The sequence below is a fragment of the Electrona antarctica genome (assembly GCF_951216825.1).
Source record: "Electrona antarctica genome assembly, chromosome: 16".
In the NCBI taxonomy this organism is placed as follows: Eukaryota; Metazoa; Chordata; class Actinopteri; order Myctophiformes; family Myctophidae; genus Electrona; species Electrona antarctica.
Window position 1 is genome coordinate 8,259,376 of NC_136797.1, and position 144,179 is coordinate 8,403,554.

Below are 144,179 nucleotides of genomic sequence, written 5' to 3' on the forward strand. Positions count from 1 at the left end.
TCCAGACCACGAATGTAGCGTTTACTACACAGTGAAAGAAATACAAATGCCACTCCTTTCCTTCCATGCCATACCGGAAGGCATCTGATCTACAAGCCAATTTCAAATATATATATGAAATTGGCAGCCGGCCCCCATCTGAATATATGTTGTTCCAGGGACCCCCCCACTCCCCCAGAAGCAAAGATTTGAGTTAAAAACATTCGCTCTGAAAGAATATATATTCAAAGATGTGCGCCACATGTTCATGATTTTTCAAAAAATATACAAGCTCGTAGCTCGTAGCGCGACACTCGGTGCCGCACTATGAGCTTGTAGATCTGCTATTTTTCAATAGCTAAAGTATAACATAATGCTTAAAACACCAAAAGGGGTTCCCGTCCAGAATGGGTTAATAATATATCTGAATGCAGTATGTCCACACTGCAGTGCCTTCTGTGAATCATGTTATATATTATTTAAATATAGATACTTTATGACATACAGTAATCTGCCCTTTAATTAACCTTTACACTTTTTAAAGCTGCAATCTGTAGGATTTTATGTCCGTCCTTCCTGGTATTTGATCCCATGCGAACAATATTTCTACTGTTGAACTAAAGATCAAAATGCCCCTTTAAATGCTCCATACAGTACGAGTACGAGTTTTGACAAGATTTTGGAAAGATTTTTAAAAAAAAGACTAAATTAGACTAGAATGTAGGCAAAACCATGTCAAAACAAATGGGAGGCTTTAGCGTTGGGGGTGGAAAGAGCATTTGGCCAGGGCAGGGGAGATATTATGGTTTTAGCTTCATGCAATACCTCTTGTCCACCAGTAGGTGTCCTGCCTGGACCACAGGATCAAAATGTCTCAATGGAAGAGCAGGGAGACCACAATAAAATAAAATAAAATAAATGCATATCATAATAATTGAAAAATGACTTTATACTAGCGACTGGAAGCATAAAGTATTTATGGCAATGTTTAGGTAATGAAATCGTGTTTAGGTATAATAAGTGTAAAGTCCAGTCATTGTTCAGTCATTTTAAAATAGGCTATATATGTATTTCAAAAGATTATAAATATATTTTTAAATAAAAACATTTTAAATAATTGTATAGCCTACAAATGTAAGACATTTCATAAATAAAAAAAGTATACAAATTAAGAAGTAGTGAAAATAGCCGATCTACAAGCTCACAACGTGGCGCGAAGCGACACGTTGTGCGCTTGTAGATCTGCTATTTTCACTAGTAGTTTGGGTCGGGGGCAAACGACTAATGTCTCTTTTGGGTCTCCAACCAGGAAGATTTATTGGGAACCCACTGATCTCGGCCATTCATGACAACTGCAAGGCTGAAAAGCAAGTCCTTATCGGCTTCCAATTCAGCAGAGCTTCCTTGCCGCCTGCCTGATATTAACATACATACTCTACCATACAGACTAGTTAAAATAACATTCTATTCACTAAAAAAACAAGTTTGAGATTGCAGCATTAATTGGGGTTTAAATTGTTGAGTAGAATCATTTTTAAATGATTGTCACCATTTTTATGCTGCTTTGTTTTGTTTTCTCATAAAATCAGTCATAAGTCATAATAGAAAATTATACTGTAAAGGGAGTTGGCTTGTTTTATAAATTAATTGTGGATTTTACTACTCAAACTTAGTGAAGGAACTCTGGACTGGCCTTTTTTATGAATGTGTTGTGTATGTTGAACTTATATTAGTGATACTATAATCATAAAGTCTATGATTTATATTATGTGAAGCCATACGAGTGTAACATATTGTATACAGTAGAACTATGAATGAGCTGTGATATGGAATAAACTTTTTTTTTTATTGTTTTTAGAACTGAATGCTTTCAATAACGCCTTCATCATTTGTATAGATGTCATGTTGTTATATCATGCAGAATATATACCATGTGTATTGTCAGTCGCACATTGAATAGGCCTAACGAAGCATTTGTTTTGCAAAGTAACCCTGCATCTGTTTGTTGGTGGCCATTGATTTTTGCTGTGCCTCACAAGCCTGATTTGAAGTGATTTTGGAGTGACAGCTGAATTGGGAATTTTGGATACTTTTTTCCCCCTTTTTTAATATATGTGATCGGTACACATTCTGTTTTGTACCTTTGATGACGTTCTGTATAGATTTTTATATACTCTGTATTTGTGATATGAAAGTGTATGGTATGCATATCTGTGTGTGTTTCTACTCTACTGTGTGTGTTTCAAAGGGACAATATGGGATCTTATTTTTATTTTTTTTGTGACCAACTTTTTATTTTGTTTTTTTAAAAGAACCCCGGGTTAGCACAGACATTACAGGAGAGGGAAACAACAATGATGCATACGTATAACATAATACATGTTTCTTTTTCTAACAAAACAAATAAAATGGAAACCAAAACAAAACGTGGCAATGATGTTGATGATTTATATACATAATCATTGTTTAATTCTTTATTTATGTTTACTGTAGGCCTACTGTTCCTGGTTATTGTTTTGAGCTGTCTGTCTGTCTGTCTGTCTGTCTGTGCAATAAAAATACAACCACCATTATACGTCTCTGTGTAATGTCATATCACCGAAATTATCTAACCACATTCACTCAACTACTACTCATGTTCAATGTTGAGGTAGGCTATACTTTCTCTGAGGTGCAGGATTTGTATTCCACTAGAATTATTTGACATTTAGATAGTTTGTCTTTATTATTTTTTCTTCCCCTGAGATATTCTGCATAAAGACTAGAGACTATAGAGAATATTTTACTTTTGTACTTAATACTTTTACTTACACTTACAGTGAGGTTTTAAATACAGGACTCTGGTAACAGTAGGCCTATTTGTGGTATTGCTGTGACATGGATTTCATTAGGCTATGTGGGTAATAGGGTAATAAGAAATATAGGCCTATATGATAGTATTTTTTGTTGCTATGTAGAGACAGTGATTGTTAAAGCGCAAATAATATGCATTTTAAAACGGCTTTTAATATTTAATATCATATTGTCTATGTCCCTCAAAGTTATTTCTAATGGTTTGAGCCTCAATCACCACTCTGATATAACCAGCCCTTGTTATTTCTTTCTGGACTTTGAAAGCAGTTTTGGCTGCAGTACCACAATGTCCTGAGGTGGTGGGGGTGCTGATATGCAGATTATTTAATATTTGAGTCATTATAATACTTTACTGATGCTAGATAAAACCAGGCTTGTTTCCATTCCATGCCAGCTTGGAAAATCAATAATGGTGGACATTGTAAACAAAGTGGAAATGCAAATTTGGAACTGAAGACTGAAGAAGAGGAGGAATTATACAAAGTAGGGTGACATTGATGACATCACGATGAGGCCAAAATCAGTTGAGCTTTTCCTGAGAGCAATTTACATTAAAGCACCCATATGATATGAAAGCCTGATTGTTCAAAATTGGTTATTTGTGGGGATAGAAAACACATATGGGAGCCCCAAAAACACAAAAGAAATTGAAAAAGTTGAATTTGATGTTATAGGTCCTTGAAGTAACAGGGTTTACAGGAGTCATGTGTGTAACTGTGTATAACAGTTAGAGAAAAAGATGATTATTATTTGATGGTATATATTTATTTTAGACCAGACAAAATCTATATCCTGCGTGTCATGCTTACTGCTGTTGTGTGCATATGAGTTGACACCTGCATTTCCCCATGGGGAAATGCAGCCCTATATTGATATAATAGGTCAGATTCAGAACAAAACAAACAGTATGTGTGTATTTTGTAGTGTGTATATATTGTGTGATATTAACTGAAGACATAATTGTCGCATCACGTGCGTTTATTTCCGCCATAGCTCCGTTTGGAACCTCTTGTACGCGTAGATATTGAGGTTCCAAACTGATCCTCTGTGTGCGCGCGAGTGTGTGTGTGTGTGTGTGTGTGTGTGTGTGTGTGTGTGTGTGTGTGTGTGTGTGTGTGTGTGTGTGTGTGTGTGTGTGTGTGTGTGTGTGTGTGTGTGTGTGTGTGCGTGCGTGCGTGCGTGTATGCTGAAATCGGCCAATCAGAGGCTACGTCGGCGAGAGAGTGAGTCACCGTCTCCACACCATAGCGCAAAACTTTCTTAAGCTGCGCACTTCTTAAGCTGCGCGCAGCTTAAAGCTTGAGTTTTTAGACAGCTGGTGGATGGAAAAGAAGCTCCACCTCCGCGGAAGACTTGAGCGGAGGAGAGCGTTTCCGGGAATCTGGCCGTCGCGCAAGTATTCGGCGGAGGTGGAGCTTAATTTCCATCCACCAGCTGTCTAAAAACTCAAGCTTTAAGCTACGCGCAGCCGAGAACGTGCGCAGCTCTTTTGACCGTCTGGCAGCACCTAAAGAGAAGTGGCGGTGGTGTGACCGTGACGTCAGACTCAGAATGTCAGTTGATGAGATATCATCATATCATTGATGTTTCCAACGGCTTTGTTGGAGCGCATGCATGCAGATCAGACTAGAGTTCACGAGCAACGTCTTCCAGAGAGAGATAACTTGAGAGTCGAGACACTAGAAACTCCCCGAGGAACAAATCAAACTGCTGGACACTGATCTACACACACTGCAGGTTAGTAAACAGAATAACAGATGATTTGTTGAATTGAACACGAGCTTAGCTAGGAGCTAGCTAGCCCTGGTCCAGTGCTTACAGCGAGTAGAGCGAACTCGCTATAAGCACTGGACCAGGGCTAGGAGCTAGCCAAGTGCAGCTGGTTCCATAACGTTTGAACTTGAATACTTTATTAACCGTTGGAATTCACACTGGCGCTGGCACTGGCCCAGCCAGTCAACTGAGATCTTGCCCAGTCTAGCTTCTGAAAAACGGGGGCGAATAAACAAGAACAAAAACAAAGACTTATCCTTTTATACTGTAGGGCTGTGTAGGCTACTTACCTGTTAAACTGTTAAAGAAAGAAAAAACATTTGTTTTCTAATTTATGGAATTTCTTTGATTTTAAATTGTATTTTTCAAAAAATAATAATTGAATTTGGGTTTAATTAATGGAAAATATAGTAATTGACAACTAAAAATAAAGGGATATTTGTGACTCATTTGTGACAAATTTGTCTGCAACTCAATGGTCACGTAGCTACCACAGGGGGCATCTCCATGAGGTGGACATTTTTTTGCCATGCATGAGAGCTAGTGGACAATAATATCACCAGAAACTCAAGCTAGCCCTTAATGACTATAACAGGGTTCAAGGTTGTACTTTATTGTTACGAATGTTACATCTTGTGTACAGGTACATAAGAGTAACACTTATTTTTGTTTTGGCTTCCTTGTGTAGCATTGCGCGGAAAGCGGGGATTGAACCCGGGCCTCCCACTCGCCAGACCAACGCGCGACCTGTCGTGCCAATAGGGCTGAGCCCGATTGGCAGGGCTGTTGCGGGCTGGGTCTTGGCTGGGGGCTACAATCACCCCCCCAGTCTTTGAAGCGCGTCCTCGCGCTTCTCACTTCACACCGCGGACCGCCGCACACGATGTTCCTCATGTCCCTCACGCAAGGATATCACGCTTCACGTCCTGCCGACTACGCCAGATTGCGCGGAAAGGGGGGATTGAACCCGGGCCTCCCACTCGCCAGACCAACGTGCAACCTGTCGTGCCAATAGGGCTGAGCCCGATTGGCAGGGCTGTTGCGGGCTGGGTCTTGGCTGGGGGCTACACTTACAGACAATGCAGCAGCATAGATAGCATAACATTCAAAACAACACAACCACAGCAAACAAGAATAAAGAGTGCAAGAAAGAGCAATCAAAGTGTAAAAATAATAGTAACATACAGTATGTACATGTGCATGTTTTCCCTGTGGTAGTTAGGTAAACTTTTTGTGAACAGCTTCACAGTAGGCTATGTTCCATATATACAACACAATTTAGTTTAAGAAGGTGCAATTGAGGCTATGTTCCATATATACAGCAAATTTAGTTTAGAGAGGTGCAAAAATGATCATGATAGTGCGAGAGGTGGGGGGCTAGCGTTTTCCTCTGCCCGGTTTCACTTTGGTTCTTATCAGTTCTTATCAGTGATTGTTTGGGGGAAGAAGTTTTTTTGCAGTCTGTTTCCAGTGGCTTTGAGACTGCAAAAACGTTTCCCATGTGGCAGCATCTCAAACAGCCTGCGGTTGGGATGGCTTGGGTCCTTCATAATGGAACTATGGTTGCTGTTTTGAAACATGCTGGGACTTTGCACTCCCGGAGTGATTGATTGAAGATGTCCTTGAAAACACCAGCTAGCTTTGAAGACTCGTCCTGGGATGCCGTCAGGGCCTGCAGCTTTGCGAGTGTTGCTGCGGGAGAAGGACGAGTGGATATCCGACTCTGTCACTGATGGAGGGACGTTCGTCTGTAGATCCTTACCATCACATTCCAGCACTGAGGTGTGAACTGCAGATCCATTGCTCGGGACCCCGGGAGCTTGCTGGGGGGGAGTGGAGGCTGTTGTTGCCAGGGGTTGTTGAGGTTTGATTGATTGTTTGATTGAAATATGTATTTACAGTTTGCAGAATTATAGTTCAGATTTCTTTTACGGGGGTCAGTTTCGAATTGCAGCCGTCCGTAGGTGCCCTTTGAGAGCGGTTTTGAAGGAGTCAAGGGATTTGCATGTCTTAATGACTGTTGGTAGGGCGTTCCACATTTTGGTGGCATAGGAGCGAAAATAATTTAGTCCCTTGTTTGTGCCGAATCTGGGTTGTAAATGGTTCGTTGCACTCCCTCTGGTGTTGTGGGTGTGGTAGTTTTAAGGGCCTTTGAGGTAGGGCTACACGATTTTGCCTAAAAAAAAAACCTCGATTTCGGTTTCGATTTTGATTTTTTTCAGTAAAATAAATCCATTGTCTCAATATGTTTTTATTTTTTTTAAATGCAAACAAATGTGAATTTTCCTATTGGAATAAAGTCCAAACCTTAAAATGATCCCTGGCTATAAGACAAATATGCCTTAAAACATTACACTTGCCCTCTATGAATAAAAATAAATAAAAACATCAATATTTTATTTCTTTCATAAATAGAGAATCTTTCAATCAATAGGGACTGCTCCTGTCGCAGGTTGATATATGTCCATGTGTGGTCCAGCACTATGGAATGCATATGCTAATAAAAACAACTTAATACTTCCTAAGAATAATATGAGCATCAAAGCAATATTTAAATACTTTTTATTAGCATGTGCATTCCATACATTCCCTGGGGCTGGACCACACATGGACTGGACATTCTGTCATATGACATCCTCAACTTGCGACAGGAGCAGTTCCTATTGAGTGAAAGATAAACAGTGTACACTACCAAACTTTATTTTATTAAAGAAATACAAATATTTAAGATGTTTTAGTTATAGAGGGCAAGTATAGTGTTTTAAGGCATATTTGTCTGGCCAGGGATCCTTTTAAACAAAGAAAGATAAATCCCCTTTAGGATTAAACAAGTGAAAACGTTTACAATATGTCCAAATTAATTCTTAAAAAATAGCCAATTTAATGTTTAGGTGCCCACTCTTCCTGCACCCTTTTGCAATGTGAAATGCCACTGAATCTGTACAGGCCTAATCCTTTTCCATTTTGATTCTGTCTCGTCATATGGGCCATGTGAAAAATAATGATGCCACATCTCTTTTCAACTTGTGACAGCTGATGCTTGTACTGTGAAGGCAAAAGTTTCTGAACGTCTCATCCTCCATTTTTACGCGTGCTGAAAATAGCCGATCTACTAGCTCACAGCGTGTTGCGGAGGCGACACATCGTGAGCTTGCAGATCAGCTATTTTTTTGCACGCTGATGCAACAGGTCGTACGGCGAAACATAAGACGGCTTCCCCTTTGTTTTTAGCCGAGGCGACGTACACAGTCAACACAGAGTCAGACACACATGGCTATTGGCTCCTCGATGCAAAATAAACAGTGTACACTACCCAACTTTACGATAATAAGGGAAGGGACAGTAGGTCGGGACACGGTATTGATATTAAAGCTTCATGTTCTGCAGCAGCACCCACTCGCCGCTTAGCTCTGGTCCATAGCCCTAATGCTAGGGTAGAATTAGCATTAGGGCTATGGATCAGAGCTACTCTCGCCGCTATGCCTGTCCATTCTCCAGGCACTGGAACAAGCCACTCGTGCTGCCGTCTCCCACAGGGACCGACCCTCCACTATGTCGGAACTAAAACCTGTCCCCGTAAAAAGTCTGTGCATGTGAGTGAGAGACTGCAACACGAGCGTCCCAACTCCCAAGTTCCCAATCTGCTCCAGCACCTGGAAAACAAACATGCACAGCGGCGTGTGCAAAGCGCGTGTGCATCCCCTTTTTACAACTTTTACAACGCTGAGTAGTTTACTCCACATCTGAAACGGAGAAGCCGAACCATTTCCAGACGACAGACATTGTCTTGCCTATTTTAGCAACTAAATCCTCGTTCCTAATCGCTCCCCGTGGCAGACATGCTAAGGCTGCTTTCAGGTTTTCTCTCTGCGTGGCAGTGGGAGGAGGAAGTAACTACAGTAGCCCGGCAGCCTGCAGGCGAGTGCAAGAGAGATTTACCGTAAATGCCCTAATTAACGGGAAAAACGATTTCCGATTTTCTTTTTTTGACATCGTCCAAATCCAAAAATCGCGATTTCGATTAAAATTCGATTAATCGTGCAGCCCTACTTTGAGGTGCTGTGGTACCAGGAGGTGCATGCATAGTCAAAGAAGCCTTGTACGAGGGCTCCTGTTAAGGTCTTCAAGGTGTTTTTGTTGACCAGTGAGGAGATCCTGTAAAGGAATCTTGTTCTTTGGTTGACTTTTTTGATTACCTTGGTGGCCATTTTATCACCGGAAAGATTAGCCTCCAGGATGGAACCTAGGTAGGTAATTTCATCTTTACGTGTGACAACATTGTCACCCACTCTAACCAAGAAGCCATTTGCCTTGCTGAGATTACTATTAGATCCAAAGAGAATGGATTCAGTTTTTCCCAGGTGTAAAGATAGTTTGTTATCAGCGAGCCAGGTGCAGATTCTACCGAGTTCAGAGCTGAGGGCATTTTCAACCTGCAGTTTGTTCCTGTCCGAGACCAGCAGTGCCGAGTCATCTGCGAACAGGAACAAGTTGCAGTCACAAGCTGAAGTCATGTCGTTTACATATATTAGGAACAGTAGAGCCCCTATGCTTCCTTGTGGAACGCCACAGCTCAGTGGAGGGGCTGATTTCCTCTGCTCCTCAAATCTGTAGTAAAAATGGTTTAACTTGTCTGGAAGTGATGGGATAAAGCATTGTCTTTTGTGGAGGGAGTGGGTTTAAAGTCAGTGAGGGTTCTCAAACCCTCCCATAGTTTTTGGCTGTTGGTGAAGAGATGGGCTTCAACACCTTTGGCATATTCCCCTTTTAGCTGTTTTCAAAGTTTTGCACAGAGCATACTGTGTTTTTTCATATCTGAAACCCATGTCTCTCTGTATTATGGCCTTGTGCACAGCTCTGTTTAACCATGGCTTATCATTTGGATATACTCTGATCGTCTTTGTAGGGATTACATCATCTTTGCATTTCTTAATCACAGACAGTACGCTGTCTGCATATTAATCTATGTTTCCCTCTGCCGCCTCTCTAAACACTGGCCAGACCATTGACTCAAAACACTCTTGCAGCACAAAGTCACACTCCTCTGACCAGCGCTGGACTGTTTTATTCACTGGAGTTTAATCTTTTGTCTGTAGGCAGGCAGGAGAAACACAGATGAATGCTCAGATTTCCCAAAAGCTGGGCGTACTAGCGATAGGAAAAGTTACTGTAGGCTACATGTTGCAATGTTTGCGTCTGTCACTCCAGTCCGAACCCAGTTAAATATACAGTCACACCAAAATGCACACTGCTGTCTCGTGTCTCATCACAACCGACGTGCTTCAAGGGGGGGGGGGGGGGGATAAAAAAAGGAATGAACAAGCAGTGACAAAGCGTTAGCATTGCAACAAGCTAAGCTAACAACACCAGCCATGGTGGGTGATGTTAGCTTAAGTAAGAGAAATCTATGAAAATCTGGGAACTAAATCGTTACCAAGAAATTTCTTCACCAATGTGTTTCTAAAGGTGTCTAATAACATGTACTAAAAGTTTGAAATTCAACTCCCGTGGGAAAGTTGAGTTATTAGCATAATATGTGACCATACCCTTAACATCCTATATAAGGCAAAAAAGTCCAAATTTCATCATTCTTTAAGTAACATGTGACATATGAAACTAGGGTGTTTGCATGATTCTGAATTCATTCCAAGCATTAGTTTTGCACAAAAAACACTCCTTGGGAGGAAAACGGCCACACAAACGTGATGAGGTCAGCACATTTGGTCAAGTGGATATGGCCTAATTTAGCCCAAGGAGTGTTTTTTGTGCAAAACTAATGCTTGGAATGGATTCAGAATCATGAAATCACCCTAGTTGCATATGTCACATGCTACTTAAAGAATGATGAAATTTGGACTTTTTTGCCTTATATAGGATGTTAAGGGTATGGTCACATATTATGCTAATAACTCAACTTTCCCACAGGAGTTGAATTTCAAACTTTTAGTACATGTTATTAGACACCTTTAGAAACACATTGGTGAAGAAATTTCTTGGTAACGATTTAGTTCCCAAATTGGTCAAATACCTGATAAAATGCCCTTACTATTAGCTTGCTGCTTGTCTGATTCAACTTCACTTCATCTCCGCCTGTAATCTATCTTATTTTGTTACCGACACCTTGAGAGCTTGTAGATCTCCCTTTTTTTTCCACCCGCAGTGAGCTGTTTTTTATAACACGAATATATCAGCGATTTTGGGGCAGACGATGGGCGATAAGGAAACAATTGGCATATTGCCCAACCTTAATATGTACTGTGTATATGAGCTGTTGGAACTTGCAAATTGGGTGTCATGGATTGGAACATAATTTAGTTTTCAAATAAGGGCCAGATCTTGAACCGATCAACCAGGTATGTTCATACAAATACCTAGGAGTAGTAATAGACCATCTGTTGTCATGGGAAGATCAGATTGGATCAGTGTACTGTGTAAGAAAACAAAGCAAAGAATCTACTTTCTATGCCGTCTAAGATCTTTCGGTGCTAGTAGACAGATTATTTTTTTATTCTTCACTTCTGTTCAAGGTTCTTTATTATTTGTCTCCCGAGGAAGAAATTTGTCTTAGACAAATTGTTATTATGAGTGTTCTTCAGTACTGTAGTACCACCTGGTATGGATGTTTGTCTGCAGCCCTAAAGTCAGAACTGCTGCAACAACTGAACATTTGTTCAAAGATTGTTGGACAACCACTTCAGAAACTTTATGATAACAGCATCCTAAGGTTAGCAAGGAATATCACCTCAAACACTAGCCATGTGTTGTATGGAGAATATAGGTTGCTACCTTCAGGAAGGAGATATGGTGTCCCAGCATACAATAAGATCAGACTAAAGAGGTCCTTTGTCCACCAGTCGACTTTGAGGCTTAATCAGGAGTTGTACTAGTAGCCATGGGGTAATCTAAGTGGTGGACATTGCTCTTGTCTTCATGTCTTTATGTATGTAATATCGTTTTGTGTTTTGCATACATGGCTGCTGGGTCGCAAGACAAATTTCAGTGTGAACTGACAAAGTACTATCATATTATACAGGTGATTTCCACAGACCACCACAGGGAGAGAGGTCTACAGTATCAAGGGAGATGACCTCCAAAAGATATTCAACGTTGTCTAAGGAACAGCGAGAGATGGACGACGGATGTGGACAAGTTGATGCACGGATGCAACCTGTTGTAAAGTTGTACCGGCTAGGTATGTATGGTTTTATTTACAGTGGTGACAGTCTTGTCATACACACACACACACACACACACACACACACACACACACACACACACACACACACACACACACACACACACACACACACACACACACACACACACACACACACACACACGTAATGTCTCCCCCCCTCTCTTCTCAGACTTGCTGCACCTCCCTGTGTGTAAGGATGGTTTCACTGCACAACAAGCTGATGTTGAGGACTGTGGAACATCGCAGCTGAATTGTGATGACCAGCTCCTCTCTCCACCCCTCTCAGTGGACAGTGATGATTTGGAGGAGACCCAAGAAACTCACCCCACGAGGAGTCACACAGGAAAGAAAATCTTTACTTGTACAGAGTGTGGCAAAATGTTTAATCAAAATAATGAGTTGTCATGGCACACAATGATTCATACCGGGGAAAGACCCTTTACTTGTACAGTTTGTGGCAAAGGCTTTATTCGCAAGTTTGTGCTAAAACAACACATGATGACTCACTCCACGAGGAGTCACACAGGAAAGAAGAGGTTTACTTGTACAGAGTGTGGCAAAATGTTTCATGTAAAGAGACAGTTGACATTGCACACAATGATTCATACCGGGGAAAGACCCTTTACTTGTACAGTTTGTGGGATAGGCTGTCGTAGTAGTAGTCATCTTAAACGACACTTAATGACTCATACAGGGGAAAAGCCCTTTCCTTGTACAGTTTGTGGCAAATGCTTTAGTCTGAGGTCTGTGCTAAAACAACACATGATGAATCATACAGGGTACAAAGGCTTTAGTTGCACAGAGTGTGGGAAAATGTTTACTCGAAAGGAACACCTGAAGACGCACACAATGATTCATACAGGGGAAAAACCCTTTGGTTGTGCAGTTTGTGGTAAATGCTGGAGGCAAGAGGGTGATCTAAAAAAACACATAAGGACTCATACTGGGGAAAAGCCCTTTACGTGCAAAGTTTGTGGTAAAGGCTGTATTAATCGGTATCAACTACAAGTACACATGAGGATGCACACAGGGGAAAGGCCATATTCTTGTACAGAGTGTGGGTTAGGCTGTAGTAGTAGTAGTCAGCTTACCCAACACAAGAGGACTCATAGAGGGGAAAAACCCTATCCTTGTACAGTTTGTGGCAAAGGCTGTAGTCGATCGAGTGAGCTAAAACAACACATGAGGACTCATACAGGGGAAAAGCCTTTTTCTTGTACAGTTTGTGGCAATGGCTTTAATAGAGCAGATCATTTAAAACGTCACATGAGGACACATACAGGGGAAAAGCCCTTTACTTGTACGGTTTGTGGTAAAGAATGTTCTCATCTGAAATCACACATGAGGACCCATACAGGGGAAAAGCCCTTTATTTGTAAAGTTTGTGGTAAAGCCTGTGGTCACAGTAGTGAGCTGAAGACACACATGAGGACTCATACAGGGGAAAAGCCCTATATTTGTACAGTTTGTGGTAAAGGCTGTAGACAAATTGGTCATCTAAGAACTCACATGATGACTCATACAGGGGAAAAGCCCTTTACTTGTACAGTTTGTGGTAAAGGATGTGGTCAGAGTAGTGAGCTGACGACACACATGAGGACTCATACAGGGGAAAAGCCCTATATTTGTACAGTTTGTGGTAAAGGCTGTGTTAGTAGTAGTCATCTGACGGCACACATGATGACTCATACAGGGGGAAAGCCTTAAGCCTACTTAAAGGTGCACAATATAATCTGCGCCATTTTTTTTAATCGGTCGATATCGGCCTGTTTATGCCGTATCGATCCGATCTCAAAATGACTCTGATTATTTTCACCGATATTGTTCACGCAAAAATAACATCCATCCATCTTCAACCGATTATCCGTAGTCGGGTCGCGGGGGCAACAGCGGGGGCAACAGCTCCACCAGAGTGCTCCAGACTTCCCTCGCCGCAGCTGACTACACACATGAGGACTCGTACAGGGGAAAAGCCCTTTATTTGTAAAGTTTGTGGTAAAGGCTGTGTTGAAGGTAGTCAGCTGAAGATACACATGAGGACTCATACAGGGGAAAAACCCTATATTTGTAAAGTGTGTGGTAAAGGCTGTGTTAGTAGTAATCGGCTGACGGCACACATGAGGACTCATACAGGGGGAAAGTCTTAAGCCTTCTTTATCTGTACAGTATGTCGTATAGTCAAAGTAGTGACTCATGCAGGGGGGGAACAGATTTTAGGTGCATTTAGTGACCTTTTTGTAATTTTGGGTCTTTTTAATTTATCATTGTCAAGGTGCTTTTCTAATGTTGTTTTTATTCTAATTATGTTGAGTTTATTGATGATGTTTGAATTGAAAATGTATTTTATTGATAGATGTGATTGAGGACATTATTTCAATGTGATCACCACCAGGTGTACCCTATCCTTATGTGTGTGATTGGTCATTGTCGACCCCTCTGTATGTGTATGTGTAGGTGTGGTGTTTCCACTTGTCAGAAGATGCCTGAAAAAGGTATTTGGCCAAAATATTTTAACTTCTTTAATAAAAGTATTCCTTTATTGAGCAAGCAAATACAGTGTGCGGGTTTCATTCTCCTTACATGTGCAGTTAGTTTAATATACATGCTTTAGTCTGAACTAGGCATGTCCCGATACCGATACTTGTATCGGAATGCCCTCCGATATGCCCTTATTTGGTCATATCGGAATCGGCAAGTACGCCCCTCACCAATCCGATACCATATTTTATTTAATCACGTAATGCGCGCAGCACGGTGAGACGGGGCCGCCGGTATCTCCAGCCGTAGGTGTGAACGGCTTTGCCGACGTGCGAATGGGGGACAATTTAAAACAAAGGCGACTTGCTGTAGTTTGCGACTAACATAAATTTGCATGCTCAAGGGCTGCCAAGTAGACTATCTTTTGTTGTTTTTCTTTCTCCCCCTCTCTTCGAAGTTAGACTGGACAAATCTAAACTGACTGGGCCACGGTGGTCTGACGCTCATGGTAACTTGCGCCGTGGGTGGAACGGGTGGAAAAGTTTGGTTACATTTTAATGCATCTGTCAATAATGCATTGTATTAAACCCAAATGCGATACCTTTGCATCATGTCTGAGGTGGAACAACACGGGAGCCGTCAGCTGCTAGCCTGTATATCCTGCTAGCCTATATATTTGCGGGGAGGAAGCGTAGTTATAATATCTCCCGCAGATCGATTGAATAGTCTCACATAATACGTGACGTATTCCAATGTGCATCAGTGCATGCAACTTCTCAATCTATCGTTGCTGAAAAGGCAGAGCTACAAGCTCACAACGCAGTGCAACCAGACGCGGTGTGAGCTTGTAGACTGGCTATTTTTGGTGCGTGACACCAACGTACGATGATGTATACATTACGCATTTAAAGTGACGGTACACAATTAACAGTTCTCTCTGTCAAGGTACGTACTGTATAAGGCCCTAGTAAAATGTAGTGCAAAGGGATGCCTTGGTTGGTTAAAATAAAGAGAAGATTATTAAAATATAATAAGCATATATATAATTATGCTTATGTGTGTGTGTGTGTGTGTGTGTGTGCTTGCATGCAAAGTGGAACATCACCAGGGCTAAACTTCACGTTATTCTACGTGATAACGCAACCAACATGAGTACTTTACACTTTAAAAAAAAAAAAGCACTGGTATCGGTATCGGTATCGGTATCGGCTAACACATAAATTGTTGGATCGGAATCGGATCGGAAACGAAAAAAGGGTATCGGGACATCCCTAGTCTGAACTAGCTTAGCTAAAAATATATATTTGAATGAAAACTAATTAAAACGGCAAGCAAGAAAAAACATTTGCAAGCTATTTTTTTAAATTTAATTTAAACAGAGCAAAGAGACGCAAGACATGGCCAAAGCCTTTCTGGGGGTCGTAGATCCTCTGTTTTCAGTGTGTGACACACAATGGTGTGCCACAAACTATATATTAAATGTTAGAATCACTTGCTTTTTGAAAAGTCTCCTGATACATGAAAAGTAGCTGCATCGAAACTTTTTTACACATTGTCAAGGCTTGATGTTTTGGAGTGACAGCTGAATTGGGAATTTTGGATACTTTTTTCCCCCTTTTTTAATATCTGTGATCGGTACACATTCTGTTTTGATGACGTTCTGTATAGATTTTTATATACTCTGTATTTGTGATATGAAAGAGTAGTGTTTCTACTCTACTGTGTGTGTTTCAAAGGGACAATATGGGATCTTATTTATATACATAATCATTGTTTAATTCTTTATTTATGTTTACTGTAGGCCTACTGTTCCTGGTTATTGTTTTGAGCTCTCTGTCTGTCTGTCTGTCTGTCAGCAAAATACAACCACCATTATACGTCTCTGTGTATGTCTTATCACCGAAATTATCTAACCACATTCACTCAACTACTACTCATGTTCAATGTTGAGGTAGGCTACTTCTCTGAGCTGGTACAGGATTTTTATTCCACTAGAATTATTTGACATGTACATTTAGATAGTTTGTCTTTATAATTATTTCTTCCTCTGAGATATTCTGCATAAAGACTAGACTAGAGAATATTTTACTTTTGTACTTAATACTTTTACTTACACTTACAGTGAGGTTTTAAATACAGGACTCTGGTAACAGTAGGCCTATTTGTGGTATTGCTGTGACATGGCCTTCATTAGGCTATGTGGGTAATAGGTGAGACTCGGAGTAGAACCGCTGCTCCTTCGCCTGGAAAGGAGCCAGCTTAGGTGGTCCGGGCATCTGGTTAGGATGCCTCTCGGGCGTCTCCCTAGGGAGGTCCTCGACGCACGTCCCACTGGGAGGAGACCCCGGGGCAGACCAATATTGGCGCAGTTGGAGGAAACACATCGACTCACTGGCCTTGGAACGTCTCGGAATCCCCCAGGATGAAGTCACTAATGTTGCTCTGGAGAGGGAAGTCTGGAGCACTCTGGTGGAGCTGTTGCCCCCGCGACCCGACTACGGATAAGCGGTTGAAGATGGATGGATAGATGGGTAATAGGTGATGTTGTTGTAAAAGAAAAGAAAAAAAAAGCAATATATATATGATAGTAATGTTTTTGCTATGTAGAGACAGTGATTGTTAAGTAACAGGACTTACAGGAGTCATGCGTGTAACTGTGTTCTACTTGTGCTTTGACCAATTTCTGCCCAGGTATTGTGGTGAAACTACCTTAGACTGTTTGCAGCATTAGACACACACACACACACACACACACACACACACACACACACACACACACACACACACACACAAAGTGTATTTGTCATCAGTATGTATACTACTCTGCAAGTTTGTACATTTTGACAATGTAAAAAAAAAAAAAAAAAAAAGCACAAATACATTGTTTTCCTTTCACACTAGAAAGGTGCATTGATTGTACACCGAGTCGTTTTGGTACCCCAAGATTGTGTAGAATAGAAGTTCTGGGTTCCATTGATTATTGCTACTTTGATTTCTGTTGTGTTGCAGCTTGTTTATCCTTCGAATAAACGTTCTTGAATCATCAACATTGTCATTCATATGTAGCATACCACGGTCGTTATCTTAGGAAATGCCAAAAAATTACTTACTCCAGTTCTGAATGAATTCTTATTAATGATTAAAAATAACAAATGATGAATGAATGAGTCAGGTAGGCAGGCTGTTTGTAGCTGTTGAACAGCTATCAGAATGAGCTACAGTACATGTATCAAGGCTACATGCTGAATTACACTGGTGTACTAGCAAGATCAGACAAAAGTATTTATTGCACCACCGGGGCGGCGGTGGTTCAGGGGTAGAGTGCCTGGATGGTAACCGCAAGGTTGCCAGTTCAAACCCAGGCTCCCCCAGAGTTACTGTCGAAGTGTCCTTGAGCAAGACACTGAACCCCTAATTGCTCCCGATGTGCTAGTTGGTGCCTTGCATGGTTTCCGTTGCCATCGGTGTATGAATGTGTGAATGGGTGAATGTAATGCACAATCTCTGTAAAGCGCCTTGGATAAACCACCATAACCACTTGCATAAGCACAGCTATGTTATATTTGTGCATTCATAATGTCTAGATGTTACATCTCTTCTCTGGAAATAGCTGATCTACTGTATTTATTGTTAGATTTAGTGTGGAGATTTGGCAGAGATTAGCTGTGTGCATTTAGTCTGCATTACATTGTTACAATAAACATATCTCGTATCAGTATCATTGCTAAATAAAGATAACCTCTAGACAAAATCTATATCCTGCGTGTCATGCTTACTGCTGTTGCTGCATATGAGTTGACACCTGAATTTCCCCATGGGGAAATGCAGCCCTATATTGATATAATAGGTCAGAACAAAACAAACAGTAGGCCTATGTGTGTATTTTGTAGTATTGTGTGATATTAACTGAAGACATAATTGTCGCATCACGTGCGTTTATTTCCGCCACATAGCTCCGTTTGGAACCTCTACGCGTAGATATTGAGGTTCCAAACTGCAGCGGTGGCCGAACGGATTGCGGAGTGGTCTTGATACCGGAAGGTCGCCAGTTCGAATCAGCGGTCCGACACGTTAAAATTTACCACCACTGAAGTGCCCTTGAACAAGGCATTGAACCACTACGATGAAATGTTCTATGAGCAGGGCCTGGCTGGAAACAAGTTCTTGAGCTTAGCCCAGATACCCTGGGTAAATATAGTAATCATTTAATTTAATTTAATTTCATCGTGTGTGTGTGTGCGTGTGTGTGTGTGTGTGTGTGTGTGTGTGTGTGTGTGTGCGCGCGCGTGTGTGTGTGTGCGTGTGCGTGTGCGTGTGCGTGTGTGTGTGTGTGTGTGTGTGTGTGTGTGTGTGTGTGTGTATGTGTGTGTGCGCGCTTGCTGAAATCGGCCAATCAGAGGCTACGTGAACGACGGAGAGAGAGGAGGAGCTATTGTGCCTTGCCGTTTTGGTGAAAGAGAAGTGGCGGTGGTGTCAGACTGAGACTATCAGTTGATGATGTCATTGATGTTTCCAACGGCTTTGTTGGAGCGCATACATGCAGACAGAGTTCACGAGCAACGTCTTCCAGAGAGAGATAACTTGAGAGTCGAGACACTAGAAACTCCCCGAGGAACAAATCAAACTGCTGGACACTGATCTACACACACTGCAGGTTAGTAAACAGATGTTTGTTGAATTGAACACGAGCTTAGCTAAGAGCTAGCCAAGTGCAGCTGGTTATACTCTAAGGTTCCATGACGTTTTTAACGTTATTAACCGTTGGGATTCACACACTGGCGTAGGGTCCATTCTTGGGCCACTCGGGCACTGGCCCAGTCAACTGAAAAAACAAGAAAAATAACAAAGATAGCCTAACATTGGCAGCCCTTCACTCCCTGTGCATGCAGATGTCTGTTAGTAGCTAGCGAACCACAGCTAGCCACCTTTGTTTTTAAATGGTCCCCCATTAGCACGTTTGATTGATTGAAATGGGTACATTTCACATGAAAGAAAGACTGTTACTGTGGACGACACACATTGTTTACAACAGGGTCCACCATTTTCAATTCATCAGAACATTTAGCGACGTACAAATATACCCAATCGATCCCAATGGAAACAAGCCACATAGGCTTTCTTGGACTTCCTTCTTGTAGGGCTGTGTAGGCTTAGGCTACTTTCCCTTTACTTCCCGGTTAAAGAAAGAAACATTTGTTTTCTAAATTATGGATTTTTTTTAAATCATTGAAGTTGGGTTTAATTAATGGAAAATATAGTAATTGACAACTAAAAATAAAGGGATATTTGTGACTCATTTGTGACAAATTTGTCTGCAACTCACAAATGGGTCCCGGCCCTGCAGTCATTTTTGTCAAAATTCCATTTTTGCCATGCAGGAGCTAGTGGACAATTAGACCTAGAATGCCTGTGATCATTTAATTAACTTCGTAAATTTTCATGTATCATAGGCATAGATCGCTTGCTACTGTCCCTGGTTGAATTCAATTGTGTGCGGCCTGAATGTGATAAATGCTCCGTTTGTACTCACCCATTAAATAATTCCAAAGACGTGGAGTGAAATATGGTCCTCTAGTTTTATATCCATGTGAAAGTTCTGGTACAAAACGTGTATTTAGTCAATTATCTCCACTTTTTCAAGAGATGCACACAGACGTCTTTCTCTCCGGGCGAGGGGGGACCGGAATGATCGATGAACTGATTTTACGACGTCCTCACCAATTGACAAGGGAAACACAAAAGTTTGGGTCACACAATTGGCAGGTACCTTGCGATAGGTGCTGGGTAATTAATCACACCACCTGCCAATTGTGTGACCCAAACTTTTGTGTTTCCCTTGTCAATTGGTGATGACGTCGTAAAATCAGTTCATCGATCATTCCGGTCCCCCCTCGCCCGGAGAGAAAGACGTCCGTGTGCATCTCTTGAAAAAGTGGAGATAATTGACTAAATACACGTTTTGTACCAGAACTTTCACATGGATATAAAACTAGAGGACCATATTTCACTCCACGTTTTTGGAATTATTTAATGGGTGAGTACAAACGGAGAATTTATCACATTCAGGCCGCCAAGATTACGTCCAACATTAAAGTAACCGCGACCGTTCTATGGCTCTGTATGTGAAATACTGTATATACTGTATGTAACAACAGAGCCATTCTAGGGCTAGTGGACAATAAACTCAAGCTAGCCCTTAATGACCATAACAGGGTTCAAGGTTGTACTTTGTTACATCTTGTGTACAGGTATATAAGAGTAAAACTTATTTTTGTTTTGGCTTCCTTACAGACAATGCAGCAGCATTAGATGGCATAACATTCAAAACAACACAACCACAGCAAACAAGAATAAAGAGTGCAAGAAAGAGCTTTTTGTGAACAGCTTCACAGTAGGTTATGATCCCTATATACAGTACAACACAATTTAGTTTAAGAATGAGCAATTGAGGCTATGTTCCATACAGCAAATTTAGTTTAGAAAGGTGCAAAAATTAGCGTTTTCCTCTGCCCGGCTTCGCAATAGTTCTTATCAGTTCGTTCATGTATCTGATTGTTCGAGGGAATAAGCTTTTTTGCAGTCTGTTTCTAGTGGCTTTGAGACTGCGAAAACGTTTTCCATGTGGCAGCATCTCAAACAGCCTGCGGTTGGGATGGCTTGGGTGACTTGGGTCCTTCATAATGGAACTATGGTTGCTGTTTTGAAGCATGCTGGGACTTTGCACTCCCGGAGTGATTGATTGAAGATGTCCTTGAAAACACCAGCTAGCTTTGAAGACTCATCCTGGGAGGCCGTCAGGGCCTGCAGCTTTGCGGGTGTTGATGTGGGCGAAGGACGAGTGGACATCCGACTCTGTCACTGATAGAGGGACGTTCGTCTGTAGATCCTTACCATCACATTCCAGCACTGAGGTGTGAACTGCAAATCCATTGCTCGGGATCCCGGACTCCGGAGCTTGCTGGGGGAGGGGAGTGGAGGCTGTTGTTGCCTGGGGTTGCTGAGGTTGAGGGGCTGATTTCCTCTGCTCCTCAAATCTGTAGAAAAAATGGTTTAACTCGTCGGGAAGTGATGGGATAAAGCATTGTCTTTTGTGGAGGGAGTAGGTTTAAAGTCAGTGAGGGTTCTCAAACCCTCCCATAGTTGTTGGTGAAGAGATGGGCTTCAACACCTTTAGCATATTCCCTTTTTTCAAAGTTTTGCGCAGAGCATACTGTGGTTTTTCTCTTCCTCATCTCCATATCTGAAACCCATGTCTCTCTGTATTATGGCCTCACACACAGCTCTGTTTAACCATGACTTATCATTTGCATACTCTGATCGTCTTTGTAGGGACTACATCATCTATGCATTTCTTAATCACAGACTGTCTGCATATTCATCTATGTTTCCCTCTGCCGCCTCTCTAAACACTGGCCAGACCATTGACTCAACACTCTTGCAGCACAAAGTCACACTCCTCTGACCAGCGGTGGACTGTTTTATTCACTGATTCTGTCCGTTTAATCTTTTGTCTGTAGGCAGGCAGGAGAAACACAGATGACTGGTCAGATTTCCCAAAGTTGAGTTCTAGCAAAGTACCAGCAAAGGTCCCTCCCCATTTTAACTGCTTGCTCATGCTCTCTGTCTCAATCGGAAAGATCAGATTGAATCAGTGTGTAAGAAAACAAAGCAAAGAATCTACTTTCTACGACGTCTAAGATCTTTCGGTGCTAGTAGACCTTTTATTTTGTTCTTCACTTCTGTTATTATGAGTGTTCTTCAGTACTGTAGTACCACCTGGTATGGATGTTTGTCTGCAGCCCTAACGTCACAACTGCTGCAACAACTGAACATTTGTTCAAAGATTGTTGGACAACCACTTCAGAAACTTTATACATCCACGTATGATAACAGCATCCTAAGGTTAGCAAGGAATATCACCTCAAACACTAGCCATGTGTTGTATGGAGAATATAGGTTGCTACCTTCAGGAAGGAGATATGGTGTCCCAGCATACAATAAGGTCAGACTAAAGAGGTCCTTTGTCCACCAGTCGACTTTGAGGCTTAATCAGGCGTTGTACTAGTAGCCATGGGGTAATCTAAGTGGTGGACATTGCTCTCGTCTTCATGTCTTTATGTATGTAATATCATTTTGTGTTTGCATACATGGCTGCTGGGTCGCAAGACAAATTTCAGTGTGAACTGACAATAAAGTACTATATCATATATCTCATTCTACTGGTGATTTCCACAGACCAGCACAGGGTGAGAGGTCTACAGTATCAAGGGAGATGACCTCCAAAAGATATTCAACGTTGTCAGAGGAACAGCGAGAGATGGACGAGGCATGTGGACAGTTTGATGCACGAATGCAACCTGTTGTAAAGTTGTACCGGCTAGGTATGTATGGTTTTATTTACAGTGGTGACAGTCTAGTCCTATATATATATATATATATATATATATATATATATATATATATATATATATACACACACACACACACACAAACACACGTAAGTAATGCCCCCCCCCCCCCCCCTCTATCTTCTCAGACTTGCTGCACCTACCTGTGTGTAAGGATGTTTTCACTGCACAACAAGCTGATGTTGAGGCCTGTGGAACATCACAGCTGAATTGTGATGACCAGCTCCTCTCTCCTCCCCTCTCAGTGGACAGTGATGATTTGGAGGAGGCCAAAGAAACTCACCCCAGGAGGAGTCACACAAGAAAGAAGAGGTTTACTTGTACAGAGTGTGGCAAAATGTTTACTCGAAAGGAACACCTGAAGACGCACACAATGATTCATACCGGGGAAAGACCCTTTACTTGTACAGTTTGTGGTACAGGCTGTACGCAAATGACACATCTAAGAACTCACATGAGGACCCATACAGGGGAAAAGCCCTATATTTGTACAGTTTGTGGTAAAGGATGTGTTCGAAACAGTGACCTTAAAGTTCACATGAGGATGCACACAGGGGAAAGGCCATATTCTTGTACAGAGTGTGGGTTAGGCTGTAGTAGTAGTGGTCAGCTTAACCAACACAAGAGGACTCATACAGGGGAAAAGCCCTATCCTTGTACAGTTTGTGGCAAAGGCTTTAATAGAGCAGATGATTTAAAACGTCACATGAGGACACATACAGGGGAAAAGCCTTTTTCTTGTACGGTTTGTGGCAATGGCTTTAATAGAGCAGATTATTTAAAACGTCACATGAGGACACATACAGGGGAAAAGCCCTTTACTTGTACAGTTTGTGGTAAAGGCTGTACGCAAATGGTTAATCTAATAACTCACATGAGGACCCATACAGGGGAAAAGCCCTATATTTGTACAGTTTGTGGTAAAGGCTGTGTTCATGGTGGTCAGCTGACGGCACACATGAGGACTCATACAGGGGAAAAGCCCTATATTTGTACAGTTTGTGGTACAGGCTGTACGCAAATGACACATCTAAGAACTCACATGAGGATCCATACAGGGGAAAAGCCCTATATTTGTACAGTTTGTGGTAAAGGATGTGTTCAGAGTAGTGAGCTAAAGACACACATGAGGACTCATACAGGGGAAAAGCCCTATATTTGTACAGTTTGTGGTAAAGGATTTGTTCAGAGTAATGAGCTGAAGACACACATGAGGACTCATACAGGGGAAAAGCCCTATATTTGTACAGTTTGTGGTAAAGGCTGTGTTCATAGTGGTGAGCTGACGACACACATGAGGACTCATACAGGGGAAAAGCCCTATATTTGTACAGTTTGTGGTAAAGGATGTGGTCAGAGTAGTCAGCTGACGATACACATGAGGACTCATACAGGGGAAAAACCCTATATTTGTAAAGTGTGTGGTAAAGGCTGTGTTAGTAGTAATCGGCTGACGGCACACATGAGGACTCATACAGGAGAAAAGCCCTATATTTGTACAGTTTGTGGTGAAGGATGTGGTCAGAGTAGTCAGCTGACGATACACATGAGGACTCATACAGGGGAAAAACCCTATATTTGTAAAGTGTGTGGTAAAGGCTGTGTTAGTAGTAGTCAGCTGACGGCACACATGAGGACTCATACAGGGGGAAAGCCTTAAGCCTTCTTTATCAGTACAGTATGTCGTATAGTCAAAGTAGTGACTCATGCAGGAGGGGAACATATTTTAGGTGCAGTTGGTGACCTTTTGTAATCTTGGGTCTTTTTAATTCATCATTGTCGAGGTGCTTTTCTATTTTTTTTAGTTTTTATTCTAATTATGTTGAGTTGATTGATGATGTTTGAATTGAAAATGTATTTTATTGATAGATGTGATTGAGGACATTATTTCAATGTGATCACCACCAGGTGTACCCTATCCTTATGTGTGTGATTGGTCATTGTCGACCCCTCTGTATGTGTATGTGTAGGTGTGGTGTTTCCACTTGTCAGAAGATGCCTGAAGAAGGTCTTTGGCCAAAATATCTTAACTTCTTTAATAAAAGTATTCCTTTATTGAGCAAGCAAATACAGTGTGCGGGTTTCATTCTCCTTACATGTGCAGTTGAGGCCTGTGGAACATCACAGCTGAATTGTGATGACCAGCTCCTCTCTCCTCCCCTCTCAGTGGACAGTGATGATTTGGAGGAGGCCAAAGAAACTCACCCCAGGAGGAGTCACACAAGAAAGAAGAGGTTTACTTGTACAGAGTGTGGCAAAATGTTTACTCGAAAGGAACACCTGAAGACGCACACAATGATTCATACCGGGGAAAGACCCTTTACTTGTACAGTTTGTGGTACAGGCTGTACGCAAATGACACATCTAAGAACTCACATGAGGACCCATACAGGGGAAAAGCCCTATATATATATGTGTGCGGGTTTCATTCTCCTTACATGTGCAGTTAGTTTAATATACATGCTTTAGTCTGAACTAGCTTAGCTAAAAATATATATTTGAATGAAAACTAATTCAAACGGCAAGTATTCTGTCCTTATCACGTGCCCATTTATGTGACGTGACAGATAGTTAACAACAACAGCTCCAATAAAGACAGAGACGAGTTTCTTCATTGGTAGAATGTTTAGTTGTAAAACTGCAATCAAAAGAAAGAATTGTATTACAGTCATTGTACATAATCTTCTCACAATAACACAAACTCAACATCAAAGGCAGTCAAATTGGTTCCAATTGAGGTCAAACACCACTGCACTAATTAGTAGGATCCACAACAGGTGTATCTCCAACAGACAAAGTCTAATTAGGCACAAGCCAGCATGGCCAAACAATTGACATAAACTTAAATTGTACTTTCTTACAATTGGCAACAAACAGGCAAGTTACATTTAGTAAAGAATAAACAAACACAAATCACAGCGGTTTCACAAACCCTACTGTTACCCATGTTTTGATTGTAATCTGTAATGTCTTGAAACAAACTTATATGTCATACATTGCTTCTTGTCACATGTCATACATCTTGCTGCACAGGACAATCATTTTAAGAAACCTAAACAACAGAAACTTACAGATTCATGACTCTCAAGGTCCTGAGTGAGGAGAGAATAATTCTGCTGCTGCTAGCTCTGAAGCTCAAACCAGAATGACAAAACCAGGAAGTGTTACAAGTGAAGGCTCCTCCTAGAGGAACTAAGTGTCCATAAACCAGTATAAGGTTGCCCCCTAGTGGGCTAGGTGGCCATGGGGCAGAACACTCCCCGCCATGGTATGATGATCATTATGCCATTAATCCTTTCCTTTTGAGAAAGCAAACTACTTCTGAGATACGTCTCAGGCTCTTTAGGGTCTTCCATTTGACCTTGACCTTCCGTACTCTGTTGACTTTGCTTGGCATTGTCTCAGAAACCACGCCAAGTGGCCATACATTCCTCTCCGTTAGGGAGTCTTTGAGCAGGACTACATCTCTCACTCGAAGATTGGGTTCATGACAGGCATTTGTGAGACTTTGCATTTGCCTCCATTGTCTTGAGTAAAGGTCTGGGGTGCTGAAGTCTCCTGAAGGTGCAGGAACGTTTCCTGTCTTTTGATTCAGGATCATTGCAGGTGTCAGCACTGTTGGCACGTCTGGTTCTGTTGAGACAGGTACTAAGGGTCTGTGGTTAATTACAGACTTTACTTCCACCACTAAGGTGGCCAAGACTTTGTGAGTCGAACGGCCTCCAACTTTGAGCAAAGAGTCCTTTTGCTGTGCACACTTGAGGACAGTGCTTTGTGCTTGCATGGCAAGGTCAGTGTCATTTTTGTTTGCTTGTTGGATTTCTGAAGTTTGTTTGAACACCTCGAGGATGCTCATCTCATTGAATGCGTCAGAGGCATTGTAGTTCTCTTTTTTAAGAAGGTGTCTGGGACAAGGATCAAGATGAGTTGGATGGCCATTACTGTGGATGATCGTTTTGTGGGCATTGACGATAGTAGACCTGTGAGCTCCTTGTATACAGATTTCTCCCACAACAACCCAACCTAAGTCGAGACGTTGTGCGAATGGTAAGTTGCGAGGTCCATTGTACTGCTCTCTCGCCTTGTGGACTTCAAGGACATCTCTTCCGAGCAATAACAGGATGTTGGCGTCAGGATCAACAGGTGGAATCTGGTTTGCAAGATGGTTGAGGTAAGTATAGTGACTTGTGATTTCTGGGGACGGGATTTCTGACCTGTCATCAGGTATACTGTCGCATTCAATCAGGGTTGGCAGTTGAACGTGTGTATTGCCATCAAGTGATTCCACTATGTAATTTTGTGCCCTTCTACCTGTTGTTTCAATGATGCCTGAACAGGTCTTTAAGGTGTATGGAAGAGACTTGACTCCAATGTCGAAGATGTCGAAGAACTCCTTCCTTGCCAAAGATTTGTTACTTTGGTCATCCAGTACTATGTATACTTTGATGGCCTTTTCTCTGTACCCAGCCGGGTACACTTTTGCCAAACATATTTTGGAGCACGATCTTGCTGTAGCTCCTGCACCACACACCTCTGTACATTTAGATGTGACGGTTGACACTCCATCCTCTGTATTGTCACTTTGCTCCCCGCCTTGATCTTCCTGCAGGGCTATGTTTGTCACCTTTACTGGGGCCAGTCCAGGATGTAAAGCAGACTGGTGTCTCTCACTGTTGCATTCATGACAGTATATCGGCCAATCACAGTCCTTTGCGCGATGTTGTGTAGACGAACAACATCTGAAGCATATGTTTCTGTCTTTAAGAAACACTTTGCGTTCATCCAATGTTTTGTTTCTGAAGGTTCGACAATTTCTGAGAGGATGTGGCAGGTGATGAAGAGGGCACTCTTTTCCTGGATCGTCGGTTGCTTTCTTTGGTTGACTCTCTGACTCTGATTCCACATCTGTCTTTCGTACTGTTACGGCAGGTCTGTAACCTTGGTTCTCTGTTTTACAGCTACTGTCACTGCCTGATGCTAAAGTGGCAAAACTGGGGTCGTTTCGTATTCTTGCTTGCTCACACACAAATCTGACAAACTCTGAGAATGGTGGGTAGGTAACTAAGTAATCTCTCTTATACCTGGAGCCATGCATTATCCACCGTTCCTGCAAACTGTATGGTAGTTTTTCGGCTATCGGGCTGACTCCTCTTGCATTGTCTAGATAGGTGAGGCCTTGCAGGTAGCCACCATGCTTTGCTGCTTCAATTTCAAGAAGTATGTCTCCCAGTTCCCTTAATCTCTGATTTTCTCTGTTTGCAATTTTTGGAAAGCTTTCCAATTTCTTGATTAGTGCACTTTCTACGACCTCAGGTGCTCCATACGTTTCTTCAAGCCTCTGCCACAGAAGGAGGAGTCCAGTTTCCGCGTTCTGGACATGCAGTGACCTAATTCTTTTAGCATGCACTGATGATTGTGGCCCTAGCCACTTGGTCATTAGATCAAGCTGTTCTCTGGCTGTTAGGTTTAGGCCTTTGGTAGCACTTCTGTATGACTCCTTCCATGACCAGAAATTCTCTGGTTGATCGTCATAAAGCAGAAGTCCAGAGCTTACCATCTCACGGCGCAGCAAGTATTTTGCTAAGTCAGATGCTTCGGATTTAGTCGGTAGGTTATGATCTGGCGTACTGTAAGATTGTGGCTGCTGGGGCCTAGAGGAGTACCCCTGTTGAAGGTTATGACCTGCCGTGCTGTAAGACTGTGACTGTTGAGGCTCAAAGGAGTACCTTTGTTGGCTATATGCAACGTGTGCATCATGGTTTTCCCTGTGAAAGCTGACACTTCTCCTGTGTTCAGTTCTCAAGTCTGTATGAAAGGAGGGTTTCGCCTTTGTGACTGGATTAAATGAGGGCACACTGCGGGTTTGTTGTTGAAGAGGACTCGACTCCATCGATGTACTGCTAAAGGAATGATAACTCGGCTCATCGTCATCACAATTATCGTCCATGTTGTAATGTGTAGTGGAGTGTTGCATCTGAGTTGAGGTAGGTTCTATCTTCTTAAAGTTGGTGTGTGAAGGGTTAACTTCTAGTGACTGTTGCTGCATATGGACAGTGTGTGTAGGGTTACCTCCTAGTGATAGTTGCTGCACATATTCTTTGGTGCGTTCAACAGGGTCAATCGGTGGCGTTTTATTATTTAGTTCATGGAATGAACCTTCTCTTTCGTTCTCTACAGCTTCTTCCAAGAATTCAGCTTCTGCCAATGCTGCAGTAGCTTCCCTTTCAGCCTCAAGTACGTGCAAATCTGCCTGCAATCCAGCTTGTTGCTTGAGTAGGTCGGCTTCTCTTTTAGCAAAAGTAAGCTTGACCCGGGCAGCAAGAACTTTGGCGCGTGCCTTTGTAGCCGCTGCACTTACATTAGATGTGTTGGATCTACTAGAGTGTGTAGACACCTTTGATCTTGTCTCAAATGTCTCTTCTTCTGATGCATTTTCTTTTGAATCCATGATGTGCGGGTTACAGGAAGTTGTGTCTGTGTTGCAGTGTTGAACTTATCCTTCCTCTTGAAGCGACCACGTTGAAGTGAGTCTTTTTACTATTCTGTCCTTATCACGTGCCCATTTATGTGACGTGACAGATAGTTAACAACAACAGCTCCAATAAAGACAGAGACGAGTTTCTTCATTGGTAGAATGTTTAGTTGTAAAACTGCAATCAAAAGAAAGAATTGTATTACAGTCATTGTACATAATCTTCTCACAATAACACAAACTCAACATCAAAGGCAGTCAAATTGGTTCCAATTGAGGTCAAACACCACTGCACTAATTAGTAGGATCCACAACAGGTGTATCTCCAACAGACAAAGTCTAATTAGGCACAAGCCAGCATGGCCAAACAATTGACATAAACTTAAATTGTACTTTCTTACAATTGGCAACAAACAGGCAAGTTACATTTAGTAAAGAATAAACAAACACAAATCACAGCGGTTTCACAAACCCTACTGTTACCCATGTTTTGATTGTAATCTGTAATGTCTTGAAACAAACTTATATGTCATACATTGCTTCTTGTCACATGTCATACATCTTGCTGCACAGGACAATCATTTTAAGAAACCTAAACAACAGAAACTTACAGATTCATGACTCTCAAGGTCCTGAGTGAGGAGAGAATAATTCTGCTGCTGCTAGCTCTGAAGCTCAAACCAGAATGACAAAACCAGGAAGTGTTACAAGTGAAGGCTCCTCCTAGAGGAACTAAGTGTCCATAAACCAGTATAAGGTTGCCCCCTAGTGGGCTAGGTGGCCATGGGGCAGAACAGCAAGCAAGAAAAAACATTTGCAAGCAATTAAAAAAAATAATAATTAAACAGAGCAAAGAGACGCAAGACATGGCCAAAGGATTTCTGGGGGTCGTAGATCCTCTGTTTTTTTGTGTGTGTGACACACAATGGTGTGCCACAAACTATATATTAAATGTTAGAATCACTTGCTTTTTGAAAAGTCTACTCTGATACATGAAAAGTAGCTGCATCAAAACTTTTTTACACATTGACAGCTGAATTGGGAATTGGATACTTTTTTCCCCCCTGTTTGTTTTCCCCCTGTTTTGTACCTTTTGATGACCTTCTGTATAGATTTGTATATACTCTGTATTTGTGATATGAAAGAGTAGTGTTTCTACTCTACTGTGTGTGTTTCAAAGGGACAATATGGGATCTTATTTATATACATAATCATTGTTTAATTCTTTATTTATGTTTACTGTAGGCCTACTGTTCCTGGTTATTGTTTTGAGCTTTCTGTCTGTCTGTCTGTCTGTCTGTCTGTCTGTCTGTCTGTCTGTGCAATAAAAATACAACCACCATTATACGTCTCTGTGTAATGTCATATCACCGAAATTATCTAACCACATTCACTCAACTACTACTCATGTTCAATGTTGAGGTAGGCTACTTCTCTGAGCTGGTACAGGATTTTTTATTCCACTAGAATTATTTGACATGTACATTTAGATAGTTTGTCTTTATATTTTTTTCTTCCTCTGAGATATTCTGCATAAAGACTAGACTAGAGAATATTTTACTTTTGTACTTAATACTTTTACTTACACTTACAGTGAGGTTTTAAATACAAGACTCTGGTAACAGTAGGCCTATTTGTGGTATTGCTGTGACATGGCCTTCATTAGGCTATGTGGGTAATAGGTGAGACTCGGAGTAGAACCGCTGCTCCTTCGCCTGGAAAGGAGCCAGCTTAGGTGGTCCGGGCATCTGGTTAGGATGCCTCTCGGGCGTCTCCCTAGGGAGGTCCTCGACGCACGTCCCACTGGGAGGAGACCCCGGGGCAGACCAATATTGGCGCAGTTGGAGGAAACACATCGACTCACTGGCCTTGGAACTTCTCGGAATCCCCCAGGATGAAGTCACTAATGTTGCTCTGGAGAGGGAAGTCTGGAGCACTCTGGTGGAGCTGTTGCCCCCGCGACCCGACTACGGATAAGCGGTTGAAGATGGATGGATGGATGGGTAATAGGTGATGTTGTTGTTAAAGAAAAGAAAAGAAAAAAAAGCAATATATATATATGATAGTAATTTATTTGCTATGTAGAGACAGTGATTATTAAGTAACAGGACTTACAGGAGTCATGTGTGTAACTGTGTTCTACTTGTGCTTTGACCAATTTCTGCCCAGGTATTGTGTTGAAACTACCTTAGACTGTTTGCAGCATTAGACACACACACACACACACACACACACACACACACACACACACACACACACAAAGTGTATTTGTCATCAGTATGTATATTACTCTGCAAGTTTGTACATTTTGACAATGTAAAAAAAAAAAAAAAAAGCACAAATACATTGTTTTCCTGTCACACTAGAAAGGTGCATTGATTGTACACTGAGCCGTTTTGGTACCCCAAAAGTGTGTAGAATAGAAGTTCTGGGTTCCATTGATTATTGCTACTTTGATTTCTGTTGTGTTGCAGCTTGTTTATCCTTTGAATAAACGTTCTTGAATCATCAACATTGTCATTCATATGTAGCATACCACGGTCGTTATCTTAGGAAATGCCAAAAAATTACTTACTCCAGTTCTGAATCAATTCTTATTAATGATTAAAAATAACAAATGATGAATGAATGAGTCAGGTAGGCAGGCTGTTTGTAGCTGTTGAACAGCTATCAGAATGAGCTACAGTACATGTATCAAGGCTACATGCTGAATTACACTGGTGTACTAGCAAGATCAGACAAAAGTATTTATTGCACCATAACCAATTACATAAGCACAGCTATGTTTTATTTGTGCATTCATAATGTCTAGATGTTACATCTCTTCTCTGGAAATAGCTGATCTACTGTGCAGTGAGCTTGTAGATCAGCTATTTATTGTTAGATTTAGTGTGGAGATTTGGCAGAGATTAGCTGTGTGCATTTAGTCTGCATTACATATTGTTACAATAAAATAAATTATAAACGTATCTCGTATCAGTATCATTGCTAAATAAAGATAACCTCTAGACCAGACAAAATCTATATCCTGTGTGTCATGCTTACTGCTGTTGCTGCATATGAGTTGACACCTGAATTTCCCCATGGGGAAATGCAGCCCTATATTGATATAATAGGTCAGAACAAAACAGTATGTGTGTATTTTGTAGTGTGTATATATTGTGTGATATTAACTGAAGACATAATTGTCGCATCACGTGCGTTTATTTCCGCCATAGCTCAGTTTGGAACCTCTACGCGTAGATATTGAGGTTCCAAACTGATCCTGTGTGTGCGTGTGTGTGTGCGCGCGTGCGTGCGTGCGTGCGCTGATATCGGCCAATCAGAGGCTACGTGAACGACGGCGAGAGAGGAGGAGCTATTGTGCCTTGCCGTTTTGGTGAAAGAGAAGTGGCGGTGGTGTCAGACTGTCTATCAGTTGATGATGTCATTGATGTTTCTAACGGCTTTGTTGGAGCGCATACATGCAGACAGAGTTCACGAGCAACGTCTTCCAGAGAGAGATAACTTGAGAGTCGAGACACTAGAAACTCCCCGAGGAACAAATCAAACTGCTGGACACTGATCACACTGCAGGTTAGTAAACAGATGTTTGTTGAATTGAACACGAGCTTAGCTAAGAGCTAGCCAAGTGCAGCTGGTTATACTCTAAGGTTCCATAACGTTTTTAACGTTATTAACAGTTGGGATTCATTCACACACTGGCGTAGGGTCCATTCTTGGGCCACTCGGGCACTGGCCCAGTCAACTGAGATCTTGCCCAGTCTAGCTTCTGAAAAACGGGGGCGAAAAAACAAGGAAAATAACAAAGATAGCCTAACATTGGCAGCCCTTCACTCCCTGTGCATGCAGATGTCTGTTAGTAGCTAGCGAACCACAGCTAGCCGCCTTTGTTTTTAAATGGTCCCCCATTAGCACGTTTGATTGATTGAAGTGGGTACATTTCACATGAAAGAAAGACTGTTACTGTGGACGACACACATTGTTTACAACAGGGTCCACCATTTTCAATTCATCAGAACATTTAGAGACGTACAAATATACCCAATCGATCCCAATGGAAACAAGCCACATAGGCTTTCTTGGACTTCCTTCTTGTAGGGCTGTGTAGGCTTAGGCTACTTTCCCTTTTTTCCAACGGTTAAAGAAAGAAAAAACATTTGTTTTCTAAATTATGGATTTTTTTTCACAATTGAATTTGGGTTTAATTAATGGAAAATATAGTAATTAAAAACAAAAAATAAAGGGATATCTGTGACTCATTTGTGACAAATTTGTCTGCAACTCATGGGTCCCGGCCCAGTCATTTTTGTCAAAATTAAATTTTTGCCATGCAGGAGCATAGGAGCATAGTGCCCTTAATGACCATAACATGGTTCAAGGTTGTACTTTATTGTTACATCTTGTGTACAGGAGTAAAACGTATTTTTGTTTTGGCTTCCTTACAGACAATGCAGCAGCATAGATGGCATAACATTCAAAACAACAAAACCACAGCAAACAAGAATGAGCAATTGAGGCTATGTTCCATACAGCAAATTTAGTTTAGAAAAGTGCAAAAATGATCATGATAGTGCAAGAGGAGGGCGAGCGTTTTCCTCTGCCCGGTTTCGCTTTGGTTCTTATCAGTTCGTTCATGTATCTGATTGTTCGGGGGAAGAAGCTTTTTTGCAGTCTGTTTCCAGTGGCTTTGAGACTGCGAAAACGTTTCCCATGTGGCAGCATCTCAAACAGCCTGCGGTTGGGATGGCTTGGGTCCTTCATAATGGAACAAATGGTTGCTGTTTTGAAGCATGCTGGGACTTAGCCCCGCTTGGGACCCCCCGGTTTAGCTCTTGTCTTTCGCTACCCCGGTGTGTCCCGTCCCACCGGCTTCATGCTACATGCTAATTATAAAACGCATACAGATTTACCGTCGCATACCCCTTTGCTGCGCTGTGTGTGTTATAGTGACATGTTCCAAAAGAAGCATATAGGAGCTATAGGAGACAACAGAAACATCAATGTAACTTTCCTTTGGCGCAGAAGCCGTTAAGTATTTTTAATCTTTGTGTGACAATTTTGGCAGCTGTGAAATTCTCTCTTCCTTCCTTCCTTGACTTCCTAAACGAAGCAAAGAATGTAGACAGATTCTTCTTTTGTTCTTCGCTTCTGTTATTATGATTACTGTAGTACCACCTCGTATGGATGTTTGTCTGCAGCCCTAAAGTCACAACTGCTGCAACAACTGAACATTTGTTCAAAGATTGTTGGACAACCACTTCAGAAACTTTATACATCCACGTATGATAACAGCATCCTAAGGTTAGCAAGGAATATCACCTCAAACACTAGCCATGTGGAGAATATAGGTTGCTACCTTCAGGAAGGAGATATGGTGTCCCAGCATACAATAAGGTCAGACTAAAGAGGTCCTTTGTCCACCAGTCGACTTTGAGGCTTAATCAGGAGTTGTACTATTAGCCATGGGGTAATCTAAGTGGTGGACAGTGCTCTTGTCTTCATGTCTTTATGTATGTAATATCGTTTTGTGTTTTGCATATATGGCTGCTGGGTCGCAAGACAAATTTCAGTGTGAACTGACAAAGTACTATCATATTCTACAGGTGATTTCCACAGAGCACCACAGGGAGAGAGGTCTACAGTATCAAGGGAGATGACCTCCAAAAGATATTCAACGTTGTTGTCAGAGGAACAGCGAGAGATGGACGAGAGATGTGGACAGTTTGATGCACGGATGCAACCTGTTGTAAAGTTGTACCGGCTAGGTATGTATGGTTTTATTTACAGTGGTGACAGTCTAGTCATATATATATATATATATATATATATATATATATATATATATATATATATATATATATATATACATATACATACACCCCCCCCCCCCCCCCACACACACGTAAGTAATGCCCCCCCCCCCCCTCTCTCTCTTCTCAGACTTGCTGCACCTCCCTGTGACTTGCTGCACCTCCCTGTGTGTAAGGATGTTTTCACTGCACAACAAGCTGATGTTGAGGCCTGTGGAACATCACAGCTGAATTGTGATGACCAGCTCCTCTCTCCTCCCCTCTCAGTGGACAGTGATGATTTGGAGGAGGCCAAAGAAACTCACCCCAGGAGGAGTCTCACAGGAAAGAAAAGGTTTACTTGTACAGATTGTGGCAAAATGTTTAATCAAAATAATCAGTTGACATGCCACACAATGATTCATACCGGGGAAAGACCCTTTACTTGTACAGTTTGTGGCAAATGCTTCATTCGGAAGTTTGTGCTAAAACAACACATGATGACTCACTCCACGGGGAGTCAAACAAGAAAGAAGAGGTTTACTTGTACAGAGTGTGGCAAAATGTTTACTCGAAAGGACCACCTGAAGACGCACACAATGATCCATACAGGGGAAAAACCCTTTAGTTGTGCAGTTTGTGGTACAGGCTGTACGCAAATGACACATCTAAGAACTCACATGAGGATGCACACAGGGGAAAGGCCATATTCTTGTACAGAGTGTGGGTTAGGCTGTAGTAGTAGTAGTCAGCTTAACCAACACAAGAGGACTCATACAGGGGAAAAGCCCTATCCTTGTACAGTTTGTGGCAAAGGCTTTAGTCGATCGGATGAGCTAAAACTACACATGAGGACTCATACAGGGGGAAAGCCTTTTTCTTGTACAGTTTGTGGCAATGGCTTTAATAGAGCAGATTATTTAAAACGTCACATGAGGACACACACAGGGGAAAAGCCCTATATTTGTACAGTTTGTGGTAAAGGATGCGGTCAGAGTAGTCAGCTGACGATACACATGAGGACTCATACAGGGGAAAAACCCTACATTTGTACAGTTTGTGGTAAAGGCTTTGTTCATAGTGGTCAGCTGACGGCACACATGAGGACTCATACCGGGGAAAAGCCCTATATTTGTACAGTTTGTGGTACAGGCTGTACGCAAATGGTTCATCTAAGAACTCACATGAGGATCCATACAGGGGAAAAGCCCTATATTTGTACAGTTTGTGGTAAAGGATGTGTTCAGAGTAGTGACCTGAAGACACACATGAGGACTCATACAGGGGAAAAGCCCTATATTTGTACAGTTTGTGGTAAAGGCTGTGTTCATAGTGGTGAGCTGACGACACACATGAGGACTCATACAGGGGAAAAGCCCTATATTTGTACAGTTTGTGGTAAAGGATGTGTTCAGAGGAGTGGGCTGATGACACACATGAGGACTCATACAGGGGAAAAGCCCTATATTTGTACAGTTTGTGGTAAAGGATGTGGTCAGAGTAGTCAGCTGACGATACACATGAGGACTCATACAGGGGAAAAACCCTATGTTTGTAAAGTGTGTGGTAAAGGCTGTGTTAGTAGTAGTCATCTACATCACATGAGGACTCATACAGGGGGAAAGCCTTAAGCCTTAAGCCTTCTTTATCTGTACAGTATGTCGTATAGTCAAAGTAGTGACTCATGCAGGGGGGAACAGATTTTAGGTGCAGTTAGTGACCTTTTTGTAATTTTGGGTCTTTTTAATTTATCATTGTCAAGGTGCTTTTCTAATGCTGTTTTTATTCTAATTATGTTGAGTTGATTGATGATGTTTGAATTGAAAATGTATTGTATTGATAGATGTGATTGAGGACATTATTTCAATGTGATCACCACCAGGTGTACCCTATCCTTATGTGTGTGATTGGTCATTGTCGACCCCTCTGTATGTGTATGTGTAGGTGTGGTGTTTCCACTTGTCAGAAGATGCCTGAAGAAGGTCTTTGGCCAAAATATTTTAACTTCTTTAATAAAAGTATTCCTTTATTGAGCAAGCAAATACAGTGTGCGGGTTTCATTCTCCTTACATGTGCAGTTAGTTTAATATACATGCTTTAGTCTGAACTAGCTTAGCTAAAAATATATATTTGAATGAAAACTAATTAAAACGGCAAGCAAGAAAAAACATTTGCAAGCAATTTAAAAAAAAAATGTAAACGGAGAAAAGAGACGCAAGACATGGCCAAAGCATTTCTGGGGGTCGTAGATCCTCTGTTTTCAGTGTGTGACACACAATGGTGTGCCACAAACTATATATTAAATGTTAGAATCACTTGCTTTTTGAAAAGTCTACTCTAATACATGAAAAGTAGCTGCATCGAAACTTTTTTACACATTGTCAAGGCTTGATGTTTTGGAGTGACAGCTGAATTGGGAATTTTGGATACTTTTTTCCCCCTTTTTTAATATCTGTGATCGGTACACATTCTGTTTTGTACCTTTGATGACGTTCTGTATAGATTTTTATATACTCTGTATTTGTGATATGAAAGAGTAGTGTTTCTACTCTGCTGTGTGTGTTTCAAAGGGACAATATGGGATCTTATTTATATACATAATCATTGTTTAATTCTTTATTTATGTTTACTGTAGGCCTACTGTTCCTGGTTATTGTTTTGAGCTCTCTGTCTGTCTGTGCAATAAAAATACAACCACCATTATACGTCTCTGTGTAATGTCATATCACCGAAATTATCTAACCACATTCACTCAACTACTACTCATGTTCAATGTTGAGGTATAGGCTACTTTCTCTGAGCTGGTACAGGATTTTTATTCCACTAGAATTATTTGACATGTACATTTAGATAGTTTGTCTTTATTATTTTTTCATCCCCTGAGATATTCTGCATAAAGACTAGACTATAGAGAATATTTTACTTTTGTACTCAATACTTTTACTTACACTTACAGTGAGGTTTTAAATACAGGACTCTGGTAACAGTAGGCCTATTTGTGGTATTGCTGTGACATGGATTTCATTAGGCTATGTGGGTAATAGGTGATTTTGTTGTTAAAAAAAAGAAAATAAATAGGCTATAGGCCTATATGATATTATTTTTTGTTGCTATGTAGAGACAGTGATTGTTAAGTAACAGGGCTTACAGGAGTCATGTGTGTAACTGTGTAACAGGAAGAGAAAAAGATGATTATTATTTGATGGCTATATATTTATTTAGACCAGACAAAATCTATATCCTGCGTGTCATGCTTACTGCTGTTTTGTGCATATGAGTTGACACTTGAATTTCCCCATGGGGAAATGCAGCCCTATTGATATAATAGGTCAGATCAGAGGCGTATCTACAATAAGGCGAGGGCAGGCGTCCGCCTGTCCAAATCCATTTCTGCCCTGGCCAAAATCCATACAATGAGAAAAAAGAGGACAAAAACAAGACCTGAGAACTATTAAAATGGACAGCTGATTGGCCGTTGCGGTAGAGCGCGACCCTGTGTACGGGGAGACGTAAATTAACATATCTTGCCTGGCCAAAACGTAATTCCTGGATACGCCACTGGGTCAGATTCAGAACAAAACAAACAGTATGTGTGTATTTTGTAGTGTGTATATTGTGTGATATTAACTGAAGACATAATTGTCGCATCACGTGCGTTTATTTCCACCATAGCTCCGTTTGGAACCTCTACGCGTAGATATTGACGTTCCAAACTGATCCTCTGTGTGTGCGCGCGAGTGTGTGTGTGTGCGTGTGTGTGTGTGTGCGTGCGTGTGTGTGCGCGTGTGTGTGTGTGTGTGTAAGTGTGCGTGCGTGCGTGTATGCTGAAATCGGCCAATCAGAGGCTACGTCGGCGAGAGAGGAGGAGCTATTGTGCCGTGAAAGAGAAGTGGCGGTGGTGTGACGTCAGACTCAGACTGTCTGTTGATATGAGATATCGTTGATGTTTCCAACGGCTTTGTTGGAGCGCATGCATGCAGATCAGACTACAGTTCACGAGCAACGTCTTCCAGAGAGAGATAACTTGAGAGTCGAGACACTAGAAACTCCCCGAGGAACAAATCAACTGCTGGATACTGATCTACACACACTGCAGGTTAGTAAACAGATGAATTGAATTGAACACGAGCTTAGCTAGGAGCTAGCCAAGTGCAGGGCTCCGTTCTTTTGGCAAATCTAGAACTTCCTGTTTGAGAGCTAGCAAATTTAAGACATCCGGTTGCTTTCAGAATAAAAGCGTTTAATTAAATAATTATTACATTACATTATTAGTATTGTTATTACATTACAGTTATTGTGAAGACACACATTATGTTTCTGTGTAAAAATAAGTAATTAAATAACGTAAAAAAGTTATCTAAATGGATAAATGCCCAAGTCCATGCACTGGAGTGCCCAAGTCCATTCACTGGAGTGCATGGACTTAATAAAGTGGATGCTGGAAAAAATCCCTGCTATGTTTCGACTAGTGTGACATATGCACGCGTCCGGGGAGACCTCCTCTACAACACCACACTGTCCGCTAAGCAGCAGAGGTGTAAAACAAAAATTGGCACCAGGTCACAGGTAAAAAAACATAAAAAGACTTCCCATTTCCAGACTACAGTGGACGTAGAGGAGGTCTCCCCGGACGCGTGCGTATGTCACACTAGTCGAAACATAGCAGGGATTTTTGTCCAGTGTCCACTTTAGTCCACTGTAGTCTGGAAATGGGACGTTTTTTTAAGTTTTTTTTACATCTGACCTGGTGCCAATTTTTGTTTTACACCTCTGCTGCTTAGCGGACAGTGTGGTGTTGTAGAGGAGGTCTCCCCGGACGCGTGCATATGTCACACTAGTCGAAACATAGCAGGGATTTTTGTCCAGCGTCCACTTTAGTCCACTGTAGTCTGGAAATGGGACGTTTTTTTAAGTTTTTTTTACATCTGACCTGGTGCCAATTTTTGTTTTACACCTCTGCTGCTTAGCGGACAGTGTGGTGTTGTAGAGGAGGTCTCCCCTGACGCGTGCATATGTCACACTAGTCGAAACATAGCAGGGATTTTTGTCCAGTGTCCACTTTAGTCCACTGTAGTCTGGAAATGGGAAGTTTTTTAAAGTTTTTTTACATCTGACCTGGTGCCAATTTTTGTTTTACACCTCTGCTGCTTAGCGGACAGTGTGGTGTTGTAGAGGAGGTCTCCCCGGACGCGTGCGTATGTCACACTAGTCGAAACATAGCAGGGATTTTTGTCCAGCGTCCACTTTAGTCCACTGTAGTCTGGAAATGGGATTTTTTTTTTTACATTTTTGACCTGTGACCTGGTGCCAATTTTTGTTTTACACCTCTGCTGCTTAGCGGACAGTGTGGTGTTGTAGAGGAGGTCTCCCCGGACGCGTGCGTATGTCACACTAGTCGAAACATAGCAGGGATTTTTGTCCAGCGTCCACTTTATAAAGTCCATGCTCTCCAGTGAATAGCATTTATCCATTTAGATAACTTTTTAATTACTTATCTTTACACAGAAACATTACTTATTACTTATTTTTACACAGAAACATAATGTGTGTCCTATAGCATCGTTTAAATGCTTAATTTATAGTTTTAATGTGCAAATTAATCTTTTTTTCAATACTCTAGAGGGTACTCTTATTTTGAAGAGATCGTCCCCCGGAAGTCTTATATTTGCTAGCTTAGATTTGCCAGAAAAACAGTGCCAGAGTCGAGACACTAGAAACTCCCCGAGGAACAAATCAAACTGCTGGACACTGATCTACACACACTGCAGGTTAGTAAACAGATGTTTGTTGAATTGAACACGAGCTTAGCTAAGAGCTAGCCAAGTGCAGCTGGTTATACTCTAAGGTTCCATGACGTTTGTAACGTTATTAACCGTTGGGATTCACACACTGGCGTAGGGTCCATTCTTGGGCCACTCGGGCACTGGCCCAGTCAACTGAGATCTTGCCCAGTCTAGCTTCTGAAAAACGGGGGCGAAAAAACAAGAAAAATAACAAAGATAGCCTAACATTGGCAGCCCTTCACTCCCTGTGCATGCAGATGTATGTTAGTAGCTAGCGAACCACAGCTAGCCGCCTTTGTTTTAAATGGTCCCCCATTAGCACGTTTGATTGATTGAAGTGGGTACATTTCACATGAAAGAAAGACTGTTACTGTGGACGACACACATTGTTTACAACAGGGTCCACCATTTTCAATTCATCAGAACATTTAGAGACGTACAAATATAACCAATCGATCTCAATGGAAAATATAGCTGCAAGCAGCGATAAAGCGGGACCAAGATAGAAGAAGAACAATGCGCAATAAGAACAACATGCACAAATGAGACTGACGAGCTGAGTTGTCGGTACCGGGATTTGACCTCACAACCTTGTGGACCGAAGGCGGGAGCTCTACTGACTGACCTACACAGAGACAATCAATGACTATATTGTAAACAGTAAAACCATTCAGTTATTTGGTAACAAAAAGGTGTGTCCTCATTTTGGGCATGTCTTTATCCATTACTACAGTGTGTTTTCACGCACAGTTAAAGCGTGCGTGCGTGCGTGCGTGCGTGCGCGCGCGTACAAACTTCTCTTTGTGTGTGTGCGTGCGTGCGTGCGTGCCTGCCTGCCTGCCTGCCTGCCTGCCTGCCTGCCTGCCTGCCTGCGTGCGTGCGTGCGTGCGTGCGTGCGTTCGTGCGTGCGTGGCTGCGTGCGTGCGTGGCTGCATGCGTGTGTGTGTTAGGCAGACAATCGTTCATAACCATGGATTTGGATTGAAGATCATCTCTTTCGTTTTTGTGGTGTTTAACATAAGGTGGCTATTATCACACCAGTCTTTAAAGTTATTGATCTCACTGATATAGCCCACAGGGCCTTCAACAATATGTCAAATGTAATCTACTTCAATATTTCTATAGTTGAGTCATCACAAATCTTGCAGCACACAATGCATACACTGACTTGTCTTTACCCGGATTTGAACACACAACCTTGTGGTCCAACGGCGAGAGCTCTACCAACTGAGCTATGCAGACACAGTCAGTTGACTCATTCTAAACAGTAACATCATTCAGTATTCATATAGGTATTAGGTGCAGAAGAAGTTTCACAAAACAGCAATTTTCATTGGTTCATAAAAACCTCATTTTTTCACTTAGAAAAAATGTGCTACGATTATTTGTCCGTATAGGTCCAAAGTTCACGTGTAGAAGTTTTCGTGCATTTTGAGCAAAGATTCTGGGAGGAGTTACATTTGAACTGTTTTTCATATAATTCAAAATGGCGGGTGATCTAAAGGTCAGAGGTCAAAAGTCAGAACACGAAAGTTGTTCGGCATGAGGAGACACATATGTGTATCAAAGTGTCATTGCCAACGGTCAAACGGTTCATGAGATATGCACGTTCAAAGTTTGCAAGTTTGCAAGTTTTGCATCAATTGAGTGCTATAGCGCCACCATTTGGCCAATCGTGATGGGCTTTGCATAGTAAAGTGACATAAGCATATGTGTGTATTAGAGGCAGAAGAATAATTTTCACAAAACAGCAATTTTCATTGGCTCATAAAAACTTCATTTTTACACTTAACAAAAATGTGCTACGATTATTTGTCCGTATAGGTCCAAAGTTCACGTGTAGAAGTTTTCGTGCATTTTGAGCAAAGATTCTGGGAGGAGTTACATTTGAACTGTTTTTCATATAATTCAAAATGGCGGGTGATCTAAAGGTCAGAGGTCAAAAGTCAGTCAGAACACGGAAGTTGTTCGGCATGAGGAGACACATATGTGTATCAAAGTGTCATTGCCAACGGTCAAACGGTTCATGAGATATGCACGTTCAAAGTTTGCAAGTTTGCAAGTTTTGCATCAATTGAGTGCTATAGCGCCACCATTTGGCCAATCATGATGGGCTTCGCATAGTCACCGTTTGGCATGGTCCTCTATCATGTTGACAAGTTTTGCGAAAACCGACTGCACGGTCAGAACAGCTATTTTTGGCAGAAGGAGAATAAAATAAAGTACTGATCATATAATTCAAAATGGCGGGTGATCTAAAGGCCAGAGGTCAAAAGTCAGAACACGAAAGTTGTTCAACATGAGGAGACGCATATGGTTATCAAAGTGTCATTGCCAACGGTCAAACGGTTCATGAGCTATGCACGTTCAAAGTTAGCCTTTTCAATTGAGCGCTATAGCGCCACCATTTGGCCAATCGTCTTGGGCGTCGCATATTCACCGTTTGGCATGGCCCTCTACCAGATTACCGCGTTTCGCGAAAACCGACTGCACCATTCAGTCAGAACAGCTATTTTTGGCGGAAGAAGAAGGAGAAGAAGAAGAAGGAGAAGAAAAATAAACACAAAAACAATAAGTGACCAAAGTCACTGCGTGACTTCTTGGTCCCTAACAAGCCACATAGGCTTTCTTGGACTTCCTTCTTGTAGGGCTGTGTAGGCTACTTTCCCTTTTTTCCAACGGTTAAAGAAAGAAAACATTTTCTAAATTATGGAATTTTAACATTCAAAACAACACAACCACAGCAAACAAGAATAAAGAGTACAAGAAAGAGCTTTTTGTGAACAGCTTCACAGTAGGTTATGATCCCTATATACAGTACAACACAATTTAGTTTAAGAATGAGATATTGAGGCTATGTTCCATACAGCAAATTTTGTTTAGAAAGGTGCAAAAATGAGCGTTTTCCTCTGCCCGGTTTCGCAATAGTTCTTATCAGTTCGTTCATGTATCTGATTGTTCGGGGGAATAAGCTTTTTTGCAGTCTGTTTCCAGTGGCTTTGAGACTGCGAAAACGTTTTCCATGTGGCAGCATCTCAAACAGCCTGCGGTTGGGATAGCTTGGGTGACTTGGGTCCTTCATAATGGAACTATGGTTGCTGTTTTGAAGCATGCTGGGACTTTGCACTCCCGGAGTGATTGATTGAAGATGTCCTTGAAAACACCAGCTAGCTTTGAAGACTCATCCTGGGAGGCCGTCAGGGCCTGCAGCTTTGCGGGTGTTGATGCGGGCGAAGGACGAGTGGACATCCGACTCTGTCACTGATAGAGGGACGTTCGTCTGTAGATTCTTACCATCCTTACCAACTGCAAATCCATTGCTCGGGACTCCGGAGCTTGCTGGGGGAAGGGAGTGGAGGCTGTTGTTGCCAGGGGTTGTTGAGGTTGAGGGGCTGATTTCCTCTGCTCCTCAAATCTGTAGTAAAAATGGTTTAACTCATCGGGAAGTGATGGGACAAAGCATTGTCTTTTGTGGAGGGAGTAGGTTTAAAGTCAGTGAGGGTTCTCAAACCCTCCCATAGTTGTTGGTGAAGAGATGGGCTTCAACACCTTTAGCATATTCCCTTTTTTCAAAGTTTTGCGCAGAGCATACTGTGGTTTTTCTCTTCCTCGTCTCCATATCTGAAACCCATGTCTCTCTGTATTATGGCCTCCCACACAGCTCTATTTAACCTTGGCTTATCATTTGCATACTCTGATCGTCTTTGTAGGGACTACATCATCTATGCATTTCTTAATCACAGACTGTCTGCATATTCATCTATGTTTCCCTCTGCCGCCTCTCTAAACACTGGCCAGACCATTGACTCAACACTCTTGCAGAACAAAGTCACACTCCTCTGACCAGCGGTGGACTGTTTTATTCACTGATTCTGTCTTTTGTCTGTAGGCAGGCAGGACAAACACAGATGACTGGTCAGATTTCCCAAAAGCTGGGCGTACTAGCGATGTATATGCGTGTTGTTAGCTTGTATATCTGTTGAGTTCTAGCAAAGTACCAGAAAAGGTCCCTCCCCATTTTAACTGCTTGCTCATGCTCTCTGTCTCAATCGGAAAGATCAGATTGAATCAGTGTGTAAGAAAACAAAGCAAAGAATCTACTTTCTACGACGTCTAAGATCTTTCGGTGCTAGTAGACCTTTTATTTTGTTCTTCACTTCTGTTATTATGAGTGTTCTTCAGTACTGTAGTACCACCTAGTATGGATGTTTGTCTGCAGCCCTAACGTCACAACTGCTGCAACAACTGAACATTTGTTCAAAGATTGTTGGACAACCACTTCAGAAACTTTATACATCCATGTATGATAACAGCATCCTAAGGTTATCAAGGAATATCACCTCAAACACTAGCCATGTGTTGTATGGAGAATATAGGTCGCTACCTTCAGGAAGGAGATATGGTGTCCCAGCATACAATAAAGTCAGACTAAAGAGGTCCTTTGTCCACCAGTCGACTTTGAGGCTTAAGCAGGAGTTGTACTAGTAGCCATGGGGTAATCTAAGTGGTGGACATTGCTCTTGTCTTCATGTCTTTATGTATGTAATATCATTTTGTGTTTTGCATACATGGCTGCTGGGTCGCAAGACAAATTTCAGTGTGAACTGACAATAAAGTACTATATCATACAGTATATTATATTCTACTGGTGATTTCCACAGACCACCACAGGGAGAGAGGTCTACAGTATCAAGGGAGAAGGCCTCCAAAAGATATTCAACGTTGTCAGAGGAACAGCGAGAGATGGACGAGGCATGTGGACAGTTTGATGCACGAATGCAACCTGTTGTAAAGTTGTACCGGCTAAGTATGTATGGTTTTATTTACAGTGGTGACAGTCTTGTCGAGACACACACACACACACACACACACACACACACACACACACACACACACACACACACACACACACGCACACGTAAGTAAGTAAGTAATGACCCCCCCCCCTCTTCTCAGACTTGCTGCACCTCCCTGTGTGTAAGGATGGTTTCACTGCACAACAAGCTGATGTAGAGGACTGTGGAACATCACAGCTGAAGTGTGATGGCCAGCTCCTCTCTCCTCCCGTCTCAGTGGACAGTGATGATTTTGAGGAGACCCAAGAAACTCACCCCACGAGGAGTCACACAGGAAAGAAAATGTTTACTTGTACGGAGTGTGGGAAAACGTTTACTCGAAAGCAACACCTGAAACGGCATACAATGATTCATACAGGGGAAAAACCCTTTGGTTGTGCAGTTTGTGGTAAAAGCTGGAGGCAAGAGGGCGATCTAAAAAAACACATAAGGACTCATACTGGGGAAAGGCCCTTTACTTGCAAAGTTTGTGGTAAAGGATGTGTTCAGAGTAGTGGGCTGACGATACACATGAGGACTCATACAGGGGAAAAGCCCTATATTTGTACAGTTTGTGGTAAAGAATGTGGTCAGAGTAGTCAGCTGACGATACACATGAGGACTCATACTGGGGAAAGGCCCTTTACTTGCAAAGTTTGTGGTAAAGGATGTGTTCAGAGTAGTGGGCTGACGATACACATGAGGACTCATACAGGGGAAAAGCCATATATTTGTACAGTTTGTGGTAAAGGATGTGGTCAGTGTAGTCAGCTGACGGCACACATGAGGACTCATACAGGGGGAAAGCCTTAAGCCTTCTTTATCTGTACAGTATGTCGTATAGTCAAAGTAGTGACTCATGCAGGGGGGGAACAGATTTTAGGTGCAGTTAGTGACCTTTTTGTAATTTTGGGTCTTTTTAATTTATCATTGTCACGGTGCTTTTCTAATGCTGTTTTTATTCTAATTATGTTGAGTTGATTGATGATGTTTGAATTGAAAATGTATTGTATTGATAGATGTGATTGAGGACATTATTTCAATGTGATCACCACCAGGTGTACACTATCCTTATGTGTGTGATTGGTCGTTGTCGACCCCTCTGTATGTGTATGTGTAGGTGTGGTGTTTCCACTTGTCAGAAGATGCCTGAAAAAGGTCTTTGGCCAAAATATTTTAACTTCTTTAATAAAAGTATTCCTTTATTGAGCAAGCAAATACAGTGTGCAGGTTTAATTCTCCTTACATGTGCAGTTAGTTTAATATACATGCTTTAGTCTGAACTAGCTTAGCTAAAAATATATATTTGAATGAAAACTAATTAAAACGGCAAGCAAGAAAAAACATTTGCAAGCTATTTTTATTTATTTAATTTAAACAGAGCAAAGAGACATTTCTGGGGGTCGTAGATCCTCTGTTTTCAGTGTGTGACACACAATGGTGTGCCACAAACGATATATTAAATGTTAGAATCACTTGCTTTTTGAAAAGTCTACTCTGATACATGAAAAGTAGCTGCATTGAAACTTTTTTACACATTGTCAAGGCTTGATGTTTTGGAGTGACAGCTGAATTGGGATTTTTGGATACTTTTTTTCCCCCTTTTTTAATATCTGTGATCGGTACACATTCTGTTTTGTACCTTTGATGACGTTCTGTATAGATTTTTATATACTCTGTATTTGTGATATGAAAGAGTAGTGTTTCTACTCTACTGTGTGTGTTTCAAAGGGACAATATGGGATCTTATTTATATACATAATCATTGTTTAATTCTTTATTTATGTTTACTGTAGGCCTAATGTTCCTGGTTATTGTTTTGAGCTCTCTGTCTGTCTGTCTGTCTGTGCAATAAAAATACAACCACCATTATACGTCTCTGTGTATGTCATATCACCGAAATTATCGAACCACATTCACTCAACTACTACTCATGTTCAATGTTGAGGTAGGCTACTTCTCTGAGCTGGTACAGGATTTTTATTCCACTAGAATTATTTGACATGTACATTTAGATAGTTTGTCTTTATAATTTTTTCTTCCTCTGAGATATTCTGCATAAAGACTAGACTAGAGAATATTTTACTTTTGTACTTAATACTTTTACTTACACTAAAGGTGGCCTTACACTAGCCGATTTTTTTCAATCTGAAATCTGATAGCACCACACACTACAGGATAATCGGAGCGGGGCAGAGCAAATATCAAACATTCTTGTCGGGCACCCCCTGAGCATCTGGTTAGGAGGCCTCTCGGGCGTCTCCCTAGGGAGGTCCTCGACGCACGTCCCACTAGGAGGAGACCCCGGGGCAGACCAATATTGGCGCAGTTGGAGGAAACACATCGTCTCACTGGCCTTGGAACGTCTCGGAATCCCCCAGGATGAAGTCACTAATGTTGCTCTGGAGAGGGAAGTCTGGAGCACGCTGTTGCCCCCGCGACCCGACTACGGATAAGCGGTTGAAGATGGATGGATGGATGGGTAATAGGTGATGTAAAAAAAAGAAAAGGGAAAAAAAGCAATATGATAGTATGTAGCGACAGTGATTGTTAAGTAACAGGACTTACAGGAGTCATGTGTGTAACTGTGTTCTACAATTTCTGCCCAGGTATTGTGGTGAAACTACCTTAGACTGTTTGCAGCATTAGACACACACACACACACACACACACACACACACACAAACACACACACACAAAGTGTATTTGTCATCAGTATGTATACTACTCTGCAAGTTTGTACATTTTGACAATGTAAAAAAAAAAGAAGCACAAATACATTGTTTTCCTGGCACACTAGAAAGGTGCATTGTACACCGAGCCGTTTTTGGTACCCCAAAATTGTGTAGAATAGAAGTTCTGGGTTCCATTGATTATTACATTGATTTATGTGTTGTTGCAGCTTGTTTATCCGTCGAATAAACGTTCTTGAATCATCAACATTGTCATTCATATGTAGCATACCATGGTCGTTATCTTAGGAAATGCCAAAAAATTACTTACTCCAGTTCTGAAAATAACAAATGATGAATGAATGAGTCAGGTAGGCAGGCTGTTTGTAGCTGTTGAACAGCTATCAGAATGAGCTACAGTACATGTATCAAGGCTACATGCTGAATTACACTGGTGTACTAGCAAGATCAGACAAAAGTATTTATTGCACCATAACCAATTACATAAGCACAGCTATGTTTTATTTGTGCATTCATAATGTCTAGATGTTACATCTCTTCTCTGGAAATAGCTGCTCTACTGTGCAGTGAGCTTGTAGATCAGCTATTTATTGTTAGATTTAGTGTGGAGATTTGGCAGAGATTAGCTGTGTGCATTTAGTCTGCATTACATTGTTACAATAAAATAAATTATAAACATATCTCGTATCAGTATCATTACTAAATAAAGATAACCTCTAGACCATACAAAATCTATATCCTGCATGTCATGCTTACTGCTGTTGCTGCATATGAGTTGACACCTGCATTTCACCATGGGGAAATGCAGACCTATATTGATATAATAGGTCAGAACAAAACAAACAGTAGGCCTATGTGTGTATTTTGTAGTGTGTATATATTGTGTGATATTAACTGAAGACATAATTGTCGCGTCACGTGCGTTTATTTCCGCCACATAGCTCCGTTTGGACTTTGGAACCTCTACGCGTAGATATTGAGGTTCCAAACTGATCGTGTGTGTGTGTGTGTGTGTGTGTGTGTGTGTGTCTGCGTGCGTGCGTTTGCTGAAATCGGCCAATCAGAGGCTACGTGAACGACGGCGAGTGAGGAGGAGCTATTGTGCCTTGCAGTTTTGGTGAAAGAGAAGTGGCGGTGGTGTCAGACTATCAGGGCTCCGTTCTGTTGGCAAATCTAGAACTTCCTGTTTGAGAGCTAGCAAATTTAAGACATCCGGTTGCTTTCAGAATAAAAGCATTTAATTAAATAATTATTACATTACATTATTAGTATTGTTATTACATTACAGTTATTGTGAAGACACACATTATGTTTCTGTGTAAAAATAAGTAATTAAATAACGTAAAAAAGTTATCTAAATGGATAAATGCCCAAGTCCATGCACTGGAGTGCCCAAGTCCATTCACTGGAGTGCATGGACTTAATAAAGTGGATGCTGGACAAAATCCCTGCTATGTTTCGACTAGTGTGACATATGCACGCGTCCGGGGAGACCTCCTCTACAACACCACACTGTCCGCTAAGCAGCAGAGGTGTAAAACTAAAATTGGCACCAGGTCAGATGTAAAAAAACTTAAAAAAACTTCCCATTTCCAGACTACAGTGGACTAAAGTGGACACTGGACAAAAATCCCTGCTATGTTTCGACTAGTGTGACATATGCACGCGTCCGGGGAGACCTCCTCTACAACACCACACTGTCCGCTAAGCAGCAGAGGTGTAAAACAAAAATTGGCACCAGGTCACAGGTAAAAAAACATAAAAAGACTTCCCATTTCCAGACTACAGTGGACTAAAGTGGACGCTGGACAAAAATCCCTGCTATGTTTCGACTAGTGTGACATACGCACGCGTCCGGGGAGACCTCCTCTACAACACCACACTGTCCGCTAAGCAGCAGAGGTGTAAAACTAAAATTGGCACCAGGTCAGATGTAAAAAAACATTAAAAAACTTCCCATTTCCAGACTACAGTGGACTACAGTGGACTAAAGTGGACGCTGGACAAAAATCCCTGCTATGTTTCGACTAGTGTGACATACGCACGCGTCCGGGGAGACCTCCTCTACAACACCACACTGTCCGCTAAGCAGCAGAGGTGTAAAACAAAAATTGGCACCAGGTCACAGGTAAAAAAACATAAAAACGTCCCATTTCCAGACTACAGTGGACTAAAGTGGACGCTGGACAAAAATCCCTGCTATGTTTCGACTAGTGTGACATACGCACGCGTCCGGGGAGACCTCCTCTACAACACCACACTGTCCGCTAAGCAGCAGAGGTGTAAAACAAAAATTGGCACCAGGTCACAGGTCAAAAATGTAAAAAAGAATCCCATTTCCAGACTACAGTGGACTAAAGTGGACGCTGGACAAAAATCCCTGCTATGTTTCGACTAGTGTGACATATGCACGCGTCCGGGGAGACCTCCTCTACAACACCACACTGTCCGCTAAGCAGCAGAGGTGTAAAACAAAAATTGGCACCAGGTCAGATGTAAAAAAACTTAAAAAAATGTCCCATTTCCAGACTACAGTGGACTAAAGTGGACGCTGGACAAAAATCCCTGCTATGTTTCGACTAGTGTGACATACGCACGCGTCCGGGGAGACCTCCTCTACAACACCACACTGTCCGCTAAGCAGCAGAGGTGTAAAACAAAAATTGGCACCAGGTCAGATGTAAAAATCTTAAAAAAACTTCCCATTTCCAGACTACAGTGGACTAAAGTGGACGCTGGACAAAGATCCCTGCTATGTTTCGACTAGTGTGACATACGCACGCGTCCGGGGAGACCTCCTCTACAACACCACACTGTCCGCTAAGCAGCAGAGGTGTAAAACTAAAATTGGCACTAGGTCAGATGTAAAAAAACTTTAAAAAACTTCCCATTTCCAGACTACAGTGGACTAAAGTGGACGCTGGACAAAAATCCCTGCTATGTTTCGACTAGTGACATATGCACGCGTCCGGGGAGACCTCCTCTACATCTGACCTGGTGCCAATTTTTGTTTTACACCTCTGCCAATGGTGAAACATTATGACTGCAGACTGCAGTCTACAAGAATGTGTTCAGCAATGTGTTAATCATTCTTGGAGGAATTAATGCTATATCTAACTATAATTGCACCAAGTCTGTGTAGGCCTACGTCTGTAATCCACGTAACTCGACTAGAACAGTTAGCCCCACTGACTTCAAATTCGCCTGCCCAGGGTCCATATATGGAGCTGGCCTGTTCTGACCTCACAACACAACACTCCATATTTGGGCATGCCTGACACAGAACTCGATAAACTGGCCTAGTCTGACATCCAAACACTCCATATTTGGGCATGGCTGACACAACTCCATAGGAATAAAGGGACACAGAGAGACGCACTGGCCCATTTAATATTAGATTCATTGCAAACAAACCACTAGGGGGCACGCCCAACTCGTTTGCGATGGTTTTTGAAAACCTTATGCCCATACCTAACAACACCATGCCAAAAATCAAAAACGTGTCACCAAGTGCACGATTTTAACGAATTGGGACCCAGCTATAGATTGGAATGTATACTGGGTTGAATTAATTTTCAAAAAGGCTAAAAGGCTAAATCAGTATTAGTGGGCACCGTCTACAGACCGCCTGACCAACATGGGTTCTATGATATACTTGAGGGGTGCTTAGCTGAGGAGGAATGTGTAGAGAAAATCCTGATTGGCGACTACAATACAGACATGCAACGTAAGGAAGCACCTGTGTTTAAGTCATTCAGTAAGTTCTGTGATCTACATAGTGTCAGTCAGCTAATTACCCAACCCACTAGAGTGTGTGATTCTACTCAAACTGTCATTGATCTCATTCTGTCCTCGGACAAATCCAGAATCTCCAAGAAAGGGGTTATTGTATGTGGGCTTAGTGATCATTTTATGATATTCTGTACCCGCAAAATACAAAAACTTAAGACCGGCTGCCACAAAACAGTCATATCAAGGGACCTCAAAACCTACTCTAGTGAGGTCTTTAACCAAGTATTGGAGAGTCTGGATTGGTCCGATGAGCTTAAAAGCACACTTGTCGAAGAAGCTTGGCTTGGCTTCAAAACCAAATTTACATCAGTACTGAACAACATGGCTCCTTTGAGAACCACCAGGGGCAAAACCCGCTCGGAACCATGGATGAATTCGGACATACTGGCTGCAATGAAAGCCAGAGACAAAAAATGCTCTGAAGTTCTAAAATGCAAGTCAAAGCTAGCCAAGCGCTTCGACAGTGTTCGCCAAGCTCATTTGAACAACCTAAATACACAACGAATCAAACTACGAAACAGTGTAACTGCCATGACCAAATCAGCTAAAAGTAACTTCATTAATGATAAAGCTCAGGAAAACAAAAACAATCCTCATGAGCTCTGGAAGCTACTAAACAATCAACTAAGCTATGGTCAGAAACTAAAAACCAGATTTTCGAACATAAACATCAAATCTGACAACACTCTCATCACTGACAACCTTGATGTGGCCAACTACTTGAATATCTTCTTTACAAACATAGCAACAACTCTGGTTAACAAACTGCCCTCCCACTCTGGGCTCTTTGGTGTAGAGCACATTACAACCTTCTACAAAAACCTAGGTGTTTGTAAAGACGATTTTAAACTAGTTATGGTAACAACTGATGAGGTAATTAAGAAACTGAGTGCCCTCCAACCCCACAAGGCCACAGGCCATGACAACATTCCCTCCAAATTTCTCAGAGACTCAGCCATCTCTATAGCTCCAATCATCACCCACATAGTAAACCTCTCCATCAAACAGGGACAGGTCCCCCAAGATTTCAAACTGGCCAAAGTAACCCCCTTGCACAAGAAAGGGAGTAAATTAGACCCCGGCAACTACCGCCCTATTTCTATTCTTAGTTCCATCTCGAAAGTGATGGAAAAAATAGTCTATGAACAGGTTGAAAAGTATCTTGCCACTAATAAATTATTGTACGAGTTCCAATCTGGCTTCAGAACATCCCACTCCACTGACACATGCCTTCTCTATTTGAGCGACCACATCAAACAAGAGGTGGACGCTGGCAAATACTGCGGCATGGTCATGCTGGACCTCCAAAAGGCTTTTGACACCGTGAACCACTCCATACTGGTTAACAAGCTAAAAGCAATTGGTTTCGATAGCACATCAGTGAGCTGGATGCAATCCTACCTGGAGGGGAGAGAACAGATGGTGGAAGTGAACGGAACACTGTCCCCCCCCCTCCCAGTGAGCTGTGGCGTTCCACAAGGAAGCATACTAGGGCCTCTACTGTTCCTAATATATGTACATGACTTCAGCCTGTGACTGCAACTTGTTCCTGTTCGCAGATGACTCAGCACTGCTGGTCTCGGACAGGGACAAACTGCAGGTTGAAAATGCCCTCAGCTCTGAACTCGGTAGAATCTGCACCTGGCTCGCTGATAACAAACTATCTTTACACCTGGGAAAAACTGAATCCATTCTCTTTGGCTCTATTAGTAATCTCAGCAAGGCAAATGGCTTCTTGGTTAGAGTGGGTGACAATGTTATCACACGTAAAGATGAAATTACCTACCTAGGTTCCATCCTGGAGGCTAATCTTTCCGGTGATAAAATGGCCACCAACGTAATCAAAAAAGTCAACCATAGAACAAGATTCCTCTACAGGATCTCCTCACTGGTCAACAAAAACACCTTGAAGACCTTAACAGGAGCCCTTGTACAGGGTTTCTTTGACTATGCATGCACCTCCTGGTACCACAGCACCTCAAAGGCCCTTAAAACCAGGCTCCAGACTTCCCAAAACAAACTGGTCAGGCTCCTACTTGATCTAGCCCCCCGAACCCACCTCACCCCTGCCCACTTCGACAGGCTGGAATGGCTTAGGGTCGACGACAGAGTACAGCATCTTGCAATGGGTCTAGTCCACAAGATTCGATACACCACCAAGATACCCATGTACCTGTCTAGATACTTCCTTAATGTTAACGAAGTCCACACCCACAACACCAGAGGGAGTGCAACGAACCATGTACAACCCAGATTCGGCACAAACAAGGGACTAAATTCTTTTCGCTCCTATGCCACCAAAATGTGGAACGCCCTACCAACTGTCATTAAGACATGCGAATCCCTTGACTCCTTCAAAACCGCTCTCAAAGGGCACCTACGGATGGCTGCAATTCGAAACTGGCCCCCGTAAAATCTGAATCCCCCCCCCCCGCCCCCCCCTTTTTTCCCCTCACTGTATATATTTCTTTTCCTTTTTTACCTCCTTTTTGATGAATTCCTGTTCTGTCTATAGAAGTGTCTATTTGTACTTCTCTAAATGTTTTGATGATTTGAACATGGTGGACCCTATTGGAAACAAGTGTAATGCTTAATTGGGTCGTCCACTCACAGTTAACAGCCTTTGTATTGAGTTTGTGCTTGAAATGTACTGTAATTCTGCAAACTGTTAATAAATTCTTCAATCAATCAATCAAACATCCCTACAGGCTACAGCCCATGATCACTGTTGCTGCGTTATGGGAATTATGGGGGGCAGTCCCCAGAGTAATCTAGTAAGAGAGTGGCGACACTAGCGTTGACTCCCATTGTTACAAAGGAATGCGGAAGTGCTATCTCAATGGGACAGTTCCAGCCATAGGAGCAATGTTTGGAACTATAGCCCATAGGCACCCGCTTTGCGCGAGATCAAAGCGTGTCGCTACTCTTCTACTATACACTCTGGGTGGCCCGCGCGCGCATGCCGCAATCGGCCAATCAGAGGCGGCGTCGGCATCGGAGAAAGAGGAGGAGCTATTTGTGCCTTACTTCACTGCCTTGCCGAGTTGTTGGTTTGTTGCCGTTTTGGTGGTGAAAGTGTTGGTGAATGGTGATGTTTTCTTTGTTGCGCGAAGCTTTAATTCCAGCTTGTTGTTAGTTTGTGTTGGAGCGCATGCATGCAGAGTTCACGAGCAACTTCCAGAGAGAGATAACTTAAACTTAGTAACACTAGAAACTCCCCGAGAAACAAAACAAACTGCTGGACACTGATCCACACACACTGCAGGTTAGTAATCACAACAGAGATTTTTTGAGTTGAACGCGAGCTTAGCTAAGAGCTAGCCGTAGCTCATTGCTAGTATTATGAGAGTGACGACACTAGCGTTGACTCCCATTGTAAATGTAATAATGGAAGTGCTCGTTCTATCTCAATGGGATAGTTCCAATGTTTGGAAGCCCATAGGCCACCCGCTTTGCGGTGAGATCAAATTGTGTCGCCACTCGCTTGCTATTCCACTCGGCTTGCTGGTTCCAAAACGTTTTAACTTGAATATTTATTAACATTTGGGATTCAACTCGTGTACAGTTTAATACCAAGTCTGCGAAACCCAAGAAAGCATGTGGCTTGTTGGCCTTTTTTCCACGTCAAGACCCAAAAGAGAAATATCCCACCCCAGAACCCAAGCGAGTGAAAATATAGTAAAATACCTTTCCTTAATGTAGATGGGCTATTTTCACTATACTTCTTAAACTACAAGACCCCAATGAAGCCATAGACTTTCGTGGGTTTATCCTCTCAGAACTGTACTTGTGCTCTTTTTTTTGCAAACTGTTAAAGAAAAAACATTTTTTCCAATTAATGGAATTTCTTTGATTTAAAATGGTATTTATTCACGATTTTTTAAAATCATTGAATTTGGGTTTAATTCATGACAAAACCAAGACATGACTATGACAAACCAAAAATAAAGCGATATTTGTGACCCCTTGGCCTGGGGGCTGCAGGGCCCCTTGGCCTGGGGGCTTCATGGGCCCCTTGGCCTGGGGGCTGCAGGGCCCCTTGGCCTGGGGGCTTCATGGGCCCCTTGGCCTGGGGGCTGCAGGGCCCCTTGGCCTGGGGGCTTCATGGGCCCCTTGGCCTGGGGGCTGCAGGGCCCCTTGGCCTGGGGGCTGCAGGGCCCCTTGGCCTGGGGGCTGCATGGGCCCCTTGGCCTGGGGGCTGCAGGGCCCCTTGGCCTGGGGGCTGCAGGGCCCCTTGGCCTGGGGGCTGCAAGGCCCCTTGGCCTGGGGGCTTCATGGCCCCGGTGCATTGAACTGCTTGCACCGTCGATATCTTCACCAGTGCTACAAGCTAAGTATGCATCAAGCTGAAGTGTTACACACACACACACACACACACACACACACACACACACACACACACACAGTAAGGTGTGTGCGTGCGCAATTGGGAATTGGCACAATGACTAAATTGGGAGGAAAAAATGGAGGAAAACAAAAAACAATCTGCTATCAAGATATAATGTTTCCTGCCATCTGTGTTTTAAATGTTTTGTGTGTGTGTGTGTGTGTGTGTGTGTGCAGCAACATGGCCAGTTTGGCCACTGAGTTTTTCATGGAGTGTGAGGAAGAGGAGTTGGAGCCATGGCAGCATGTTGATCGGGATCGGGATGTGGTGGGTGAGGGTGACACTGGTGAGTATACGCTGACCATAGTTATGGATACGACTTGATTACCTGTTAATGGAGAGTACCTTCGCTTAAAAACGCTCCACAGTTGAGGTCTTCACAGGTCCAATTTAGCAGGCACCGAATGCTTTCTTTCTTGTTGTTGTCTCTGTCGCAGCAGCAGCAGAACATATTTATATTGCTTATTATTATTATTATAGTTGTTGTCTCTACTATGTAGTGTGCACACTAGTACTTCCTTCCTTACTAAAGTCACGTGACTCAAGGCTCGCCTCCCACTGGCCGGAGGAGAAAAACAGGGGGGGGGGGGGAATGTTAGCCCATAGCACTTGCCGTAGCACTTGCCCTAGCCTCGACGACCTTACAGGCGTATGTATGCATCTTGGCTCAATTCATGCAACATAAATAGCATTTTATGTAGACATAGCACTCTATAGTGTATACGCATAGTTTCATTATATAGATATTCCACTGTTAGATTCTTAGCTTATCTAAGATTCATGATGATTATTCTTTATGTATTTTATGTATTACCATGTTTTTTTGTTATTGCTTACTGTAAATCGCTCTGGATTAACCGTTAATGCATTGTGAAGGAGATTAATAGTGCTGTGTCAGAAAGTAACATGATGACACTTTGTGCTAAAGATTGACCCCTAGGAACTACTAAAATAGAGAGCAGCCTATCTACACAGAGAGTTTCCATTGGTAAACCCAATAGAATATGTTGTGGAAAAGGGCAAAAAAACCACTTGCATATTATGTTCCCAATGTGCTCCAGAAGTTGCTTAATAGAAGTGACGTGTTGGACAAAGCCATGTCAGAAAAAAGCCCAAGTGCAAGGGGAATACAGATCATATAAAGACTTTAAGGAATATTATTACAATGGATGAGTTCACAATTGCGCTGGGCCTTTACATTAGAGACATCAAAGCTGAAACATAAGATGTGTGCAGTATACTGGGGTCATTCTGAACATATCTGCAAAATATAGGTCAACCCTCAACTCAATCCAGCTTGCCCTACTGAGTAATACATCCACAGTGTGTGGTTATGATAAAGTTCTGCAACCTCTTATCTTTGATCAGATCTAAAGGTATTGGAGCAGGATGGTGTTTACCTGGAGAAACTAGGTGCAAGTGTGAAAGCCACAGTCTTATTTGTTGCCGCTGATAATCTTGGTGCCCACTCTCTTGCAGGATTCCTCGAGAGCTTCAGCGTTGAGAAGTCCTGCAGATTCTGTTTGGCAAGCAGTCGTGGCGCTCAACAACAAGAGGTATGTACCGTAATTTCCGGACTATAAGCCGCTACTTTTTACCCATGCTTTAAACCCTGCGGCCTATACAGCGGTGAGGCTAATCTATGGATTTTTACAGCTAACGGCCACTAGGGGACCTTCTAAATCTATCTCTATGGCCGGTCCACGTCCCCCACCTTTAAGCGGCGGGCTCCAGCAGGAAAGAGTGAGACAGGCAGTTTGCGCGAACAACGAAAGAAAAAGTGGAACCAAATGCAGTACGAGAGACAGAACGAGAGCAAGACAGACATTACGAGAGCGAGACAGTTTGCGCAAAGGAAGTTTTCATGCACAAACCCTCATTATGGAAAACAAACGAAGAAATGCATATGATGCAGCTTTTAAGTTAAAGGCACTCTATCTGGCTGTCAAAGAAGGAAATAGAGCTGCTGCATGTACCCTTGGCATCAATGAATCAATGGTGAGACGTTGGAGACGCCAGCGTGAAGAACTGGCTCAATGCAAAAAGGCAAAAAAAGCTTTCAGAGGTAATAAAAGCAGATGGCCCGAACTTGAAGACTTTCTTGAAGATTGGCTGAACACACAGAGAGCAGACGGCCGTGGTGTTTCCACCGTGCAGATCCGACTGAAAGCCAAAACAGTCGCCACCGAAATGAAGATTGAAGATTTTAGAGGTGGACCATCCTGGTGTCTCAGATTTATGAAACGAAAAGGACTGTCCATCAGGGCGAGGACGACTGTGTGTCAGCAACTCCCTCCCGACTACGAGGAAAAAATAACAAACTTCCGCGAATTCACACAAAGAAAGATAGACAAATATTCCATCGGACCGGACGAGATCATAAATATGGATGAAGTGCCTTTGACGTTTGACCTGCCTCTCACTAGGACTGTTAACAAGAAAGGTGAATCGACCATCACGTTGAGAACCACTGGCCATGAGTGAACAAATTTCACTTGTGTTCTGGGCTGCACAGCATCCGGATTAAAGCTTCCGCCAATGGTAATTTTTAGGCGGATGACTATGCGAAAAGAAAAGATCCCGAACGGCATCTCCGTTAAAGTCAACAGGAAAGGGTGGATGATGGAAAGCGTAATGAAGGAGTGGCTGAATGAGTGCTACGGGAAGCGACCCGGAGGATTCTTTCGCCAAAAAAAAGCATTGCTCGTTTTGGACAGCATGAGGGCCCATATAAAAGATTCTGTGAAAGCAGCCATCAAGGGCACAAACTCAATTCCAGCTGTGATACCTGGGGGCACAACGAAGCATCTGCAGCCACTCGACATCAGTGTGAACCGTGCGTTCAAAGTGGCACTACGTGTTCAGTGGGAGGCGTGGATGACTAGCGGCGAGAAATCATTCACCAAAACTGGTCGCATGCGAAAAGCAACTTTTGCGCAAGTCTGCCAGTGGATCCTGACAGCGTGGAGAAGTGTCAAAACTTCCACGATCTCCAACGGGTTTCGAAAGGCTGGACTGCTGCGTGATGAAGAGGAGGACGCCGCCACGGCTGACGAGGCCCTAAAGAGGATGTTCGATTCCGACACTGACGAAGAGGAGTTCTTTGGTTTTGAGAGCGACAACGAAGGAGAGACTGGGAGAGTGGCTGACGAAGCCACCCTGAGGCTGTTCGTTTCCGACACTGAAGAAGAGAACTTTGGTGGTTTTAGTACGCAGGAAGAAGACGAAGATGAGGATGAATGACTGACTTTTCTTGTTACAGCCGTGTTACTGCACCTTAGCCTAAAAGATGAAGACGAGGATTAATGACTTTTCTGGTAGGCTGGTTATATTTTAAGCAGCCGTGTTACTGCACCTTTAGGCCTGCTGCCGTGTTACAGGCACATTTAATTTAGCCATTGATATTGCCTCGTCAAGCGCTGTAAGCTTTGTTTTTTGTTATGGTACTAGGCTTACATTCTTACATTTGTTCAACATTTGAACTAGTCCAAAATTCGCTTAACCTCAGATCGAACGCCTGGATGCGCTACGTCGTACCCAATACCAAATCTGAGGCAGGGAGAAAAAGAACTTGCCTTTTTTGGGCCCTGGGCATGGAACGATCTACAGACCAGATTAAAATTGTCTTCTTTGATCCCCCTAGTGACTTTTAAGAGGATTGCCTTGGGCACACTCTCCAGCCATTGCGCCTGCTTTGACTTAAATGCTGTGATCTTAGTTTTATATTAGCTTAGTGGTTTCATGATGTATTGTTCTTATTAGTCTTTTTATTAGTCTGTATTTGGTTAGCTACTTAACTCTCTCTGAGCCTCCCTGGTAGTAGGTTTTTGGTATTACGGATGTCATATGTTTGTCTTTGTCATGTCCTGTATTTGTTGTTACTGGCAGAGCAGTGTAACATTTATTTGCCTCTTCTCTTGGCCAGTGCGCACTCGTAAAAGAGACTATGGTCTCAATGTGATTTTACTGGTTAAATAAAGGTTAAATAAATAAAGGCTATACTGTAGATCACTGCCGGGGAGCACACCGTTTAATATTTCTGCACAGTGTATGTACACGTTTCGAATGCTGTTAAACATGAAAGTTTGTGTGTCTTTAACGCTATGTGATACAGTACAGTTTACACAGCACAGTACATGTTCCGTACTATTGCACTAAATGGTAACACTTGAATAAGTTATGCAAATATGCAACTTGTTTGTTGAAATGTTAAAGGACCATAAAATTCAACTTTTTCAATTTCTTTTGTGTTTTTGGGGCTCCCATATGTGATTTCTATCCCCACAAATAACCTATTTTGAACAATCAGGCTTTCATGTCATATTGGTGCTTTAATGGAAATTGCTCTCAGGAACAGCTCAACTGATTTTGTCCTCATCGTGATGTCATCAATGTCACCCTACTTTGTATAATTCCTTCTCTTCTTCAGTCTTCAGTTCCAAATTTGCATTTCCACTTTGTTTACAATGTCCACCATTGTTGATTTTCCAAACTGGCATGGAATGGAAACAAGCCTGGTTTTATCTAGCATCAGTATTATAATGACTCAAATATTAAATAATCTGCACCCCCACCACCTCAGGACATTGTGGTACTGCAGCTAAAACTGCTTTCAAAGTCCAGAAAGAAATGCCATGGACTGGTTATATCAGAGTGGTGATTGAGGCTCAAACCATTAGAAATAACTTTGAGGGACATAGACAATATGATATTAAATATTAAAAGCAGTTTTAAAATGCATGTTATTTGCGCTAAAATGGAAGCTTCCCCAAACAGCCATCTCTTTCCCGATAATCCTCTGTACTGTGCACGAACCCTTACATATGGTAATTAAACATTAAAACACCTGCGGCTTATGGTCCAGTGCGGCTTGTATATGTACACATTTGTTTTTTTCCCCTAAATTTAGCTGGTGTGGCTTATATTCAGGTGCGCTTTATAGTCCGGAAATTACGCTAATGTGATGGATTCTTTCAACTCTGAGACGAAGAGTCCCATGATGGGCAGGAGGTGAGAGAGGATCCAGCATCGAAAGTGTGAATCGTTGATTGATTTTTGATTGAAATATTTAACAGTTTGCAGAATTACAGTACATTAACATTTCAAGCACAAACTCAATACAAAGACTTAACTGTGAGTGGATGACCCAATTAAGCATTACACTTGTTTACAAGAGGGTCCACCTTGTTCAATTCATCAACATTTAGACCCCATTTAGACTGAGACGTTTTAAAATATATCAAGGAGTCGGTGTCAAAAAGTTGACTGTATACACTTAATCGAATCAATTAATCTGTGTCTACACTAAAACAACCAAAACGGCAACCGGCCCTGAATGCGCCTGTAGTATATATGGCCAGTCTGTAGGTGGTGGTGTAGCACTAGCTGGCACAAAGCCTCAAAAAGAGAGAAGAAGACATGATGCCAGTGTTTGCATGTCTGTTTATTATAAGCGACTTTGGGCTTCTTTTTTGGCTTGTTAAGTGTATAGTTGATTATTTGGTCTTGTTTCCTATGATATGATTTTATTTTATTTTATTTGATTTAGCACATTATACAAACTAAATAATGAAACTATATATAACAAAAATACAGAAAAGGGAAAGTGCCTGGTTGAGGCAAGTAGCCCAATGGGCTACCTGTAGAGGCTACAAGATAGACTACAATAAAACATTTAGGTTTAGGACATGATTGTATAGATTTTCCTAAATACATGATTGGACTATATATTAAGTATTCTAATTAAAAAATACAACACTTAATCTACAGTAAGAAAAAACATATTTATTGTCATCTGGTCAATCAGAATGTTTGTTGTTCTGTTTAAAAAATATTCCACATGTTTCACTTTGTTTTCCATGATATATATTTTTAAATATCAGATCTACAAGCTCACAACGTGTCACATCACGACGCAAACTTGTAGATCTGCTATTCTCAAATAACCTGGTCGCTTTTGGGGTTGTTTTCATAGACCTGGTTGCTTATTTCTCTCACACAATCTGGCAACAGTGCAGACGCTCCGATGTAAACAAAAACAGACAGGAGAATGCTATTCTCCATGTCCACTTGTTGCCAACGGTGGTGGTGTGTAGGAGCAGTACATTAGCTGTAAAAGCCCTAACTATTAACTATTTTCTGCAGGACAAATGCAATGTATAACGCTGGGTGCTGCCATCTTTGTTTATTATTGTTCGGGGGTGGCGCATGCGTCTTAAAACACATGTGGGCTCTTGCGTCATCGGTCCAGGAAATATGCGGATTCGGACGTCCACACAGTGGCGCAAAAGTTGCGGTTTCATATTTATCCACTCTGGGACCCGGTTTAAAAAATGAACGGATTCATTGACCGTTTTGGTCGGCAGTGTGTAGATGAAAGGGCAAAACGATACAAAATGTATGCGGTTTGACTGCGGATCGTCTCAGTGTAAACACCCTCTTAGAGACGTACAAATAGACACTTCTATATAGTCAAAGAACGGAACAGGAATTCATCATAAAGGAGGTAAAAAGGGAAAAGAAACATACAGTGAGGGGTAAAAGGGGTGGGGGGGGATTCAGATTTTACGGGGGCCAGTTTCGAATTGCAGCCGTCCGTAGGTGCCCTTTGAGAGCAGTTTTGAAGGAGTCAAGGGATTCACATGTCTTAATGACTGTTGGTAGGGCGTTCCACATTTTGGTGGCATAGGAGTGAAAATAATTTAGTCCCTTGTTTGTGCCGAATCTGGGTTGTACATGGTTCGTTGAACTCCCTCTGGTGTTGTGGGTGTGGACTTCGTTAACATTAAGGAAGTATCTAGACAGGTACATGGGTATCTTGGTGGTGTATCGAATCGTTATGGTGTGAAAAGGGCATGTCCATTAACTGTGTGTGTGTGTGTGTCAGTGTGTGGAGACAGTTATTTAATGAAAATCTAGATTTAACCTGTCTCGCTATAGCACACGTAGGCTATACGCTATCACAAACATTTCGCCCTGTGTAGCCTGGCTATTCCTGTGTGTGGCGTGCACGTAGAGAAAGAGAGAGAGAGGAGTCCTGTGTCGGTCTCACGCTTGTATCACAGCATCCTGCACGTGCGTGAGATGTCAAAATGAATTGGAATAAAAACAAATAGCCTATAGGTATCAGGTCTGGATCGCATTTGAGTGAACTCTTGCAGTGTGTGATGCCTAGTCGGCTATCAATCGTTTGTTGTGAAAGCCACACAGATAATATATATGTATTAAAGACTCCTGTAGTGTGAAATACATAACGATCTGATGACTTGCTGACAACTTTAAAACTCCTACAGCCTGTAGGGGCCATAACACAGACATTATGTTTGTCTGCAAAATAAAATGACAGCATGGTTGTTAAAAGTGGCCAGGAGCCCAGACTACATATGGGTGTATGTACCTTTAATGCTTGGGACAGGTTACCATAGTTACAAGGAGTGACGTAGTCACGTTACGTGCCTGAGCCCGCGAGAGAGAAGGAATGTGCGCGACCCCTTTTGTTCCAAGTGAAGTTGTAAATTGAAACTATTTTGAGTATATTACCGCCGTTTGTATCATCTGAACTAAGCTCCAGTATATTTTTCACAGGCTTTGAGTCAATGACGAAAGTAAGTGAATGCATGAATGAATATGTTGATATTGTCAGGTTTTATGCCCTGTAATGAGTGATCCACGTTGTGTAAGAGATGCATGAAGATATACTAACGTCATGGTATAATGCTCACAATACGTGTCCGGACTCTGGAGAGGTCTCCACTCTCCACACCTAGCGCGGATTCGGATTTTTAAGTGGCGTTTCTCCATCGGTTTTCCGAAAAACGCGGCCGGTGTGCAACCACTGTGGTGGTTTGTTAATTACTTCTTTGAGTGAAGTATTTTGTATCGCCGTTTTTTGGCACCAGTAAAGTGACTAATTCATTCCAGGCAGTTGTTTTTACTGATCCAAATATGATTCTGTCCCCTTTATGTGGCCACCAGGAGTCATCCCTTCAATTATATCTGACAGTTCAGTTCCCTGCAAAGCAGATGATATCTTTGGAGGATGTTAATTATGCACTTGTGTTCAAAGTGAAAAATTGAACACTACCAATACAGTATATGGTGTGATTTATTACCATGATATAGTTTGCATAATCCTACTCATTGTGATGGAGTGGTATATGGAGTTTGTTACAGCTGCATATAAAGACTGTGGAATACTGGAAGTCAAGTCTCTGTCCATTATTGCATCCTGACTAGAGATGCACCGAAAGGGAAATTCTTGGCTGAAACCGAATATAGGAAACATTCGGCCGAAAACCGAATATCCGAATATGATTAATATTATATATTTTTTTCCTACCTTTGCTGTCATGGCCGTACCTTAAAGCTACCTGATTTATGGCAAAATAAATGGTTATGGCAAAACTTAACTTAAATAATAATCACTATTATGGGTCCATAAAACATTTATTCAGCTCTTTTGAATGCATTAATTGTATACACTATTCGGTGATATATTTTCTGCCTATTCGGGCCGAAACCGAATAGGCCGAAAATGCATTTTTAGCCATTTTCTGCCGAATATTTTCTGCGGCCGAATATTCGGTGAATCACTAATCCTGACAGATGCACCATCTTGGGTATTGCTGACAGACATATAAGAACCAGTACTCGGCCTCATACTAGTATTTGGTACTATATAGTATATGGTACTGTGAGCATTTAAGATCTTACCAACTCTAGTCTACAGTCCCTGTGTGGTGAGGATGTCAGAGTTGATTGATGTTTTCCCATTATCTGCATACATGGTGCAAGGACAACTCGTGGTAGCACTGAAACAATTTATTTGCTAAATCATCTTTTTTTGAGTGGTGCAACCACTCCATTAAATGGTAAATGGTGCATTTATATAGCGCCTTTATCCAAGGCGCTTTACATAGATTGTGCATTACATTCACCCATTCACACACACATTCATACACCGATTGCGGCGGAAGCCATGCAAGGTACCAACCAGCACATCGGGAGCAATTTGGGGTTCAGTGTCTTGCCCAAGGACACTTCGACATGTAGACAGGAGGAGCCGGGATTCGAACCGCCGACCCATGGATCATTGGACGACCTGCTCTACCTCTTGAGCCACAGTCGCCCCTAGCACTGAAACAATTTATTTGTTAAATCATCTTTTTTTGAGTGGTGCAACCACTCCATTACACAGCTATGTGTGTCCCTGGGTCGGTCTGTCTGTCCATGCACGAAAATAGCTTGTTTGGTTTTCACCATTACTCAACCATTTCGGACGCGGGGCGGCTTGCCATAAACGGCCCGGGCCCGGCCCCCTGGGCGCATTCCTGGGGGTCTGGATGTTCCGGGGACCCCCACACGGTAACTGTCATTTCTCGACGGTTTCGGACACAGGGTGGCTCGCCGGAACCGGGCTGGCACCCTGTGGGTCTGGAACCTCCGCGGGCTCCCCGGGGACCCCCACACGGAGTTGCACCACTCAATTCACATGGGTGTGATTTTTCATGTCAAGGATGTATCTGGCTGCGGGACCCCTACTCAAATATGTACTGTACACATTTATTTTGTAAATTATTGAAAATGTTACAAGCCAATCTATAAGCTCAGTGACACATTGTGAGCTGGCAGATCTGCTACTTTTAATATCCTAAATAGAAAATGGGGTTGAACTGAGTGTGCCGTTATGTTAAATAATGTTTTGTTGGACCCCCAGACCTCACTTTGAGAAACCCTGTGCTAAATTACTTATTTTTCCCCCCGCAGATGCCTGTACGAGACCCTGTTCCCCCACAGATGCCCGTACGAGACCCTGTTCCCCCACAGATGCCTGTACGAGACCCTGTTCCCCCGCAGATGCCCGTACGAGACCCTGTTCCCCCACAGATGCCTGTACGAGACCCTATTCCCCCGCAGATGCCCGTACGAGACCCTGTTCCCCCACAGATGCCTGTACGAGACCCTGTTCCCCCGCAGATGCCTGTACGAGACCCTGTTCCCCCACAGATGCCCGTACGAGACCCTGTTCCCCCGCAGATGCCCGTACGAGACCCATTTACCATGAGGATGTATCTCTCGGCAGGAGATATACGGAAGCTGACAATGACACCGGGACCCGACACAGTTGAAGATTTAATTGGCTGGCTCAAAGGCATTCTCCGATTGAACAACAACTTCTCCTTGCAATACGACGATCCCGGTTGGGGACTGTGCAACCTCGACGATCTCAAAGAGCTCCCAGGGAAGCCGACCATCCACGTCATCCCTATACTTGAGCTGGAAACGATACCAATGGCCAGTGCACAGCCTGTTTTTGATCATCCAACCACTGCACAGCCTGTTTTTGATCATCCAACCACTGCACAGCCTGTTTTTGATCATACAACCAGTGCACAGCCTGTTTTAAATCATCCAACCACTGCACAGCCTGTTTTTGATCATACAACCAGTGCACAGCCTGTTTTAAATCATCCAACCACTGCACAGCCTGTTTTTGATCATCCAACCAGTGCACAGCCTGTTTTTGATCATCCAACCACTGCACAGCCTGTTTTTAATCATACAACCAGTGCACAGCCTGTTTTAGATCATCCAACAACTGCACAGCCTGTTTTTGATCATCCAACCAGTGCACAACCTGTTTTAGATCATCCAACCACTGCACAGCCTGTTTTTGATCATCCAACCACTGCACAGCCTGTTTTTGATCATCCAACCACTGCACAGCCTGTTTTAGATCATCCAACCACTGCACTGCCTGTTTTAGATCATCCAACCACTGCACAGCCTGTTTTAGATCATCCAACCACTGCACAGCCTGTTTTAGATCATCCAACCACTGCACAACCTGTTTTAGATCATCCAAGTCCAACCGCTGCAGTGCCCGCTTTATATAATCCAATAGGTCAGAGACGAGTTTTTGTAATCGTCAACCCTAACCCCGCCCCCCCCACCAGAAACGCATTTGACTGCCTGAACTCCAGAAATTCTTCGCGGGGGCCCACGACCAGCACCCCCCACATGCGCGTCATCCCTATACTTCACCTGGAAAGAATACCAACCCTTCAGCTGGAAAGGATACCTACACTTCAGCTGGAAAGGATACCAACAACCAGCGCAGGCCCTGTTTTAAATAATCCAACCAGCGCAGACCCTGTTTTAAATAATCCAACCAGTGCAGGACCTGTTTTAAATAGTCCAACCAGCGCAGGCCCTGTTTTAAATAATCCAACCAGCGCAGGCCCTGTTTTCAATAATCCAAACAGTGCAGGCCCTGTTTTCAATACTCCAACCAGTGCAGGCCCTGTTTTCAATAATCCAACCAGTGCAGGCCCTGTTTTCAATAATCCAACCAGCGCAGACCCTGTTTTCAATAATCCAACCAGCGCAGACCCTGTTTTCAATAATCCAACCAGTGCAGGCCCTTTTTTCAATAATCCAACCAGTGCAGGCCCTGTTTTAAATAATCCAATCACTACAGGGCCTGTTTTAAATAATCCAACCAGTGCAGGCCCTGTTTTAAATATTTCAATCAATGCAGTACCTGTTTTAAATTATCCAACCAAGGAAGAACCTGCCTTCGATAATCCAATCACTGCAGAGGACGCGTACAGCCAGGCAGACGGAGATATCTGGTCCAACTCCCCTCTAGTTAGAAGCTCGGCGTGGCCAGAGGTATTTCAGATTCCCTATTTTGGTGTGGATGTTGAGTATAGACTCAGAGAAGGTAACCTGCAGTACATGGAGGATCAAACCTGCCTCAAAGTGCAGAAGGAGCTGAAACACAAAATCCTGCATAAACTGGCTCAGACCATGTATGCGTTTGATCCGTACCCCGGGCAAAAGGACCGCAAGGCGGTTGCAAAGGCCTTACTGGAAAGACACCCGTGTCTTGGAAAGTGTAGCTGGATGTCATGGAAGTTCAGTCTGGACTATAAAATGGGAAATTACAGATCAGACATGCGACGGATGGGTCGGCTTGATTGTACCGTCAATGGCGGTAAACGTGGGAGATACGGTGGAGAGGACCGTGAACCTCCCCACAAAGGCATCAAGAAGGCAAGGAAAGGGGAGCTAAATTTCCTGCCCCACTATGAAAAGAAGCACGACCCCAAAATGGAAGAAATTCGCCAGGCTCTGTTCGGTGAAATGATGACGCAAAACCCAAATGGGTACCTCGTTAAGAAACAGATGGACATCACATTCGCTTTCAGGAGAAAGGAAATCATCAAAGACAAGCCTGAAATCAGCCAGGTGTTACAGCGATGGCCAGCTCTCTTCACAGAAAGCCAGGTACGTTTTTTTGAATGTTTTTCAAGATTCCCTCTGCAGTTCTCTCCCGTGGGCCGGCACCGCTACAAGGACTTTGGTGTGCGTTAGTATCTTTGTACACAAGTTTTGAATGTTTACAAAATAAATAGACTGTTCAAAATGCATTTATGCATGGCACAAAATACATTTCGGTTAAAGGACCACTGCATCACTTTTCAACTTATCTTCATAATGTTGGTCGGATGTCACTGGTGGACAGGTTTCTGAACTGCCCACAGCCCTTCCATGAGGCACAGACTGAGTAGAAGAACATTGTGGCATTTTATCATGAACATTAGTGAGGACCAATTATATGAAGATAGGTTGAAAATTGGTGAAGTGGTCCCCTTTTAATTAAGTACTGGTTTTTGCTTTTGCCAATTTACTATCAGTTGTAAATCTAGTATCTGAGGGTTACAGATTTTTATCCATGGGCTCATACAGTATGTTTTATGTTTCAGATTTGGTGCGAGTTTTCCAGGCTGGTAGGGAGAAATCTTAAAGAAGACTTCTTTGGAGCACTGGACCAGCTGTCCTCGAGGCTGATCGACCTCTTCGGGACCAAGAAACGTCTGACTGAGCTTTTACTTCAGACCAAGGTGAGTTGTCTACACTAGTCTACTTCCTCTCTTCCCTCGATCTCTGTTCCTTTCCTTTTTCATTTGAAAACTTCAGACTTCTCATGTAAACTATTCTCATATCTCCTCTATCCATTTCCCCACCCCCATGAAAGCGTACATTTCCCGTCAGTCACTCAAACTCCCCATACATGGGAACGCCCCCAGATCCCTGATGTCATAGTAAATGCGACTTGCTGTCGCAATTAATCAACAATATATAGCAATATATATAACAATATATTAGCGCACCTCACTTCACACAGGTCACACAGGTGTGATTTTTTTTTTTAAATAAAACTTTTGGGTGAAATAATTAAGAAATATCAGTTTGTTTTGGATAAGTTTTCTCTGTTTTGTGAAAATCCTGTCTGTCTCCCTGACCACTGCCTGCCTGCTCTGCCTACTGCCTGCCCACCCTACCTACTGCCTGCCCTGCCATGTCCTGCCTACTGCCTGCCTACCCACCTGCCTTCCAGGCCACAGAGCCAACAGCTGTCAGGTCTCTTTGTCTTCGCGGACTGCCAGTCATCTTGGGGGACGATCCGACTGTCTTCTTCAAGTTTTGCTCCGTAAGTAAATTCATTTGTTGTAAATGCTGCAGGTGTTTTTAAGACGAAAAATAGCAGATGATTATCTTAGATACCAAGTTGTAGAACCATATTTCTCATTTCATGAAAAAGTACATTTATTATCGGTATTATCAAATCAAATCAAATCAAACTATTTATAAAGCACATTTAAAAACGACTGTCATCGACCAAAGTGCTGTACAAGTAAAAAACTAAAAAAACCCATATAGCAATACAATCAAATAAAATCAATACATCAATGTCAAGTTGGTACATATGAATATAATAGACACTACGGTAAGAGGTGCTCAAAATAAAAGGTTGAAAATTAAACTAGGTTTTGATTAAAAGCTAGGTCGAAAAAATGGGTTTTAAGCAGAGACTTAAAAGTCTCAATGGACTGGGCGGAACTGATGTGGAGAGGAAGGCTATTCCAGAGCCTAGGGGCAGCCACAGTAAAAGCACGGTCTCCCCTGGTTTTAAGTAGGGCTGTTTAGGGGGTCAATAGTGAGAGGTGCGCTGACGTCAGGGCTCTGACCGGCTTATGGTGTTGAAGTAGTTCTGCCAAGTAAGATGGGTCCAGTCCATTGAGGGATTTAAAAGCAATTATCAAAATGTTAAAAAAAATCAATCCTAAATTTGACAGGTAGCCAGTGGAGTGAGGCCAAGATAGGAGAGATATAGTCACGCTTTTTTGTGCCTGTGAGGAGGCGTGCGGCAGCATTTTGGACTAGCTGCAGTCGTCTGCCCAAGGACTGGTCGATGCCAGAGTATAAGGCATTACAGTAGTCTAATCTAGACGAAATAAAAGCGTGAATTAATGTTTCAAGTTGCTTGTTTCAAGTTATTATAGTCCTTTTAATAATTAATGTGCCGTTTATATTGTGCAATTCTTTAGATTATATATTTGCACAGCATTATCTAATGGTATGATTATGTCCCGTCCTTGTTTTTTTGTTTCCGTTAGGATGTAAGTGAATCTTCTGAATACAGTGAGACACCAGTGGGAATCCTCATCATCGATTCTAAAAGTCCCCAGCCCGGCCCATCCAAAGTGGGGATCATCTTGGAAGGGAGTGTGGTGATGGAGGTGGCCGACCTGCCTCAGGCCTTCTGTCTTCTTTTCGGTCTGATTTATGCCCTGCATCTGGACTACCCGATACGCATGAAAAATACATACCACTTCATACAACAGGTGATGCTCAACCTGGGTAGAAGTGCGCTGCCGCCCAAGGTTCATGCCTTGAAAGAGCAGCTGGAAGTAGAATACATTTTCTCTTCGACGTCGAAATCCTGACAGTTTTCTGAAATACCTCATGTTTCTGTATCGGTGGTGCTCAATATTTCATGTCAAGGACCCCACAAATGAGTAATTAATGTAATTGGCCACCGACCCCCATCTGAAAATATGTTATTCCAGTAACCCCTCGTAAGCAAAGATTTGAGTTAAAAAACGTTCGCTCTGAAAGAATATATATTCAAATATTTGCAACACATTTTCACGATTTTTCTAAAAATAGCAGATCTACAAGCTTGTAGATCTGCTATTTTTCAACAGCTAAAGTACAACATAATGCTTGAAACCCCAAAAGGGGTTCCCACCCAGAATAGGTTAAAGCAACATGAAGTTTTGCTGTAATTTTATTTTCATTTTTTACTTTTCTTCATTTGCCTCTTTTGGTGTTTTTTCTTCATTTGCATCTTTTGGTGTTTTTCCAATTGCCTTCAGAGTTTTACAAAGATCAACTGACAGCATAAAGTTGGTTCCAAACTTCCAATAGTTCATAGGCACCTTATCTTTAGCCTTAACTGTTATTCTCAGATCAGCTGACCGTGTAAAAGGGCTTCTAAATAGTTCTACACGAAGCACTTTATCTTTAGCAGTAGTTTACTGTTACTATGTTTATAATATTTGCTGTACTGTCTGTCAGTGTGCTTTATTTGATATACTTTTATATAAACACACTGTTTACACACTGTTCATACACCAAGTACACACAAAGTATATACTCATGCAGTACAGTCTGTTACATACGCATTGATGGGAGTACAATATGAAAAGACAAAATTCATCAAAGTACCCCAAACCAATTTGACATGGAATCCGGTCTGTATGTGTGCGCACTATTTATGCACGTCTTCACTTATTCCTGTAGGCTCTTACAGTAGGTGGAGCATAGGCTGCAGCATACTGTATGGGTATAAACATGTTTGTATTTGGTGCACCGTTTAAGTTTTTAAGCTTTGTTGCCTTTTAGGCACGTTCCATTTGAAGTCACTGTTCTGCTGAGCAGTCAGTCTGTGTATATGTGTGTAACGTATTGTTGCTGTCGGGCGGATTCCTTGTATCTTCATTTTCCAAACTTTTACATTTTAAGGCCATGTTTTCTTCATATGAAAGTGTCACGCAAAAGTAGTTAAAATAGCCGATGTACAAGCTCACAACTTGTCACATCCGCGCTGTGAGCTTGTAGATCAGCTATCTTCACTATTTTAAAATGCTTTTAAAATGCAGAACAGTTTTCTAATAAAAAGCAACCGTTTTGGATATATATGAAGCTTCCACCTGATAGCAACAATATCAAATAGTTTGATATTCTTCCATCCGATTAGCAACAATCATCTCGTCAAACCATGGAGTGTGTATGTGATTCATTGAAATATTGACCCTAATACGGGCTTTAGCTTAGAGTGACATACTATTGGTCCGACTGTCATTAGACCGACAACCTACCTCAAACCCTAACCGCACGCACGGGAGCAGCGCATGTTCGAACCACATGTCTGTTGTTTCCGCATGTCGGTCCGTTGGTGTGTCTAATCTGGGTGTGCATCCCCCCTAATACTGTTCATGTTCAATGCGTTTTGTTAAACGGAATGATGACGTACTTTGTCATGTTTATGTGAAAATGTAATGTCCCAGGACATTAGTAGACAAACAATGTGGTGCTTGTTCATTAATCATTATTTTCACAAATGTGATGTGAAAGGAAAAAATGTTCATGGGAAAAAAACACACATTCTGTATGTTGCTGAAAGGGGAGGGATTCTGGGAATTATGAAACCAAAGTTCATGGCTGAATAAAATTACAAAGAAAGTAATATGGTGTGTTTGCTTATTTTAAGTGGAATAATTATTTTAATAATTTATATCCTACATAATTTAAGTTAAATCAACCTTGCAACCTATGTGCAATGAACTTAACATTCTTAGTTATAGTACGTAGTATAGTAGTAGTAAGGTTTTTAAAGTATTTTAATTTAACTGAAATGCTTCAATTCATGCATTTGTATTTTTTAGTTCAGATCATTCAGGTTTTTTAATTATATAACTTAACAGGTTTTTTTTGTGCAACCGGTTGTGCAACCGGTTTCCACAAAAACAAAATGTTTATTGAACTCATCTGGGTTTACGTCACAGTATGTAGAATATACATTTCAAACGAAAGCACAAGTCAATACAAAAACGTACTTTGTGGACGAACCATATGATTAAGCATACTTTAATATTTTGTACTTCTCTAAATGTTCTCATGATGTGTGTGTATATATAGGCCTACACAAAAAAACAGGAAACCATCATATAAAGACAGTAAAAAAGTGAAAAAAAGAAGCTGGTCTGCAAGCATTTCATGCAAGGGCAGGAAGCCAAGAGTCCCATAGCCTTAAAGCTGCTACAAGCAATAATATGTCAACATTGTAATGATTTTTTTGCTTTTTTGAGGGGTATTCAGACAGACGGCAATAAGTAAAACGCTCCCAAAAACATGTGTGACACTGACACATCTAGGGGCCACAACTTATGTGACACATCTAGGGGCCACAATCTGCATTCAAAGATGTTCCTAGCTTTGTCAATGGTTAAAAAAAAAGACCCGGTCTTGCTTATAGCAGCGTTCCTGACAGCAGAGCGCATTCCTCCTAAAACTGCACTTAACGTGTGTGTGTGTGTGTGTGTGTGTGTGTGTGTGTGTGTGTGTGTGTGTGTGTGTGTGTGTGTGTGTGTGTGTGTGTGTGTGTGTGTGTGTGTGTGTGTGTGTGTGTGTGTGTGTGTGTGTGTGTGTGTGCGTGCGTGCGTGCGTGCGTGCGTGTGCGCGTGCGTGTGCGCGTGTGTGCGCGTGCACTCTGCAATCGGCCAATCAGAGGCGACGTCGGTGAGAGAGGAGGAGCTATTGTGCGTTGCCGTTTCGGTGAAAGTGGTGCCTATGGAGCTGTTTCATTTGTTGCGCGAAGCTAGCGAGCGCATGCATGCAGAGTTCACGAGCAACGTCTTCCAGAGAGAGATAACTTGAGACACTACTAGAAACTCTCCGAGGAACAAAACAAATTAACTGCTGGACACTGATATACCACCCACACACACTGCAGGTTAGTAGTAAACAGATGTTATCATGTTTGTTGAATTGAACACGCGATCTTAGCTAAGAGCTAGCCGTAGCTCCTTGTAAATAAGCCATAAATCCATGTGTAATCTACACATGTCCTAGCTCAGCTGTCTCTGGCCCATAGCTCTAATGCCGTTGCATTTAGAGCTATGTTACCGATGACTTCCCGGGGCTCGTATGAATGCAGACCTGCAGACCAGCCTCTCGTCTTTAGGGCCTTGCAAACGGGGAGCGATAAAACATGTCAATAAATAACGTTTTTGCTTCAATACAAAGGCGGGTTGTGTCATTAGAAAGCCTACTTTCCTTAGTGGAAGCACTCTGAGCCCCTAGCTCTGGTCCATAGCTCTAATGCGTTGCATTTAGAGGGCACTGTTTTTTGGCAAATCTAAGCTAGCAAATATAAGACTTCCAGTGGACGATCTCTTCAAAATACGAGTACCCTCTAGAGTATTGAAAAAAAGATTAATTTGCACCTTCAAACTATAAATTAAGCATTTAAACGATGCTATAAGACACACATTATGTAAAAATAAGTAATAAGTAATGTTTCTGTGTAAAGATAAGTAATTAAAAAGTTATCTAAATGGATAAATGCTATTCACTGGAGTGCATTGACAAAAATACCTGCTATGTATCGACTAGTGTGACATATGCACATGTCCGGGGAGACCTCCTCTACAACACTACACCGTCCGCTAAGCAGCAGAGGTGTAAAAATAAAATTGGCACACCATAAAGCGAGGTGAAAGGTAAAAAATATCCCATTTCCAGACTAAAGTGGACACTGGACAAAAATCCCTGCTATGTATCGACTAGTGTGACATTATGCACATGTCCGGGGAGACCAGTTTAGAGCTATGTTACTCTCGACTTCCGCCGCTCGCATGAATGCAGACCAGCCTCTCGTCTTTAGCGTAAATAAAAATAACGTTAACTAACCAAAACAAAGGCGGGTTGTGTCATTAGAAAGCCTACTTTCCTTAGTGGAAGCACTGAGACCCCCACCACACGTAATAACTACCTTTTGGCCAAAAGGGGATTATTTTTCCACCGAAACAAATACTTTTAGTTACGCCCTCTACCGAGATTGCCAAGAGAAACCCCTCATACAGAATATTTTTCCTCCTGTGAAAAAAATAATCCCTTTCTGGCCAAAAAGTACCGTTTATACGTGTGGTGGGGGGCTCAGAGTGCGTCCACTAAGGAAAGTAGGCTTTCTAATGACACAACCCGCCTTTGTATTGGTGAGAAGCAAACACGTTCTTTTTATTTACGCTAAAGACGAGAGGCTGGTCTGCATTTATGCGAGCCCCGGAAGTCATGGCCAACGGCATTAGAGCTATGGACCAGAGCTACACATGTCCATGTTCCAAAACGTTTTAATTTGAATATTTATTAACAGTTGGAATTCGAGTACAGTTTAATACCATCTGTTAAGAAGATTTCAACCCAAGAAAGCCTATGGCTTGTTTCCAGCACGTCGAGACCCAAAAGAGAAATGTCCCACCCCAGAACCCAAGCCAGTGAAAATATAGTAAAATACCCTTGTACAGGGCTGCCAAGTTTCAGGAAAAGGCAAGAGTGAGACTTTAGTGTCCTGATGCGTTCGGGCGGCGGTGATTTTTTTTTGGTGCCTTTTTTTTATGTCGATTTGGACTTTTTATCGATTTAGAGGAATACAGACATCCCACCATCCTAAAAAAAATCTAAAATATATGAAAATATATTTTATATGCCACATATGAATATATGTGCTATATATAATGAGTGACAAATATATTTCCTAAAACTCCACATATTGTTATATGGTATATGAACCTGAATATGGGCATGGCATCTATGCAGCATATATTCGGCATATGCTATATTTGCCATATATACCGGTAATATATTGGCATGTATGTTCATATATTTCCTATCTGTGTGGCGAAGACCAGTGGTTCTCAAACCTTTACCTGTCTATAATATTTTAAACTGCAAGAGAACATGTTGGCTAGTATGATGATGAATGATTTTGAATAATAGCATTTAACCAAATTAGTGGAAAAAGTTGCAATTAGTGCCTCTTGAGCAGATTATAAATTGTTCCTTAACATCCAGTCCATTTGTAATGTCAATACCAAGAAATGTGCAAATACAAATCCAGTAAAACAGTTGTGCTAGTTGAGTTTTTGAATGCTATGTTTTAACATTAAACATAAAATAGCAACTCTCTTGTATTTTTTTCCTATTTTGTCCTATTCCCGTCCAAAATTCCCAGGTAGGCATGCTTTGCCTAGGCAAAAATGGCACAGTCGCAGCTGCACAGATATTTTGGTCCATAGTGGAGGCAGATCGATTATTATTTTTGTATCATTCTGTGTGCACGCCTCCTACGTCTCACCAGGTCCACTCTTGCTCTCACTAGGTCCATCCAGAACCTGTGCGTTGCACCAGACACTTCATTCAGTAGTTGTGGATTATTGAGCCGCAATGGTTCTGCAGGCTCCACCTGGGCAACGGTGGTGCTACAGGCTCCGCTTGCGGCTCGAATGGCCCATGTATGTTGAATACTAGAATTTCGCCGCCCTTCGGGCGGCTCATCCTAGTTCCGTTGCAGCGCAATGGGAAGAAGGAAATTGCGAGATTTAACAGACTCCACTTCATGTTTCAGCTGTGTTTTTAAACCCAGTATTGTGCCCTTCACATGTATTAACGGATGGGTATTATTATTATTTGTTGTATTTTTTTTTCACATCAAGCAAATTAAATTAAATTAAAATAAGCACACATGAAACTGCTTTTTACTGTTTTTGTTTACTTACAATAAGTTACTGTTTTTGGAAACCAAAAGATGTTGAGAATGGAGCAGAACATACTGTAGTATATTTTTGTGGGGACCTTGACTGCATTATAGTAGGCCTACAATCTTTTGGATTGCAGTGACCCCACATTGTTTCTTCGGGAACAATATTTGTAGTTACAATGAGGGCTACATGAGCCGAAGGGAGAGAAACACGTCGCCTCTCTCCAGTCCGTGCGTATGCTGCTGCTGGTGGCTGAATAACAACGGATCGCATCGCTGACTGACATAAACGCACAGTTACAATTCAGAGGCACTTCAATAAGAAAACTCAACTAATAACGCTTGTGTGTGTTAATGTGCCCGATGCTGACGTTAGTATATAATGTTTAGATTGTTTTCCTCTTGTACATGCGTTTGTGGGCACAGTGGCAGGGGGTGAAAAGCCGATTTGTCCCATGGTGTGCACTGCGCAACTGTGCAGTGTAAAACATGCTGAAATCCAACCACACACACACACACACACACACACACACAGTCACTCAGTCACAAATCCTCCACAGTGTGATTACGTGTCTGCAGTGACACTGATGCGAGGTTACAATGAGTCCGTGGTGTGGTGAGACTGGGAAAGGAATAATGCGCGGAAGAGCTTGGCATCCGACTGCGCGCGTTGTGTCGATGAGATGGGCGCGTTGGGAAATACCGCACCGAAGCACACTCGCCTATTAGTTTGCATTGCATTTGCACAGTGCGCTCAGTGCGATATTTCCGAACGTGGCCGTTGTGTGTGTGTGGGTGTGTGTGGCTGGCTGGCCTGTGTTTTGCTGCGTGGGGATCGCCATGTGAGGGGGCTAGCCAATAAGGGCCCGGTGTTGCATGTGGAGAATTGTGTAGGTTAGTGTGTGTGGTGTAGCCGAACGGGGTGGTGAGAACATGAGGGGGATGTAGCACAGCAATCGGTGACCCCTACATTAAGCTGTGTTGCTCCCAGCATGCAGTGCAAATGCGTGTTGTAGCAACCGTAGCCAATGGGAAAACAGGATGCAGTGTTGCCAGGTCCGCGAATTGTAAGCGAGTTGTAAGTAGCGTGTTGAATGGCATTTTTTCTGGGCTTGTTTTCATAGACCTGGCAACAAATTAGGCGGGGGTGTCGGTGCTTGTGGCGTGTTTGTGTTTATTATTGATAGTGATATTGTTTGTGAGTCTGGACGGGAGGCGGCTTTAGTGGCAGTGCAATGACAATTTTTACGCGGGTGATGTTGAGTGTGGGCGTGCTGCGCGACATGAGGAGATAGCGGAGGGTCGACGCGGAGGGTAAGTCTGTGACGTGTTAGTGTGTTTAGTGGGTTGTTGCAGTGTGTGTTGCAGTGTGTCAGTGACGTAGTAGCTGGTGCCTTTTGTTCCTGGGTGCGAACAGCGTTTTGGGCACACCTTTTCAATTGTATAATAGATAGGACATGACGTATGTGTAGGTAGAAAAACAAATCTCACTGTACATGTACAGATTTTGTACATTATATTAACCACTTGAACCCCAGCATCCATACCGTGGGGGGGAACGTTAGCCAAAAATAGCAGATCCACAAGGTAAGCTTTTAGATCCGCTATTTTTGGCAAATGATTTTGGTGTATAGACGGAAAGAGAGCGGTCCAAATACAGAGACTAACTCTTTAAGTTAGTCGTTAAATCATCCCGGTCCTTCACATTTTCACTCGACCACTGACCAGGATGGTTTACCAGGCTATTTTTAAGTGGTTATTTAACAAACTGTATTCTAGTGTATGCACTTTGTATATGAGCTGTTGGAACTCGCAAGGTGTGTGTCATTGATTGGGACACATCTTTTAGTTTTCAAATAAGGGCCAGATCGCATTTGAGCACAAGTATGTTGCCTGTGATGTATGTGAAGATTGAGAACATGAAGGCAAGAGACAGGTGCTGAAGGTCTGAACCTGAAACTGAATGTAGAATTGATTACGGTAAACTGTTATTATTCAAATAAAAGTTACTTATTGAAATCAAGACTCGGTTGCCTAACAATTTATAATAATATAGTGATTAAATTGAATCGTGACCTTAAAATTGAGAATTGAATCGTGTATATGAGGCAAATCGAGACACCCCCACTGAATGAAAACTAAAAGTTGTTTCTACTGGTCATTTCCATAGACCACCAAAGGGAGAGGGGTCTACAGTATCAAGAGAGAAGGCCTCCGAAGGATAGAACAGTCAGAGATGGACGAGGGATCTGGACGGTTTGATGCGCGGATGCATCCTGTTGTAAAGTTGTACCAGCTAGGTATGTATGGTTTTATTTACAGTGGTGACAGTCTTGTCACAAACACACACACACACACACACACACACACACACACACACACACACACACACACACACACACACACACACACACAGGGCGGCTGTGGCTCAGGGGGTAGAGCAGGTCGTCCAATGATCCATGGGTCGGCGGTTCGAATCCCGGCTCCTCCTGTCTACATGTCGAAGTGTCCTTGAGCAAGACACTGAACCCCAAATTGCTCCCGATGTGCTGGTTGGTACCTTGCATGGCTTCCGCCGCAATCGGTGTATGAGTGTGTGTGTGTGTGTGAATGGGTGAATGTAAAGCACAATCTATGTAAAGCGCCTTGGATAAAGGCGCTATATAAATGCACCATTTTTTACACACACATACACAAATGTGATGACCCTCTCTCCCCCCTCTCTTCTCAGACTTGCTGCACCTCCCTGTGTGTAAGGATGGTTTCACTGCACAACAAGCTGATGTTGAGGACTGTGGAACATCACAGCTGAATTGTGATGACCAGCTCCTCTCTCCTCCCCTCTCAGTGGACAGTGATGATTTGGAGGAGGCCAAAGAAACTCACCCCATGAGGAGTCTCACAGGAAAGAAAAGGTTTACTTGTACAGATTGTGGCAAAATGTTTAATCAAAAGATTCAGTTGACATTGCACACAATGATTCATACCGGGGAAAGACCCTTTACTTGTACAGTGTGTGGCTTAGGCTGTTTTGGTAGTGGTCAGCTTAAACGACACTTAATGACTCATACAGGGGAAAAGCCCTTTCCTTGTACAGTTTGTGGCAAATGCTTTTGTCGGAAGTTTTTGCTAAAACAACACATGCTGACTCATACAGGGTACAAAGGCTTTAGTTGCACAGAGTGTGGGAAAATGTTTACTCAAAAGGGACAGCTGAACCAGCACACAATGATTCATACAGGGGAAAAACCGTTTAGTTGTGCTGTTTGTGGTAAATGCTGGAGGAATGAGGGCGATCTAAAAAAACACATGATGACTCATACTGGGGAAAAGCCCTTTCCTTGTATAGTTTGTGGCAAATGCTTTAGTCGAAATGATGTGCTAAAAAAACATATGATGAATCATACAGGGTACAAAGGCTTTAGTTGTACAGAGTGTGGGAAAATGTTTACTCGAAAGGAACACCTGAAGCTGCACACAATGATTCATACAGGGGAAAAACCCTTTAGTTGTGCAGTTTGTGGTAAATGCTGGAGGCAAGAGGGCGATCTAAAAAAACACATGATGACTCATACTGGGGAAAAGCCCTTAACTTGCAATGTTTGTGGTGAAGGCTGTGTTCAGCACGGTGAACTAAAAATTCACATGAGGATGCACACAGGGGAAAGGCCATATTCTTGTACAGAGTGTGGGTTAGGCTGTACTAGTCGTAGTCAGCTTAACCAACACAAGAGGACTCATACAGGGGAAAAGCCCTATCCTTGTACAGTCTGTGGCATAGGCTGTAGTCGATCGAGTGAGCTAAAACAACACATGATGACTCATACAGGGGAAAAGCCTTTTTCTTGTACAGTTTGTGGCAAAGGCTTTAATAGAGTGGACAATTTAAAACAACACATGAGGACTCATACAGGGGAAAAGCCCTATATTTGTACAGTTTGTGGTAAAGGATGTGTTCAGAGTAGTGAGCTGACAACACACATGAGGACCCATACAGGGGAAAAACCCTATATTTGTACAGTTTGTGGTAAAGGCTGTGTTCATAGTAGTCAGCTGATGGTACACATGAGGACTCATACAGGGGAAAAACCCTATATTTGTACAGTTTGTGGTAAAGGATGTGTTCAGAGTAGTGAGCTGACAACACACATGAGGACCCATACAGGGGAAAAAGGCTTTAGTTGCACAGAGTGTGGGAAAACGTTTACTCGAAAGGAACACCTGAAGCTGCATACAATGATTCATACAGGGGAAAAACCCTTTAGTTGTGCAGTTTGTGGTAAATGCTGGAGGCAAGAGGGCGATCTAAAAAAACACATAAGGACTCATACTGGGGAAAAGCCCTTTACGTGCAAAGTTTGTGGTAAAGGCTGTATTAATCGGTATCAACTACAAGTACACATGAGGATGCACACAGGGGAAAGGCCATATGTACAGAGTGTGGGTTAGGCTGTAGTAGTAGTGGTCAGCTTACCCAACACAAGAGGACTCATACAGGGGAAAAGCCTTTTTCTTGTACAGTTTGTGGCAAAGGTTTTAATAGAGTGGACCATTTTAAAAATCACATGATGACTCATGGGGGAAAAGCCCTTTACTTGTACGGTTTGTGGTAAAGGATGTGTTCAGAGTAGTCATCTGATGACACACATGAGGACCCATACAGGGGAAAGGCCCTTTATTTGTGAAGTTTGTGTTAAAGGCTGTGTTAGTAGTAGTCACCTGACGGAACACATGAGGACTCATACAGGGGGAAAGCCTTCTTAAAGGTGCACAATATAATCAGCGCCATTTTTTAATCGGACGATATCGGCCTGTTTATGCCGTATCGATCCGATCTCAAAATGACTGATTATTTTCACCGATATTGTTCACGCAATAATAACATCCATCCAGCCATCCATCTTCAACCGCTTATCCGTAGTCGGGTCGCGGGGGCATTCTAATGTTGAGTTGATTGATGATGTTTGAATTGAAAATGTATTGAATTGATAGATGAATGGTGATTGAGTACATTATTTAAATGTGATCACCACCAGGTGTACCTTATCCTTGAGTTGGGGGGGGGGGGGGGATTGGTCATTATCAACCCCTCTGTATGTGTAAGTGTGGTGTTTCCACTTGTCAGAAGATGCCTGAAGAAGGTCTTTGGCCAAAACATTTTAACTTCTTTAATAAAAGTATTCATTCATTAAGCAAGCAAATGCAGTGTGCTGGTTTCATTCTCCTTACAGGTGCAGTTCGTTTAATGTAAATGATTTAGTCTGAACTAGCCTAGTGGCGTAGCTATGGACATTTGTGCCAAACAAAAAAAAGATTTGAGAGAGAAGAAATCTAAACGTAGCAAATATAATTTGGAATGAAAACGAATTAAAAACTGCAAGCAAAAAAAAATTAAACAGAGCAAAACATAATAGTTAAAACGGCCATCAAAAAATATTTGAAAACGAAAAAAGATATTTGAATGTTTTTCCATCGTTTGCGAATTAAAGATATTTTTGTTGATACAAAAGCCTTTCTCAAAACTAAGTGTTCTCGTTCTCGATTTGTTTTTCCTCTCAGATTTTGTTTTTGGGGGGGATAGCCGATCTACAAGCTCAGTCAGAAAAGTCTGTCTGTCGTGCGACCCATAGATATTAAAGGGCCAATTCATCCCTTTTGCAACCATATCTTAATTTAATGATGTTTGGGAGACAAACAAGCTTATGTGGGTTTTTTTTGGATATTTTTGTATTTAAAAGTTCCAGTGATGTCATGGACTACATGTTGGTTTCATAGTTTGCTGCTGCTCCCTGCCATCATTGTATATGAGGGTAACCTCAATGCCTTCCCAGCATAAATTAAGGTTTGAAATGTTTATGTTGAATAGCCACGTTATTTGTCTTATGTCTCTCTCTCTCTCTCTTTTTTATATATATATATAATAATAATTATATATTTTTTTTAAAGGGGGAATTCGGTCCAAATAAGAAACAATATGAATTATAAACAAAGCAATGAGTGGTTCTGTGACCATCCTCTGGCAAGGATGCTTTGATGATTGTTTCCAGATGACCTAGACTCATGTATGATTTATAAAGACACTTTTTCATACAAGTCAACCATGAGGATTCCAAATCTGACACTATTTTAATCACAAGACCTCATTTTAATCCTGAAATTCAGGATGCCTGCCATCCAGTAGAGGGAAAACTTTACTTTATAGTATACAGCTGTTAGGATTCCTGGTTTTCTCTCCCGCTCTCGAAAGATAAGTTATTCAGTCAGGGTCACGGAGTATGATTTGGCAGAGATATTAAATGTAGCTGTGTGCATTTAGTCTACATTATATTGTTACAATAAAATATATTTGAGATATACTCGTATCATTTTCCAAGTAAAGATAACCTCTGTTTTTTTTGGCATTTTGGCATTTTCATCATTTTTCAGTCAGAGGAATGCATTAGAGACGGTCCTGACATTGCAGAGACAATAGACGTTGCAGAATCTGAGCTGCTGGGTGACATTTTCAACAATTTTGACGCTGGATACATTTTTCATAATTTTTTCAATAGACGTTGCAGAATCTGGAAGTTCTAGATTTGCCAAAAAGACGGAGCCGCAGGCAAGGGCAAGCTGGACATGTTTCCTTGCAGCAACGCTGGATACATTTTTCATAATTTTTTCAATAGACGTTGCAGAATCTGAGATGAGGAGCCAATTTTTGTTTTACACCTCTGCTGCTTAGCGGACGGTGTGGTGTTGTAGAGGAGGTCTCCCCGGACATGTGCATATGTCACACTAGTCGATACATAGCAGGGATTTTTGTCCAGCGTCCACTTTAGTTCACTTTAGTCTGGAAATGGGATATTGTTTTTTTACCCCTGACCTCATGCCAAAAGAATGTTTACACCTCTGCTGCTTAGCGGACGGTGTGGTGTTGTAGAGGAGGTCTCCCCGGACATGTGCGTATGTCACACTAGTCGATACATAGCAGGGATTTTTGTCCAGCGTCCACTTTAGTCTTATATTTGCTAGCTTAGATTTGCCAAAAAAACAGTGACCTTTCACCTCGCTGTATGGCGTGCCAATTTTTGTTTTACACCTCTGCTCTTTGGGGACGGTGTGGTGTTGTAGAGGAGGTCTCCCCGGACATGTGCGTATGTCACACTAGTCGATACATAGCAGGGATTTTTGTCCAGCGTCCACTTTAGTCTTATATTTGCTAGCTTAGATTTGCCAAAAAAACAGTGACCTTTCACCTCGCTGTATGGCGTGCCAATTTTTGTTTTACACCTCTGCTGCTCACTGTATGGCGTGCAAAACATTTTTGTTCACCTCTGCTGCTTAGCAGACGATGTGGTGTTGTAGAGGAGGTCTCCCCGGACATGTGCATATGTCACACTAGTCGATACATAGAAGGGATTTTTGTCCAGCATCCACTTTATAAAGTCCATGCACTCCAGTGAATGGACTTGAGCACTCCAGTGCATGGACTTGGGCATTTATCCATTTAGACAACTTTTTTACGTTCTTTCATTACTTATTTTTACACAGAAACATAATGTGTCTTCACAATAACTGTAATGTAATAATAATACTAATAATGTAATGTAATAATTATTTAATTATCTACACTTTTATTCTGAAAGCAACCGGATGTCTTAAATTTGCTAGCTCTCAAACAGGAAGTTCTAGATTTGCCAAAAAGACGGAGCCGCAGGCAAGGGCAAGCTGGACATGTTTCCTTGCAGCAACGCTGGATACAAAGTGCTCAAGTTTAAGACCATTGTATTGTGGCAAATGCATTGACAAATTGAACATGTGTGTGCTATATTTTGTATATTGAGTTTTCAAAAATAAATTGATGAAACTGTCTATGTCCCTTTCTTTCTCTTTAAAGTTATTTGATGAGTGCTGTCATGTGTGTTTTTAAAAGTATATTGGGTTCAAAGAAGTTTTACTCTGTCAAAAGTATAATGTGTTTGGTAGACGTTTTACTATATATATATATATATATATATATATATATATATATATATATATATATACATACACATGCACACCCCCCGTTTATCTAGGTGTGCCCCGAGATTTTTAGGCTATGAAAAGTGTGCCCTGGGACAAAAAAGGTTGGGAAACACTGCTCTAGACCAGACAGTATAAGAATAAAATCACACCTGTGTGAACTGAGTGGTGCAAGGTCTTATATAGTCTGATCAGCTATGTCAGTGACGTCACACACTAACCATAGCAACCATGCTCACCTGTGCACGGACACGTACACTATGGTTGCTAACCATAGCAACCATGCTCGTTTTTTTGGTACGAACAAAGCCAGTTGTTGGAGTGGTTTGCACCACTCAAAAATCTATATCCTAGGCTGCGTGTCATGATGCTTACTGCTGTTGCTGCTACGACACCTGAAGCTGACTAAACACATTTGGGGGGAGGCAATATGTAATATAACATAAAATAAATAATATTACTCTTCATTCCAAGTAATAAGTAATATAGGCCTTGGTCTGGAAGAGAGGTCATCAGGTGGTCTCCAACCTTCTTAGAGTGGTTCAACCCTCAGCCACTACACTCTCCAGTTGGCGGGTCAGCAGTGATTGGCCAAATTGCCCCTCTCATCCAGGCTTCCAGCTATAGACAAAGCCAATAGGGTAGCCGCCCCGGGCGCAGCCACCACCGAGCCAAATCTGGGTTGCACGTGGTTTGTTGAACTCCCTCTGGTATTGTGTTTGTGGACTTCGTTGACCAGGGGTGCCCACTGCCCACACTTTTTTGACTTGAGAGCTCAGAGCTAGCTACTTTCAAAATGACCAGCTCCAACAAGATCTGACCAAAATAATTATTATACCTTTGCTGGAGATGGTTACATAAGACACACTTGGAACAGGAAATACATGGAATTGGTAGGTTTTCTTGTATATAACTTTGGTTTGAGCTGACAGGCCCTTTTTATGTCAATCAATCAAGTCACCTTAATTCAAGTGATAGATTAAAAATATTTACTGGTAGATCACGATCTACCCTTTGGGCACCCCTGATTGCTAGATGTACATGGTGTCTTGGTGCTGTAGCGAAGACCAGACCCATTGCAAGATGCTGTAAGATGCTTTTGTGTGTGTGTGTGTGTGTGTGTGAGACGTGTGCGTGCGCGTGTGCGCACGCGTGCTGTAATCGATGGCAACCTTGCGTTGGTGGGAGTGTGATTTGTGGTGTTGGGGGATGGGGAGGGGAGAGGATGGGGGAGGGAAGCCTCGCCTAGACCCGAGGTTAGTGAAAGGGGAGCTGTAGCTGTTGTTGTGCGTTTTGGTCCTTTGTTGCGTGAAGCTTACTTTAGTTTGTGTTGGAGCTGGAGTTCACGAGCACGTACGTCTCCACTCTCCAGAGATAAGATTTCCTAGGCTACTAGAAAATCCCCGAGAAACAAACAGCTGGACACTAATCTATTCTACACACTGCAGGAGGACAGGTTTGTTAAACACATTTTGCATCGCGTTGAATGAATTGAACACGAGGTAAGACTAGAGTCAAGTCACACCAAAGGGTCGGGTCGGAACAAAGCGTTTTTAACGTAAACCACTACCAATGCGTTGCATTGGTGTGGTTGACCTTAAAAAACGTTTTGTCCCGACCCGGGTGTGTGCCTTGTAGATAAGCCACGTAGAACAAGTGCAGGCAGCTGGTTCCAAAACGTTTTAACCTTTTTACCTAGTATGATTTCCTGTTTTGACTATATATAATTACTATATATATACTATATATGTGTATATTCGTACGTCTCTAAATGTTTTAATGAATTGAAAATGGCGGGCCCTATTGTAAACAAGTGTAATGCTTCATGGCGTCGTCCACTCACAGTTAACAGTTATTGTATTGAGATGTACTTGAAATGTAGGCCTACTGTAATTCTGCAAACTTTTAATAAATCAATCAATCAAAACGACACATTTCCCACCCCATGAAGCGAGTGAAAATACCCTTGTAGATGGGCTGCTATTTTCACTACTTCTTAAACTTGAGTATAAGGACCCCAATGGAAACAAGCCATAGGCTTAGAAATGTACTTCTGTTTGTTTCTGTTAAAGAAAAACATTTGTTTTCTAATTTATTGAATTTCTTTTATTTCTTTTTCTTTTTCATGATTTCTTTTTAAATCATCATGGTTTAAATTTATGAAAAGCGTATAATTGACAACAACAAATATAGGGATTAAGTCATTAAGGGATACCCACAAATGGGTCCCGACCCAGTCGCTTGGCTACAACGTAGCATTGTTGACTCTTGGATAAGATTTTGTCCACAATTTCATGCTTGCTGTTGGTACCATTAGGAGAGAAAACAGGCATGGTTGATCAAATAAGAACTCTTCTACATTCTCTAGTCTAGACTTCTTGTAAATTAGGAATGCAGATGTTTAACAATAATGTTACTCTTGGGAGAGGGTTTCATTTTACACAAGAGTCCAGGATGAAACGACTAAGGGGCAGTCGAAAATTTCGAGGGGGCACACTATAGGGGCTCCATCTTGCGCCACCCCTATCCCTTTTCCCTGAACGTATTTGACTTTTTTTTTTTTTTACTATTTTGAAAAACACATAGTTCAACTAGCCGATCTACATAGAGACATTGTGAGCTTGTAGATCGGCTATTTGAACTATAGTAAAAAATGGCAAATTAGTTTAGAGATAAGGGTTAAGGGGTGGCGCAAGATAGGTATAGTCCTAAGTGTTGTTATTTTTTATTTCATACAACTATTGCGTTGTTAAATCTGGAGTCGTGGTCTCATCTTCAATGCAAGAACGAATGTTACCTTGAATTGCAGTTGTAGACAGTAGACACCAGTTTGTAGAATAGCCTATATGAAATAGCTAGTGTGCCTATTGACCATTTGCAGACTGCGGCCATCTTCCCATCAGCGTACTCGTCAACGTCCTGCTGCCTCCTGCATTATGTGCATATTAAAAACAGGTGCTACGCAGGGCTGTCGAGTGATATCTAACGAGCACTTCCAAACTGCAACACTTAGAAAAAGAATCACCTGCAAGGACAGAAAGCAACTCACAACATGTCTACAGTGGAATTTGAGGATAGAAAGATAATAATTCAAGCTTTTCGCACAGCTGCAATGTTGGTGAGTTTGACGTTGTTTAATACAATAAGATAGGACTTTTCTGTTTGGATGAATGGGCTGCTAATGGGAAGTTGCACCTAGGTAGCACCTTGCCATTAACTTATATGGTAAGATGGCCGCGGTCTGCATATGAAGAATAGCACACGTCATTAGAATTCATTGGCAGGTCTATTGTTAGGTTAATGTGTGAATTGCCTTGAAACTATGGCCCATGGCCATTATCCATTAGCCATTATCACATCAAGAAAGACGATAGCAGTCTCAAAGAGGTCAGGTTGAGGGGGCTTAGCCCCCTGTGGGGCTATACAGTTTGATAAAGTGAGAAAGGGGATCGTTAAGACCTTCATACGGTAATGGTAAATGTCTGTGTGAAAATGCAGAGGCAATGGCCTGGCCAGTGAGGACAGTTCTTCAGACAGACATACTTAGGGTGCGTTCAGAATGATAGAGGCACACTGAGGCACAGCCAATACAAAGTAATAGAGTGTGCTCCCGGTGCGCATTTCTGAACGCACCTAGATTTAACTTAAATTATAAATTAGATTAGTGAATACATTTTCTCCATAGACTTACAGTATTCTTCTTTCAGAAACCGTAAGGGTTACACCACTTCGAGGGGAGGTTCATAATAATTATTATATAAAATTAATGTAATAAATAATTACATCAGTCGTCCTCATGGTGGCGCTATAACATCCCACTTTACATTTTTCCATATAACTATTGAACCGTACTAGGTCGTAAATGTCATTTTGCACACTTTTTGCTCTTCCATTTTCATCCATATATATCCAAAGGCATCTGTGGCTTCGAGCCAACCACACTTTGCAATATCCCCAGAATTGCACCTTTACTACCTGTACTATTTCCCCGACAGGCAAGTGCCTCTGACACCAGACACCTCCAGATACATAGGCCTACATCAATAATATGATGTATATATCGCATTACCCACACTGTACATTATTTGGTGCTCATATATTTGAAGGACTAGTATTTATTAATTGATAGGTTTTTTCTATTGTTTTCCTCTTTATAAATCGAATCGGTTAGATCAGCTATTTTTGGCAAAGGCTATCCTGGCTATGTTTAAGTGGATATTTAACTAAATGTATTCTAGTGTATGTACTGTACGAGCTGTACAGTACGAACTGGCAAGGTTTGTGTCATTGATTGGGACACATCTTTTAGTTTTCAAATAAGGGCCAGATCGCATTTGAGCACGTGCAAGTGTGTTGCATGTTATGTATGTGAAGATTGAGAACAGTTGCTGAAGGTCTGAACCACGTAGAATTGATTACTGTAAACTGTTATTATTCAAATACAACTTATTGACTTATTGAAATCAAGACTCAGTTACCTAACAATTAATAATAATATAGTGCTTAAATTGAATCGTGACCTTAACTCTTTGAGAGTTTCAAGGATTTCTATATAGTTTGTGGACTTCTCTATGGCAAAATGGCGTTTTTGAATGATTTATTGAAAAAAAATTAACTGAGTTGATAAAATGTTTAGTTTTTGTGTTGGAAGCCATTTAAAAGAGCCTGCATTTACACTGGGTAGTGTTTCTAGGACAACAAAAAAAGTTATGCCCGGTTGAAGTTTTATTTTCTAAATAACTTTTTTTCTGCTGGGCATACATAGCCATGCAATATCTCATTTTAAACGGTGAGTTGTCTAGTTCAATTAAAATAAAATAAAAAGTTTCTCACATGTACCACTGTAGATATTTTGCCATCTATAAATAGCATGGTCAGTCATGATCAATCTGACCTATCCAGCTAAAAGTCCCCCTATCTCTGAATTGGAACATCATATAAACTCAATTCTTTTTTGGGGTAAAATTAGACATTCTAACGCACATTTTGATATATACCATGTTTACATAGTCTTACCAGTACCTTGTCTATTCATGCATGTATCTCAAAAACCTGTTGTGAAGAAACAGTTTTGATAAAAAAACACATCCAAGGACATTGTTTTGATATGACTTTGTGCCCATGATATGTATCAAAATATAGACTTGAATGTATACTGTATTATAACAAAAAATTGGGTTCTTACCATCTACCGTTACAGAGTAAATCACAGTTGAAACTCGCTTAGTCAAACCATAAACCTCAGAATAGTGAACAAAATAGCCATGACAGGTCTAACTCATTGTAAAAGCGTCTTTTATTTTTTATGACTAACATAATACAATTATAATAAATATTACAGAAAATAAATAGGCCTACATACAAAACAGTTGTCCCCAAACTACCCAGTGTCCCCAAACCACTGCATTCCAGTTGTTCTTGACGGTGTGTGTGTGTGTAGGCTAAATTAAAAAAAAACAACAACTGAAATGAATGAATGCATCCGGTTCAGTGTCGGAGAACTCCATCGCAGTCTTGACTCTTCGTCTTCATTATCATCATCATCATCATCCTCCTCATCCTCCTCCTCATCTGATGCCAGTTCTAAATATATAAAAATAAACATTTAGCTGTAGTCAGCCCGGCCAATAGCCAGTTGGGGGGGGGGGGACGTAGGCTATCTGACATCATCGTCATCATCACACGGAGACACACTAAACAATGTACAGTCATGATTGTACACAATATACAATGAATGCGATTATCATGCAAGCTCAGACGTCAATGAAACGTCATACAGATCTTATATAATACGCTACTGTTAGCTTCACTCCCCGTCCCCCCTCCGATCCTTGTAGCAAGGTCATCATAACCACGCGTTGCTTCAGTAAACGATGCATGTTTGTTCTCCGTCTTTGTAGACAGTAAATAAAAGGAGCGAACATTACTCTAAAGATCAGATCGCCTATAAGGCACGCTACAATATAAAATAATTGTACTGCCATGCGTGCATGCCTGCTACGATACATTTGTACTGCACCGACCAACCGATCGACCCCCCCTCCAGCCATTAGCCAGCACCAATGCACCGACCAACCGATCGACACCAACCCCCCCATTAGCCAGCACCAAAGGTGCTGGCTAATGGCTGGGGGCCATCGTGGTGAGTCATTCTGGCGTCATGATCTGACTAGTAGTAGTAATTATCCAAGCATCTATTTGTAGCGATCATCTTATGATTTCTGATCACTATAGAAGGGCATTTTCTACAATAAGATTACCTCAAAACATTCCGGGTTGATCGTCTTCTTCAATGGTTTCCCGGTATAGCTCATCGGACGACGATGGGGAGACAATGAAAAAAGGAGGGAGGGAGCAGCGAGTCTCGCTGTAAGCACTGGACCAGGGCTACTCCGCCTGGAGAAGGCGACTGGGACGCGTATGGATCAATACTACTACCACAAAACTCGCTCAAATAAATAGTACTGCTTTCAACTTTTTCTGCTAGAAAATCGCTCGGGCGAGACGGCAAAACAGGTAAAACAATGAAAACTATGAAGACTCCCTCTGCCCCCACTGTTTACAGGGGGTGGGACCAGCTTCCAATGGCAACACGTACACGTGTGTCACGTGACACGGGTTTTCTGGGTAATGTAGTTGGAATATAAGCTCAGGAATTTCAACCGCTTCGGAGCATATTAATATGTTTAGATTAATCAAAAAAGAGAAAGACGCCAATTGGCGTCATTGATCATTTACAGAATGTAAGCAATGACGCCAATTGGCGTCTTTCACCTTCTAAGGGTTAAAATTGAGAATTTAATCGTATATGAGGCAAATCGAGACACCCCCACTGAATGAAAACTAAAAGTTGTTTCTACTGGTCATTTCCATAGACCACCAAAGGGAGAGGGGTCTACAGTATCAAGAGAGAAGGCCTCCGAAGGATATTCAACGTTGTCAGAGGAACGGTCAGAGATGGACGAGGGATGTGGACAGTTTGATGCACGGATGCAACCTGTTGTAAAGTTGTACCAGCTAGGTATGTATGGTTTTATTTACAGTGGTGACAGTCTTGTCACACACACACACACACCCACACACACACACACACACACACACACACACACACACACACACACACACACACACACACACACACACACAAATGTGACCCTCTCCCCCCCTCTCTTCTCAGACTTGCTGCACCTCCCTGTGTGTAAGGATGGTTTCACTGCACAACAACCTGATGTTGAGGACTGTGGAACATCACAGCTGAATTGTGATGACCAGCTCCTCTCTCCTCCCCTCTCAGTGGACAGTGATGATTGGGAGCAGGCCAAACAAACCCACTCCACGAGGAGTCACACAGGAAAGAAAAGGTTTACTTGTACAGATTGTGGCAAAATGTTTAATCAAAAGAATCAGTTGACATTGCACACAGTGATTCATACCGGGGAAAGACCCTTTACTTGTACAGTTTGTGGCAAATGCTTTAGTCGAAAATCTGTGCTAAAACGACACATGATGACTCACTCCACGGGGAGTCACACAAGAAAGAAGAGGTTTACTTGTACAGAGTGTGGCAAAATGTTTACTCGAAAGGAACACCTGAAGACGCACACAATGATTCATACAGGGGAAAAACCCTTTGGTTGTGCAGTTTGTGGTACAGGCTGTACGCAAATGACACATCTAAGAACTCACATGAGGATCCATACAGGGGAAAAGCCCTATATTTGTACAGTTTGTGGTAAAGGATGTGTTCAGCACAGTGAACTTAAAGTTCACATGAGGATGCACACAGGGGAAAGGCCATATTCTTGTACAGAGTGTGGGTTAGGCTGTAGTACTAGTGGTCAGCTTACCCGACACATGAGGACCCATACAGGGGAAAAGCCCTATCCTTGTACAGTTTGTGGCAAAGGCTTTAGTTCGTCGGTTGAGCTAAAACTACACATGAGGACTCATACAGGGGGAAAGCCTTTTTCTTGTACGGTTTGTGGCAATGGCTTTAATAGAGCAGATTATTTAAAACGTCACATGAGGACACATACAGGGGAAAAGCCCTTTACTTGTACAGTTTGTGGTAAAGGCTGTACGCAAATGGTTCATCTAATAACTCACATGAGGACCCATACAGGGGAAAAGCCCTATATTTGTACAGTTTGTGGTAAAGGCTGTGTTCATAGTGGTCAGCTGACGGCACACATGAGGACTCATACAGGGGAAAAGCCCTATATTTGTACAGTTTGTGGTACAGGCTGTACGCAAATGACACATCTAAGAACTCACATGAGGATCCATACAGGGGAAAAGCCCTATATTTGTACAGTTTGTGGTAAAGGATGTGTTCAGAGTAGTGAGCTAAAGACACACATGAGGACTCATACAGGGGAAAAGCCCTATATTTGTACAGTTTGTGGTAAAGGATGTGTTCAGAGTAGTGAGCTGAGGACACACATGAGGACTCATACAGGGGAAAAGCCCTATATTTGTACAGTTTGTGGTAAAGGATGTGTTCAGAGTAGTGAGCTGACGATACACATGAGGACTCATACAGGGGAAAAGCCCTATATTTGTACAGTTTGTGGTAAAGGATGTGGTCAGAGTAGTCAGCTGACGATACACATGAGGACTCATACAGGGGAAAAACCCTATATTTGTAAAGTGTGTGGTAAAGGCTTTGTTAGTAGTAGTCGGCTGACGACACACATGAGGACTCATACAGGGGAAAAACCCTATATTTGTACAGTTTGTGGTAAAGGCTGTGTTAGTAGTAGTCGGCTGACGGCACACATGAGGACTCATACAGGGGAAAAGCCTTAAGCCTTCTTTATCTGTACAGTATGTCGTATAGTCAAAGTAGTGACTCATGCAGGGGGGGAACAGATTTTAGGTACAGTTAGTGACCTTTTTGGGTCTTTTTAATTTATCATTGTCGAGGTGCTTTTCTAATGCTGTTTTTATTCTAATTAGCTCTTCGCTAAGTCCCACCCAAGCCCGTTGTTGGCCAATACCACGTTAGCGACGGTTACTAAGGTAGGATACTGGTCACGCTTGCAATGCTGGTCAAAATGTTTAAGCAGTGTCAATAAATATATTTGCTGTACAGCATGTGTGGACCTCAGAAAGAGGGTTTGTTTTCTTACCTTCTTATGAGCAAACTAGTCCGTTCCATGGATTATTTCGCTCCGTTGTGCAGTTTAATAGTACATATTAGAAATAAAAATAGGCTCTCATTGACTTCCATTGTAACGGGGGAACAGCTCTCAAAGTCACTCTTTTAGAACACTAAGCTGATTCTGACCGTTTATGACATCAGGAAAACTCATGCGTTTTATTTTTAATAAAAAATGTCAACGTTGTCTTTGTTTTTGTTTTGACTTCAGTGTTGCCACATTGTGTGAGAGAAATAAGCCAACCCACCTCCAAAAACAAGCCAACTCTTAAAGCCAAATCAAGAAAAACAAGCCAAAACAAACACAATAATATGACCATATATAATCATAATAAAAAGATTGTATGCATTTATCATTATAAATACTAAGTAGTCCTATGTCTATGATAATTAATGTTTTGGTAATGTATTACATACACTAATTATTAGCCTTAAGCCAAAAGTAGCGGGAAATAAGCAGACCTGGCAACCCTGACAAGTTTGTGTGGAAAGAAGTTCCGGTTTGCCTACAAAACGATCCGATTGGTTCAAATCTGTACACACACTTCTGAAGTAGCCTCGGTCTCAGGCCGTTGGATGTAAACAAATGTATTTGATCTCGTCCACTTGTCGCAAACACCATACACAATTTTGGACGTGTTTGAGGGAGACACTTTAGGAGAAATGTCTGGGACTGCAGCTGGGTGCATCTCAAACAGCATGGCGACTTGTTTACAAACGAGAGTTGGGAACACCAGAACCACTTCACTGTATATCTCCAACCAAAATAGTTACTTTATAAATCTATCAAAAGACGAAAATAAAACGGCATGAGTTTTCCTGATGTCATAAACTGTCAGAATCAGCGTTTGTTGTGTTCGCTTATGTGCTAACTGACTGACTTTGAGAGCTGTTTCCCCGTTACAATGGAAGTCTATGAGAGCCAGGTATTTGACCAGCATGCAAGCGTGACCAGTATCCTACCTTAGTAACCGTCGCTAACGTGGTATTGGCCAACAACGGGCATGGGTGGGACTTAGCGAAGAGTGAATTATGTTGACTTGATTGATGTTTGAATTGAAAATGTATTTTATTGATAGATGTGATTGAGGACATTATTTCAATGTGATCACCACCAGGTGTACACTATCCTTATGTGTGTGATTGGTCGTTGTCGACCCCTCTGTATGTGTATGTGTAGGTGTGGTGTTTCCACTTGTCAGAAGATGCCTGAAAAAGGTCTTTGGCCAAAATATTTTAACTTCTTTAATAAAAGTATTCCTTTATTGAGCAAGCAAATACAGTGTGCGGGTTTCATTCTCCTTACATGTGCAGTTAGTTTAATATACATGCTTTAGTCTGAACTAGCTTAGCTAAAAATATATATTTGAATGAAAACTAATTCAAACGGCAAGCAAGAAAAAACATTTGCAAGCAAAAAAAATATTTTAATTTAAACGGAGCAAAGAGACAAGACATGGTTAAAGCATTTCTGGGGTTTGTTGTAGGTGCCGTTGTGCTTGGGACTCGGGAGTACAGGGTAAAGCTGTCCACCATCAATTGGTTTGATTTCACTGTAGTGCATCCTACACCCGTGGGGGTCCACTCCACAGGTGGTCTGTTATTCCACTCAGAATGATCACTCTGATTTTACGCCTGAATGAAATCTGACATAACCCTTCCCAATGTGTTTTGTGTCTCGAGAACTCACTCTCCACTTCATCCATCCAGCTTCAACCACTTATCCGTAGACGGGTCGCAGGGGGCAACAGCTCCACCAGAGAGCTCCAGACTTCCCTCTCCACTTAGTCCGGAAGTCGGGGGTGGGGAGTGGGAAATTTGGTATATAGTCTTTTTTTCATTGGCCTAAAATATTGTCTATATACATACATTCATGAATCCACTTGCTGACCTGCTGTCAGTATTGAGCTTTTTTTTGAGTGGTGTAAACCACTCCTACAACTGGCTTTGTTGTGCAGAAAAAATGAGCATGGTTGCTATGTTCACCCTGTTCACCCGGGTGTGATTTCATTACGTCAGACATTAGTGCAGAAAAAATGAGCATGGTTGCTATGTTCACCCTGTTCACCCGGGTGTGGTTTCATTACGTCAGACATGATTTCATTACGTCATGGTAAGACCTTACACCACTCAGTTCACACGGGTGTGATTTTTTTTTAAATATAGGGGTTTCTTGTGACCCTACCATTAACATCCTATATAAGTAAAAATAATGTCAAACTTTCCTTATGCTTTAAGTAGCATGTGACATGTCAAACTAGGGGGTTGTCATGATTCTGAATCCATTCCAAGCATTAGTTTTGCACAAAAAACATAGTCACTTGCCAAAAACGTTTTGCCCAAGGAGCATAAGGAAAGTTTGACATTTTTCCCTTATACAGGATGTTAATGGTAGGGTCACATATAAACCCCTATAAAAAATTGCTCAGTACTGACAGCCAGTCAGCAAGTGGATTCATGAATGTGTATATAGACAATATTTTAGGCCAATAAAAAAGACTATACACCAAATTTCCCACTTTAAACAAAAGAAGCCTGTTGGCTGCCCGACTAACTCCAGTAACAACATCAGTAACTTCCTCCTGGGGGATCCCGAGGCGTTCCAAGGCCAGTGAGTCGATGTGATTCCTCCAACTGCGCCTTGGTCTACCCCGGGGTCTCCTCCCAGTGGGACGAGCCTCGAGGACCTCTATACTAGACCAAAGTGCATGTATTGTATTGTATTGTATTGTACAAATCAACACACAAGTTCAGTATAAAGTACACTAGAGTATCTAAATGTGTATATAAAGCTTGTTTTTTAAGTGATGAGGTTATTCCCACTAATGCCACACAGTAAATAAATTATTCTTAGATTTTTAAATATTTCTAGATTGACTGTTTCTATACCATGGAATCACTCCTCATACTGTAGGACCTAGTAGCCCTCAATATTATTATACTATCTATACAGCTATAGGAATAACCAAATGTTAGGAAATATTCAAAATGGTGCCCTTTCGTTTTCAGGGGGAAGTTACATTTAAAAACTACAGACTACAATGGAAACTTTGTATTTCAATCTGTGTTAAACTGTGGAACAGTATGTGAAACCTCAAGCACAAACCAATTAAAAAATGTATAAGGAAATTGTATGAGGTTCAGGGATATTTAAGGGCATTAACATAATTGTGTGTTTAGATGGATTACTGTTATTAAGGTTTTTGTTCATTGCATTTTTGTTTGGATGATAGATTTGGTTTGTAAATTATTTTTTGGTTTATGTGTATAGACCTAAATAGTATACAGACATTGTACATAAATTGCAGAGGAATTGGATTAGATACATTTGGACTTCTTCCTACTCCTTTTTGGACTTTTCAGGACGACTCCAATCAAGTAACCCCATAAAAGCCTCTGTGAATTAATACAGGAATGTCCTAGGCCAGGAGTTCCCAAACTTTTTCATGTCAAGGACCCCCAAAATGATACTCATTAGCCTGCGGACCCCCCATTTGAAAATATATGCCAAGGACCCCCATAAGAGAAGAGCTTTTTGGCTCTAGCAGTGATTTTCAACCATTTTCATTTCATTCTATTTTTATTTATTTTTTAATTTTCATTGAGTTCACTGAGGAGTTTATTGAGTAGTGTCACTCATTCCTTTCATTTTCACATAATGTAACATTTGGTGCTATGGTTTCAGCGTGGTTGCTGTTTCACATCCAGGCCGCTAGAGGGCGCCTACGGTTTTGGAATCATTGTGCTAGCAGTGTTTCCCAACCTGTGTGCCGCGGCACAGTACAACACTGTTTGGGCTGCCTGCTGTTTATTTAGCCAGGTGGTAAACGTGTCCCTAACCCTACTAATACTGGTGTTACTGGTAACATATGTTTTCACATGGTGGGAAGACACTAAAAGCATAAATGGTGAAACATTATGAATGCAGACTGCAGTCTACAAGAATGTGTTCAGCAATGTGTTCATCATTCTTGGAGGAATTAATGCTATATCTAACTATAATTGCACCAAGTCTGTGTAGGCCTATGTCTGTAATCCACGTAACTCGACTAGAACAGTTAGCCCCACTGACTTCAAATTCGCCTGCCCAGGGTCCATATATGGAGCTGGCCTGTTCTGACCTCACAACACAACACTCCATATTTGGGCATGCCTGACACAGAACTCGATAAACTGGCCTAGTCTGACATCCAAACACTCGCTGACACAGAACTCCATAGGAATAAAGGGACACAGAGAGACGCACTGGCCCATTTAATATTAGATTCATTGCAAACGAACCACTAGGGGGCACGCCCAACTCGTTTGCGATGGTTTTTGAAAACCTTATGCCCATACCTAACAACACCATGCCAAAAATCAAAAACTTGTCACCAAGTGCACGATTTTAACGAATTGGGACCCAGCTATAGATTGGAATGTATACATCCCTACAGGCTACAGCCCATGATCACTGTTGCTGCGTTATGGGAATTATGGGGGGCAGTCCCCAGAGTAATCTAGTAAGAGAGTGGCGACACTAGCGTTGACTCCCATTGTTACAAAGGAATGCGGAAGTGCTATCTCAATGGGACAGTTCCAGCCATAGGAGCAATGTTTGGAACTATAGCCCATAGGCACCCGCTTTGCGCGAGATCAAAGCGTGTCGCTACTATCCTACTCTACACTCTGGGTAGCCCGCGCGCGCATGCCGCAATCGGCCAATCAGAGGCGGCGTCGGAGAGAGAGGAGGAGCTATTGTGCCATCACTGCCTTGCCGAGTTGTTGGCTTGTTGCCGTTTTGGTGGTGAAAGTGTTGGTGAATGGTGATGTTTTCTTTGTTGCGCGAAGCTTTAATTCCAGCTTGTTGTTAGTTTGTGTTGGAGCGTATGCATGCAGAGTTCACGAGCAACTTCCAGAGAGAGATAACTTAAACTTAGTAACACTAGAAACTCCCCGAGAAACAAAACAAACTGCTGGACACTGATCCACACACACTGCAGGTTAGTAATCACAACAGAGATTTTTTGAGTTGAACACGAGCTTAGCTAAGAGCTAGCCGTAGCTCATTGCTAGTACTATGAGAGTGACGACACTAGCGTTGACTCCCATTGTAAATGTAATAATGGAAGTGCTCGTTCTATCTCAATGGGATAGTTCCAATGTTTGGAAGCCCATAGGCCACCCGCTTTGCGGTGAGATCAAATTGTGTCGCCACTCGCTTGCTATTCCACTCGGCGTGCTGGTTCCAAAACGTTTTAACTTGAATATGTATTAACATTTGGGATTCAACGTGTACAGTTTAATACCAAGTCTGCGAAACCCAAGAAATCCTGTGGCTTGTTGGCCTTTTTTCCACGTCGAGACCCAAAAGAGAAATATCCCACCCCAGAACCCAAGCGAGTGAAAATATAGTAAAATACCTTTCCTTAATGTAGATGGGCTATTTTCACTATACTTCTTAAACTTGAGTACAAGGACCCCAATGGAAACACGCCATAGACTTTCTTGGGTTTATCCTCTCTGAACTGAACTGAATTTTCCAATTTATGGAATTTCTTTGATTTAAAATGGTATTTATTCACGATTTCATTTAATCATTGAATTTGGGTTTAATTCATGAAAAAACCAAGACATGTCACATGACCATGACAAACCAAAAATAAAGGGATATTTGTGACACAAAATGTGTCGGCGACCCACAAATGGGTCCTGGTGTCCAGTGTCCCATATCAACTGGTTGTGAGTGTTATCGCTTAATTCCAAACATCGATAGGGTTGCGGCAAGACCTGCTCTGCAGCATGGTTTAATGCAATTTATTTGTGCATGTGCAAGTATTTTTTCTTGAATTACTGATGACAAAGTCAACACTATGTATATCCATAACATAAGCAAGCAGCACGCTAGCAGACAATACACTAGTTATTTCTTTCAATCATTTTATTATTATTTGCGACCGCAAGTCGCATTTACTATGAAATCAATCATACGTCAGTCAGTCACTCACTCAAAATCCCCATACATGGGGAAAGCACCCATATATGGTGCCTAGTGAGTAGTGATATCATCATCATTTTGATGAATTGAACATGTTGGACCCTGTTGTAAACAAGTGTAATGCTTAATTGGGTCGTCCACTCACAGTTAACAGCCTTTGTATTGAGTTTGTGCTTGAAATGTACTGTAATTCTGCAAACTGTTAATACAATTTTCAATCAATCAATCAGTGATGTAGATCCCTGATGTCATAATAAATGCGCCCTGCTGTCGCAATTAAGCCCATATATGGAGATCCCTGATGTTATCAATATTGGCCAGAAACTCTAGATCTGACCTCAAACCCTTAGATCTCCATATATGGATATATATGACATAAAAACCTGTTCTGACATTCCATATGTTGATCCTTCCTCATCCATCCTTCCTCTTAGATGTCTCCCTTTTGAGTTTTGACTGATACCTGTCCATTCAAACTCTAGACGGGCGGCGGGCCCTCAGGCGTCCTACTGGTTTTCACAATCTGACACACATACGCCGGCTACTTTATAATGTTTTGATAATGCGCCCAACAGAATCTGAACAGATGTATGCATATGACGGTATAGACTATAGTTTCATGTGACAATGATTAAAAAGGCTTATGTCTGTAGGAGTTGTTGTGAATGCATGCATGGGACCCGGATGGCAAGGTGCGTTACTGTACCCTGTACTGTTTTGCATCTTATTGTCTAATAAAATGATCAATCAAAAAAGCTGCAGCCTGCAGGCTAATCAAATGACTTTGGCCAGATGGTAAACACTTTAGTTAAACTTGTAGAGTGACGGATTACTTTACCTGGGCTACATCCTCTGATAGTTGTACTTGCATGCTGACATGAAATAATAATCCAGTCTTTCATTTGCGCGAACGTGACAAAATAGTCTACAGCTGAGCTCTGTTATGCTGCTGACAGCATAAGCCCCCCAAGGGGCTTCATGGGCCCCTTGGCCTGGGGGCTGCAGGGCCCCTTGGCCTGGGGGCTGCAGGGCCCCTTTGCCTGGGGGCTGCAGGGCCCCTTTGCCTGGGGGCTGCAGGGCCCCTTGGCCTGGGGGCTTCATGGGCCCCTTGGCCTGGGGGCTGCAGGGCCCCTTGTCCTTGGGGCTTCATGGGCCCCTTGGCCTGGGGGCTTCATGGGTCCCTTGTCCTTGGGGCTTCATGGGCCCCTTGTCCTTGGGGCTGCAGGGCCACTTGGCCTGGGGGCTGCAGGGCCCCTTGGCCTGGGGGCTGCAGGGCCCCTTGGCCTGGGGGCTGCAGGGCCCCTTGGCCTGGGGGCTTCATGGGCCCCTTGGCCTGGGGGCTGCAGGGCCCCTTGGCCTGGGGGTTTCATGGGCCCCTTGGCCTGGGGGCTTCATGGGCCCCTTGGCCTGGGGGCTGCAGGGCCCCTTGGCCTGGGGGCTGCAGGGCCCCTTGGCCTGGGGGCTTCATGGGCCCCTTGGCCTGGGGGCTGCAGGGCCCCTTGGCCTGGGGGCTGCAGGGCCCCTTGGCCTGGGGGCTGCAGGGCCCCTTGGCCTGGGGGCTTCATGGGCCCCTTGGCCTGGGGGCTGCAGGGCCCCTTGGCCTGGGGGCTTCATGGGCCCCTTGGCCTGGGGGCTGCAGGGCCCCTTGGCCTGGGGGCTGCAGGGCCCCTTGGCCTGGGGGCTGCAGGGCCCCTTGGCCTGGGGGCTGCAGGGCCCCTTGGCCTGGGGGCTGCAGGGCCCCATGGCCTGGGGGCTTCATGGGCCCCTTGGCCTAGGGGCTGCAGGGCCCCTAGGCCTGGGGGCTGCAGGGCCCCATGGCCTGGGGGCTTCATGGGCCCCTTGGCCTGGGGGCTGCAGGGCCCCTTGGCCTGGGGGCTTCATGGGCCCCTTGGCCTAGGGGCTGCAGGGCCCCTTGGCCTGGGGGCTGCAGGGCCCCATGGTGCGCGCGCAATTGGGAATTGGCACAATGACTAAATTGGGAGAAAAAATTAAGGAAAACATAAAACAATCTGCTATCAAGATATAATGTTTCCTGCCATCTGTGTTTTAAATGTTTTGTGTGTGTGTGTGTGTGTGTGTGTGTGTGTGTGTGTGCAGCAACATGGCCAGTTTGGCCACTGAGTTTTTCATGGAGTGTGAGGAAGAGGAGTTGGAGCCATGGCAGCATGTTGATCGGGATCGGGATGTGGTGGGTGGTGGTGACACTGGTGAGTATACGCTGACCATAGTTATGGATACGACTTGATTACCTGTTAATGGAGAGTACCTTCGCTTAAAAACGCTCCACACTTGAGGTCTTCACGGGTCCAATTTAGCAGGCACCGAATGCTTTCTCTCTTGTTGTTGTCTCTGTCGCAGCAGCAGCAGACCATATTTATATTGCTTATTATTATTATTATAGTTGTTGTCTCTACTATGTAGTGTGCACACTAGTACTTCCTTCCTTACTAAAGTCACGTGACTCAAGGCTCGCCTCCCACTGGCCGGAGGAGAAAAACAGGGGGGGGATCTTAGCCCATAGCACTTGCCGTAGCACTTGCCCTAGCCTCGACGACCTTACAGGCGTATGCATCTTGGCTCAATTCATGCAACATAAATAGCATTGTATGTAGACATACAAGCTCACAACGCAGTGCAACCAGACGCGGTGTGAGCTTGTAGACTGGCTATTTTTGGTGCGTGACACCAACGTACGATGATGTATACATTACGCATTTAAAGTGACGGTACACAATTAACAGTTCCCTCTGTCTTTTAGAAAGGTACTCTATATATAGCCAACGCTCCACACGTCCCAAACTCTTCTCCCTTCTGGCCCCAAAACTGTGGAATGCACTCCCCGTTGCAGTCAGAACTGCAGCATCACTCCCAATCTTCCGCCGTAGTCTGAAGACCCACCTTTTCAGACTCCATCATGGCCCATAGCACTTATCCTGCCCCCTTAGATAGCACTTTTTAGACTTAGATAGCATTTGAAACAGACTTATAGCATGTCATGTAGACAGCACAATAATTGCATTGTATATAGTCATAGCACATCATAGTAGCCTACATATGTATAGCATAGTATAGTATATATGTATAGTTAATATGTATAGTGTCATTATATAGATATGTTCTAGTTACGTTCTTAGCTTACGTATGTTTCTTGATAAATGCATTTTATATATGTGATGTATTCCCATACTTGTGTTCCTGCCTAATGTAAATCGCTCTGGATTAACAGCGTCTGCTAAATGCCTAAATTGTAAATTGTAAATTGTAATATAAGGCCCTAGTAAAATGTAGTGCAAAGGGATGCCATGGTTGGTTAAAATAAAGAGAAGATTATTAAAATATAATAAGCATATATATAATATGCATTGTGTGTGTGTGTGTGTGTGTGTGTGTGTGTGTGTGTGTGTGTGTGTGTGTGTGTGTGTGTGTGTGTGTGTGTGTGTGTGTGTGTGTGTGTGTGTGTGCTTGCATGCAAAGTGGAACATCACCAGGGCTAAACTTCACGTTATTCTACGTACCAACATGAGTACATGTACTTTACACTTTTTTTAAAAAAAGCACTGGTATCGGTATTTTATGTATTACCATGTTTTTTTGTTATTGCTTACTGTAAATCGCTCTGGATTAACCGTTAATGCATTGTGAGGGAGATTAATAGTGCAGAAAGTAACATGATGACACTTTGTGCTAAAGATTGACCCCTAGGAACTACTAAATAAGAGAGCAGCCTATCTACATGGAGAGTTTCCATTGGTAAACCCAATAGAATATGTTGTGGAAAAGGGCAAAAAACCCACTTGCATATTATGTCCCCATTGTTCCCAATGTGCTCCAGAAGTTGCTTAATTAACTTCGTTTTCATGATGTCCTGGAGCGCCAAGGACGTGTTTTTCGTGTTTAAAAAAAATAAAAAAAAATATATATGGTGGCGGTCTGGGACTTTTGGCGCCCCCCTGGTGGCGGTGAATGAGTTTTAATTATGTCCGTGGCAGCCATTGAGTTTTAATAGAAGTGACGTGTTGGACAAAGCCATGTCAGAAAAAAGCCCAAGTGCAAGGGGAATACAGATCATATAAAGACTTTAAGGAATATTCTTACAATGGATGAGTTCACAATTGCTCTGGGCCTTTACATTAGAGACATCAAAGCTGAAACATAAGATGTGTGCAGTATACTGGGGTCATTCTGAACATATCTGCAAAAATATAGGTCAACCCTCAACTCAATCCAGCTTGCCCTACTGAGTAATAACATCCACAGTGTATGGTTATGATAAAGTTCTGCAACCTTATCTTTGATCAGATCTAAAGGTAATGGAGCAGGACGGTGTTTACCTGGAGAAACTAGGTGCAAGTGTGAAAGCCACAGTCTTATTTGTTGCCGCTGATAATCTTGGTGCCCACTCTCTTGCAGGATTCCTCGAGAGCTTCAGCGTTGAGAAGTCCTGCAGATTCTGTTTGGCAAGCAGTCGTGGCGCTCAACAACAAGAGGTATGTACCGTAATTTCCGGACTATAAGCCGCTACTTTTTACCCATGCTTTAAACCCTGCGGCCTATACATCGATGAGGCTAATCTATGGATTTTTACAGCTAACGGCCACTAGGGGACCTTCTATCTCTATGGCCGGTCCACGTCCCCCACCTTTAAGCGGCGGGCTCCAGCAGGAAAGAGTGAGAGGCAGTTTGCGCGAACAACAAAAGAAAAAGTGGAACCAAATGCAGTACGAGAGACAGAACGAGAGCAAGACAGACATTACGAGAGCGAGACAGTTTGCGCAAAGGAAGTTTTCATGCACAAACCCTCATTATGGAAAACAAACGAAGAAATGCATATGATGCAGCTTTTAAGTTAAAGGCACTCGATCTGGCTGTCAAAGAAGGAAATAGAGCTGCTGCACGTACCCTTGGCATCAATGAATCAATGGTGAGACGTTGGAGACCAGGGTGAAGAACTGGCTCAATGCAAAAAGGCAAAAAAAGCTTTCAGAGGTAATAAAAGCAGATGGCCCGAACTTGAAGACTTTCTTGAAGATTGGCTGAACACACAGAGAGCAGACGGCCGTGGTGTTTCCACCGTGCAGATCCGACTGAAAGCCAAAACAGTCGCCACCGAAATGAAGATTTTAGAGGTGGACCATCCTGGTGTCTCAGATTTATGAAACGAAAAGGACTGTCCATCAGGGCGCGGACATCTGTGTGTCAGCAACTCCCTCCCGACTACGAGGAAAAAATAACAAACTTCCGCGAATTCACACAAAGAAAGATAGAAGAATATTCCATCGGACCGGACGAGATCATAAATATGGATGAAGTGCCTTTGACGTTTGACCTGTCTCTCACTAGGACTGTTAACAAGAAAGGTGAATCGACCATCACGTTGAGAACCACTGGCCATGAGAGAACGAATTTCACTTGTGTTCTGGGCTGCACAGCATCCGGATTAAAGCTTCCGCCAATGGTGATTTTTAGGCGGATGACTATGCCAAAAGAAAAGATCCCGAACGGCATCTCCGTTAAAGTCAACAGGAAAGGGTGGATGATGGAAAGCGTAATGAAGGAGTGGCTGAATGAGTGCTAGGGGAAGCGACCCGAAGGATTCTTTCGCCAAAAAAAAGCATTGCTCGTTTTGGACAGCATGAAGGCCCATATAACAGATTCTGTGAAAGCAGCCATCAAGGGCACAAACTCAATTCCAGCTGTGATACCTGGGGGCACAACGAAGCATCTGCAGCCACTCGACATCAGTGTGAATCGTGCGTTCAAAGTGGCACTACGCGTTAAGTGGGAGGCGTGGATGACTAGCGGCGAGAAATCATTCACCAAAACTGGTCGCATGCGAAAAGCAACTTTTGCGCAAGTCTGCCAGTGGATCCTGACAGCGTGGAGAAGTGTCAAAACATCCACGATCTCCAACGGGTTTCGAAAGGCTGGACTGCTGCGTGATGAAGAGGAGGACGCCGCCACGGCTGACGAGGCCCTAAAGAGGATGTTCGATTCCGACACTGACGAAGAGGAGTTCTTTGGTTTTGAGAGCGACAACGAAGGAGAGACTGGGAGAGTGGCTGCCGAAGCCACCCTGAGGCTGTTCGTTTCCGACACTGAAGAAGAGGACTTTGGTGGTTTTAGTACGCAGGAAGAAGACGAAGATGAGGATGAATGACTGACTTTTCTTGTTACAGCCGTGTTACTGCACCTTAGCCTAAAAGATGAAGACGAGGATTAATTACTTTTCTGGTAGGCTGGTTATATTTTAAGCAGCCGTGTTACTGCACCTTTAGGCCTGCTGCCGTGTTACAGGCTTTTAATTTAGCAATTGATATTGCCTTGTCAAGCGCTGTAAGCTTTGTTTTTTGTTATGGTACTAGGCTTACATTCTTTGTTCAACATTTGAACTAGTCCAAAATTCGCTTAACCTCAGATCGAACGCCTGGATGCGCTACGTCGTACCCAATACCAAATCTGAGGCAGGGAGAAAAAAAAACTTGCGTTTTTTGGGCCCTGGGCGTGGAACGATCTACAGACCAGATTAAAATTGGCTTCTTTGATCCCCCTAGTGACTTTTAAGAGGATTGCCTTGGGCACACTCTCCAGCCATTGCTCCTGCTTTGACTTAAATGCTGTGATCTTAGTTTTATATTAGCTTAGTGGTTTCATGATGTATTGTTCTTATTAGTCTTTTTATTAGTCTGTATTTGGTTAGCTACTTAACTCTCTCTGAGCCTCCCTGGTAGTAGGTTTTGGGTATTACGGATGTCATATGTTTGTCTTTGTCATGTCCTGTATTTGTTGTTACTGGCAGAGCTGTGTAACATTTATTTGCCTCTTCTCTTGGCCAGTGCGCACTCGTAAAAGAGACTATGGTCTCAATGTGATTTTACTGGTTAAATAAAGGTTAAATAAATAAAGGCTATACTGTAGATCACTGCCGGGACGTGCGCTGGGAACGCACCGTTTATTTCTGCACAGTGTACACGTTTCGAATGCTGTTAAACATGAAAGTTTGTGTGTCTGAAACGCTATGTGATACAGTACAGTTTACACAGCACAGTAAATGTTCCGTACTATTGCACTAAATGGTAACACTTGAATAAGTTATGTAAATATGCAACTTGTTTGTTGAAATGTTAAAGGACATTTCTTTTATGTTTTTGGGGCTCCCATATGCGTTTTCTATCCCCACAAATAACCAATTTTCAGCTTTAATGGAAATTGCTCTCAGGAACGGCTCAACTGATTTTGTCCTCATCGTGATGTCATCAATGTCACCCTATTTTGTATAATTCCTCCTCTTCTTCAGTCTTCAGTTCCAAATTTGCATTTCCACTTTGTTTACAATGTCCACCATTGTTGATTTTCCAAGCTGGCATGGAATGGAAACAAGCCTGGTTTTATCTAGCATCAGTATTATAATGACTCAAATATTAAATAATCTTTTCCCTAAATTTAGCTGGTGCGGCTTATATTCAGGTGCGCTTTATAGTCCGGAAATTACGGTAATGTGATGGATTCTTTCAACTCTGAGACGAAGAGTCCCATGATGGGCAGGTGCAGGAGGTGAGAGAGGATCCAGGATCGAAAGTGTGAATCGTTATGTTGTGAAAAGGGCATGTCCATTAACTGTGTGTGTGTGTGTGTGTGTGTGCGTGCGTGTGTGTGCGTGCGTGCAGAGACAGAGTTATTTAATGAAAATCTAGATTTGACGTCCTGTCTCGCTATAGCACACGTAGGCTATACGCTATCACAAACATTTCGCCCTGTGTAGCCTGGCTATTCCTGTGGCGTGCACGCAGAGAAAGTGAGAGAGGCGTCCTGTGTCGGTCTCACGCTTGTATCACAGCATCCTGCACGTGCGTGAGATGTCAAAATCAATTGGAATAAAAACAAATAGCCTATAGGTATCAGGTCTGGATCGCATTTGAGTGAACTCTTGCAGTGTGTGATGCCTAGTCGGCTATCAATCGTTTGGTGTGAAAGACACACAGATAATATATATATATTAAAGACTCCTGTAGTGTGAAATACATAACGATCTGATGACTTGCTGACAACTTTAAAACTCCTACAGCCTGTAGGGGCCATAACAAAGACATTATGTTTGTCTGCAAAATAAAATGACAGCATGGTTGTTAAAAGTGGCCAGGAGCCCAGACTACATATGGGTGTATGTACCTTTAATGCTTGGGACAGGTTACCATAGTTACAAGGAGTGACGTAGTCACGTTACGTGCCTCAGCCCTGAGCCCGCGAGAGAGAAGGAATGTGCTCGACCCCTTTTGTTCCAAGTGAAGTTGTAAATTGAAACTATTTTGAGTATATTACCGCCGTTTGTATCATCTGAACTAAGCTCCAGTATATTTTTCACAGGCTTTGAGTCAATGACGAAAGTAAGTGAATGCATGAATGAATATGTTGATATTGTCAGGTTTTATGCCCTGTAATGAGTGATCCACGTTGTGTAAGAGATGCATGAAGATATACTAACGTCATGGTATAATGCTCACAATACGTGTCCGGACTCTGGAGAGGTCTCCACTCTCCACACACCTAGCGCGGATTCGGATTTTTAAGTGGCGTTTCTCCATCGGTTTTCCGAAAAACGCGGCCGGTGTGCAACCACTGTGGTGGTTTGTTAATTACTTCTTTGAGTGAAGTATTTTGTATCGCCGTTTTTTGGCACCAGTAAAGTGACCAATTCATAGCATTCATTCCAGGCAGTTGTTTTTACTGATCCAAATATGATTCTGTCCCCTTTATGTGGCCACCAGGGGTCATCCCTTCAATTATATCTGACAATTCAGTTCCCTACAAAGCAGATGATATCTTTGGAGGATGTTAATTATGCACTTGTGTTCAAAGTGAAAAATTGAACACAACCAATACAGTATATGGTGTGATTTATTACCATGATATAGTTTGCATAATCCTACTCATTGTGATGGAGTGGTATTTATTATTTGTTTGTCAAATTACCAGTATCTAATTATAGATTAATTCTGTTTGTTACTGCTGAATATAAATACTGTGGAATACTGGAAGTCAAGTCTCTGTCCATTATTGCATCCTGACTAGGGATGCACCGAAAGGGAAATTCTTGGCTGAAACCGAATATAGGAAACATTCGGCCGAAAACCGAATATCCGAATATGATTAATATTATATCTTTTTTTCCTACCTTTGCTGTCATGGCCGTACCTTAAAGCTACCTGATTTATGGCAAAATAAATGGTTATGGCAAAACTTAACTTAAATAATAATCACTATTATGGGTCCATAAAACATTTATTCAGCTCTTTTGAATGCATTAATTGTATACACTATTCGGTGATATATTTTCTGCCTATTCGGGCCGAAACCGAATAGGCCGAAAATGCATTTTTAGCCATTTTCTGCCGAATATTTTCTGCGGCCGAATATTCGGTGAATCACTAATCCTGACAGATGCACCATCTTGGGTATTGCTGACAGACATATAAGAACCAGTACTCGGCCTCATACTAGTATTTTTCAATGGTACTGTGAGCATTTAAGATCTTACCAACTCTACAGTCCCTGTGTGGTGAGGATGTCAGAGTTGATTGATGTTTTCCCATTATCTGCATACATGGTGCAACGACAACTCGTGGTAGCACTGAAACAATTTATTTGCTAAATCATCTTTTTTTGAGTGGAGCAACCACTCCATTACACAGCTATGTGTGTCCCTGGGTCGGTCTGTCTGTCTGTCTGTCTGTCCATGCACGAAAATAGCTTGTTTGGTTTTCACCATTACTCAACCATTTCGGACGCGAGGCGGCTTGCCGTAAACGGCCCGGGCCCGGCCCCCTGGGCGCATTCCTGGGGGTCTGGATGTTCCGGGGACCCCCACGCGGTAACTGTCTCGACGGTTTCGGACACAGGGTGGCTCGCCGGAACCGGGCTGGCACCCTGTGGGTCTGGAACCTCCGCGGGCTCCCCGGGGACCCCCACACGGAGTTGCACCACTCAATTCACACGGGTGTGATTTTTCATGTCAAGGATGTATCTGGCTGCGGGACCCCTACTCAAATATGTACTGTACACATTTATTTTGTAAATTATTGAAACTGTTACAAGCCAATCTATAAGCTTAGTGACGCATTGTGAGCTGGCAGATCTGCTACTTTTAATATCCTAAATAGAAAATGGGATTGAACTGAGTGTGCCGTTATGTTAAATAATGTTTTGTTGGACCCCCAGACCTCACTTTGAGAAACCCTGTGCTAAATTACTTATTTGTCCCCCCTCAGATGCCTGTACGAGACCCTGTTCCCCCACAGATGCCCGTACGAGACCCTGTTCCCCCGCAGATGCCTGTACGAGACCCATTTACCATGAGGATGTATCTCTCTGCGGGAGATATACGGAAGCTGACAATGACACCGGGACCCGACACAGTTGAAGATTTAATTGGCTGGCTCAAAGGCATTCTCCGATTGAACAACAACTTCTCCTTGCAATACGACGATCCCGGTTGGGGACTGTGCAACCTCGACGATCTCAAAGAGCTCCCAGGGAAGCCGACCATCCACGTCATCCCTATACTTGAGCTGGTAACGATACCAACGGCAACTGCACAACCTGTTTTTGATCATCCAACCACTGCACAGCCTGTTTTTGATCATCCAACAAGTGCACAGCCTGTTTTTGATCATCCAACCACTGCACAGCCTGTTTTTGATCATCCAACCAGTGCACAGCCTGTTTTATATCATCCAACCACTGCACAGCCTGTTTTTGATCATCCAACCAGTGCACAACCTGTTTTTGATCATCCAGCCACTGCACAACCTGTTTTTGATCATCCAACCACTGCACAGCCTGTTTTAGATCATCCAACCACTGCACAGCCTGTTTTAGATCATCCAACCACTGCACAACCGGTTTTAGATCATCCAACCACTGCACAGCCTGTTTTAGATCATCCAACCACTGCACAACCTGTTTTAGATCATCCAACCACTGCACAACCTGTTTTAGATCATCCAACCACTGCACAGCCTGTTTTAGATCATCCAACCACTGCACAACCTGTTTTAGATCATCCAACCACTGCACTGCCTGTTTTAGATCATCCAACCACTGCACAGCCTGTTTTAGATAATCCAACCACTGCACAGCCTGTTTTAGATCATCCAAGTCCAACCACTGCAGTGCCCGCTTTATATAATCCAATAGGTCAGAGACGAGTTTTTGTAATCGTCAACCCTAACCCCGCCCCCCCCACCAGAAACGCATTTGACTGCCTGAACTCCAGAAATTCTTCACGGGGGCCCACGACCAGCACCCCCCACATGCGCGTCATCCCTATACTTCACCTGGAAAGAATACCAACCCTTCAGCTGGAAAGAATACCGACACTTCAGATGGAAAGAATACCAACAACCAGCGCAGGCCCTGTTTTAAATAATCCAACCAGCGCAGGCCCTGTTTTAAATAATCCAACCAGTGCAGGACCTGTTTTAAATAATCCAACCAGCGCAGGCCCTGTTTTCAATAAACCAACCAGCGCAGGCCCTGTTTTCAATAATCCAACCAGTGCAGGCCCTGTTTTCAATAATCCAACCAGTGCAGGCCCAGTTTTCAATAATCCAACCAGTGCAGGCCCTGTTTTAAATATTTCAATCGATGCAGTACCTGTTTTAAATTATCCAACCAAGGAAGAACCTGCCTTCGATAATCCAATCACTGCAGAGGACGCGTACAGCCAAGCAGACGGAGATATCTGGTCCAACTCCCCTCTAGTTAGAAGCTCGGCGTGGCCAGAGGTATTTCAGATTCCCTATTTTGGTGTGGATGTTGAGTATAGACTCAGAGAAGGTAACCTGCAGTACATGGAGGATCAAACCTGCCTCAAAGTGCAGAGGGAGCTGAAACACAAAATCCTGCATAAACTGGCTCAGACCATGTATGCGTTTGATCCGTACCCCGGGCAAAAGGACCGCAAGGCGGTTGCAAAGGCCTTACTGGAAAGACACCCGTGTCTTGGAAAGTTTAGCTGGATGTCATGGACGTTCAGTCTGGACTATAAGATGGGAAATTACAGATCAGAATTGCGACGGACTGGTCGGCTTGATGTGTCCGTCAATGGCGGTAAACGTGGGAGATACGGTGGAGAGGACCGTGAACCTCCCCACAAAGGCATCAAGAAGGCAAGGAAAGGGGAGCTAAATTTCCTGCCCCACTATGAAAAGAAGCACGACCCCAAAATGGAAGAAATTCGCCAGGCTCTGTTCGGTGAAATGATGACGCAAAACCCAAATGGGTACCTCGTTAAGAAACAGATGGACATCACATTTGCTTTCAGGAGAAAAGAAATCATCAAAGACAAGCCTGAAATCAGCCAGGTGTTACAGCGATGGCCAGCTCTCTTCACAGAAAGCCAGGTAAGTTTCTTTTTAATGTTTTTCAAGATTCCCTCTGCAGTTCTCTCCTGTGGGCCGGCACCGCTACAAGGACTTTGGTGTGCGTTAGCGTCTTTGTACACAAGTTTTGAATGTTTACTAAATAAATAAGACTGTGTGGCCTTGTGTTTTTGAAATATAATGTTCAAAATGCATTTATGCATGGCACAAAATACATTTCGGTTAAAGGACCACTGCATCACTTTTCAACTTATCTTCATAATGTTGGTCCGATGTCACTGGTGGACAGGTTTCTGAACTGCCCACAGCCCTTCCATGAGGCACAGACTGAGTAGAAGAAAATTGTGGCATTTTATCATGAACATTAGTGAGGACCAATTATATGAAGATAGGTTGAAAATTGGTGAAGTGGTCCCCTTTTAATTAAGTACTGGTTTTTGCTTTTGCCAATTTACTATCAGTTGTAAATCTAGTATCTGAGGGTTACAGATTTTTATCCATGGGCTCATACAGTATGTTTTATGTTTCAGATTTGGTGCGAGTTTTCCAGGCTGGTAGGGAGAAATCTCAAAGAAGACTTCTTTGGAGCGCTGGACCAGCTGTCCTCGAGGCTGATCGACCTCTTCGGGACCAAGAAACGTCTGACTGAGCTTTTACTTCAGACCAAGGTGAGTTGTCTACACTAGTCTACTTCCTCTCTTCCCTCGATCTCTGTTCCTTTCCTTTTTCATTTGAAAACTTCAGACTTCTCATGTAAACTATTCTCATATCTCCTCTATCCTTATCATTTCCCCACCCCCATGAAAGCGTACATTTCCCGTCAGTCACTCAAACTCCCCATACATGGGAACGCCCCCAGATCCCTGATGTCATAGTAAATGCAACCTGCTGTCGCAATTAATCAACAATATATAGCAATATATATAACAATATATTAGCGCCCCTCACTTCACACAGGTCACACAGGTGTGATTTCTTTTTTAAATAAAACCTTTGGGTGAAATGATTAAGAAATATCAGTTTGTTTTGGATAGGTTTTCTCTGTTTTGTGAAAATCCTGTCTGTCTCCCTGACCACTGCCTGCCTGCTCTGCCTACTGCCTGCCCACCCTACCTACTGCCTGCCCTCCCATGTCCTGCCTACTGCCTGCCTGCCCTGTCATGTCCTGCCTACCAACCCTGCCTTCCCTCCCATGTCCTGCCTACTGCCTGCCTGCCCTGTCATGTCCTGCCTACTGCCTGCCCTGCCATGTCCTGCCTACTGCCTGCCTACCCACCTGCCTTCCAGGCCACAGAGCCAACAGCTGTCAGGTCTCTTTGTCTTCGCGGACTGCCAGTCATCTTGGGGGACGATCCGACTGTCTTCTTCAAGTTTTGCTCCGTAAGTAACTTAATTTGTTGTAAATGCTGCAGGTGTTTTTAAGACGAGAAATATCAGATGATTATCTTAGATACCAAGTTGTAGAACCATATTTCTCATTTCATGAAAAAGTACATTTATTATCGGTATTATCAAATCAAATCAAATCAAACTATTTATAAAGCACAAACGACTGTCATCGACCAAAGTGCTGTACAAGTAAAAAAAAAAAAACATATAGCAATAGCAATACAATCAAATAAAATCAATACATCAATGTCAAGTTGGTACATATGAATATAATAGACACTACGGTAAGAGGTGCTCAAAATAAAAGGTTGAAAATTAAACTAGGTTTTGATTAAAAGCTAGGTCGAAAAAATGGGTTTTAAGCAGAGACTTAAAAGTCTCAATGGACTGGGCGGATCTGATGTGGAGAGGAAGGCTATTCCAGAGCCTATAGGGGCAGCCACAGTAAAAGCACGGTCTCCCCTGGTTTTAAGTAGGGCTGTTTAGGGGGTCAATAGTGAGAGGTGCGCTGACCTCAGGGCTCTGACCGGCTTATGGTGTTGAAGTAGTTCTGCCAAGTAAGATGGGTCCAGTCCATTGAGGGATTTAAAAGCAATTATAATTTTTTTTAAATCAATCCTAAATTTGACAGGTAGCCAGTGGAGTGAGGCCACGATAGGGGAGATATGGTCGTGCTTTTTTGTGCCTGTGAGGAGGCGTGCGGCAGCATTTTGGACTAGCTGCAGTCGTCTGCCCAAGGACTGGTCGATGCCAGAGTATAAGGCATTACAGTAGTCTAATCTAGACGAAATAAAAGCGTGAATTAATGTTTCAAGTTGCTTGTTTCAAGTTATTATAGTCCTTTTAATAATTAATGTGCCGTTTATATTGTGCAATTCTTTAGATTATATATTTGAACAGCATTATCTAACGGTATGATAATGTCCTGTCCTTGTTTTTTTTGTTTCTGTTAGGATGTAAGTGAATCTTCTGAATACAGTGAGACACCAGTGGGAATCCTCATCATCGATTCTAAAAGTCCCCAGCCCGGCCCATCCAAAGTGGGGATCATCTTGGAAGGGAGTGTGGTGATGGAGGTGGCCGACCTGCCTCAAGCCTTCTGTCTTCTTTTCGGTCTGATTTATGCCCTGCATCTGGACTACCCGATACGCATGAAAAATACATACCACTTCATACAACAGGTGATGCTCAACCTGGGTAGAAGTGCGCTGCCGCCCAAGGTTCAATCCTTGAAAGAGCAGCTGGAAGTAGAATACATTTTCTCTTCGACGTCGAAATCCTGACAGTTTTCTGAAATACCTCATGTTTCTGTATCGGTGGTGCTCAATATTTCATGTCAAGGACCCCACAAATGAGTAATGAATGTAATTGGCCACCGACCCCCATCTGAAAATATGTTATTCCAGTAACCCCTCGTAAGCAAAGATTTGAGTTAAAAAACGTTCGCTCTGAAAGAATATATATTCAAATATTTGCAACACATTTTCACGATTTTTCTAAAAATAGCAGATCTACAAGCTTGTAGATCTGCTATTTTTCAACAGCTAAAGTACAACATAATGCTTGAAACCCCAAAAGGGGTTCCCACCCAGAATAGGTTAAAGCAACATGAAGTTTTGCTGTAATTTTATTTTCATTTTTTACTTTTCTTCATTTGCCTCTTTTGGTGTTTTTTCTTCATTTGCATCTTTTGGTGTTTTTCCAATTGCCTTCAGAGTTTTACAAAGATCAACTGACAGCATAAAGTTGGTTCCAAACTTCCAATAGTTCATAGGCACCTTATCTTTAGCCTTAACTGTTATTCTCAGATCAGCTGACCGTGTAAAAGGGCTTCTAAATAGTTCTACACAAAGCACTTTATCTTTAGCAGTAGTTTACTGTTACTATGTTTATAATATTTACTGTACTGTCTGTCAGTGTGCTTTATTTTATATACTTTTATATGAACACACTGTTTACACACTGTTCATACACCAAGTACACACAAAGTATATACTCATGCAGTACAGTCTGTTACATACGCATTGATGGGAGTACAATATGAAAAGACAAAATTCATCAAAGTACCCCAAACCAATTTGACATGGAATCCGGTCTGTATGTGTGCGCACTATTTATGCACGTCTTCACTTATTCCTGTAGGCTCTTACAGTAGGTGGAGCATAGGCTGCAGCATACTGTATGGGTATAAACGTGTTTGTATTTGGTGCACCTTTTAAGTTTTTAAGCTTTGTTGCCTTTTAGGCACGTTCCATTTGAAGTCACTGTTCTGCTGAGCAGTCAGTCTGTGTATATGTGTGTAACGTATTGTTGCTGTCGGGCAGAATCCTTGTATCTTCATTTTCCAAACTTTTACATTTTAAGGCCATGTTTTCTTCATATGAAAGTGTCACGCAAAAGTAGTTAAAATAGCCGATGTACAAGCTCACAACTTGTCACATCCGCGCTGTGAGCTTGTAGATCAGCTATCTTCACTATTTTAAAATGCTTTTAAAATGCAGAACAGTTTTCTAATAAAAAGCAACCGTTTTGGATATATATGAAGCTTCCACCTGATAGCAACAATATCAAATAGTTTGATATTCTTCCATCCGATTATCAACAATCATCTCGTCAAACCATGGAGTGTGTATGTGATTCATTGAAATATTGACCCTAATACGGGCTTTAGCTTAGAGTGACATACTATTGGTCCGACTGTCATTAGACCGACAACCTACCTCAAACCCTAACCGCACGCACGGGAGCAGCGCATGTTCGAACCGCATGTCCGTTGTTTCCGCATGTCGGTCCGTTGGTGTGTCTAATCTGGGTGTGCATCACCCCTGATACTGTTCATGTTCAATGCGTTTTGTTAAACGGAATGATGACGTACTTTGTCATGTTTATGTGAAAATGTAATGTCCCAGGACATTAGTAGACAAACAATGTGGTGCTTGTTCATTAATCATTATTTTCACAAATGTGATGTGAAAGTAAAAAATGTTCATGAAAAAAAACACACATTCTGTATGTTGCTGAAAGGCGAGGGATTCTGGGAATTATTAAACCAAAGTTCATGGCTGAATAAATTTACAAAGAAAGTAATAAGTAATATGGTGTGTTTGCTTATTTTAAGTGGAATAATTATTTGAATAAGATGCTGTAAGGTGTGTGTGTGTGTGTGTGTGTGTGTGTGTGTGTGTGTGTGTGTGTGTGTGTCTGTGTGTGTGTGTGTGTGTGTGTGTGTGTGTGTGTGTGTGTGTGTGTGTGCGCGCGCGCGCTGTAATCGATGGCAACCTTGCGTTGGTGGGAGTGTGATTTGTGGTGTTGGGGGATGGGGATGGGGAGGGGAGAGGATGGGGGAGGGAAGCCTCGCCTAGACCCGAGGTTAGTGAAAGGGGAGCTGTAGCTGTTGTTGTGCGTTTTGGTCCTTTGTTGCGTGAAGCTTACTTTAGTTTGTGTTGGAGCTGGAGTTTACGACCACGTACGTCTCCACTCTCCAGAGATAAGATTTCCTAGGCTACTAGAAAATCCCCGAGAAACAAACAGCTGGACACTAATCTATTCTACACACTGCAGGAGGACAGGTTTGTTAAACACATTTTGCATCGCGTTGAATGAATTGAACACGAGGTAAGACTAGAGTCAAGTCACACCAAAGGGTCGGGTCGGAACAAAGCGTTTTTAAAGTAAACCACTACCAATGCAGTGGTTGACCTTAAAAAACGTTTTGTCCCGACCCGGGTGTGTGCCTTGTAGATAAGCCACGTAGAACAAGTGCAGGCAGCTGGTTCCAAAACGTTTTAACCTTTTTACCTAGTATGATTTCCTGTTTTGACTATATATAATTACTATATATATACTATATATGTGTATATTCGTACGTCTCTAAATGTTTTGATGAATTTAAAATGGCGGGCCCTATTGTAAACAAGTGTAATGCTTCATGGCGTCGTCCACTCACAGTTAACAGTTATTGTATTGAGATGTACTTGAAATGTAGGCCTACTGTAATTCTGCAAACTTTTAATAAATCAATCAATCAAAACGACACATTTCCCACCCCATGAAGCGAGTGAAAATACCCTTGTAGATGGGCTGCTATTTTCACTACTTCTTAAACTTGAGTATAAGGACGCCAATGGAAACAAGCCATAGGCTTAGAAATGTACTTCTGTTTGTTTCTGTTAAAGAAAAACATTTGTTTTCTAATTTATGGAATTTCTTTTATTTCTTTTTCTTTTTCATGATTTCTTTTTAAATCATCATGGTTTAAATTTATGAAAAGCGTATAATTGACAACAACAAATATAGGGATTAAGTCATTAAGGGATACCCACAAATGGGTCCCGACCCAGTCGCTTGGCTACAACGTAGCATTGTTGACTCTTGGATAAGATTTTGTCCACAATTTCATGCTTGATGTTGGTACCATTAGGAGAGAAAACAGGCATGGTTGATCAAATAAGAACTCTTCTACATTCTCCAGTCTAGACTTCTTGTAAATTAGGAATGCAGATGTTTAACAATAATGTTACTCTTGGGAGAGGGTTTCATTTTACACAAGAGTCCAGGATGAAACGACTAAGGGGCAGTCGAAAATTTCGAGGGGGCACACTAGGGGCTCCATCTTGCGCCACCCCTATCCCTTTTCCGTATTTGACTTTTTTTTTTTACTATTTTGAAAAACACATAGTTCAACTAGCCGATCTACATAGAGACATTGTGAGCTTGTAGATCGGCTATTTGAACTATAGTAAAAAATGGCAAATTAGTTTAGGGATAAGGGTTAAGGGGTGGCGCAAGATAGGTATAGTCATAAGTGTTGCTATTTTTTATTTCATACAACTATTGCGTTGTTAAATCTGGAGTCGTGGTCTCATCTTCAATGCAAGAACGAATGTTACCTTGAATTGCAGTTGTAGACAGTAGACACCAGTTTGTAGAATAGCCTATATGAAATAGCTAGTGTGCCTATTGACCATTTGCAGACTGCGGCCATCTTCCCATCAGCGTACTCGTCAACGTCCTGCTGCCTCCTGCATTATGTGCATATTAAAAACAGGTGCTACGCAGGGCTGTCGAGTGATATCTAACGAGCACTTCCAAACTGCAACACTTAGAAAAAGAATCACCTGCAAGGACAGAAAGCAACTCACAACATGTCTACAGTGGAATTTGAGGATAGAAAGATAATAATTCGCACTTTTCGCACAGCTGCAATGTTGGTGAGTTAGGACTTTTCTGTTTGGATGAATGGGCTGCCAATGGGAAGTTGCACCTAGGTAGCACCTTGCCATTAACTTATATGGTAAGATGGCCGCGGTCTGCATATGAAGAATAGCACACGTCATTAGAATTCATTGGCAGGTCTATTGTTAGGTTAATGTATGAATTGCCTTGAAACTATGGCCCATGGCCATTATCCATTAGCCATTATCACATCAAGAAAGACGATAGCAGTCTCAAAGAGGTCAGGTTGAGGGGGCTTAGCCCCCTGTGGGGCTATACAGTTTGATAAAGTGAGAAAGGGGATCGTTAAGACCTTCATACGGTAATGGTAAATGTCTGTGTGAAAATGCAGAGGCAATGGCCTGGCCAGTGAGGACAGTTCTTCAGACAGACATACTTAGGGTGCGTTCAGAATGATAGAGGCACACTGAGGCACAGCCAATACAAAGTAATAGAGTGTGCTCCCGGTGCGCATTTCTGAACGCACCTAGATTTAACTTAAATTATAAGTTAGATTAGTGAATACATTTTCTCCATAGACTTACAGTATTCTTCTTTCAGAAACCGTAAGGGTTACACCACTTCGAGGGGAGGTTCATAATAATTATTATATAAAATTAATGTAATAAATAATTACATCAGTCGTCCTCATGGTGGCGCTATAACATCCCACTTTACATTTTGCCATATAACTATTGAACCGTACTAGGTCGTAAATGTCATTTTGCACACTTTTTGCTCTTCCATTTTCATCCATATATATCCAAAGGCATCTGTGGCTTCGAGCCAACCACACTTTGCAATATCCCCAGAATTGCACCTTTACTACCTGTACTATTTCCCCGACAGGCAAGTGCCTCTGACACCAGACACCTCCAGATACATAGGCCTACATCAATAATATGATGTATATATCGCATTACCCACACTGTACATTATTTGGTGCTCATATATTTGAAGGACTAGTATTTATTAATTGATAGGTTTTTTCTATTGTTTTCCTCTTTATGAATCGAATCGGTTAGATCAGCTATTTTTGGCAAAGGCTATCCGGGCTATGTTTAAGTGGATATTTAACTAAATGTATTCTAGTGTATGTACTGTACGAGCTGTACAGTACGAACTGTTTATATATGTGATGTATTCCCATGCTTTTTGTTCTTGCTTAAAGGGTAAGACCACTTTTGTAGAGGTTTGGGTTGTGTAGTTACCTTGCCATGATGTAACTCCAAATGTGGACAAGAAATCAAAAATAATTTCTCCAGTGATTAGAAATTGATAATTCAAAATATGCTCCTCATTGACTTACATTGTACGCTGAAACAGCTCTCAAAGTCACTCTTTTAGTACGTAAACAAACACAAACAAAGTTGTTTCATACAATATAGAGCAACACCAAAACTCATGTGGTTTTATTTCTTCATAAAAATGTTAACTTCCTGTTGATTTGTCCATTTTTATTCAGAAGAAAACCCGGACTGGATCCATGGATCCGGATCCAGATCTTCATATAGTAAAATCAACAGGAAGTTACCATTTTTATGAAGAAATAAAACCACATGAGTTTTGGTGTTGCTCTATATTGTCTGAAACAACTTTGTTTGTGTTTGTTTACGTACTAAAAGAGTGACTTTGAGAGCTGTTTCAGCGTACAATGTAAGTCAATGAGGAGCATATTTTGAATTATCAATTTCTAATCACTGGAGAAATTATTTTTGATTTCTTGTCCACATTTGGAGTTACATCATGGCAAGGTAACTACACAACCCAAACCTCTACAAAAGTGGTCTTACCCTTTAATGTAAATCGCTCTGGATTAAGAGCGTCTGCTAAATGCCTAAATTGTAAATTGTAATTGAACTGGCAAGGTTTGTGTCATTGATTGGGACACATCTTTTAGTTTTCAAATAAGGGCCAGATCGCATTTGAGCACGTGCAAGTGTGTTGCATGTTATGTATGTGAAGATTGAGAACAGTTGCTGAAGGTCTGAACCACGTAGAATTGATTACTGTAAACTGTTATTATTCAAATACAACTTATTGACTTATTGAAATCAAGACTCGGTTACCTAACAATTAATAATAATATAGTGCTTAAATTGAATCGTGACCTTAAAATTGAGAATTTAATCGTATATGAGGCAAATCGAGACACCCCCACTGAATGAAAACTAAAAGTTGTTTCTACTGGTCATTTCCATAGACCACCAAAGGGAGAGGGGTCTACAGTATCAAGAGAGAAGGCCTCCGAAGGATATTCAACGTTGTCAGAGGAACGGTCAGAGATGGACGAGGGATGTGGACAGTTTGATGCACGGATGCAACCTGTTGTAAAGTTGTACCAGCTAGGTATGTATGGTTTTATTTACAGTGGTGACAGTCTTGTCACACACACACACACACACACACACACACACACACACACACACACACACACACACACACACACACACACACACACACACACACACAATGTGACCCTCTCCCCCCCCTCTCTTCTCAGACTTGCTGCACCTCCCTGTGTGTAAGGATGGTTTCACTGCACAACAACCTGATGTTGAGGACTGTGGAACATCACAGCTGAATTGTGATGACCAGCTCCTCTCTCCTCCCCTCTCAGTGGACAGTGATGATTGGGAGCAGGCCAAACAAACCCACTCCACGAGGAGTCACACAGGAAAGAAAAGGTTTACTTGTACAGATTGTGGCAAAATGTTTAATCAAAAGAATCAGTTGACATTGCACACAATGATTCATACCGGGGAAAGACCCTTTACTTGTACAGTGTGTGGCTTAGGCTGTTTTGGTAGTGGTCAGCTTAAACACCACTTAATGACTCATACAGGGGAAAAGCCCTTTCCTTGTACAGTTTGTGGCAAATGCTTTAGTCGGAAGTTTGTGCTAAAACAACACATGATGACTCATACAGGGTACAAAGGCTTTAGTTGCACAGAGTGTGGGAAAATGTTTACTCGAAAGGAACACCTGAACCTGCACACAATGATTCATACGGGGGAAAAACCCTTTAGTTGTGCAGTTTGTGGTAAATGCTGGAGGCAAGAGGGTGATCTAAAAAAACACATAAGGACTCATACTGGGGAAAAGCCCTTTACTTGCAAAGTTTGTGGTAAAGGCTGTGTTCATCACGGTGAACTAAAAGTTCACATGAGGAAGCACACAGGGGAAAAGCCCTTTATTTGTAAAGTTTGTGGTAAAGGCTGTGTTAGTAGTGGTCAGCTGACGATACACATGAGGACTCATACAGGGGAAAAGCCCTTTATTTGTAAAGTTTGTGGTAAAGGCTGTGTTAGTAGTAGTCAGCTGACGATGCACATGAGGACTCATACAGGGGAAAAGCCCTATATTTGTAATGTGTGTGGTAAAGGCTGTGTTGAAAGTAGTCATCTGAAGATACACATGATGACTCATACAGGGGAAAAACCCTATATTTGTAATGTGTGTGGTAAAGGCTGTGTTGAAAGTAGTCATCTGAAGATACACATGATGACTCATACAGGGGAAAAGCCCTTTATTTGTAAAGTTTGTGGTAAAGGATGTGGTCAGAGTAGTCAGCTGACGATACACATGAGGACTCATACAGGGGAAAAACCCTATATTTGTAAAGTGTGTGGTAAAGGCTGTGTTAGTAGTGGTCAGCTGACGGTACACATGAGGACTCATACAGGGGGAAAGCCTTAAGCCTTCTTAAAGGTGCACAATATAATCAGCGCCAGTTTATGCCGCATCAGTCCGATCTCAAAATAACGTATTATTGCGTGAACACCGATATTGTTCACGCAATAATAACATGACCGTCAATAGCTTTCTACTGGCAGAGCGGCCAGCCTGCCTGTCTCTTTGAGAGCATCAGCTGTTAGCCCTTCACACACTGCTGTGTCTCTCGACTCTGCAGGCTTGAGCACGCAGCATAGAGAGAGAAGCCGTAATAATAATAATAGCAGTACTAGTCAAACGGCAAACAAACATAAGAACAGTCAGAGGGTTTCTTGTACATCCTAAATTAGTTTAGAGTAGTGATACTGGGGAGGAGCGGAGGATATGTTTTCAACACGAACGTGATTGCCTCGTTGTTAACATCAAAGTAACGACCACTCGTTACTGGAATGTAGTGCAACCGTAACTGCTGCTTTGAACAGGCATGATAGCCCGTAGGCCTCTGAATTTATATATGTTTCTATTTTTAATGTCTGTCCTGGAATGTGTTCTGTTCTGTAGTGTAGGAAGCTGTTACCTAGAGCTAGCTGTTGTTTCCGTGCATGTCTGTCCCTGGCTTTCATCCTCTCCCTAAACTCACCCCTGAGTGTAAGACGGTGATAAACTAAACCATGTTTTATTATAGTAAGCTTAACAGGCTTTGGGCCAAGCCCTAGGGCCTAGGCTTGTTTCCATTGTGTTCTGTGTCTGTATAATATCGGAATCGGTATCGGCAGATATGACCCTGCAAATAATTGGAGATCGGATATCGGTTATAATTTCATAATCGTGAACTCTTATCCTACTTTTACTTGTACAGTTTGTGGTAAAGGCTGTGGACAAATGACTAATTTATGAACTCACATGAGGACTCATACAGGATAAAAGCCTGTGATTTTTTTGTCTTCTAATGTTGAGTTGATTGATGATGTTTGAATTGAAAATGTATTGTATTGATAGTTGAACGGTGATTGAGGACATTATTTAAATGTGATCTCCACCAGGTGTTGGGGGGGGGGAGGGGGGGGGGGGGGATTAGTCATTGTCGACCCCTCTGTATGTGTAAGTGTGGTGTTTCCACTTGTCAGAAGATGCCTGAAGGAGGTCTTTGACCAAAATATTGTAACTTCTTTAATAAAAGTATTCATTCATTGAGCAAGCAAATACAGTGTGCTGGTTTCATTCTCCTTACAGGTGCAGTTAGTTTAATGTAAATTATTTAGTCTGAACTAGCCTAGTGGCGTAGCTATGGTCTTTTCTTACATTTGTGCCAAACAAAGATTTTAGAGAGAATATATTTATATTATATGCTATATAAATGTAGCAAAAATGATTTGGAATGAAAACTAATTATAACAGCAGGCAAAACATATATATATTTGCAAGCAAAAAAAATAAACTGAGCAAAAAATATTTGAATGTTTTTCCATCGTTTGCGAATTAAAGATATTCTTTGCGATACAAAAGTCTCAAAACTAAGTGTTCTCGTTCTCGATTTGTCTTTTGGGGGGGTAGCCGATCTACAAGCTCAGTCAGAAAAGTCTGTCTGTCTGTCTGTCGTGCAACCCTTAGATATTAAAGGGCCAATTCACCCCTTTTGCAACCAGATCTTATTTTAATGATGTTTGGGAGACAAGAAAAACTTTCCTGGGGCTTTTCCTGGGTGTTTTTAGATATTTTAGTATTTAAAAGTGCCAGTGATGTCATGGACATTGGTCTCACTTCCTTCCTGGACTACATGTTGGTTTCATATTTTGCTGCTGCTCTGTTTAATATCGTCTGCTCACCGTCATTGTATATGAGGGTAACATCAACGCCTTCCGAGCATAAATTAAGGTTTGAAATGTTTATGTTGAGTAGCCACGATATTTGTCGTGTGTGTGTGTGTGTGTGTGTGTGTGTGTGTGTGTGTGTGTGTGTGTGCGCGCGTGTGCGTGTGTGTGTATATAAATTCAAGATCAGGGTCACGAAGTATGATTTGGCAGAGATATTAAATGTAGCTGTGTGCATTTAATCTGCATTACACTGTGTGTGTGTGTGTGTGTGTGTGTGTGTGTGTGTGTGTGTGCTTGTGCTTGTGCTTGTGTGCTGTAATCGGCCAATCAGAGGCGGCAACCTTGCGTTGGTGAGAGTGTGCTTTGTGGTGTTGGGGGAGGGGAGAGGATGGGGAGGGAAGCCTCACCTAGTGAAAGGGGAGATGTAAGCTGTTGTGCGTGTTGGTCCTTTGTTGCGTGAAGCATACTTTAGTTTGTGTTGGAGCGCATGCATGCAGAGTTCACGAGCACGACTCTCCACTCTCCAGAGATAAGATTTCCTAGGCTACTACCCGAGAAACAAACAGCTGGACCCTGATCTATTCTACACACTGCAGGAGGATAGGTTTGTTAAACACATTTTTGCATCACGTTGAATGAATTGAACACGAGCGTTTTTTAACGTAAACTACACTAATGCATTGGTGTGGTTGACCTTAAAAACCGTTTTGTCCCGACCCGACCCTAAATTTGGTGTGGCAATCTGCTTTGGCAATGTAAACGTATGTTTTCTCATGCCAATAAAGCCCTTTGAATTGAATTGTGTGCCTTGTAGATAAGCGTAGAACAAGTGCAGGCAGCTGGTTCCAAAACGTTTTAACTTGAATTTAAACAACGCAGAGTTCAATACCAGGTCTGCTAATAATATTTAAACCCAAGAAAAAGCATATAGGCATATATAGGCCCCTCACTGTATGTTTATTTTCCCTTTTACCTCCTCTATGATGATTTCCTGTTCTGACTATATAGATGTGTATATTCGTACGTCTCTAAATGTTTTGATGGATTGAAAACGGTGGGCCCTATTGTAAACAAGTGTAATGCGTTATGGTGTCGTCCACTCACAGTTAACAGTTATTGTATTGAGTTGTACTTGAAATGTAGGCCTACTGTAATTCTGCAAACTTTTGATAAATCAATCAATCAAAAAGACAAATTTCCCACCCCCATGAAGCGAGTGAAAATACCCTTGTATAGACGGGCTGCTATTTCCACTACTTCTTAAACTTGAGTAGCCTACAAGAAGGACCCCAATGGAAACGAGCCATAGGCTTTCTTGAGTTTATCCTCTTAGAAATGTACTTCTGTGTTTGTTTCTGTTAAAGAAAAACATTTGTTTTCTAATTTATGGAATTTTTTGATTTTTCATGATTTGAAATAAAAAATCATTATGGTTTTAATTTAAGAAAAACTTATAATTGACAACGACAAATATAGGGATTAAGTCGTTAAGGGATACCCACAAATGGGTCCCGACCCAGTCGCTTGGCTAATGGCTACAACGTAGCATTGTTGACTCTTGGATAAGATTTTGTCCACAATTTCATGCTTGATGTTGGTACAATTAGGAGAGAAAACAGGCATGCTGGCATGGTTGATCAAATAAGAACTCTTCTACATTCTCTAGTCTAGACTTCTTGTAAATTAAGTAGGAATGCAGATGTTTAACAATAATTTTACTCTTGGGAGAGGGTTTCATTTTACACAAGAGTCCAGGATGAAACGAATAAGGGGCAGTCGTAATTTTTGAGGGGGCACACTAGGGGCTCCATCTTGCGCCACCCCTATCCCTTTTCCCTGAACGTATTTGCCATTGTTTTACTATTTTGAAAAACACATTAAAATAGTTCAACTAGCCGATCTACATAGAGACACTGTGGGCTTGTAGATCGGCTATTTGAACTATTTTAAAAGTTTTAGTAAAAAATGGCAAATTAGTTTAGGGATAGAGGTTAAGGGGTGGCGCAAGATAGGTATAGCCCTAAGTGTTGTTATTTTTTATTTCATACAACTATTGCGTTAAATCTGGAGTCGTGGTCTCATCTTCAATGCAAGAACGAATGTTACCTTGAATTGCAGTTGTTGTACACAGTTTGTAGAATAGCCTATATGAAATAGCTAGTGTGCCTTTTGACCATTTGCAGACCGCGGCCATCTTGCCACCAGCGTACTCGTTTTCAGTAAAGCAATGTCCTGCTGCCTCCTACATTATGTGCACATTCAAAACAGGTGCTATGCAGGGCTGTCGAGTGATATCTAACGAGCACTTCCAAACTGCAACACTTAGAAAAAGAATCACCTGCAAGGACAGAAAGAAACTCATAACATGTCTACAGTGGATTTTGAGGATAGAAAGAGAATAATTCAAGTTTTTTGCACAGCTGCAATGTTGGTGAGTTTGACGTTGTTTAATACAATCAGATATAGGACTTTTCTGTTTGGATGAATGGGCTGCCAATGGGAAGTTGCACCTAGGTAGCACCTTGCCATTAACTTATAAGGTAACTTATATGGTCTGCATTATGGAGAATAGCACACGTCATTAGAATTCATTGGCAGGTCTATTGTTAGGTTAATGTCTGAATTGCCTTGAAACTATGGCCAGGATGTCCAGGATGAAACGAATAAGGGGCAGTCGTAATTTTTGAGGGGGCACACTAGGGGCTCCATCTTGCGCCACCCCTATCCCTTTTCCCTGAACGTATTTGCCATTGTTTTACTATTTTGAAAAACACATTAAAATAGTTCAACTAGCCGATCTACATAGAGACACTGTGGGCTTGTAGATCGGCTATTTGAACTATTTTAAAAGTTTTAGTAAAAAATGGCAAATTAGTTTAGGGATAGAGGTTAAGGGGTGGCGCAAGATAGGTATAGCCCTAAGTGTTGTTATTTTTTATTTCATACAACTATTGCGTTGTTAAATCTGGAGTCGTGGTCTCATCTTCAATGCAAGAACGAATGTTACCTTGAATTGCAGTTGTTGTACACAGTTTGTAGAATAGCCTATATGAAATAGCTAGTGTGCCTTTTGACCATTTGCAGACCGCGGCCATCTTGCCACCAGCGTACTCGTTTTCAGTAAAGCAATGTCCTGCTGCCTCCTACATTATGTGCACATTCAAAACAGGTGCTATGCAGGGCTGTCGAGTGATATCTAACGAGCACTTCCAAACTGCAACACTTAGAAAAAGAATCACCTGCAAGGACAGAAAGAAACTCATAACATGTCTACAGTGGATTTTGAGGATAGAAAGAGAATAATTCAAGTTTTTCGCACAGCTGCAATGTTGGTGAGTTTGACGTTGTTTAATACAATCAGATATAGGACTTTTCTGTTTGGATGAATGGGCTGCCAATGGGAAGTTGCACCTAGGTAGCACCTTGCCATTAACTTATAAGGTAACTTATATGGTCTGCATTATGGAGAATAGCACACGTCATTAGAATTCATTGGCAGGTCTATTGTTAGGTTAATGTCTGAATTGCCTTGAAACTATGGCCCATGGCCATTATCCATTAGCCATTATCACCTCAAGAAAGACGATAGCAGTCTCAAAGAGGTCAGGTTGAGGGGGCTTAGCCCCGGTAATGGTAAATGTCTGTGTGAAAATGCAGAGGCAATGGCCTGGCCAGTGAGGAGTGGTGACAGTTCTTCAGACAGACATACTTAGAGGCCTTCCACAGGAGAGATGAGGTCCATGCATGCTGTGCATGTGGCTGTGCTGCCTATCTTGTATAGCCTATATACTAATCTATTCTACACTACACCATTTAATAGTAACAATAATGTAGAAGATCATCCGTTTTTTTCTTGTCTTTCCAGATTGGTAATCACCATAATTTACATCTGTTCTCCAAAAATAGCTCCTTTACAAGCTCATGCATGCAGGCTGCAGATCGGCTATTTTTGGAGAAGAGATTTATAGACATTATGTGCAAATATAAAATAGCTGTAAAACTTATATGTAAGTGGTTATGGTGAAATAAACCATTAACACTAGTTAGTTTGGAGGGGTCGAGGGGACTATGACATCACCGTTTCAGCAAATTAGGCAGCATTTGCTATACACACAGAGACGAGAAAGTCGCGTCTCCAAACTTTCCCACTCTGGAAGGTAGTTTCAAAATTAGCCGTTTAGGTCCCCCAAAACGCCGTCTCCGTGTGGCAAAAGGGCAGATCGGCTAAATACTTGCCCTGGTAGCTCAAAATACGTCCTCGTCTGGATGGCCCCTGAGGGTGCGTTCGGAATGATAGAGGCACACTGAGGCACAGCCAATACAAAGTAATAGGCGAGTGTGCTCCCGGTGCGCATTTCTGAACGCACCTAGACTTAACTTAAATTATAAGTTAGATTAGTAAATACATTTTCTCCATAGACTTACAATAGCAAATGTGAAAACTCACATTCAAGTATTCTTCTTTCAGAAACCGTAAGGGTTACACCACTTTGAGGGGTTCATAATAATTATAAAAATTAATGTAATAAATAATTACATCAGTCGTCCTCATGGTGGCGCTATAACATCCCACTTTATATTTTGCCGTATAACTATTAAACCGTACTAGATCGTAAATGTCATTTTCAACTCCCAATGTATGAATGAATGAACCATTGTAAAGCGCTTTGAGCACTTGGAAAAGCGCTATAAAAATGCAATTCATTATTATTATTTTGCACACTTTTTGCTCTTCCACCTACAGATTTTGTCCAAATCTCACAAAAATCGGTACACATTATCTATGGACCTATCCAATGAAAACACCATAGGCAGAAACGGCCGTAATCAGCATCCAAAGTTAGAGGGAGGGGCCTATTTTACAAAAAATGCCACAAATCACGAACGGAATGTCAAATCCACCCCAAATTTTAATCACATGTCGAGGGTGGTTGAATCAACAGAGAGCCAAAAGCAATTCCATTTTCATCCATATATATCCAAAGGCATCTGTGGCTTCGAGCCAACCACACTTTGCAATATCCCCAGAATTGCACCTTTACTACCTGTACTACTTCCCCGACAGGCAAGTGCCTCTGACACCAGACACCTCCAGATACATAGGCCTACATCAATAATATGATGTATACATCGCATTACCCACACTGTACATTAATGGTGCTCATATATTTGAAGGACTAGTATTTATTAATTGATAGGTTTGTTTCTATTGTTTTCCTCTTTATAAATCGAATCGGTTAGATCAGCTATTTTTGGCAAAGGCCTTTGGTGTATAGAAAGACAGTGGAACAGGTACAGAGACAACTCTTTAAGTTAAATCCGGGCTATCCGGGTTTACCGGGCTATGTTTAAGTGGATATTTAACAAAATGTATTCTAGTGTATGTACGAGCTGTTGGAACTGGCAAGGGGTGTGGCATTGATTGGGCACAATCAAGCACAAGTATGTTGCCTGTGATGTATGTGAAGATTGAGAACATGAAGGCAAGAGACAGTTGCTGAAGGTCTGAACCATGTAGAATTGATTACGGTAAACTGTTATTATTCAAATACAAGTTACTTATTGAAATCAAGACTCAGTTACCTAACAATTAATAATAATATAGTGCTTAAATTGAATCGTGACCTTAAAATTGAGAATTGAATCGTATATGAGGCAAATCGAGACACACCCACTGAAAGAAAGCTAAAAGTTGTTTCTACTGGTGATTTCGACAGACCACCAAAGGGAGAGGGGTCTACAGTATCAAGAGAGAAGGCCTCTGAAGGATATTCAACGTTGTCAGAGGAACAGTCAGAGATGGACGAGGGATGTGGACAGTTTGATGCACGAATGCAACCTGTTGTAAAGTTGTACCAGCTAGGTATGTATGGTTTTATTTACAGTGGTGACAGTCTTGGCGCATGCACACACACACACACACACACACACACACACACACACACACACACACACACACACACACACACACACACACACACACACACACACACACACACACAAATGTGATGACCCTCTCTCCCCCCTCTCTTCTCAGACTTGCTGCTCCTCCCTGTGTGTAAGGATGGTTTCACTGCACAACAAGCTGATGTTGAGGACTGCGGAACATCACAGCTGAATTGTGATGACCAGCTCCTCTCTCCTCCCCTCTCAGTGGACAGTGATGATTTGGAGGAGGCCAAAGAAACCCACCACAGGAGAAGTCTCACAGGAAAGAAAAGGGTTACTTGTACAGATTGTGGCAAAATGTTTAATCAAAAGATGGAGTTGACATTGCACACAATGATTCATACCGGGGTAAGACCCTTTAGTTGTGCAGTTTGTGGGATAGGCTGTTGTAGTAGTAGACAGCTTAAACAACACTTAATGACTCATACAGGCGAAAAGCCCTTTCCTTGTACAGTTTGTGGCAAATGCTTTAGTCGGAAGTTTGTGCTAAAACAACATATGATGACTCATACAGGGTACAAAGGCTTTAGTTGTACAGAGTGTGGGAAAATGTTTACTCGAAAGGAACACCTGAAGACGCACACAATGATTCATACAGGGGAAAAACCCTTTAGTTGTGCAGTCTGTGGTAAATGCTGGAGGCAAGAGGGTGATCTAAAAACTCACATAAGGACTCATACTGGGGAAAAGCCATTTACTTGCAAAGTTTGTGGTAAAGGCTGTGTTCAGCACGGTGAACTAAAAATTCACATGAGGATGCACACAGGGGAAAGGCCATATTCTTGTACAGAGTGTGGGTTAGGCTGTAGTAGCAGTGGTGATCTAAAAAAACACATAATGACTCATACAGGGGAAAAGCCCTATCCTTGTACAGTTTGTGGCATAGGCTGTAGTCGATCGAGTGAGCTAAAACAACACATGATGACTCATACAGGGGAAAAGCCTTTTTCTTGTACAGTTTGTGGCAAAGGCTTTAATAGAGTGGACCATTTAAAACAACACATGAGGACTCATACAGGGGAAAAGCCCTATATTTGTACAGTTTGTGGTAAAGGATGTGGTCAGAGTAGTGATCTGACAACACACATGCGGACCCATACAGGGGAAAAACCCTATATTTGTACAGTTTGTGGTAAAGGCTGTGTTCATAGTAGTCAGCTGATGGTACACATGAGGACTCATACAGGGGAAAAACCCTATATTTGTACAGTTTGTGGTAAAGGCTGTAGACAAATTGGTCATCTAAGAACTCACATGATGACTCATACAGGGGGAAAGCCTTAAGCCTACTTAAAGGTGCACAATATAATCAGCGCCATTTTTTTTATCGGACGATATCGGCCTGTTTATGCCGTATCGATCCGATCTCAAAATGACTCTGATTATTCTCACCGATATTGTTCACGCAATAATAACATCCATATTCAACCGCTTATCCGTAGTCGGGTTGCGGGGGCAACAGCTCCACCAGAGTGCTCCAGACTTCCCTCTCCGCAGCTGACTACACACATGAGGACTCATACAGGGGAAAAGCCCTTTATTTGTAAAGTTTATGGTAAAGGCTGTGTTGAAGGTAGTCAGCTGACGGCACACATGAGGACTCATACAGGGGGAAAGCCTTAAGCCTTCTTAAAGGTGCACAATATAATCAGCGCCATTTTTTTATTGGCCGATATCGGCCTGTTTATGCCATATCGGTCCGATCTCAAAATAACGTATTATTGCGTGAACACCAATATTGTTCACGCAATAATAACATGACAATAGTCTCTGCCAATAGCTTTCTACTGGCAGAGTGGCCAGCCTGCCTGTCTCTTTGAGAGCATCAGCTGTTAGCCCTCCCCCTTCACACACTGCTGTGTCTCTCGACTCTGCAGGCTGGAGCACGCAGCATAGAGAGAGAAGCCGTAATAATAATAGCAGTCAAACGGCAAACAAACATAAGAACAGTCAGAGAGGGTTTCTTGTACATCCTAAATTAGTTTAGAGTAGTGATACTGGGGAGGAGCGGAGGATATGTTTTCAACACGAACGTGATTGCCTCGTTGTTAACATCAAAGTAATGAGCACTCGTTACTGGAATGTAGTGCAACCGTAACTGCTGCTTTGAACAGGCATGATAGCCCGTAGGCCTCTGAATTTAACCACAGAGATTGAGCACACAATTACCTCTCAGCTCTTAATGTTTCTATTTTTTAATGTCTGTCCTGGAATGTGTTCTGTTCTGTAGTGTAGGAAGCTGTTACCTAGAGCTAGCTGTTGTTTCCGTGCATGTCTGTCCCTGGCTTTCATCCTCTCCCTAAACTCACCCCTGAGTGTAAGACGGTGATAAACTAAACCATGTTTTATTATTGTAAGCTTAACAGGCTTTGGGCCAAGCCCTAGTGCCTAGGCTTGTTTCCATTGTGTTCCTCTGTATAATATCGGAATCGGTATCGGCAGATATGACCCTGCAAATAATTGGAGATCGGATATCGGTTAATCGTGTACTCTTATCCTACTTTTACTTGTACAGTTTGTGGTAAAGGCTGTGGACAAATGACTCATTTATGAACTCACATGAGGACTCATACAGGATAAAAGCCTGTGGGTTTTGTTGTCTTATAATGTTGAGTTGATTGATGATGTTTGAATTGAAAATGTATTGTATTGATAGATGAACGGTGATTGAGGACATTATTTAAATGTGATCTCCACCAGGTGTTGGTGGGGAGGGGGGGGGGGGGATTAGTCATTGTCGACCCTCTGTATGTGTAAGTGTGGTGTTTCCACTTGTCAGAAGATGACTGAAGGAGGTCTTTGACCAAAATATTGTAACTTCTTTAATAAAAGTATTCATTCATTGAGCAAGCAAATACAGTGTGCTGGTTTCATTCTCCTTACAGGTGCAGTTAGTTTAATGTAAATGATTTAGTCTGAACTAGCCTAGTGGCGTAGCTATGGTCTTTTCTTACATTTGTGCCAAACAAAGATTTTAGAGAGAAAAAATATAAATGTAGCAAAAATGATTTGGAATGGAAACTAATTATAACAGCAGGCAAAACATATATATATTTGCAAGCAAAAAAAATAAACTGAGCAAAAAATATTTGAATGTTTTTCCATCGTTTGCGAATTAAAGATATTCTTTGCGATACAAAAGTCTCAAAACTAAGTGTTCTCGTTCTCGATTTGTTTTTTGGGGGGGTAGCCGATCTACAAGCTCAGTCAGAAAAGTCTGTCTGTCTGTCGTGCGACCCTTAGATATTAAAGGGCCAATTCACCCCTTTTGCAACCAGATCTTATTTTAATGATGTTTGGGAGACAAGAAAAACTTTCCTGGGGCTTTTCCTGGGTGTTTTTAGATATTTTAGTATTTAAAAGTGCCAGTGATGTCATGGACATTGGTCTCACTTCCTTCCTGGACTACATGTTGGTTTCATATTTTGCTGCTGCTCTGTTTAACATCGTCTGCTCACCGTCATTGTATATGAGGGTAACCTCAATGCCTTCCGAGAATACATTAAGGTTTGAAATGTTCAAGATTAGGGAAAACTTTACTTTATAGTATACAGCTGTTAGGATTCCTGGTTTTCTCTCCCGCTCTCGAAAGATAAGTTATTCAGTCAGGGTCACGGAGTATTTGGCAGAGATATTAAATGTAGCTGTGTGCATTTAGTCTGCATTACATTGTTTACAATAAAATGTATTATAGATATACTTGTATATCATTGCTAAATAAAGATAACCTCTAGACCAGACAGTATAAGAAAAATCTATATCCTAGGCTGCATGTCATGATGCTTAGGCCTACTGCTGTTGCTGATATGACACCAGAAGCTGACTAAACACAATTGGGCGATAGGCAATATGTAATATAACATATACTATAATATATTACTCTTCATTCTAAGTAATAGAATATTATTACTTTTTAAAGTTTGTAAATACATCAAAGCTGCGATTATAATCCATTTCTAATGGCTGAAGGCATGAAGCCTTGGCCTGGAAGAGAGGTCATCAGGTGGTCTCCAACCTTCTTAGAGTGTTTCAACCCTCAGCCACTACACTTTCCAGGTGGCGGGTCAGCAGTGATTGGCCAAGTCACTGCCCGTCTCATCCAGGCTTCCAGCTATAGACTAATAGGAGAGCCGCCCCGGGCGCAGCCACCACCGAACCAAATCTGGGTTGCACGTGGTTTGTTGAACTCCCTCTGGTATTGTGTTTGTGGACTTCATTGACATTAAGGAAGTATTTTTGACCAAGGGTGCCCTACTTTCAAAATGACCAGCTCCAACAAGATCTGACCAAAAAAATTATTATACCTTTGCTGGAGATAGTTACATAAGACACTTGGAAATAAATGGAATTGGTAGGTTTTCTTGTATAACTTTGTAATGCTACTGACGTTTGTGTGCAACACTCTTGAGAACAATAATGTATTTCATTGTGGGTTTGAGCTGACAGGCCCTTTTATATCAATCAATCAAGTCACCAATCAAGTTGGGCATAGTGATATGGACACAAAAAACATAGTTCCGTGTGATAGAGGGGTCAAAAATGAACAAAAGTTGCACTAATATTTTAGAAATAGGTCAACAATACAAATTCCGTTAGTTTCGTGGATTAATTTACTTTTAATGCGTGGCCCCCTGTGCCCCCCACAAAATGACCGGAACTACTTAATATTTCACCAAAACCAGAGGCAGAACTCCCACTACAGGACTAGGGCAACCAATTAATACAGTTGCAACCACTATATTCAAATCAAATCAAGCTTTATTTATATAGCACATTTAAAACAATCGAGATTGACCAAAGTGCTTTACACAATAAAATCTAGAGACAGTTATGCATACAAAATCATCAAGTAACAACAAGAAATGAAAGGGTTCAAATGACAAAAATAAAAAATCAGGAAGGATCAAAGGCCATAGAAAAGAGATGAGTCTTGAGAAGAGACTTAAAAAGTTCAATGGACTGAGCACTTTTAATATAAAAAGGGAGGCTATTCCAGAGAGTGGGTGGCTGGGTGCTGCAACAGCGAAGGCACGATTACCTCTGGATCTTAGATTGGATGCAGGGGGAACAGTACGATTACCTCTGGATCTTAGATTGGATGCAGGGGGAACAGTACGATTGTACGATTACCTCTGGATCTTAGATTGGATGCAGGGGGAACAGTACGATTACCTCTGGATCTTAGATTGGATGCAGGGGGAACAGTACGATTCAGGGCCGGATTAACACCTCTGAGGGCCCCTGGGCACTGAAGCTCGAAGGGCCCCCCCCTTCGCGCGCGCAATTTTTTTGCTGTTTTGGAGCCGTTTTGGGGCAGTTTTATGCCGTTATATTGGCCTATTTCCGGTCGCCTACCCCCCCAGAGTGACAGCCAATCTAGCGCATTGTTGCTGCTTTACACACAATTGCACTTTTTAGCTGCCCTTCTCACCAACAATAAAACACTAATCTTTTTAGACACCATTTATTTCATTCGGATTAGCAGAGAAATTTTCTGTGGAGCTAAAAAAAAAAAAAAAAAAAAAATCTAAACTTTTTTTTTTTTTTTTTTTTTTGGGGGCCCCTGGTGCCCAAGGGCCCCTGGGCACGTGCCCAAAGTGCCCTATGGTAGATCCGGCCCTGGTACGATTACCTCTGGATCTTAGATTGGATGCAGGGGGAACAGTACGATTACCTCTGGATCTTAGATTGGATGCAGGGGGAACAAGTCACCTTTATTTATATAGCACAACAACAGAAGTTGACCCAAAATGCTTTCCATATAAAAATTACATCATAAAATACAAAATTAACAGTCAAACAGTCAAAAGCAGCTGGCCGGCAGACCTCGAAGGTCTAGCTGGAGTATAATCATCCAAGAGGTCAGATAAGTATGAGGGGGCCAGCCCATGTAAAGATTTATAAACAAATAAAAGTATCTTAAAATCTATTCGAAACTTGACAGGGAGCCAGTGCAATCTAGCAAAAATGGGGGTGATGTGGTCGCGTTTTCTGGTGCACGTAAGGAGGCGAGCAGCTGCGTTTTGAACCAGCTGCAAGCGCCTAAGAGAAGACCGTGTGATGCCGACATACAATGCATTTACCATACAGACTAGTTAAAATAACATTCTATTCACTAAAAAAACAAGTTTGGGATTGCAGCATTCATTGGGGTTTATATTGTTGAGTAGAATCATTTTTAAATGATTGTCACGTTATATTTCAATTAGCCCCATCTACCATTTTTATGCTGCTTTGTTTTGTTTTCTCATAAAATGTTTTTTTATCACAAGTCATAATAGAAAATTATACTGTAAAGGGAGTTGGCTTGTTTTATAAATTAATTGTGGATTTTACTACTCAAACTTAGTGAAGGAACTCTGGACTGGCCTTTTTATGAATGTGTTGTGTATGTTGAACTTATATTAGTGATACTATAATCATTAAGTCTATGATTTATATTATGTGAAGCCATACGAGTGTAACATATTGTATACAGTAGAACTATGAATGAGCTGTGATATGGAATACACTTTTTTTGATTGTTTTTAGAACGGAATGCTTTCAATAACGCCTTCTTCATTTGTATAGATGTCATGTTGTTATATATCATGCAGAATATAGCACACGCTGCACCATGTGTATTGTCAGTCGCAGATTGAATAGGCCTAACGAAGCATTTGTTTTGCAAAGTAACCCTGCATCTGTTTGTTGGTGGCCGTTGATTTTTGCTGTGCCTCACAAGCCTGATTTGAACTTATAGTTGCGCGCTGACGTACGTGGCGTGTTGAAAATGGCAGATCCTCAAGCTCACAACGCATCTTTAACATGACACGTTTTGAGCTTGTAGATCCTCTGTTTTCAGCGTGTGGCACACAATGGCATATAGCAGCACAAACGTTAGAATCACTTGCTTTTTGAAAAGTCTACTTTGATACATGAAAAGTAGCTGCATCGAAACTTTTTTACACATTGTCAAGGCTTGATGTTTTGGAGTGACAGCTGAATTGGGAATTGTTTATACTCCCCCCCCCCCCTTTTTAATATCTGTGATTCGGTACACATTCTGTTTTGTACCTTTGATGACGTTCTGTATAGATTTTTATATACTCTGTATTTGTGATATGAAAGTGTATGGTATGCATATCTGTGTGTGTTTCTACTCTACTGTGTGTGTTTCAAAGGGACAATATGGGATCTTATTTATATACATAATCATTGTTTAATTCTTTATTTATGTTTACTGTAGGCCTACTGTTCCTGGTTATTGTTTTGAGCTGTCTGTCTGTCTGTCTGTCTGTCTGTCTGTCTGTGCAATAAAAATACAACCACCATTATACGTCTCTGTGTATGTCATATCACCGAAATTATCTAACCACATTCACTCAACTACTACTCATGTTCAATGTTGAGGTATAGGCTACTTTCTCTGAGCTGGTACAGGATTTTTATTTCACTAGAATTATTTGACATGTACATTTAGATAGTTTGTCTTTATTATTTTTTCATCCCCTGAGATATTCTGCATAAAGACTAGACTATAGAGAATATTTTACTTTTGTACTCAATACTTTTACTTACACTTACAGTGAGGTTTTAAATACAGGACTCTGGTAACAGTAGGCCTATTTGTGGTATTGCTGTGACATGGATTTCATTAGGCTATGTGGGTAATAGGTGATTTTGTTGTTAAAAAAAATAAAATAAAAAAAGAAATAGGCTATAGGCCTATATGATATTATTTTTTGTTGCTATGTAGAGACAGTGATTGTTAAGTAACAGGGCTTACAGGAGTCATCATGACTCCTGTAAGCCCTGTTACTTAACAATCCTGTTATACACAGTTACACACATGACTGACTCAGTCATGTGTGTAACTGTGTATAACAGGAAGAGAAAAAGATGATTATTATTTGATGGCTATATATTTATTTAGACCAGACAAAATCTATATCCTGCGTGTCATGCTTACTGCTGTTGTGTGCATATGAGTTGACACCTGAATTTCCCCATGGGGAAATGCAGCCCTATATTGATATAATAGGTCAGATTCAGAACAACAAACAGTTATTGTGTAGTGTGTATATTGTGTGATATTAACTGAAGACATAATTGTCGCATCACGTGCGTTTATTTCCGCCATAGCTCCGTTTGGATTGATTGATTGATTGAAAAATGTATTAACAGTTTGCAGAATTACAGTACATTTCAAGCACAAAGTCAATACAAACCTCTAGGAACCTCTACGCGTAGATATTGAGGTTCCAAACTGATCCTCTGTGTGTGTGTGTGTGTGTGTGTGTGTGTGTGTGTGTGTATATGCTGAAATCGGCCAATCAGAGGCTACGTCGGCGAGAGAGGAGGAGCCTTGCCGTTTTGGTGAAAGAGAAGTGGCCGTGGTGGGCTCCGTTCTTTTGGCAAATCTAGAACTTCCTGTTTGAGAGCTAGCAAATTTAAGACATCCGGTTGCTTTCAGAATAAAAGCGTGGTTAATTAAATAATTATTACATTACATTATTAGTATTGTTATTACATTACAGTTATTGTGAAGACACACATTATGTTTCTGTGTAAAAATAAGTAATTAAATAACGTAAAAAAGTTATCTAAATGGATAAATACCCAAGTCCATGCACTGGAGTGCCCAAGTCCATTCACTGGAGTGCATGGACTTAATAAAGTGGATGCTGGACAAAATCCCTGCTATGTTTCGACTAGTGTGACATATGCACGCGTCCGGGGAGACCTCCTCTACAACACCACACTGTCCGCTAAGCAGCAGAGGTGTAAAACAAAAATTGGCACCATGTCAGATGTAAAAAAACTTGCATCCGGGGAGACCTCCTCTACAACACCACATTGTCCGCTAAGCAGCAGAGGTGTAAAACAAAAATTGGCACCAGGTCACAGGTAAAAAAACATAAAAAAAGTCCCATTTCCAGACTACAGTGGACTAAAGTGGACGCTGGACAAAAATCCCTGCTATGTTTCGACTAGTGTGACATACGCACGCGTCCGGGGAGACCTCCTCTACAACACCACACTGTCCGCTAAGCAGCAGAGGTGTAAAACAAAAATTGGCACCAGGTCAGATGTAAAAAAACTTAAAAAAACTTCCCATTTCCAGACTACAGTGGACTAAAGTGGACGCTGGACAAAAATCCCTGCTATGTTTCGACTAGTGTGACATATGCACGCGTCCGGGGAGACCTCCTCTACAACACCACACTGTCCGCTAAGCAGCAGAGGTGTAAAACAAAAATTGGCACCAGGTCAGATGTAAAAAAACTTAAAAAAACTTCCCATTTCCAGACTACAGTGGACTAAAGTGGACACTGGACAAAAATCCCTGCTATGTTTCGACTAGTGTGACATATGCACACGTCCGGGGAGACCTCCTCTACAACACCACACTGTCCGCTAAGCAGCAGAGGTGTAAAACAAAAATTGGCACCAGGTCACAGGTAAAAAAACATAAAAAAACGTCCCATTTCCAGACTACAGTGGACTAAAGTGGACGCTGGACAAAAATCCCTGCTATGTTTCGACTAGTGTGACATATGCACACGTCCGGGGAGACCTCCTCTACAACACCACACTGTCCGCTAAGCAGCAGAGGTGTAAAACAAAAATTGGCACCAGGTCACAGGTAAAAAAACATACAAAAACGTCCCATTTCCAGACTACAGTGGACTAAAGTGGACGCTGGACAAAAATCCCTGCTATGTTTCGACTAGTGTGACATATGCACGCGTCCGGGGAGACCTCCTCTACAACACCACACTGTCCGCTAAGCAGCAGAGGTGTAAAACAAAAATTGGCACCAGGTCAGATGTAAAAGTACTTAAAAAAACTTCCCATTTCCAGACTACAGTGGACTAAAGTGGACACTGGACAAAAATCCCTGCTATGTTTCGACTAGTGTGACATATGCACGCGTCCGGGGAGACCTCCTCTACAACACCACACTGTCCGCTAAGCAGCAGAGGTGTAAAACAAAAATTGGCACCAGGTCACAGGTAAAAAAAACTTAAAAAAAACTTCCCATTTCCAGACTACAGTGGACTAAAGTGGACACTGGACAAAAATCCCTGCTATGTTTCGACTAGTGTGACATATGCACACGTCCGGGGAGACCTCCTCTACAACACCACACTGTCCGCTAAGCAGCAGAGGTGTAAAACAAAAATTGGCACCAGGTCACAGGTAAGTCCCATTTCCAGACTACAGTGGACTAAAGTGGACGCTGGACAAAAATCCCTGCTATGTTTCGACTAGTGTGACATATGCACACGTCCGGGGAGACCTCCTCTACAACACCACACTGTCCGCTAAGCAGCAGAGGTGTAAAACAAAAATTGGCACCAGGTCACAGGTAAGTCCCATTTCCAGACTACAGTGGACTAAAGTGGACGCTGGACAAAGATCCCTGCTATGTTTCGACTAGTGTCACATATGCACGCGTCCGGGGAGACCTCCTCTACAACACCACACTGTCCGCTAAGCAGCAGAGGTGTAAAACAAAAATTGGCACCAGGTCAGATGTAAAATAACTTAAAAAAACCCGGACGTGTGCATATGTCACACTAGTCGAAACATAGCAGGGATTTTTGTCCAGTGTCCACTTTAGTCCACTGTAGTCTGGAAATGGGAAGTTTTTTTTAAGTTTTTTTTACATCTGACCTGGTGCCAATTTTTGTTTTACACCTCTGCTGCTTAGCGGACAGTGTGGTGTTGTAGAGGAGGTCTCCCCGGACGCGTGCGTATGTCACAATAGTCGAAACATAGCAGGGATTTTTGTCCAGCGTCCACTTTAGTCCACTGTAGTCTGGAAATGGGAAGTTTTTTTAAGTTTTTTTTACATCTGACCTGGTGCCAATTTTTGTTTTACACCTCTGCTGCTTAGCGGACAGTGTGGTGTTGTAGAGGAGGTCTCCCCGGACGCGTGCGTATGTCACACTAGTCGAAACATAGCAGGGATTTTTGTCCAGTGTCCACTTTAGTTGACTTTAGTCTGGAAATGGGATGGTTTTTGACCTTTCACCTCGCTGTATGGCGTGCCAATTTTTGTTTTACACCTCAGCTGCTTAGCGGACAGTGTGGTGTTGTAGAGGAGGTCTCCACGGACATGTGCGTATGTCACACTAGTCGATACATAGCAGGGATTTTTGTCCAGTGTCCACTTTAGTTGACTTTAGTCTGGAAATGGGACATTTTTTTATGTTTCACCTCGCTGTATGGCGTGCCAATTTTTGTTTTACACCTCTGCTGCTTAGCGGACAGTGTGCTGTTGTAGAGGAGGTCTCCCCGGACATGTGCGTATGTCACACTAGTCGATACATAGCAGGGATTTTTGTCCAGTGTCCACTTTAGTTGACTTTAGTCTGGAAATGGGATAGTTTTTTACCTTTCACCTCGCTGTATGGCGTGCCAATTTTTGTTTTACACCTCTGCTGCTTAGCGGACAGTGTGGTGTTGTAGAGGAGGTCTCCACGGACATGTGCGTATGTCACACTAGTCATTTTGTCCAGTGTCCACTTTAGTTGACTTTAGTCTGGAAATGGGAATTTTCTTTATGTTTCACCTCGCTGTATGGCGTGCCAATTTTTGTTTTACACCTCTGCTGCTGAGCGGACAGTGTGGTGTTGTAGAGGAGGTCTCCCCGGACATGTGCATATGTCACACTAGTCGATACATAGCAGGGATTTTTGTCCAGTGTCCACTTTATAAAGTCCATGCACTCCAGTGAATAGCATTTATCCATTTAGATAACTTTTTAATTACTTATTTTTACACAGAAACATAATGTGTGTCTTATAGCATCATATAGCATCATTTAAATGCTTCATTTGTAGTTTTAATGTGCAAATTAAACTTTTTTTCAATACTCTAGAGGGTACTCTTATTTTGAAGAGATCGTCCACCGGAAGTCTTATATTTGCTCACTTAGATTTGCCAAAAGAACAGTGCCGCCTAGACCCGAGGTTAGTGAAAGGGGAGCTGTAGCTGTTGTTGTGCGTTTTGGTCCTTTGTTGCGTGAAGCTTACTTTAGTTTGTGTTGGAGCTGGAGTTCACGAGCACGTACGTCTCCACTCTCCAGAGATAAGATTTCCTAGGCTACTAGAAAATCCCCGAGAAACAAACAGCTGGACACTAATCTATTCTACACACTGCAGGAGGACAGGTTTGTTAAACACATTTTGCATCGCGTTGAATGAATTGAACACGAGGTAAGACTAGAGTCAAGTCACACCAAAGGGTCGGGTCGGAACAAAGCGTTTTTAACGTAAACCACTACCAATGCTGCATTGGTGTGGTTGACCTTAAAAAACGTTTTGTCCCGACCCGGGTGTGTGCCTTGTAGATAAGCCACGTAGAACAAGTGCAGGCAGCTGGTTCCAAAACGTTTTAACCTTTTTACCTAGTATGATTTCCTGTTTTGACTATATATAATTATATATGTGTATATTCGTACGTCTCTAAATGTTTTGATGAATTGAAAATGGCGGGCCCTATTGTAAACAAGTGTAATGCTTCATGGCGTCGTCCACTCACAGTTAACAGTTATTGTATTGAGATGTACTTGAAATGTAGGCCTAGGCCTACTGTAATTCTGCAAACTTTTAATAAATCAATCAATCAAAACGACACATTTCCCACCCCATGAAGCGAGTGAAAATACCCTTGTAGATGGGCTGCTATTTTCACTACTTCTTAAACTTGAGTATAAGGACCCCAATGGAAACAAGCCATAGGCTTAGAAATGTACTTCTGTTTGTTTGTTAAAGAAAAACATTTGTTTTCTAATTTATGGAATTTCTTTTATTTCTTTTTCTTTTTCATGATTTATTTTTAAATCATCATGGTTTAAATTTATGAAAAGCGTATAATTGACAACAACAAATATAGGGATTAAGTCATTAAGGGATACCCACAAATGGGTCCCGACCCAGTCGCTTGGCTACAAAGTAGCAGTGTTGACTCGTTGGATAAGATTTTGTCCACAATTTCATGCTTGATGTTGGTACCATTAGGAGAGAAAACAGGCATGGTTGATCAAATAAGAACTCTTCTACATTCTCTAGTCTAGACTTCTTGTAAATTAGGAATGCAGATGTTTAACAATAATGTTACTCTTGGGAGAGGGTTTCATTTTACACAAGAGTCCAGGATGAAACGACTAAGGGGCAGTCGAAAATTTCGAGGGGGCACACTAGGGGCTCCATCTTGCGCCACCCCTATCCCTTTTCCCTGAACGTATTTGACTTTTTTTTTACTATTTTGAAAAACACATAGTTCAACTAGCCGATCTACATAGAGACATTGTGAGCTTGTAGATCGGCTATTTGAACTATAGTAAAAAATGGCAAATTAGTTTAGGGATAAGGGTTAAGGGGTGGCGCAAGATAGGTATAGTCCTAAGTGTTGTTATTTTTTATTTCATACAACTATTGCGTTGTTAAATCTGGAGTCGTGGTCTCATCTTCAATGCAAGAACGAATGTTACCTTGAATTGCAGTTGTAGAC

General features: G+C 42.1%; 4 protein-coding genes and 4 long non-coding RNA genes across 15 annotated transcripts in view; all 8 read left to right on the forward strand.

Moving 5' to 3' along the window:
* Positions 1-4,361: 4,361 nt before the first annotated feature.
* LOC306939240 lies at positions 4,362-14,349 on the forward strand. Its single transcript, XR_013791859.1, has 3 exons — positions 4,362-4,569; positions 11,639-11,797; positions 11,973-14,349. It is a non-coding gene; the product is annotated as an uncharacterized lncRNA (long non-coding RNA).
* A 4,413-nt stretch (positions 14,350-18,762) lies between these two features.
* LOC306939107 (uncharacterized protein) lies at positions 18,763-46,789 on the forward strand. 5 transcript variants are annotated; one of them, XM_079523604.1, is made up of 4 exons: positions 18,763-18,935; positions 22,517-22,662; positions 22,818-22,838; positions 22,935-24,748. In XM_079523604.1, the coding sequence occupies exons 2-4, from the start codon at positions 22,554-22,556 to the stop codon at positions 24,347-24,349; spliced, it is 1,545 nt and encodes a 514-aa protein (XP_079379730.1). In that variant the 5' UTR covers positions 18,763-18,935; positions 22,517-22,553; the 3' UTR covers positions 24,350-24,748. The 5 variants fall into 5 exon arrangements, 2 of the variants coding, with proteins under 2 accessions (XP_079379730.1, XP_079379729.1); XR_013791833.1 differs by lacking the exons at positions 22,517-22,662; positions 22,818-22,838; positions 22,935-24,748 and adding exons at positions 45,398-45,543; positions 45,693-46,789; XM_079523603.1 differs by having other exon boundaries at positions 22,818-24,748.
* Positions 46,790-55,137: 8,348 nt separating this feature from the next.
* Positions 55,138-72,988, forward strand: LOC306939105 (uncharacterized protein). Of its 2 annotated transcripts, XM_079523599.1 has the most exons (7): positions 55,138-55,321; positions 56,620-56,729; positions 57,923-57,999; positions 66,209-68,734; positions 69,214-69,351; positions 69,849-69,941; positions 70,909-72,988. In XM_079523599.1, the coding sequence occupies exons 2-7, from the start codon at positions 56,624-56,626 to the stop codon at positions 71,236-71,238; spliced, it is 3,270 nt and encodes a 1,089-aa protein (XP_079379725.1). In that variant the 5' UTR covers positions 55,138-55,321; positions 56,620-56,623; the 3' UTR covers positions 71,239-72,988. The 2 variants fall into 2 exon arrangements, with proteins under 2 accessions (XP_079379725.1, XP_079379726.1); XM_079523600.1 differs by lacking the exons at positions 55,138-55,321; positions 56,620-56,729; positions 57,923-57,999 and adding an exon at positions 63,915-64,047.
* A 1,183-nt stretch (positions 72,989-74,171) lies between these two features.
* Positions 74,172-82,162, forward strand: LOC306939110. The gene is made up of 3 exons (XR_013791837.1): positions 74,172-74,309; positions 79,285-79,414; positions 79,846-82,162. It is a non-coding gene; the product is annotated as an uncharacterized lncRNA (long non-coding RNA).
* A 4,207-nt stretch (positions 82,163-86,369) lies between these two features.
* On the forward strand, positions 86,370-95,076 carry LOC306939111. Its single transcript, XR_013791838.1, has 3 exons — positions 86,370-86,574; positions 91,994-92,139; positions 92,296-95,076. It is a non-coding gene; the product is annotated as an uncharacterized lncRNA (long non-coding RNA).
* A 4,008-nt stretch (positions 95,077-99,084) lies between these two features.
* Positions 99,085-117,051, forward strand: LOC306939106 (uncharacterized protein). 2 transcript variants are annotated; one of them, XM_079523601.1, is made up of 7 exons: positions 99,085-99,260; positions 102,353-102,462; positions 104,666-104,742; positions 110,518-112,653; positions 113,163-113,300; positions 113,920-114,012; positions 114,975-117,051. In XM_079523601.1, the coding sequence occupies exons 2-7, from the start codon at positions 102,357-102,359 to the stop codon at positions 115,302-115,304; spliced, it is 2,880 nt and encodes a 959-aa protein (XP_079379727.1). In that variant the 5' UTR covers positions 99,085-99,260; positions 102,353-102,356; the 3' UTR covers positions 115,305-117,051. The 2 variants fall into 2 exon arrangements, with proteins under 2 accessions (XP_079379727.1, XP_079379728.1); XM_079523602.1 differs by lacking the exons at positions 99,085-99,260; positions 102,353-102,462; positions 104,666-104,742 and adding an exon at positions 108,503-108,636.
* Positions 117,052-117,381: 330 nt separating this feature from the next.
* Positions 117,382-133,349, forward strand: LOC306939109 (uncharacterized protein). Of its 2 annotated transcripts, XR_013791836.1 has the most exons (6): positions 117,382-117,590; positions 121,439-121,584; positions 121,739-121,922; positions 130,442-130,587; positions 130,762-132,531; positions 132,663-133,349. XR_013791836.1 is itself a non-coding variant. In XM_079523608.1 (5 exons), the coding sequence occupies exons 2-5, from the start codon at positions 121,521-121,523 to the stop codon at positions 131,955-131,957; spliced, it is 1,590 nt and encodes a 529-aa protein (XP_079379734.1). In that variant the 5' UTR covers positions 117,382-117,590; positions 121,439-121,520; the 3' UTR covers positions 131,958-133,349. The 2 variants fall into 2 exon arrangements, 1 of the variants encoding a protein (XP_079379734.1); XM_079523608.1 differs by having other exon boundaries at positions 130,762-133,349.
* A 9,297-nt stretch (positions 133,350-142,646) lies between these two features.
* LOC306939537 overlaps positions 142,647-144,179 on the forward strand; it is a 4,921-nt gene continuing 3,388 nt past the window's right edge. The window contains exon 1 of the long non-coding RNA XR_013791873.1: positions 142,647-142,836. This is a non-coding gene — a long non-coding RNA (uncharacterized lncRNA). The remainder of the gene's footprint in view (positions 142,837-144,179) is intronic.

What these genes read in the sequence shown, in the direction of transcription:
- LOC306939106 (XM_079523601.1), top strand. Translation starts at nt 102,357, where the DNA reads ATGGCCAGTTTGGCCACTGAGTTTTTCATGGAGTGTGAGGAAGAGGAG. An exon ending in GTGGCGCTCAACAACAAGAG is followed by an intron (nt 104,743 to 110,517) that starts GTATGTACCGTA and finishes GTCCCCCCTCAG; the next exon opens with ATGCCTGTACGAGACCCTGT. An exon ending in AGCTTTTACTTCAGACCAAG is followed by an intron (nt 113,301 to 113,919) that starts GTGAGTTGTCTA and finishes CCTGCCTTCCAG; the next exon opens with GCCACAGAGCCAACAGCTGT.
- LOC306939107 (XM_079523603.1), top strand. Translation starts at nt 22,554, where the DNA reads ATGACCTCCAAAAGATATTCAACGTTGTCAGAGGAACAGCGAGAGATG. An exon ending in TGTAAAGTTGTACCGGCTAG is followed by an intron (nt 22,663 to 22,817) that starts GTATGTATGGTT and finishes CTATCTTCTCAG; the next exon opens with ACTTGCTGCACCTACCTGTG.
- LOC306939105 (XM_079523599.1), top strand. Translation starts at nt 56,624, where the DNA reads ATGGCCAGTTTGGCCACTGAGTTTTTCATGGAGTGTGAGGAAGAGGAG. An exon ending in GGTGGGTGAGGGTGACACTG is followed by an intron (nt 56,730 to 57,922) that starts GTGAGTATACGC and finishes ACTCTCTTGCAG; the next exon opens with GATTCCTCGAGAGCTTCAGC. An exon ending in CTCTCTTCACAGAAAGCCAG is followed by an intron (nt 68,735 to 69,213) that starts GTACGTTTTTTT and finishes TTTATGTTTCAG; the next exon opens with ATTTGGTGCGAGTTTTCCAG.
- LOC306939109 (XM_079523608.1), top strand. Translation starts at nt 121,521, where the DNA reads ATGGACGAGGGATGTGGACAGTTTGATGCACGGATGCAACCTGTTGTA. An exon ending in AGTCACACAGGAAAGAAAAG is followed by an intron (nt 121,923 to 130,441) that starts GTTTACTTGTAC and finishes TGATTTCGACAG; the next exon opens with ACCACCAAAGGGAGAGGGGT. An exon ending in TGTAAAGTTGTACCAGCTAG is followed by an intron (nt 130,588 to 130,761) that starts GTATGTATGGTT and finishes CTCTCTTCTCAG; the next exon opens with ACTTGCTGCTCCTCCCTGTG.